Genomic DNA, 138,833 nt, shown 5'->3' with positions numbered 1-138,833 from the left:
ACTGCCACAGCTCACTGTGCACACACAGCTGAGCGGAGGGGAAGCGGAGGGGTCACGGATCCAAAGGAAAGTTGCTTTCCACAAAAAGGCAAAAGGGACAAGGCACTGAGTGTGGCCATTCCCGCTGGCTTGCACTGGGGACGGTGAAGCAGGATATTACAGATAGTGCCTTGGGCTGCTCCCTCTGCCTGGCACGGGGGGACAGGGGCCATGAGCTGACAAGGGACACCTCTGACAGCGGGACATGGCTGACAGGAGGACACCACTGACACAGGGCCACGCGTGACAGCGACCACCACTGGGGAGGGACACACTACTGACAGAGGGGACACACAGCCTAGGGTACATGGCTGCAGGGTGACTTGACTGACGGCGGTCATCACCGACACGGGGCACATCACTCACAGGGCGTCACCGCCGGCACGGGACAGCACTGAAACAAGGAGACGGCTGACAGAGGGACACCGTCGACAGAAAGGGCAAGGCAAACAAGAAGACAGCGGCGATACGTGAGGGTCACACCACGGACACCGGCGCACCAGGGGCACAGCGACAGCAGCACCACCCGGGGCGCTGGGCCGGGCCCGTACCCGCTCTGGAACATGGCCGCCGCCCCGCCCCGCCCCGCTCCGCCGTGAGGGCGGGCCGGGCCCGCCGTGCCCGCCCCCGGCTCGGCGCGGCGGCGGAGCGGGGCTGCACGGCCCCCGCCCGCGCACAGCCCCGGTGCCTCGCCATGGTGCTGCCGGGGGAGCAGGCCGGGCTCTACCGGCCGCGGCCGGAGCTGCTGCCCGCGGCTCACATCCCGTCGCTGCCCCACTACCAGCGCCTGTACCAGCGCTCCGTGGAGGAGCCGCACGGTGAGCGGGGCCGCGCGGGGCGGGCGCGGCGGGGCCGCGGCTCCCCGGGCCCTGCGGGGGCTGTGGGGAGCGCGGGGAGCCCTCCGCCACCCCCCGCGTGTGGGGTGTTCTGCGGGAGCCCCTCGTGTCCCCACCGATGTTACTTGCTTCGTCCCCGTTTCCCTCATCCCCTGTTTCCTGCTCGCGGGCTCCGGCGCCCGTTGCCTTTGCAGAATTCTGGGGGGACATCGCTAAAGAGTTCTACTGGAAGCGTCAGCACACGGGACCCTTCCTGAAGTACAACTTCGACGTGACCAAGGGGAAGATCTTCATCGAGTGGATGAAAGGAGCGACCACCAACATCTGCTACAACCTCTTAGACAGAAATGTCCACGAGAAGAAGCTTGGGGACAAAGTTGCTTTTTACTGGTAAGTTTCTGTTTTTTAGTGGCGGAGAGGATGTGTAGATAGCACCCTCAAGTATGCGTGCAGCGTCAGTTTCGAATGAGGTGAAGGAAAACCATAAAACCTGAGAGGAGCTAATCCTTAGATGGGTTCAGCACGTGTTTGTTTGCAGTGTCCTTGGGAAGAGCTTTGCCGGGAAGCTTCTCTGCCCTTCCTAGGATGCACTGAAGTGCCCGGCATAGCAGTGGGGAGCACCTGACTTCTGCTTCTGCAGTTGTACCTGAGCGGTCAGACGGGCGTGAGGCAGGTGCCACAACTCCCTGCTGGAGGAGGTAGATGTGGATAGAAGCACGGGATGGGGAGCAGCCAACTTCCGACAGCTAAAAGCTAATAAACCCTATTATCTGCCGTGTTTATGTTTTGTGGGTCTGGCAAGTTTCCACTCCTGTGGCAGAAAGGTTCTCCCAATACCTGAGTTTATATGTGGATTCCTTGCACTTGCACGTAAGACGCTTTCACAAAGACTGGCTTCTCTACCTTTGGGAAGAAAAGTGACTTCCAGCCCTATCTGAAGTATGTTTCTGGTTTTTTACCACAGTAGTTATTAGTGTTAAAATCTGTGTAAAACTTAATTTTCATATCCATGCAAAATAGGTTTCACTTGTGATGTCCAAGCTCCAGAAGTAATGTGCTCCTGCTGAAATAGCTCAGCTGGCAGCATAGCTGTGTCCTCAGAAAGAGCTGTGCCTGCCTCTCCTGTGCATTTTGCTGTTTCCCTTGAGCTTGTATTCATCCAACCTGGCTGTGAGTGTATGTGGCAGGGCAGAAGCACAATTAAATGTACCCTATGGTAGGCATGCAATAACTCATTGGGATATGGTGAGTCCCTTGAGCAGAGCAGAGGGAGAAATCTTACTGTCATTGCAATAAAAATATCAGATACTCTAAGTGATTTATTGTGAAGCTGAAGGTCCCCCTGAGTCACCTGGTGTAAAGTTGACTGGGGAGCCACCCTGCTGCTGAAAGGAACACGATTATACCAATGTGGCTCTGGCTGTGGCTGTAAATTTGGCTTCATAGAGTTTCTATCTATAGCCCTTCTGCTTCAGTGAAAGAATTTCACACACTGCCTAGTAGATAACCATATTGATAAAGCACAGGTGAAATGCTGCAAAGTGTTTACTTCTCTGCTAGTTAAATAGATTCTCTGTCTCACTCTGATGTAAAACGACTGCAGCTTCTGAATGAAAACTTCCTTGTAAACTCCTGCAGGTAAAGGTATGCGAGCAAACAAGGCCATTTGGCAGCCAGTGCTGGGTTTGTTGAGGGACTGGGTTCTTTGTGCACGTAAATCTTTGTGTGACATTGAGGCAGCCACCCACAGTTTCATTTGGGCTTGGTGAACATTTTTCTGGTTGGTTATTCTGGCAGCCTTTGTGGGGGTATTTGTGATGCTGAGAAAAGCTTGGGGTGGATATGAAAATGGTGGGTGGCTGTCAGTCGTGGTTTTCACAGTGATAAAAAATAAAGTCTCTCTTCCTCCTTAGCAGAGAGTTTCCCCTGACTGTTTTGGGACAAGCTCTCCTAGCGTGGCTCTGTCACAGGTGAGCAGGCACTGTAGTGTGGAGCTGTCAGCTAGGAGTACCAGTGGGAGCAGTGGAAGAAGCACACTGTGACAAACCTGTGACGCTGAGGAATTGGGAAAGAGGGTTGCAACTCATAAAGCTACTCCTTTCTGGGCATGTGGTTTCCTTCAAAACAAAGCAATAATTAATTGCTCTCATCTTGTCCTCTCACATTTTGTGTTGAACACTCTGGGATGAGTCTGGCTCCCTAAAACACTTGGGACTTGTCATACTGTATGAAGCGTTGAAAAAGAAATTAAAACCTCTGAAAGGTGAAGCGGTTTTGTTTACTTTTAAACACCTGAGCCACTGGTTTTTGCCTAACAAAGTCTGTAGTCTGCTAGATGGCAAAGGTGCTGAACTTATACCAAGGTTTGGTTGACTGCCCAGCTCTGGGAGCTCTGAAAAGATACAGTACCATGGTCTGTGCTTTCAGAGAGGAGGAAATAGCGAAAAATTGAATAATGTTTGGAGCCATTGCTGCGTGTCTCTGAGAAGTGATGTGTCCTGACAAAACTCAGAGCTGCTGGCTGTGGCTGTCTGCAGTCTTGCATAGATGGGAAGGAGCAATCAGCTCCTCTGGGTTTGTTAGGGCCAAGCTGCACTAAAGGGTCCTGTACTACCAGCAGTCCAGGACTGCCCAGATTAGCTCCACTCAGAGGGTCTAATCCCAAGCCACATGGAATTGCATTTTCAGCACAAAGGGCAGTACATGGGATTTCCTAATGCTGCAGAACTTGTACATAGGTGACGTTTGCTGTCATGGTGTTGTCCTCACAGTGCTGTTAGGACTGTGTAGTTCAAAATGGCCATCTAGAGTTGGATTTTTGGCCATCCTGATGGATTTTTCTCTGTTGCCTGCTTCACTAGGATATCTCAGACTGCTTGCGAACCTTACAAATATTTCTGATTTCACTGCTTCTGATTCCTCTTTCTCTGCTTGGTATTGCTGATGTGGACTAAAAAAAAAGGAACAGAAGCTCCAGGAAATGCTTCTGATAAAGTGCTGCTCTTGAAAGTCAAATCCCTTTCCTAATGGTGTGCCAAGGCTGAGGTCAATAACAGTGGTTGCTGTGCAGGTGTGTACCTGGGGTGACTCTTGTGGGCATGGCAGGGGAAATGGACTGGACCAGCTATTGGGACATTAAGGGGACTTGCAGCAGCGCTGAGGGCTTTGTGAGGGGTGGTTAATTAGGGCAGGAGAACAGTATTTCACCCTGCTGTAGACATGCCAAGTCATTTGGACAGCCCTTAGTTCTGTGCTGAAGTGTCTGTTAATGATGTCATATAAACTTTAGCCTGGGCAGCCTGTGGAGGTAAAAATATAACCATGTGGGAATTAAAAAAAACCCACCACCTATTGCAAAACTCTCTAATTAGACCCTGGGCTGTGAAAGTATTTGGATGAGGCCTGTTCTATGTGTAACCTGTGCCTCTGTTTCTCAAACCAGTTACCCCAGCTGCAGTGCTGGTAATGCCTGGTGGGACCAGGGGCAGGAGGTTTTTAGAGCTCCTCTGGCCAGGAAGATGAGGCTTAGCTGGTGCTTCTGGCTTCTGCCATCTCTGGGAGAGTGTACTCATCTTCTGCTTTTTTGTATTGGCATATAACATTGCACATCTAGGAAAGAGCAATAAAGATAGGAAAGGCTGCCAGAGCTTATTGGAACTTTGTTTAACAAAATAATAAGTGGCTATGGTTCCTCTTCTGGGCCTAGAACAAACAGGACATGCAAATATAAAATTAGGAGGTGTGGTTTGTTTGGTTTGGGTTTCTTTATATGATTTGACTTGAAAATGTAATCATGGATTTAGGGCTTTGTAGCCTTGAGGTTTCTTCCAATAAAACTTTCTATAAGAAAAAGCCAAACAACTATGAGGGCATGTTAAAAAAAAAAAAATAAAAGATACAAACCAGCCTCACACATCTGTCATGTGCACAGATCTGTGGCAGAGGATGCTGGCTGTTAACATCCAGCCTTTCCAAGTGCTTAGTTGGAGTCAGCTTCTGCATGATGCAGTTGGCTCTGCTGCTACCACTGGCTTCAGGATTTTGGAGCATCCTGTGTCAAACTGACCATGCAGTTCTTTGGTAACTTCCTGGATGACTTGTTATCCTTCCAATGATGCAGCCTCTTCTGGTGAGGAGAGCACATCTCGAAATCACAGTTTGTTTAAAGAACAAAATTCACCACTGGGGAGGTTGCTTTTACTGATCCATGTTTGCAAGTGTGTGCATGTTTGGTTCATGCCCACAGAACTATCCAGGCTCAGCACAGCTCCTTTCCTGATGGGGATTCTCCATGGGAAAAGGGGTGGCCCCCCTCAGCCCTTTCTGAGGTGCCTTCTCAACAATCTGTGTCATCTCCCTGTTGTGTGTGCAGAGGGATAGATTGCTGGTTTTGGCAGATATTAATTCTTTTGGAAGCACTGCTGAAACTGTACAATGCTCTGCTTCTGGAAATGAGGCACATTATGTGCCCCGAAAATAGGTAATAAATTCCATTGGATGTATTAGTATTTTATGAAGCTGTAAGTCTTGTACCTTCTTCAAGGGCAATGATAGCTGTAGATTCCATCACATAAAGCATAGCTCTTTTCTGGTGGGCTTTGTGAAATCTGCCAGTGTGGGAGAGGGTGACAAAACTGGGAGTTTCAGACAGCATTTTTCATCCCTCCAAAGGGGAATATCCCTGTGTCCTGGGGTTGCCTGAGCTGCATGGGTAGTGCAGGAGTGGGGGTGGGGGGAACATCAATAGAAACACGGTATTTAAACAGAGAGTGTGGGGAGTAGTGTAGTAGCTCAGGCATGCCTAAGTCATGTGCTTTCCTGGCTTCTTTGAAAATTTTCCTTTCCCAGTTCTGGGCAGTCACCAAGCAGTGTGGTTAGTGCTATGTGGTAGTGCAAGCCGTTGTATTTGGACACTCATCTGTTAGTACAGGCTGGGACACGAGGGACTCATAGCTTCTCCTTGGGTGTAGCTCCCTGATTTTTCTCCATAGGTGGATGGAGTCTCTATCTTTGGCTGTGGGCTGTTTTGGAGCAAGGTCATGATGGGTTTAAAATTAACTGATTTCATGTAACTGGTCTGAATTCCCTGCTGCAGGTTCCAGATAAGATACAAAGATGGCAGGGCAGCATGGTGATGCCTGCTTACGGATTTGATGTTGTCAGTTTGGCCTGAGGGGCTGGAAAACACGGGGGTCATGGTCTAAAACTTGTTACCAAGGGCTCCTATGTGTGTGTGCCGAGACTCATTTTTTCCTGTCGTATCTTGAGGTTCTTCTGTCCCAAGTGTTTCTGTTGTACTCATCTGCTGCATCCTCCATCCTGTTAATTACTAGTGAAATCTCCAAGGTAGTTCCTAGGTGACTGGTTGTGCCCAAGGGATGAAATAAATATCTTGAGAACAAGCTGCCTCCTTCAGGCTTGTGCGGGATGTGCTTTCCTGGATGCTGTGAGTCAGCAGATTGAGCACTGTGGTACTCAGGCACTTGGCATGCTCAGAGCCATTGGAAGTTGTTTTTCCATTCCAAGGACTGACTTGAAAGCAGAACTTGACTCATCCCTGTCAGATACACTTGCTGGTTTGCAGAGCGATGCTGGGAAGGGTGATCAGTTTGATGTTTTGGAGATCTCAAGCTCCATTCCTACTCTGCAGGCCCTCTTCCATCCCGGGATGCCAGGCAGGGAGCTGGCAAGTGCTCTCAGCTTTGTGCTATTCTGCTCTGCAGTGCAAGGAAGGAAAGGGACAGGTATTAAAGGTTGGTGACCACTTGATTACTTAGTGACTGTGGTCTCCTGTGGTTTTGTACATTCAGAAGCACCCCTGGACTTGTGCCTCCACGGGAGGGCATTCCACATTGTTGAAGATTTTCTCTGGAAGTATTTTTTACTGAGCTCAAATAACATGTAACTCTGCTATCCTGCTCCTGGAGACAGAGTGGAATTTTTCTTCTCTATTAGGTCATATCTGTTAAAAGAGAAGGCATTCAGGTAGCACCTGGGTGGTTGCTCTGTGGAAGAGCAGTGAGAACAGGGTTGTTCACCCTCTCCTGCCTGGGAGAGCAACTCAAGCTGCCTTGGATCAGGGGAGCAGCTTTCATATGAATTTTGTTGGATCTGTTTGTTTCCAGCCTTTTGCTCAGAAACCTTTGTTAGCTGCTACTGGCAGGGATACAACATCCATCCATATAAATACAAGGGAATATCCAGGAAGTATTGGACCAGATAAACAAGTGAGATGTCTGTAAATGCCCAGGATTAAATGGCATGTGCCCCAGATAGGAGCAGGAACTTGAATGTGGAATTGCAGAGCTGCTGGCCAGGGTACACTGGTGGCATTTCCAAAAGGCTGCAGTGCCAAGGGCTGGGAGGTTGCCAGTCCCCCTTTGCCCAGAGAAGGCAATGGAGAGGGTCCTGGGAACCAGTAAATGTGACTTGTATCCCTAGGGGTGCAGTGGAACAAGGTCACTGGGAGAGTTGTTGGAGCTGCTGGCAGAACTGCTGGAGCACAAGGCTGGTGGCACTGAGCACACAGGGATGGCTCTTTTCAGACCACTTTGGGAGGTTTCCCACTGAAAGTTGTTCAAGAAAGTAATTCAGGTGTGCCTGGAAGAACAGTGGTTTAGCCTTGCCCTTTGCTTCCTCACTTTCAGTGGGCACTGTTTAGGATCAGCAGCAGGACTGCCAAGGGCAGTGTTGAAACAGAATTGCTGATGGTGGCAGGCTCACATGCTCCAGAAACAGCATCTCCTACTGCTGTTGATCCTGGAGGCCAAACATCAGCCATGGTTCTGACCCAGCTTTGATTGGGTACTTTGGTTTCATCTAAGAGGCTTCTTGGCTGAGCTGCTGTGAACATAAGTGCAATCCTGCTGTGTAACTGACACCAGTGGCAGCTTTTATATTCTTGTTTAGTACTTTTTCCTCATCCTCCTTGTTGCTCTGACAGCTCTGTAGATTCAGCACAGGGATTTAATAACTTTTCATGAATTTCTGTTTATACCCCTACTGGAAAATGTTGGTTTATACCTGTGCAGTGCTGCCTTTCTGCATGGTTCTGGGGATGTGGTTGTTACATTAACTACATGGGGCCCTATGAGAGGTGGGTGTGCACAGACAATGGCACCTGGATTTTCTCATGTCTGTGAAACTTTTGTCTTGTTCTGCTGGCAGCTATTAGAGGCAACTGGATATGTTTTAAGAATACTTGGTTGCTTTAGGGAGGGGTACCATGGTTGTGCAGTGATGGCATACTGCAGATATTGGCTGGAGATTTGAAACTTGGCGATGGATAAACGGAGCTCATCGACAGAGAGGATGGTGAACTTCTGTATGGATTCAGGACACGGAAGATCAGAGCCTTCAGTTTGCTCATTGGACTAGAAAACCTGATTATTTGAGCCGTGTGAATGGCTTGTGTGTTCTCCCTTGGCACTCTGGTGTGAATGGAGCAACAGTGGACAAGGACTCCAGCTACACGTGGGTGAGACTTGCTCCAAGCAGGAGACGAAATGCTCGGGCTTTGCCAAAAGAGGTGTGAGTGGGTGCGTGTTCTAAGTGTGGCATTTTTCTGGTGGGTTGCTGCCCTTGCAGTACCTGGTGGACTCTCTGTGCCCAGAGCTCCTGGGCTGAAGTGTTGGTGACCAGTGGTTTCACAAGAGCTCTTCCCTCCCCCTTTTTGGAGCAGGGTTTCTGTTCTCTGTTTGCATTTCTGCGCATCACTTGGAAATGTTGAAATGAGGTGCGGTAAAAAATCTTGAGTGCTGGCAGTTTGCCATTAATTCATTTTCATAGATGCCACCTCCCTTCTTCGGGGGAATTCCTCAAGGAAGCTGAGGGCCTTCCTGTTTGCTTTGTCACACCTGGCTACCTGATAGTGCCCAGAGAAGCTGTGGCTGTCCCATCCCTGGGAACGGTCAAGGCCAGGTTGGACAGAACTTGTAGCAACCTGGTCTGTGCCCATGGAACCAGATTGTCTTTAAGGTCTCTTCCAACCCAGAACATTTGTTTTATGGATCATTCAGTGATGGCGAAGCATGTTTCCCGTTTCTTTTGCCACTGATCATCTTCTAAGAAATGTTCCCTAAATGACATTCCAGCAGGTGATACCTGGCCTTCACCTCTGGAAGTTTATGATGCACGAAATTGAAATGTCCACCAAAAAATCAGATTAAAAGCCTATTTTCCTACCATGCCCTTTATGGATATTGTTTGAGTCTCCATTGAAATTGCCTTGCCTGGCTTTATGTGTTTCTAGAAGCTCTTCAAAATTTGGCAAAATGTTCCCACCAGAGATGCAGCTATTTTCCAAAACAGGGCATTTCCCAGCTGCAGTTGGCTAGTTGATTATTTTACTTACAGAAGCTTCATCCAGGGTCTGTTCAACAGCCCAACTGTAAATTGTTTAAACAAGCAATCAGCTGTTTTGTACTGAATATAAGCCCTACTCCCACTGGACTGGTAAAAATAGTCAGTGCTCCTTTGAAAACATCACTGATGGTAAACATCTAAAATGTTTCCTCTCATGTCAAACCTCATGTTCTTCTGCAGCATTCAGTGGGTTTGGCTGTTTGAGATTACAAGTGCTGGCTGAGGGCAGCCAAACTCAGTGATGTGCTGGGCGGGTCTTGCACGTGACCTCTGTTGCAATGCTGTGTGGTTTTGTTTTAAAAAAGTAATTAAAATTTCCTTAAAAAAACCTCTCCCCTAAATAAAACATGCAAAAAACTGTTTATTTTCTCCCCTGGTTGTTCTCTTGTGTTTTAAAGTATGCTTCAGAAAGTAAGAGTTAATGTTTTTCCTCTTGACTTGATGGTTACTCAGCATCAAGCAAGTAGGAAAATCATGAAGCCACAGAGAGCAAATTCTCCTTGCTGGGCCCATCAGCACAGAGTGGCTTCTGACCCTGTCACCAAGGTATCTACATGTGGTTTGTATGACTCCTAAAATGACTTATCTTGTCAAATATGCCAGGGTGAGAGTACATTTCCTTGAAGAGGGATTTGCTGGCTGCTGTCGATCCTGTCTTCCCCGAAGCTGTTCCTCTGGAGTGTTCTGACTCTGAGGTGTGAGCACAGAGTGTACAAATCCCATGGTACAAATCCCGAGTTCACTTGCCCATGTTGGCTGATGAAGGCAGCAGTTGAAGGTGGGAGGTGTTAATTCCTTTAGAGATGTCTGAGCATCTCACTGCCTAAAGAAAGGGGCTTGAAGTAGATTTTAGGGCATAGCCTGGCGTGAGTGGGATAATGGGGGGAATTTGGCAGGTTGATAAATAGAGAGGTTTTGGAGCAGTATCCATCTCCAGCTGGGCTCTGTGGTGTAGATATGGCAGAGTATTCAGTAGTTGGGCTGCGCAAGATAAATATTATTTCTTTAGATGCCTCTGGTATTTGTTCAGCTTCTGAAAGGCTGCAGATACGAAGAGTAGCTGGGGATGTATATAATGAGAAAGAAAGACAGAAAGATGGATGTGGTTTTCCTATGGGACAGTAACAACTGTGCAGGGTGTTGTGTTTCTTTTGTTTTGTCCATATAGCTGTTTTTAAAGGGGAGTAGAGGATTGATTCCTTGATCAAAGAGCAAATTATGACCCAGTATCCCTGTAGAAATAAGCTCTATTTTGGCTGTTCTGTAAAATACATAGTTGACTGTGTTGGAGTCAGTTGGGCTGGAGGGGATGGGGCTGGGGCTGAACACAGAACATTGTGCCCTGCAGAGCACAGGGCTCCTGCTTTGGCACAGCTGGTTTGGGTTTCTTAACTGCAGTAAGAGTCCATCCATTCTAGATACATGGCTAAATAAGTTGGAGTGGTTTGGCTCAGAGATGGATTTGAGAGCAGAGCTCTGTTAGGCCCTATCTAAGTGTATGGGGGACACTGGAGGGGAAAATTCAGTTTTAAAACTCAATTTAAAAAAAATAATGCAGCAGTCAGTGTCAACTGTGTGGATTTAGGAAGTGATGGCATTAAACTGGTAAGATTCTCCTTTTCCCTGGGCTTTCTGTTCCCAGGTTTTTTCAGTGATTTTCTCTCAGTGCTGCCAAATATTTCTGAACACACTTGGAAAACATTTTCACCAGCCCCTCCCAAGCAGAGCTGTGTGATTACACAACTTCTTCTTTCTTGATCTGTGTTGTGATGCAAGGGGATTTAAGCTTGGTGATGGTGGGGTTGAGCTTTCTGGTAAACTTGCTGCTCAGGAAACCTCAGGCTTCCCAGAACTCCTTTGTGAATTTTACATTACTGTGGTGGGAGATGGTGACGTTAAGCATGGGCAGGGCTGGGCTGTCTGCCCTGTTATTATGAAATGTTCTCATGGAGGTTTTTTGCAGACCTGCTGCAGACCCATTTGCTTGTGCAAATAAGAGCATTTCCATATTGAACAATCCATGCAAATACCAGAATTTTTTTCTGATGAAAAGGTGTTTTTTCTGACTATCTTGCACAGCTGCTTTCCCCAAACTTCATGTTTCAGTGTAATCTATTTTCTCAAAAACAGATTTAAAAAGCTGTCTTCACTTGAATGCTGTTCCTCTCTCAGGTGGCGTAAGCAAGGCTGTGGCATAGGAAGAAATCCTGTTTGGTTTTTTTTTCCTGTTTTGGCTGCCATTGTTCCTGAGAAACCAAGGTATATCCAGGCAGACCCTTTTGAGGCAGCAGTTTTTGGGGCTGTCCTGAGAACAGGCGAGGCTAGGTGGTGGCAGGAGGTGAGTGAGCAGCTGTCACCACGGTGGCTGAGCACGCCCAGGGCCCTCGCTGCCCATGCGGCTCACACATGAGCACATTCCCCACATGGCAGGAGCCTGGCTGGCCCAGCTCTGCCTGGCATTTTGGCTGCTCTAATTCTGGATGTGGAATGGATCAGGGGGCCATGAGTCCTCCTGGCCACCCCTGGTGACCTTGCACATGAAGAGCTGTCACCACATCAGGAAAATTCCTTCCTTTACCTTTTCTTACCTCTGGGGACAGGCTGCTGGTGAAGCAGGAGCTGGAGATCTCTCATGCTGCATTTGGCTCCATGTTTAGGAGGGGTCTGGGGCTCTAGCTCATTTTAGGTTAAATGGCAGAGATGTTCTAGGGTGGACATTCCCACAGTTCTCTCTCTCCTCTACTGGGGTTACAGAATCACAGAATTAACTAGGTTAGGAAAGAGCTTTGAGATCATTGAGTCTCTCTGTGGTTCCCCACTGTGCAAGTTGTTCCTGTGACATGGCATCTTCTGATAAAGGCTTCTTTGCCTTTTATAGCACCTTTTCCAAACTGGGAATCCATGTTTTCTTAAGGGTGCTTTCCAGTAGGTAAAATGTGGAGCCTTTGTCCTGCATTAAGAAAAATTGCTCTGTGGGCTGCCATCACATCTCTGCCAGTCAGAAAATGAGACCTGGTAGCTTTGAGATGGTTTGCTCTGCTCTGAAAATTTACCTTTCAGGTGCCCTCTGCCTGTGCTTGGTAACTTTGGGTTGCTGCTTTTACTCAATTACAGAATGGTTTGGGGTTGGAAGGGACATTAAAGCTCATTTTATTCCACCTCTCTTCCATGGGCAGGGACACCTTCCACTGTCCCAGGCTGCTCCAAGCCCTGTCCAGCGTGGCCTTGGACACTTCCAGGGATCCAGCAACAGCCACAGCTTCTCAGCACAGAGAGCTGTGCCAGGGCCTCACAGGGAAGAATTTCTTCCTCATATCCAATCTAAACCTATTCTCTTTCAGTTTAAAGTCACTGTCGTTTACAAAAAGGTAGTGAGTGATGTGTTCACAGGCACTTAGAGGAGAAACTTAAATGATCTGCAGCCCCTTTGATCCTCAGTGGGAGCATTTCCAGAAATCAGAAAGGCTTTGGCTTTGTCCTTAGCTTGGTTTGGTCTGTGACTTTCTGTTTCTGACTGTGCAGATCTGCAGATGGTCTGGCAGATCTTGAAAACTTCTAGCACTTCACTTGCTTGGCTTCATTTCCTCCTTTTCTCCTGTACATCACCTTCTTAGTGGTGTCGTAGCCCTTGTAAACCACAATTATCATCCTTAATTCCTTTGAGAACTGTAATTGCCACTGATGCAACCGTGCTTCCTGCTGCTCTGTGCCAATGCTGGGGTGGCTTTGCTTAGGGAGTTGCAGTCATCTGTTACTCAAATAAGTGATGCAAATAATTTATTTAGAAATGTGGTGGAAGGGAAGCAAACAGTGTTGGTGATTTGCTTTCAGTTCAGCTTTGCTTGGTCTCTTTGGGTGCTCTGAGAAGTGTGTATCCTCATGGCCATTGAATTCCTGTCCCTCCCTGGTGTTTGTCACCCTACAGATGAGATGTCAGCTCTCAGCTCTCTTGGTTAGGTGGTGAGTGGGTGAAGCAGACCATGCTTTGGAACAGCCTGTAGTCATCCCCGGTGCTTGGCAGAGCACAGTAACTTTTTAACCTGCTGTGGTGCAAATACCCAGGAGAGCATCTGGGCACAGTGTCCCTCTCCCACACTGCTGCTCTGCATCCCTGACTGCTTCACAGGGTCAGTGCTTGAGCTAATGGGGCTCTGCAGAAATGCTTGCCTGCTCCTACAGACCACCCTCCCTACTACACTGTGTATGTACAGCAGTAAATTGTTCACCTGCATGGTGGCTCTAGGAGAGAGGCTTAACCTTGATTTACTACCTGGGCATCAGATGAAACAGCTCTGTGGCTCTGCACCACCAAGGTCAAGCTCCCAGCTGAGCAGGCAGTCTGTGAGACCCCTGTAAGTGTGGCAGTGTCACAGAGGTGACAAGTCTTCAGCTTTCCTACCTGGTGTTTTTTTTCTTCTCCTGCCCATGTGACTTCTCCGTGCAATTGTTCCTTGCTTGGATGCTGGCAGGGACTGTGCCATGGGGCTTTGCGAGTGTCACGGTGTGTGCTCTGAAGTGGGTAGCCCCTTATTTTAGCTGCTGACAGAAGGGAGTAGGAGGGTAAGAGCTCTTCAGAGCCTGGACTTCCTTTCATATGTTGACAGGAATCTGTTTTGAGCAGGGCTGGGCACTTCTGTCCTGCACACTGCAGTGGTGGTGGTCCCTGATGTCCTTGGGGTGTCTGGCCCTGGCAAGAATTGGCTGCAGGCAGATACAAAACTCTCCTCTTTGCAGGAAGCCTGACTTCTTCAAGAAATCACAGTTTCTAGAAGACTGGCCTCAGAGGGCCTCCAGTTGTGCATCTGTGTGTTTAGTTGAAGAACTTGAATTTACTGAGTCAATGGGTGGTTCAGTAGAGATCTTAGAAATAGAATGGGTTGGGTTGGAAGGGACCTTAGAGGTCACCTAGATCTACTCCCTGCCTGGGCAGGGACACCTTCCACTAGCCCAGGTTGCTCCTGGGCTCCTGCAGCCCTGTCCATCCTGGCTTTAGACACTTCCAGGGATCCAGGGGCAGCCACAGCTTCTCTGGGCACCCTGTGCCAGGGCCTGCCCACCCTCACAGGGAAGAATTTCTTCCGTATGCATTCCATATGGCCAAACTTGCCTTTCTCCAGCTGAGCATTCACACAACATGCAATATGTAAAACACAGGCTTCTCAAGTGCTAAAAATCTCCAGTGCATTCCTGCCATGAGCCAGATGATACTGTAAAATTTTGGATTACAGTTGTTAAATGTAGGACTTGGTTTGAAGGTGAAGAAACATCAGACGTGCTATATGTCACCATGTATTTCATCTAATGATGTATCTGGCATGTTTGGGGTGCTGAGAATTGGATTTTCCTTTCAGAAGAAGCCTTGCTGTTAAAGCACAGAGATTACACATGAGCAATCACAGCAGTGCTGCTGCCAACTATTTTCACCATTAGATCTTAAAATATGTGTACTTGGGCATTGTTGGATTTGGTGGGGTTAGAACTGCAGAGGTGAGTTTTGCAGTGCTGTTTTCAGAAGGGTGAGGCTTATTTTCACAGTTTTATTTCTTTTCAGTTGAACTTGGACAAGGGAACCCATGTGAGATGCTCAGGGCTGGCAGCTTTTGCTTATGTCAGATGGGCACCGTTGGGAAAATGCTGCTGGCAGAATTTAGATGCCACGAGTTTACAGGCTTGGTTTTGATGCAGAGAGTACTCAATAGCATGCAAGTGGGCATTTATTTAAATGCCCTGTCTAAAATCCATCATTCACTGGGCTTTTGTGCCAGAGCAGAGGCCCGAGCAGTCTGAATGCTGCTGTAGCATGCTGAGTACAGCTGTGGGCACTCTAGACTATTTTCAGAGGCAGGGAGACAAAGCAATTGCCTGCTCTTGGGAGACTGCTTGAGGCCTTGGCTGGGGATGCATTGAAAGGAGGTATCTTGTCCTGTAGAAACAAGGACATGATTTGTCTCCCATTGAACAAAAGGTCTTCTTAAAATCTGAAGCCTGAGGTTTGCCCTGCTGGTGATAGGGGAGCTGTTTTGCAGTCACGCAAATGTATGGAAAGGACTTCGAAAAATATCCTTGCCCAAATTTTAACTTCTTTTTGACTCTGTGCTTTTCCTGCAGTGCCTTACGTAAGAGGCCTTGGTTCTGGCCTTCAGGACAAGCCTGGGTACATTCCTTGGCCTGACTGTCCCTCTGAAATCCTGCCAAGGAGGAGGACCTGGTGTATTTGAGATGTGCCTCTCATGTGCAGGGAGAGCAGGAATGTCCAAGCTGTTCCTTGTGCCAGGTGGCTCAGGGCAGGTCTGTGTCCATCATGGGCTCCGTGTGCAGGGCTGTTCCCCTGAGAACCCACTGCTTGGATGACCTGGCTGCCTCTCCCCTTGGCTGCTTAGCCCCCAGATGGCACGCAGGACCCTGGGCTAATCTTTCCTCCTAATGTGTTCCTCTCTTAGTAAAGGCTGTAATTAGATCCTTTGCTGGGCCAGAGCACCGACAAAGAGACATCCTTCCTCCCTGCCCTGTTTTTTGACCTGGGGGCTGGCTTGGACAGGGCCTGCCTGTGGTGCCCAGCAGACCCCAATGACCTTCAGGTGAGGGTTTAGTGGGCTGGGATGCTCCAGCTTGCATTTAGAAGCATTATAATTGTCTTTTAAGAGCTATTCCATAGTAAAACTCATGGCCAAGGGGAGAGCTGCACACACAGTGATCCTGCTTGTCTGGGCACAAGCAGGTTTGCACAGCACCAGCCTTGATGTAGGTGCACAAAGGAAAACCTGGATGGTGAGGGAAGGCACTCAGTGTGCAGCCAGACACAGCAGAAGCAGATGCTGTTCCTGTGAGCCAGATCAGTTACAGCTGCTCAGCCCGGCACTGGAATCATCAGCTCTTGCATCTTTGACCTCAGGTAACAGAATGATAAAGGAAACTGATTTCCTGGTCTCCCTTTCCTAGCTGAGAGTCCTGCTGTAAGGTACCTTGACTAATGGTTTCACATGTCATTTAGCTCAAAGTGATGCTTCTGGCTGTGATAGGTAAAAGAGAGGAAAATGCTGAGATGTCAAGGCTGAACCTTTGGCACTGGTTCACGTTCCCATGCTTCACTTTAAGCTTTGTATTCTTGTGTCTCTCTCCTTTCCACTTAGAAGGGGCCAAACCAAATATCAAACAGGGAATCACCCTTCCAGCAGCCAGTGATGGGAAGATTCCCTGTCCTGTGTCAGTGCAGATATCCATGGTCCCAATTGCTGCAGAGCACTGTGGAAGCCAGGAGTGTAACTGAATATCAAGAGGGATAAGGCAAGTGTGTAAACAGCAGGTCCACAAATGATGATCTGGGTGTATCCACCAGTTTTGGAACCCCTGTTCTACATAGGGCAGGAGCAGAACTTCTCTCAGTGAGGCTCTCCTGTCTCTTGTGGTTTCTCCTCCAGGACTATCTGCCATTGGAGCATGTAGTCACTGTTGTGCTGGCACGGAATAGCATGATTTACGGAGTTACTTGGGAAATTAGGGTGTTGCTTTATGCATTTCTGCATCCCAGAAGCCTTCCTGCTAGTTGTGTTGCTGGGGGAAGTGGTTGGTTTTTGCTACAATTCTGTACTTAGGTTTGGAGTGCTGTGTTTGATGTGTTGAAGTGAAGTTTCTGTTTCAGAACTAGGCAGAGTCTGGCTGCAATCGTGAGGGAGCACATGGCATGGAGGTGCTTCCTGGCCTCTCCCCAGCACCAGTGGTGCTTTTCATTTGGCTGCATGCACTAAGGGGTCGCTTTTCCAGAAGCACTGGCAGCTGAGAGTGATGTGATACCCCTATTCATCATGGATCACTGGAGTTTCTGTGCTGGCTACCTTGGAGAGACCTGGAAAAGTGTCTCTGTCCTTCCAGAGTGTAGGAGACTGCTGCTTCTCCACTGTGAAGTCATGTCAGATTCTTTATGAATCTCCTGATATTTTGGGAGTGCTACCTCATTTGTATGGCTGAAGTGTTGAGTCACATTAAAATTAGCTGGTTTTTACTTCAGTAGGAAGCCATTTCCCTGGGGATGTGACATTCTTGTCCCTTGGCTCTCCTTCCCATCAGAGTCTGGGCTGCAGGAGACTGGAGTTTGTTCACAGAGGAGTACAGGGAGAATAAAGTAGACCAGGCATGACACTGAACAAACATACATGGGTGTATTTATATATGCCCTTGGAAAACAAGACAGGCCTTGGCATCCCATCACAGCCCATCAGATGTCAGGTATTTGGGGGCTGGGTGTTGGCCCGTGTTTAATGCAGAGATACCTGCAGGCGTGAGCACCCAGGAGTGAGGGAACCATACCATAAATCCCAGAGGGCTCCTGAGCCTGTGCACTCTTAGCTCTGGTTCTGTTGGACTCTTCTTGCCTCTCTGAAAGCACCAGTATTTCCATTTCACACATGCAATTGCTTTCAGTAGTGATCTACACAGGACTGGGCACTTTGGACTAAATTTTCCTACTATTGGAGAACCTCAGTCCAGATTTAGATTTCTGGAGTTTGGTTACTCTGTGCTCAGAAGGGCAGGTGAGGACATATTTGTTGGCCAGAGCAGTTTTCAGTGTCACTCTTGCCTTGTACTGCTGCAGAGTAACAAAGATTATCTTGCTTTTCCAGGGAAGGGAATGAACCTGGGGATTCCATGAAAATCACCTACCGTGAGCTGCTGCACAAAGTCTGCCAGTTTGCCAACATCCTCCGCAGCCAAGGTACACAGCTGGGGCAACAGGAGCACTGGATACTGGGAAGGCATTTGGCCACGGGTTTGGAGATTGGGGTCACTGTTTGTGTGGTTGCCAGTCTGTTGAGTAATTCTCATCAATTTGCTCTGCAACACACAGATTCGTCCCTGTTTCTGTTTGTGAAAACTGATCAGTGCTGCTCATGTCAGCTGTAGAAGGAAGAAATCAGTGCTCGAAACATCATGCTCTGGGGTTTTCCAACCAATGGTGGGCTCTGGTTAATTTACTGTTTCATTCAGGGAGGCAAATGAGAACATGGAGTTCATTGCCATCATGTCTCAAGAGCCATAGTGCTTGAAAGGCAAAACCCGGGCTGCTTCAGCTCCAACTCCAACTGAAGCTTTACTGTGTGCATATAAATGTGGAATTAAAATAATTGATTTATTTCTATATCCTGTTCTTTTTCCATGTAACATGTTCATTTTGACAGATGCCATGTTCACTTTCCCTCCCTCTGTAGGTGTGAAAAAAGGAGACCGGGTTTCCCTCTACCTGCCAATGATCCTGGAGCTGGTCATAGCCATGCTTGCCTGTGCCAGGATTGGAGCTCTGCACTCTGTTGTGGTAAGAACAAGCTCTTTGTGCTGCTCTTGGTGCTGAGCTCTGAGGGGAGCAGCTCTTGGTTTGGGAGAGGAGCTGGAAAGATAAGTGCTGACCACAAGACGGATGGAAGCTCAATTAAGAAGCTGCAGTTTCCCTACAATGACTGTGCAGTGAGCTCCTTTATCTCTCTCCATCAGTGCCTGCTGGTGAATCATTTGCCCTGGGTGAATGGCACACCAGCTGTGGGGGTGTGGGGCTGGGTTCCTGTGTGTCCTTGCTGACTCTGCTGTGTGTCCCTGGCAGTTTGCAGGTTTCTCTGCAGACTCCCTGTGTGAGCGGATCCTTGACTGTGGTTGCTCTCTCCTCATCACGGCAGGTAAAACACACACCTGAGCCACTCCCTTCCAGTTGCCTGGCTGAGAGGTCTTTATTTTAAAAGGCTGGAAGGAGCACAGGGAGGGACAGTGCCTCATCTGAGCCTCCCAAAGTGGGTACAGTACTGTAGCTGTGCCCAAATGTTCTTCCCACTCCAAACATGTGGTGAAACCTCCAAGCAGCCCCTCAGTTTGTCCTGTAAAGCTTGATGTCACCAGCTGCCAATAGCATGTTTCCAAACACTTCTCATCCATGTTTCTCCTGAAAATCAGCCAGATGTTTGCAAGATGTATCATGAGGCAGGCCTAATGTAAGAATTCCCACCCTTCCCAGTTTTAAGGACATTGCTGCTTCAGCTCCCAGCCTTGTAAAGCAAAGGATACGAGTGTGGCAGTAGTTGCATGTAAGCCCACTGTATTTCCCCAGCTATTTTTTCCAAAAGTGCAAGAAATTGTGTTTTTATTAATTCCCATGGAATGAAAAGGACCTACTAAGCTGCAGTCTGTGTTCTTGACACATTAGATTATTTCCCAGAGAATATTCCCAAGAGATTACTCAGGTCAAACTGGGACCTCTCCCAGAGAAGGAATTCCACTATGTCTTTTGGCATCTGTTTCTCTAGGCTAAAAGGGTGCATTAGGAAAGCTTTCCCATCAGCTGCTTGTCTGCTTCCCCTCACTCCAGTGCATGAGCTCTGCTCTGCCCTCCTGGAACTGTTTGTTGTTCCAGCTGTCCCAGGCTGCCTTGGCTGGGAAGCCCCTCTGATGTGTCCCTCACCGTTTTGCAGATGCCTTTTATCGAGGGGACAAACTGGTCAACTTGAAGCAGATTGCAGACGAAGCCATCCGGAAATGCACAGACAAGTAAGTTTGGATTCCCCCTGTGTAGAAAAGGGCATTGCTGCCAGAATCTTCTCCTGCACAAATGGGAGTTGTCACAGGTGGGCAGACGTTTCAGCAGGTCTGACACAAGCAGTCATCAGATGTTACAGAAAGGGAAATAATCCTGCTGAAATGACTTTGCCAAGCTTACAGACACAGCATCTGTGTAGCTTGTGTGAGACTGAGTGTGGGTTTGTGTGTTAGATCAAACATGGAAATTCAGGGCAGATAGTCTGCACAGTAGAAATTCAAACTCTTTAAGAAAATACAAGTCTTTATGCCTGTAAAAATAGGTACGTGGGAGGACAGAAGTGATCCTGAAGCTGGGAATTAACTGGTGGAGACTATGTTGATACCCTGAACAGGGCTGAAGGGAAACAAGATCATTCTGTCAGTGTTTTGTAGGCTGTCTTTGCCCTCATGAAGGGGCAAACACCTACACCTTTCTTGGATGTATAATCATGCTATGGAAACCTTTCCTTCCTCTGAGACAGTCAGTCATGCCTAGTGGCTGGAGCAGCCACTAGCATCTGGTCACAGGCAGGCAAATTTGGGATTTGTAAGGAATCTCCACAGCAGTCCTGGGAGAGGGACTTGTGGGACTCCCTCTTTCTCCCCTGTAATCACACCTGATAAATCCCCAGTAAGCTGTGCACAGAGTGTTCCTGCTCTCCAAGCTGTTCCATTGGCTAGTGTCCTTGGAAGTTCATGGTGTACCTGGAGTTTGCATGGCAGCAAATGCTCCAGCTCAACAGAAAGAGCTCCAGGCCCCTGCCCTGCCTCCAGTGCTGTCTGTGAATCCCAGGAAGGGCTGGCTCAGCTCCTGAGCAGCCCAGTGTGACTGCTCCTGCCTTTTACAGGGGATCCTCTTTGAAAAAGTGCATCGTGGTGAAGCACCTGGGCAGGGAAGAGATACCAGTGGATGGGACCTGCAGCAAGTCTCCTCCTCTGAAAAGGCTGTGCCAGGAAGTGCAGGTGTGTTCCTGGTGAGATGAGAGTGGGGTTTTATTACCATGGGCCTGAGACCAGCAAATTGTTCAGTGCAAAACCACTGCAGTGGTTCCCTGGATGCTCCTGTTCTGACTCCTGTTCCTGTTTTCATCTCTCCTTGCTGATGTTGCCATGTGAGTGGTCTGAAAAATGGTTCCTTTTCCTTACCAGGATCCTCTCTCTGCTGCTTCCTTTAACAGCCTCCCAAGCTCCCAGCCCACAGGACCCCTGGGTACATCACCCAGAGCCACTAAGAACAAGATGCCTGTTTTCCTCTGCCTAGTACAAGGCTTTTCCTTCCTAATCCTTTGTCTCTCTCCCTGTTTGTGCAAAGACCAACACAGTGCTGCACTGTGACAGTGGCAGCAGGAGAGGAAACCCAGGAGATTTGTGCTCATGGCTTGAGCTCCGTGCAACCCCCTGACTCAGGAATACTCTGCTGAGAGCAGTGCAGGGTCTGTGGACTCTCAGGTTGGGACTTTTCTTTGCAGCTGAAAGCAGATGAAAGGATGTGGGCATGGGATGAGATGGGGGTGGGAGGATGAGCTGTGGCTGCCTGCTGAGCTTCTGAGGCTGCTGAGCAGCCCTGCTGTGCCCAGCCCTTACCTGCTCCAAAGGCAGGTTACTTTCACCTGCCCCACAGCTCCAAATCTTGCCACGTTGTCTTCTGTCACTCTGTGTTGTGTGACTTGCACTGAGTTATCCCCAGGCTGCTGCTGGCTCAGAAATGGGTTGTGTTTGGGGAGTATTTGAGCTTCAGACTCTGCTTTCAGGAGGAGTGGTCTGTGCACATCCCTGGAACAAGAAGTCCAGCAGATTCTCTGCCTTTGAGTTCTCTTCCCACATTCAGCCATGTTAATTTTATTGGGGCATTGCTCTTTGTTTGACAGCCTGGTCATGTTCCTTGGCCTGCTCTGCCCCTTCTCTTGTCAAGGCAGGGTAGATGAAAAGGAATGGGAAAACTGGAGCAGACCAGCCTTCCTGTGTGAGGTTTCCCTGGCAGGGTGATTGCAGGGCAGGCTGTCCCTGTGCTGATTTCAGTAGATGTGAGGTGAGGTTTTTGTGCAGAATCTCCTGGGGGGAGGCTGGAGGATGTCTCTTAGCCTTTGACTCTCTTTACTCTACTTGTTCTTACACTTTCTTAAGGATTCTTTCCCCCATGGGTGTATTTTTACTGTCCTGTTGGTTTGTTAGATGTTCCGTGGGCATTGTGCTGGCTCTGTGCCTCTGTTCCCAGCCAGTTGTGTCCAGGGAGTGGCCTTGGGGACCTGCCTCGGGGGCAGCTGGTACCCAGGGAAGGTGATGGAAATGGGCAGACTTCTGCTAAGAGGGCATCTCCTGGCCTGGCCCTGGATCTGAGCATTTTCCAGCCTGCCAGGGTAGTTTCCCAGCATTTGTGCCTGTGGGCTTTCAGCTCCCTGCCTGCAAAGCCCAGTGTGGATCCTTGCTTCCCAGATTTCACACCCTCTTTGTGGATTTTTAACAGGAAAAAAAGACTGAAAGCTCACAGAGACTCCATCCCAAGGTATTTACACACAGCACTGCCTTCCTCTTTTTGGCACCTCCTCTCTGCTTCCCATGCAGCTCCCCACCTCCCTTAACTGCTCTGGCTGCCCATCCATACATGCCCTCCTAACCTTGGTGCCAGCAGCTGCATGTCAGTGGCAGCCCCCACCCAGCTTGGCAGAGCTGCCCATGGTGTGGGGGTGAATGCAGTGCCACCAGTGCTTCCAGAAACAGACCCACATCCGTGACCCCTGGGCACAGTGCTGCTGGGGAAGTGCAGAGCCACTGGGGTGCAGTGTCAGCATCCAGGTCAGGGTTTGGATCTCTGCCTTTCAAGAGCAGCTCTCACAAGGCACTTCCCTTTGTGGGGAGGCTGGCAAGGGGTTACCTGCAGTTCCCTGGCCACAGGCAGCAAACCTGGATCTCCAGATCCAGCATGTGGACTCTCCCTGCCTCATCCAAGGAGCTGTGGCCTCTGGACCCCCAGAGCAGGCAGGCAGAGACACACAGTGCCATGGGTCTGACCTCTTCCCTGGAGCACTGGAGGCTGGGTGCTAAATCAGATCCTTCAAGGAGGGATGCAAGAGGAAACTGCTGGATAGCCTTGGGCTTGTTTACCTGGTGCCTTGCTGGGAGCTTGCTGGTCGGACAGAATTGTGGAAACCCTTTTGCCAGGTAAAACCAGGAGCCCTGGGGGTCCATGAGAGCTTTCCAAGTGGGCTTAGTTGTGCCAAACTGTCGAGCAGCTTGGTGACCCCTGCACCCCGTGTGTGGGAGCTGTGTGCAGGGCTGTGGGGTCCCAGTGCCTCCAGATGTCTTACGAGCATCTGTAGGGCTGCAGAGAGTCACCACGTGGCTGCTCTCTGTGCATCCAAACTGTGAGGGAGCTGTGGCAAGTCTGACTTTGTGAGGAGGAAGTGTGCAGGGCTCTGGGTCAGGTGCCTGCCCTCACAGAGATGTGAGAAGTGGAGGTCTGATCTGAGGCTGGGGCATGTTCCCTGCCCAGCTTCCTCCAGGCTTCTCTGAGGAAAGGTGAGAAGGTCAGGGGAAGTTAAATCTTGCTCTGAGCTGTGTCACCACCCTGGAGAGGTGGGCGGCCAGAACAACCCTCAGGGTGACCTCTGCCCATCAGCCACAGGCTTGGTGGCTCTGTCACAGTTCTGGCATCTTCAGTCAGCCAGTGCTGGATGGCTCTGCATTGGTGCAGTCACTTCTTACCAGGGTAGTTATTTCCCAAAAACCCAGAGAACACATTTTTTTGGGGGCCTGCAGGGCCAAGCAGCGAACTTGTTTGTCTCGGGCCATGCTGCTGTCGGGTCCCCACAAGGTGTGTGGGACCAGGTGGCTGTGGGACATGTGGCTGTGCTTGCTGCTTGGCTGTGGGACTGCAGCTCAGGGCACCCCACAGGGCAGGAGGAGCCTGATTATGGGAACAGCCCAGAGCAGTTGCTGCCAGCCTCTCCTGGCTGCTGCTGCCACCCACAGGGATTCGTCACCCTTACCTGTGATCTGGACACTGCTTCAGGTCTTGCAGCCAGACCGTGTTTAATTGTTTTTCTTCTGGCTGTGGGCTGTGGAAAGGAGCTTTGGGAGTGGGAGCTGCAGCTCTGGTGCATGGTTTGCAGCAGGCTGTGCTGTGAACACTCTCTCGATGGCCTGTGAAGGGGAGAGGTTTGGGCTGTGCTCCTCATCCTCCCCTCTTGTTTTTGGACAAGCCTGTTTCCAATCTCGTGCTTTCCTCAGACCCCCTGGAACCCAGCCATGGACACGTGGTGGCACGAGCTGATGCGTGGTGCCAGCACAGAGTGTGAGCCCGAGTGGTGCGACGCCGAGGACGAGCTCTTCATCCTCTACACGAGCGGCTCCACTGGAAAACCCAAGGTGTGCTCCCAGCTCCCTGCATAGGACAGGCAGAGCCCCAAGAACCCCTCAGCTGGGGGAACTGGTGAGGGGGAAGAGCAGGAAGCTCTTCCCAGCAGGAAGAGGAGCCACAGAGGTCTTAGAAGGGGGCTGTATTGGTCAGTCCTGCTCAGCTGCTGTTGGAGCTCAGTGATGCTCAGCTGGTCCTGGCAGGGTGAGGGTGATGGTGGGAGCTCACCCTGACATTCCTGTGCCTTCTCCTCACAGGGTGTGCTGCACACCGTGGGTGGGTACATGATTTTTGCTGCCACCTCCTTTAAATACGTGTTTGATTACCAACCTGAGGATGTGTACTGGTGCACGGCTGACATCGGATGGATAACGGGCCATTCCTACCTCACCTACGGCCCCCTGGCAAACGGGGCCACCAGCGTGTTGGTGAGTGCTGTGTGCCAGTGGCTGCTTTCACTCCAGGAAAAGGGAGATGGTGGTGCTGAGCTGCATCCCTGCGTTGCTCCGTGATGGTGTGCAGGGCTCTGTGAGGAAGGGTGGTGCTCTCAAGGGAGGATGTGGTGACTGCTTGGGGGAGTAGTCTGTGTGTGACTTTTGGCTGGTTAATTTTTTCAAATGCTCCCCTGTTTCTTTCCCATAAAAGTACAAGCCTTGTGTACCAATGGAGCCAGGACTGCTCTGACTTAGTGGAAAAACTCAATCAGGGAGGGATGTTTTCCCTGCTGATGCTGATTTGACAACTTGTTGTTTAACTCCTGTGCCTGTATCTCTCTTGGCAATGTAACAGATCAGGGAGCCAGAGATGTGTGCTCAAGAGTCCCCAGGGAAATCCGAGCAGGAAGATCACTGTTTTGGGGGACGCCTTTAGGGAGTTCTTGGTACTTTGGGTTATAATCCTGTCACAGTGTTTGGACCTCTTGCCCTTTGCCACGTGCAGGGTCATTTGGGCTGGTGGGACTGTGTCACTGTGGGGGCCACCCAAGTGCCTGTGCTGCAAGGGGGTGTCAAGGGACATCTGCTAGGATGAGGGGGGATGACATCTGCCCAATGAAGGGGGGTCCTTGACCTGGGCTGGTTTCACTGTGTGGTACCCCTATAAGGACATGCTGGGATCCAGCTGCTCTTTGGTTCCTCCTGCTTGGGCAGGTGTTGCAGGTGGGGAGCAGGGAGGAACAGCTGTGTCACTGCTCTGTCTCCTGCTCAGTTTGAAGGTGTCCCCACCTACCCAGATGTTGGCAGAATGTGGAGTGTCATTGACAAGTACAAGGTGACCAAGTTCTACACAGCACCCACGGCCATCCGGCTGCTGATGAAGTACGGCGAGGAGCCTGTCAAAAAGTGAGTGCCAGTCCCAGTGGCATGAGGACAGTGGCTGTGCACAGCAGGGCTGAGTGGAAGATGCCAAAATGACCCAGGTCTCCTGTCTTCCCCTGTGGAAGAGTCCTGGGAAGGCTCTGACCTGTATCTGGAAAGTCCATTTTGGGGAGCCCAGGGGTTCCTGCAGACTCTGCTGTGCAGCAGGCTCACAGCTCCATAGCCTGCTGAGCCCCTGCCAGCCCTCTCCTCTCTGCAGGCACAGCAGGAAGTCCCTGAAGGTGCTTGGGACTGTAGGTGAGCCCATCAACCCTGAGGCCTGGCTGTGGTACTACCGTGTGGTGGGAGAGGAGAGGTGTCCCATTGTGGACACGTTCTGGCAGACAGAGACAGTGAGTCCTTGTTCTGTGTTCCTGGCACCTCTCTGTCCCTTGTGCTCCCTGCAGGGCCTCTTTGCAGGTTTCCCATAGTGGGGTTTGGGGTTTGTGGGGATTTGTTTGGTCTGCCCAGGAGACTGATGTGGCCCTTCTCTTCCTATCCTGGAACTCAAACAGGCTCCAAGGGGAAACCTTCTCCAACGAGTCTCTTCTAATCTCTGCTCTGGACACTGCTCTCCTGCCCCTCTTTCCCTCCCCCATCAGCTCCAAAGCTTGTGCCTGGATTCCCCATCCACTGCTGGATCCTTCCCAGGGCCTGTCTCTCACCTGCCCTGAGTAGCCCTGACTGGGATGTGCTGTTCCCAGAGCTGATGGCAGAGCTGTGGGATGGGCTGGCACACCCAAACTCACTGGTTTTTCCTCTCTTTGCAGGGAGGCCACATGCTGACACCCCTTCCTGCTGCCACTCCCATGAAGCCAGGCTCTGCTGTGAGTACTTGTGTTCTCCCCAGGAGCCTTAGCAGGGCCCTGTCTGTGCCATGGCTGGGTGGTTGCAGCCTGCCAGGGGGTGAGGGGACAGTGGTGCACGTGGGGAGGTGACCATCACCCAAAATCCCAGGCCCTATGCAGCCACACTAGTGGGCCCCGTGTTCCACAGCTCTCCAATGCTGCCCTTGCCCTGCCTCTCACTCCCTCTGCTTAGTGGGGGTCTAATGCAAGGATTCACCTCCATCTCTCTTTTATCCCTGGTCCTCATGGCAGACATTCCCCTTTTTTGGTGTGGTCCCTGCCATCCTGAGCGAGTCAGGGGAGGAGCTGGAAGGAGAAGCAGAAGGTTACCTGGTAAGGAAGGGCTGATCTTCCCCACCCTCCCTTTGTCCTTTCCCTGTGAGCTCTGGGACATTTGTGGTAGAATACCCACATCTTTTGGCTCTGGGAAGGAGTAGAGTTCAGCATCCCTGGAAGTGTTCAGAAAATGCATGGAGGTGGCACTTGAGGACATGGTTTAGTGGTGAATGTGGGTGGTGGTTGTACTTCGGGAATTTTTAAGGACACCCTTAAAAAATCTGTGATTCTACCTCCACTAACTGTGATGTAAACAAGGAACTCCTCCTTGGGCGGTGGCAACTTCCTCCCAGGCCATAACTTTGTGGGAGCTTTGACAGCTGATAACTAAATGCACATGTGGGCAAGACAGGAGGATGGGAACTACTGCTCAGCCAAACTCCTTCCCCCTCACCAAAGGTGCTGAGACTTTCCCAGTGGATCAGCGCTGGCAGCAAGTGTCTGAGTGCCACTCATGGCTGTCTCTGATACCTCTCTCACCATGGTGCAAACCTGAATTATTGGTTTGGCTGTCACTGCCTCAGCTCTGTTTCTCACCTCAAGGTGTTCAAGCAGCCCTGGCCAGGGATCATGCGCACGCTCTACGGCAAGCACCAGCAGTTTGAAACCATTTACTTCAAGAAGTTCCCTGGCTACTATGTGACAGGCGATGGTAAGGGGGTCCAGGTTGCTGTGGTCACAGGGGCCTGGGGACAGCAGTGGAAATCTTGCCCTGTCCTGCCCTCAGAACCCTTATCAGTTGCTCCGAGGGCTGGCACTGCTGCCTCACACTCATTTCTGGCTATTTTTAGGTTGCAGAAGAGATAAAGATGGTTATTACTGGATCACAGGGCGAATTGATGACATGTTGAATGTTTCTGGTAAGAAGGAGTTTTGTCTTCAGTGGGGACCAGTGTGCCTTCTGACAACTTGCTTTGTGACACTTCTGCATCCATTTCAAAAGCCTCCTGCTTTATGGGGATGGTTCTGCATCTGTGATTCTGCCCAGCAATCTGTCCTCCAAGTGGATCCAGTTGCTGGGTCAGGGTTATTTCAGGGACACACAAGCCTATGACTTGGTGACTTCTTGCACCATTTTCCCTAGAGACAAAGCCTTGGAGGGAAGGAACCTTCTCTAACCAGCCAAATCCTCTGCTGAAGGATTTAGGGCCACAGGGAATCACAGAGTTTGGGTAGGACCATGGGGTTGTTAATCCAACCTGCTGCTCCATGGAGGGCCCACCTCAAAGCTGGATCAGGCTGCTCAGAGCTCTGAAGATTCTCCCATCTCTCTCAACTGAGTCTTTGAGATTCTGCTGCTTCTCAGCCCATCATTTTCCATATACTCTATTTAATAGTTCCCTCCCTCCTTTCCTGGAGCTTGTGTTCTCCAGGTATGTCCTGCTGGCTCTGAGGTGCTGCTTTACTTATCCCTGGATCAAATCAAGTCCTTTCACCTGACCAGCAGAGCCTGGTTCTCCACCAACTGATCATCCTGGAGTTGGCCACCTTCTTGTAGCTTTCTGTGACAGCAGTGCTGGGGTGGAATGTCAGAGCACAGCTACAGGAGTAGAGGTGTGCAGGACTGAGCTGTGCCCCTGACCAAGACGTGGTGGTGTGTCATTGCCCCTCCCCACAGCATTGGGCTGGAGCCTGGACTCTGCAGATCCAACCTCTTCATCTGCACTTTCCAGCTGACCGTGTGGGCAGGTGTCCTCTTGCCAAATCCAGCTCCTCCTCAGCTTGTGCTTTGGAAGGGCATCACTGTGAACTGTTCACCACCTGTTCCAGAAAGAAGCCTGAAGATGGGAGGGGGAACAGCCAGGGGAGGTGGCTGACACCTGGCAGCTTCCAGAGCTCTGCGGAAAGGAGTTTCACTCTCCAACTTGTCCTTTCCCAAGCACATCAAACTGATGCTCTCAAATCTGTAGGTTAGGGCCTTTTACAACCTCAGGCCTCTTCCTGCAGGTCTGTAAAGCTCTGCCTCCCCCTTTTTCCCAGGCCACTTGCTGAGCACGGCAGAGGTGGAGTCAGCCCTGGTGGAGCACGCAGCGGTGGCTGAGGCCGCCGTGGTGAGCCACCCCCACTCCCTGAAGGGCGAGTGCCTCTACTGCTTTGTGACCCTGAGAGAGGGCCACGAGTTCACCAAGAACCTCACGGATGAGCTCAAAAAACAAGGTAGCTACAGCCAAATATTGGGGAGCAGGCATGAGGAAGGCAGGTGATGGAGGGGTTAAGGGCTTGGGTGCTTGCCTGTGGTCTGGAGAATGCAGTGTGGACAACTGCCACAAGGTGCCTCTTGATTACAGAGCACTGCTGACAAAGAGTAAAATTAGTTCTCCTGACCCTTGGCTGCTCATGTGATGCCATCTCTGCCTCGTGTGAGCTGGTGGCCCTGTGAGGGACTGGGGTGCTCAGCAGGCTTTTGTTTGCAGCAGGGCTCTCCCTGCCAGACTGGGACATCCTGGGAGAATCACAGGGTTTCTTTACGGGGGTGCTCTGCGTGTTTGTGCTATGCTCTCAAGGAGCTGTTTCACTGTAAACTGCAGCATTGAATACATGAAACAGACCCGTGGCAGCTTCTTCTCTGGAGGAAACCAGGAGTGAATCAATCCTTGTTCTGTCAAAATGGTGATGGTGTTGGTTATAACCACTAGGGAGGTCTCTGGAAGATGGAGGGAATGAAAAAATGAGTGCTCTCACTGTTGGGGAGGTGTGATTATGGCCCTGTTGGCATTGCAGGTCTTGCTGTCGCCTCCCACTGTGTGGAGGCTCAGGTGGATCAGCCCCAGGCATTGTCCTGCCAGGTGTCCCAGGAGCTGGGCTCTTTGTCTTAACCTTCTGTCCCGACTGAAAAGGATGTGTGGCTTCTTGAACCTACAATGAAAATCTTTTCTTTTGCAGTCAGAGAAAAAATTGGACCCATAGCAACACCTGATTACATCCAGTACGCCCCCAGCCTGCCCAAAACCCGCTCAGGTGAGTTCCAGGGATGGTGCTGGGGAGCACTGGACAGTTCCTGCCGGTGGAAGTTGATCAGCCCTACTCTGCTTGTCCAGGGCTGCTCAGATTAGGGGAGGTGCAAGCTCGGGATGAGCACGATGCACAGGTCTGGTACTTCCCACTTCTGGTAAGGATACTGAAGAGATGTCCTGATTTCTGGGGAGAGAGACTTTTTATATGGACAGATAATGAAGGACAAGGGATGATGGCTTTAAACTGGTGGAGGGCAGATGCAGATTAAAGAGACATAAGGAGAGAATTGTACCCTGTGAGGGTGCTGAGGCCCTGGCACAGGGTGCCCAGAGCAGCTGTGGCTGCCCCTGGATCCCTGGAAGTGTCCAAGGCCAGGTTGGACACTGGGGCTGGCAACAGCCTGGGACAGTGGGAGGTGTCCCTGCCCATGGTATGATGTTGGAAAGAGATGATCTTTAAGGTCCCTTCCAACCCAGACCATTCTGGAATTCTGACTCCTGCTTCCCTTTCTTGGCTGTCATTACAGGAAAGATCACCAGACGGATATTAAGGAAGATTGCCAAAAATGACCACGATCTGGGGGACATCTCCACCTTGGCAGACCCGGGCATCATCAAACAGCTTTTCAACAGCAGATGTGACACTAAGCAGTAGCAGCAGGACCTGTCCCTGCTGAGCAGAACAGTGGCAGTGGCACCTGATGAGCAGGTCCCTCCAACAGCCGCTGCCTGCCCAGGAAGGAAACCTTCACCTGTTGAATTGAATGTACCAATCGTAGGAACGAGGAGAGTCTGGCTCTGGAGAGGCCGTGTCCATGCCCTGGATGAGGTGTCTGTTATGTTCCAGAAGGATGTCACACATCTGAGGGTCAGCCTGCTACACAGAGGGACTCGTCTCCTCCCTTTTCAGCACCTCGTTCTTGATTTTAATTTAATTTGAGGGGGTTGTGGGAGAGGCTGTTAATTTACTTTATGTACTGGATGGGGCCCTGGCACCTTGTGCACAGTGGGAAGGAGCTTTGTGGGTTGGAGGGGAAGTGATGCTGGAGTTACTCAATGCAGGCAGGCCTGGGAGGTGCATCTGCCACTGCCCCACAGAGCAGCTCAGCTTCCTTTTGTCCTTGGAGTGCTGCAAGCTGCAGGGGCACTGCAGCAGCCACATCCTCGCTGCACAGCTGTGCTCATCCTGCCTCCACTGTCCTGCTGCTAGCAGCTTCCTGGAGCCTCCAGGGCAGGGGGGCAAGGCTCCAGGGAGCTCTGGGCTTTAAACAGGATTTTTTTGGGGGGCAGTGTGATACCAAGATCTGCTGCTTCCTCACTGTACTGTGCCAACTGGTGCATTGTCCCCAGTCCAGGAGTCCTTCACTGGCCACGCACACCCCAGGGAGCCAGGCAGGGAAAAGCCTTGGTGTGACATGTTCCACAGAGCCCCAGTTCCTCCAGCCCTGCTGCCACCAGCTCACAGCTGAACCAGAGCTGGAGCAGCTGGATGCTCCTTTTGTGTGCTGGAGGAGGATTGGGAGCTGGTCCACCAAAGGATGGAGGGGAAATGGAGCCAGGCAGAGGCAGCTTTCCCATGGCACCATGACCACTGCTGCAGCAGAGAAACCAAGGCAGGCAGGGCTGTGAGAGTCCTACAGGAGGAAAAAAATTGTGAGAGATGTTTAATGTCAGCGTTTGCTTAGATCTGACATGGCTTAAAGCTGATGAGAGCTAAAGGCCCCCAAACCTCTTTCCAAGAGCCTGACCACCACCACGGTCCTACCAAAGCCATCCTTCCTCCAGTGAAGGACATTTAACTCCAGCCAGGGCTGAGCTGGGGCTGATACCTCCTTTGCAATGTCTCCATGAAACCTGCATGTGAACTGTTTGATTTTGCACTTAAACCAAAGGAGAACTGGGTTTTAAAACTTGCTGCAACAGCTATTTTGGGGAGTGCCAGTGGATAGGGATTACCTGCAACCTGAGCTGACTTGGGGCTGGAAAGGAAGAGCAGCTGCCTCTGGGTCAGGGTGCTCAGGCCAGATGGTGGGGTGCTCTGCTGGGCTGTTGGCCAAGTCCCAACTCTCACTTGTTACCTGCTGCTCCCACTTGCACAGCACCTGTGTCACCTGTAACCTTGGTGCCTGCCTCTGTCCCATGTGCTTCCACACCTCTGTACCACTTAGATTGTGCCACCTTGGTGACAAGGATTCCTACATCATCATTCTCCTGTTACTCTTTGTCAGCTATACAATTTTGGCTGGAAAATAGCAAGAATTTAATGCAGAATGGAATAAAATTCAAGAAAACAACATGCAAACAGGCTTGGAGTATGTGTGGGTGAGAGGTGCTTGTGTGCTGCCGTGGCCAGCGTGCTCAGTGCAGGTGGAATGGCCATGCCAGAAACCAGGACTGGTGCTGGGGAAGGGCAGGTTCCTGCCAGCATGTTTTCCCATGGACTGAGATTTACCGTGGCTGGCTGTGCTGGCTCCAGGGCAGCAGCCTGTGCCTGTTTCTCCCTGGTCTCCAGCCAGTGCTGCTCCAGGGCTCATGGAAAGCACAAGACAGTGTGTGCCACCCACGTGTCACCACCCCCTGCATGCAGCACTGGTGCCAGGGAGCTTGGGTGAGGAGGCTCAGGACTGCCTCTCCACCCCAGGCCTGGTCCCCTTCCAGGCACAGCCATGGATCTCTGCAAACCTGGCCAGGGGTGCCCCTGGGCTCAGACAAACCTGGCACAAACAGCAGTCAGATTGCACATTCCTTTTAATCTCTGGCTTGGGGTAATCAATCCCCCAACAAAACACCCAGGAATCCCAGTTTCAGTCACACTTAGAGAATGGAGCAGTTTCCCAGGTGACTGATTGGTGATTGACGCCACAGCAGCAAAGAGCCAGCAGGGCTGTCACTCAGCACATCCATCCTGCAGGAATTCTGCTTTTGTGCTGGTTCTGCCACTCAGCACATCCATTCTTCAGGAATTCTGCCTCTGTGCAGAATTCTGTGTAACTGACAGGGCTGGGCTGAGAGTGCCTGGGCTCTTCCTGCCAGAAAGGTGCAGCTTTTAGGGCTGAGGAGGAAAAGGGGGTTGGAGGAAGAGGCAGAAGACCTTGAGGAGGAGAGCCCACACTCCTCCCCTGCTGTCCCCATTGATCCATAAACCCTGGAGGGAGCCGCATCTGCCCCTGCATGGGTGCTGGTCCCAGAGTAAGGTGCTTGGAGCTAGGGCTGTGCTACCCAGCCTCCCCAGCAATTCCTCACCACAGAGCTCCTAATCTCAGCAGGACCAGGGGCTCCCGGAGGGGAAGTCGCTCAGTGTTTGATTTGCAATGGGATGCACTGGCACAAACCCAGGGTGATTTGGAATTTATCAACACACACAAGCTGCCTTGGGAGCTGCCTCCAGCGTTGAAAGGTTCTTACACCAGCCTGTGGAGATCTGTTGGACAGGGCTGCAGGAGGCAGTGGGAACCTGCCCTGGACCCTGCACTGCTGCCTGCCCTGTGTGGGACAGAGGCACTGTTTGGGACGAGCACCCAGTCCAATAAAAAAGGAGTTGGGGAAAGCAAAAGCAAGCAAAAGGCCCTTGGGCAAAGTACCCAGGGCAGCTGTGCCTGGTGCAGGAACCCTGAGGATCCCCAAGCACAGGGGAAAACAGAAATCAGGACAGCAGCAGCACAGGAAGGAGGGCTAGAGGGGCTGAGTGGAGCTGGACTCTCCTCTTAAAGCCAGAGAGCACTGAGGCACGGGATGAAGATGAAGGCTGATACTTGCCCATCCACTTTTCTCCTCTCATTCCTTAGGCTGTGTATGTCTCCAGAAATCATGCAGCATCAAGGAGCTCAGAAGTGGGAGCAGCCCAAAGGCCTGTTGTGACACGTTGACCTTGGCTCTGTGGTCCCCCTGCCCCCAAGGGAACATCCAGAACCCTGCAGTCCCGGGAGTCACAGCTGGGCTGTGCCTAGGGCAGGGCCCCCTGAGGAGGCAGAGCAAGGGAATCCTTCTTCCTGGAGGAGGAATCACCAGAAGAAGCTGGGGCTGGCACCCAGGACCTTTGAGCAGCGGCATCACACAGTCCCTCCTCACAGCCTCCAGCATCTTGGACCTTGGCAAGCAGACTCTAGGGAGAAATCCCTGGGGCAGATCAGCTCTTCAGGCAGCAGAGAGGAGGGTGGGGCCATGGCTCCTCACACCAGGTACGGCGTGTCCAGCACGGCCACCCCGGCTGCCACGCCGCCGTCCGCGTGCTCGATGGCCTTGGTGCGCAGCAGGTGACCGGCGGCCTCGTTCAGCACCAGCTCCTGGCCCTGCCTGCAAAGGACAGGGGAACTGAGCTCCTGCAGAGCACAGAGCTCCTGCAGAGCACAGAGCTCCTGGCATTTCTCTGGGGCAGCAGGATGTGCCTTCCCTGTCAGCACACAAGGCAGGGCAGAGCCCCGGTGCTGACATGGGGGCCCTGCAGTGGTGCCTGCACTGGCCCTTCTGCAAATGGGCAGTGCCAGGGGCTGAATGCTGCCAAAACACCTTTGTTCCCAAAACTGTGTGAAAAGGACTTTCATTTATACCCTATGGAAACGTGGCTTATGAGGGTTTTAAACAAAAGCAGCTGCTATTGGGGTCGAACAGGCATTAGGCCTTCAGGTATTGCAGAGATCACCAGGGCTTCAGAAAAACCACACATCTATGTGGCTGCATCCAGAACCCAAGAAGTGCTCCCAGAAATCAGGGATGAGACATATTGATCCCAATATCCCATTACACCAGTAAATGCCAGCACGAGCCCTATGGTTTCCCAACAGCTCGTCTGGCAGCAGGTTCAGAGCAGCAGCTCAGCGTGTCCACATGTACCCAGTGCTCCTGCCAGGGGCACAAACTGAATGGTCACATCTGTCCCCTGCACCTACCTGTCCCCAGACATCTGTCCTGTGGCTGTGCTTGGGCAGCACAGAGAGCAAAATGCCCCTGCTCCACATCAGGAGCAGGGAACTGCCCTGGAACACAAGCATATTCCTCACCTGACATAGACACCAAAGATCCCGAGCTCAGAGATGCACTCGGAGACTTGGAGGGGACAGTGAGCCCTCAGCAAGTAATTCAGGGCTGGTTGGGGTCTGATCTTATCCATCAAGATGTAGGAGTTTCGCTCAGGGCTGTCTTTGATCCTCTCCAGAACCTCCCTGAGCTCTTCACCATAGAGGTTGTTCCCTGGCAAACAAAACCAGCACATCAAGCCCTTCCAGGGCAGCAGAAGCCCCTGGCCCCAGCTCTGTGGCCCTGACAGCTGAAATAACCCAGCCCTTGCCTCCCCAGGTGCTGCATGGGCTCTCCACACCCAGCACCAGAGCCTTAGTGGCAGGACTAGTCCCCACGGTTACAAGTAGCCACAAGCCACCCTTTATCCCTCAACACAATATCAGGAGCCAGCACAGAGCTACTGCCTGTCCCAAATACAGCACAAACCACAATGGGAACCCCCAGGGGCCCAGCCCAGCTCACACCTCCACAGCCCAGTCCATACCTCCACCTTCTCGCTGAGGCTTCAGCACGAAGCGGTCGGGGTCAGCGATGGCTGTGGCAGCTATTCTGTCACCCTCTTCACCCTGGCAGGAAAGAATAGAAACAGGTGGAATGATTTCTTCATGTACTGGGTGGTTTCACATTGGAACAAGCTGGATGGAGTCACCAGCCCTGCAGGTGTCAAGGAATGATGGGACATGGCACTCAGTGCCACCGTCTAGTTGATAGTGTGGTGTTTGGTCAAAGGCTGGACTCAATGCTTGGAGGACTTTTCCAAACTAAATGATTCTATCAACAGCAAGGCATCAGGTAGCAGCAGGGGCTCCTCAGCAGATTGTTCTGGCATCAACAAATTGCCCCAGGACCACAGCAAAGCCCTCTTCTTTTGAACCAAAGAGCACAGGTGTGCATGTCCATCCCTGCTTCCCCTCACCTCGTCCAGGGAGTAGAGTCCTGCAAAGGTGGCTCTTATCCGAGCGATGGCCTCGGGGTGGTGGGGCAGCAGCTTCTCCAGCATCCCCGGCTGGCTGAGCTCCTGCTGCACCTTCTTGGTGCCTGCCAGCTGTGTGGCAATGTCGGGGCACTTCACTGCCCGGGACCTCTCCAGCAGCAGCCGCGCCTCCCAATTCTGAGGCGGCAAAGGAGCAACCGCCCCGTGAGGAAAAAGAACACACAAAAGGTTTGCTCTGCTCTTTTCTGTGCATTTACCGACATATGGTTTGTCTCCTCCCTGCCTGCTGGCAGGGACAGGGGGTGGGAGTAGCACTCCAGAGAAAAGCAGACATGAATTTCCCACCACCTCGGGAGCAGCAGTCAAATTAATCCACCGTGTGCTCCTTCCCCAGCTTGTCCAGTGCTGCCACCTTGAGACACCAGCAAAATCTGCTCTGTGCTATGATTACCTGCAGCCTGATGGTGCTACTCTAGAGAGCACAGAGTGATCTGTAGACCAAGTCTGAAACCTTTAAGCAGGTGCTCATGCCTGTGCTAAGCCCTATCGTACAGAAGCAATTCAGTGCTGCACTAAGGGATCACCCCCTGGAGAAGAAAGCCACCCATTTTTCTTACTGCAGGATCACCCACCTGCTCTCTGGAGTCACAGCTCCCCAATGCTCTCAGCCACACTGGGCAGGACCAACCCCACCCCAGACAGAGTAGCCGCCCCTGGGATTATTTTGAGCTCCCTAGGCAGTGCCCAGATGGTGGTTTCTGGGGCAGGGAGGTGGGTACTGACCTGCTCGTCGTAGACCTGGGGCACGTAGCCCTCTCTGTAATACACCACTGCAACCTCCTGGCCATCCCTGGAATGGAAACCAGAAGCGCTCACAGAGCCAGGCCAGGCCCTGCTCCATCCCAGCACGAAGGGGGGATCACAGCCCCCTGGCCCTTTCTCCTTAGCCTCTAGCCTTCCTGCTCCTGCCTGCCTCTGCCAGAGCAAGCTGAACACTGCAAGCCCTGGCTCCTCTCCACGGAACCACAGCTTGGCCTGTCCCAAGACACAGGGAACTGACATCCGGCCTCTGCTCTAACCAAAGGCTCAATAATTGTGACACCCAGCTCAGGAGAGAGACAAGCACCTCATTTTTAACAGCATTTACCCCACGCTGGCCTGGGGGGCTCAGCCTGCAGGAAAGGAGGGTCAGGGGGGACCTTCTGGTTTTGCACAACTCCCTGACAGGAGGGGACAGCTGGGGGGTGGGGGGGCAGGTCAGGCTCTGCTCCCAGGGAACAGGGACAGGAGGAGAGGAAATGGCCTCACCACAGGAGGTTTAGACTGGAAATCAAGGAAAATCTCTTCACTGAAAGGGTGGTTAAGCACTAGGACAGGTGGCTCAGGGCAGTGGAGGGACCTGAAGATGTGATGCTGTGGCACTTGGGGACATGTTCAGTGGTGCTGGGTTACAGGCTGGACTCAATCTCAGAGGTCTTTTCCAACCTTAAAAGCTCTGTGATTCCTGAAGCTGGAGGGAACAAGGTTCTTCTCCTGTGGCAATTCAAGGTAGGACATCAACTCAACAACCTGAGAGGCATCAAACCACCCTGGGCTGGCAGCACAGCTGTAGCACCACACATGCAAGCTTTGGCCTCAAAACTGTGCACTTGTGGGAGCTGCTGGAAGGCAGACAGGAGGCACTCCACAGTGACAAGGGAGGATGCTCAGGAGGAAGCACAAGGGATACACTTTCCCCTCAACTATCCAGCCATGACAAATACATTCATTAATTAAACACAGCACAGACCTCAAAGGTCGAACCATGGAAAAAATCAGCATCACTACAGAAAAATCACTGTCATGAAACCACATCTTCCCTTGGGTTCACAGAGCTCCCAGCACATTACCTGGAAATAGGACAAACGTCACACTTGTGACCAACTGGGAGGCTGTGATCCTCCCGTCCTGGTCTCCACAGGGAGTGGGCAAGATGCTGAGCGAGTTCAAACCCAGGAGATCCCCAAAGGACATGGAATGCTTCCTCCTTCAGCACTAACAACCAGCCCAACTCCCACGGGCAGAGTAGCACGTGAACAGTAAACAGAAAATGGCTCTGTGGAAGCCTCTCAAATGGCCAGGGCTGATCAGAGCAGACTTCTGTGGGGGAGGTAAAGAGCCCACAGAGCAATGAAGGCTGAAGGCGGGAGATATGACTGCATCTGTAAGGGACTGATGTGTGTCTGTCAAATCTCACCAATGAGCACAAAACCATCTCAGTTCCAAGAGGAAGCAGCAGCCTGGAGCTGCTGAGCCTGTCTCACTCTTACTGCTTACACTCAGCTCTGGCTGCTGAGCCCCGTGTGCCCAAGAGCTGGCAGGAACATGCACCTTGGCTCATACTCACATGTACAGCCTCCTGCTGGCATCCAGAGAGCCCCGCTCAAACACATCCCGGAACCGCTTCCTCACCACACGGATATTCCTGCCACAGGAGTGCAAGAGTCACCAGGCTGGGCAGAGGTACTTGGCCTGCACATCATGGGTGGAGTTGGTGGCTGCAGCAAGGAGGATCTGTAGGTTGCTTTACAAATAGCCTCAGGCTTCGTGCTATGGAGCCAGAGAAATCCTACAGCCCAAAAAACTCCCTGTTTAGGAACCCATCCTATGCTTCCTAAGATCTGCCAGCACTTTGCTCAGCTTTCCATACCAGAAACTGAACCATCTCCTTTTCCCATCCCAGGAAAATTCAAACTTTACCTGTTCCAAAGCTCATTTTCTACACAACGCTGATCAAAAATATTCCTCTGGACTTCCTCCACCAGGAACATCACCACAGCCCTGGAAGAGATACCAAGGACATCATTACACCCATTAACACTCCACATGCTTCTAGCTGGATCACCAGCTTTCCATCTCTGTGATTCAGGCTCCCTGCACTGCTCCTGTTCATGTTCTCCTCCTCTGTCCTTACCTTTGGGACCCGTAGAGCTGCCAAGCTTTGGCAATTCCCAAGGCCAGCCCCTTTGCTGGGTTGTTGGGCAGCAGGTGTGATGCCTCCTCAGTCTTTCCCAGCACTTTCAACACCAACCTGTGGAACACAAATGCTGTAAATGCCATGTCCATGCCCAGCATGGTCCAGGAACAAGGGAGCAGCTTGGGCTGCACAGGGGCCATGCAGTGCAGCTGCTGCGGTGCCAGAGGTGCTCCTCACCTGTGGACATCAGTGGTGTGGGAGGTGAGCCCCCCGAAGCTGGCAGCAATGGTGTTTATTTCTATCTGCCTCAGAGCTGCTTTGCCATCCAGCCCACAGTCAAACATGTAATCCGAGCGGTTGATGCCCAAAAACACAGTCTGGAACACAGGGAGGGGAGCTGATGTCATCCTTTGATGACCTTGCTTCAAAATCCTCCTGGGGCAGAGCCAGTCAGAGAAACCCAGGATGGTTTGGGATGGAAGGGACTTTAAAGACCACCTCATCCCAGCCCCTGCAGTGGGCAGGGATACCATCCACTAGAGCAAGTTGCTCCAAGCCCTGTCCAACCTGCCCTTGAATATTTTCAGAGATGGGACAGCCACAGCTTCTCTGGGCAACTTATGCCAGCACCTCACTACCTGCCCAGTAAACTTCCCAATATCTCATCTAAACCTATTCAGTGTCAGTTTGAAGCCATTCCCTCTTGTCCTGTCACCCTCAGTTTGATAAAACCACACACCTGGGTGCTCTGCCCCCTGCCCAGGGCCCACAGCCCTCTCAGAGGGCTCCAGAGGAGTTCCCAACACTCCTGAGAGTAAAGGGGCTCCTGCAGGGATGGCCTGGCCAGCGCAGATCCCAACAGATCACAGGTCCCTGCACATTCTGAGGCTCCCAGAGGACAAACCATATGAAATCCTTCCTCTCCAGGCCAGGTTGTTTCCAGCAGCACCAACCAGAGAGCTCAGCTGTTCAACAGGGCAGGGTCCTGAGCCCACCGGCTGTGACAAGACATTGCAGCACAGGGAGCGACCAGCCTGGGACACCTTAGTCCACAGTGCCAAAGCTTGCAGAGCCCAGGTACCCCCACCACAGTGCCAAGGGGCACAGACCACTGAGATCCCCTGCCAAGGTACCTGAGCCAAACCTTCCTCCAAAACCTGCGTGTAGATTCTGAAGAGTCGAGCTGTGAAGTCATCTACCTTGATGGTGCTAGAGAGAAACACAGACCACGTCAGTCCCCTGTTGCTGTCACAGGAACAAGAAAAACAATTCTTCTGCAGAAAAAGCCCTTAGCAGGGGCATTCTCCAGCACAAAGAGCAGGGCTGGGGCTAAACCAAGTGCTGCAGCCCTGTGAAACACCTCCCCATGAATGTTCAGTGCAAAACCACAACACAAACCCAGTCTGCCAAGCACAGCCATGCCACAAAAGGCCCTCCTGTGGAGAGGTGACTCACTGGCAAGGCAGAGATGGGACAAGTAAAGGCAAAAAAAAGCAGCAGAATTCTGCAGGTTCAGGGAAGAAACCACAGGTCTCTCTTGTGCCTGCACACACAGTTCACAGAAGTTTCACAAGCTTCATCCAATCCCCCTGTCCTGCCAGGCTCCACATCCCATACACTGTGGCCCTGCTGGAATAGATCTGGCTTTTCCTCAGGGCCCCAAATCCCTGAGCAGCACCTCCAGGGAGCTGCCCTGGCACAAGGCAGGCACCTGAGCACACAGAAACCTCAGGTGCTGCATTCTTTAAACAAACATGTCCCCACAAGTTCTGGCTGCAGCCAGCTCTGGAACAGGCACAAGCACTGGAACAGCTCCAAGGGGTCAGGCTTTAACAAAACAAAAGGATGCTGGAAAACAGCCTCCTCTGCTCTGTCCCAGTGCCACAGGCAGCAACACGTGCACAGGCAGCACAGAAGGGGCAGTGGGAAGAGAAGAGAGATTTGTGGAGGCATCAGCTCCACAATTATGAGCGAAAAAGTCCGGTAGGGTCACTCCAGCCCAGGGCAGCAGCCACAGATAAACTCAGCAGAACCCAGCAGCCGGAGATGGACAGTCCTCCTCCACCCAGAGCTTGTGGCTGGGAACGAGGGGATGGGGGTGACTGATGAAGGGTGTGGAAACAGAACAGACACCTCCTTTCCATCACTGGTGCAGCAGAGCTGGTCGTTACTGGACAGACACAGGCAGATGCAGAATAAGACTAACAGAGACTCCTAAATCCAGGACTCAAAGACTCCAGTGATTTGCATTTAAGGCCCAGGTGCCAAGAAGCTCACAAGTATGAATTCACAAGCCTGAAAAAGTGGCAAAGCTGAAGATCATTGCAGGGAATCAGGTCTTGGCCAGGTGTCCCTTTTTCTGGGGCCCAAGAAGACCTCAGAAATGTAGGGATGCCAGAAGAGTGATAAAGGCTTTACATTTAAAACATTTCATTAAAACGCAACACACATAAACTTTACCTGGCCAGAGTTTGCTCCAGGAATTCTTTGTTTTGACTGATGGCATCCACGAGCAGGTTAAAATCCTGCTGGACAGCATAGGCTTGTTCAAACAAGGCCCGTGGCACTGCGGAGGGGAGCAGCGTGAAGGGAGCATAATTCACCACCTGCAAGCAGGGATGCAGCAGAGGTCTGGGTAGCTGAAGAGGAGCTAAGGAGGTGTTTCCTCTGCTTAGCTGAGGGCTGAAGCCACCCCCAGCCCTGCTGGCCCTCGACCCTGTTGATTCCTCACTTTTGAGGCTTCTGTTTTATGAACCACTGTTGCTCCAGTGCCTGGGCTGCGCTGGCTGACTCTCCCTGTCTCCCCCTGAACTGGACAGCACTGTCTCCAAAACTTCTCAGGGGCAGACAAAAGGTAAATTTGCCAGTCCTGGGTTCTGGCTGTCAGTTACTTCCTTTGATCCCTGCTCAGTGACTACACAGCCCTGGTTCATCCCACATCTCAGGCACAGGGTCACACTCAAAGTCCATATATTACACCACTGAAGTTTCCAATTCACCTGGGTTTTTACATGAAACAAGGGATATCAGCAGCATGTTTGGCCTCTCCTCCCAGGCTCCCTCTTCTTCTCACCCTTTGAGAACACTCAGAGCTCTAACCCGACATCAAGGACCAGTGCTGTGGTAAAGACCTCCCTCTTTGTACCCCTGCCAGCTGCCTGCTTGCCCCCAGGCTCCTCAGGGACCCTTCCCCAAAGGTGCCCCACCCCTCCTACACAGGGCTGTTTCTTCCTCTGAGACCCCTCATGGCATTCTGCTCCAATGGCTGAGCCTTCCCACCCCAGCCATCCTCCAGCGATTGCGCAGAGGCAAATCCCACACATCAGCCACCTCCACCCTGTCACCTCACCCCAAGTATGGGACAAAGGCTGACTGTAGCTGGGAACATGCCAAAAGCAGAGGCCCCTCCGTGGGACTCTCCTCTGGTTCAAAGGTTCATATGGATGGTGAGAGGCTGGAAAAGGGATTAACTCCCAGCACCACAACAGACAACTTCCTAAACCTTCCCCGATTTGTCCTCTCCTTCGAAAAGGGGATCCGTATGGCAGGGCTGTCCCTTGGGGAGCTGCTCTCACCATCGGGATGGGCTGCGAGCCGCAGCCCCAGCGAACGACAACGAAGGCTGTTCCCTGGGGAGCCGCTCCTTGCCAAGGGTTCAAGGACCCCCGGCGGGGCAGCGGCTCCTCCCCGCACCGCGCACTCACATCCGAAGCGTGGGGCTGCTCCCCGGTGCGCATCAGCACCCCCGCCAGCAGCGCCGCATCCACCGCCACCGCCGCCGCCTCCCGCACGGCCGCCGCGTCCCGCACCACGTCCTGCCAGCCCGCGGCCATGGCAGCGCTGCGGGCACAGCACAGCGCGGGGTCACCGCCCGTGCCACCCGGACCCTGCTGTCCCCCCCGGCCCCCGCGCCCTCGCCGACCCCCGGCCCCCAGACCATCAGTGCGCCCTGAACCCCGACCCTGATCCACGATCCCCCGCCCCTCCCTGGTTCCCGCTCCCTGACCCCCAGCCCTCGGCACATCGCTGTCCCCTGACCCCCAAGCCCTCTGTCCCTCTCCGGCCCCCAGGCCTTCACTGACCCACGACCCCCGGGCCTTCCCGGACCCTCGGTCCCCGACCCCTCGCCCTCTCCGACGCTGTCTGTCCCTCTGCGGTCACGAGACCGCCACCGACACCAGTCCCTCAGGCGCCCCCGCTCCTTCCCGGTCCCCAACCCCCCACCAACCCCCCACTAACCCCCGGTCCGTCCCGGTTCCGCCGCCGGTCCCGCTCCGTGCGGGTTCTCCGGGACCGCCCCGTGATTAGACGGGCCGCGCCCCTCGCCCCGCCCCCCGGGATGATTGGCAGCTCATAGAACCAATCGGCGTGCGGGAAGCGCCCCCGTGTACAGCGCCGCGCACCGGGGGTGGGAGGAGGAGGAGCCGCCTCCGGGGCGCGCAGTGCGCACGCGCCGGGCTGTGTCCCCGCCGTGTGACGTCATGTCGCGACATCCAGAGGGCGACGAGAGCGCTGGGGCTGCTGGCCCACGTTTGGGGCTACAGCTCGTGAGATCGACCGCTGCATGCAGGGGCTGCTCGGGGCCGGAGCTGCCGGGAGCCCAGAGCCATGGGAACGGCTGGCGTTCGCGCAGCCCTTTCCAACACCAGCGATCCTGTCATTCCCTGAAAACCCCTGCGGTTACCGGAGCCGCGTCACCTGCTGCCCTCGGGCACCTGAAATTCACCCTTGGCAGGCAGGGGAAGACTGAGGAAATGCAGACCTGCCTTAGGAAGCGAAAGGAATTTGAAATGTCTTTGTGTTTTTCGTCTGTTCCCTTGTTCCTCAGCCCCGTGCCTTTGCTGCGCTGCTGGCAGGGCCTGCGAAGGGCTGGCCGAGGGTGCGGCCCCATGGCTGATGTCCCTGCGGCTCCCAGGGAGTGCTCCCGGCTGTCCCCAGGGCTCGTCCCTGGCCATGTGCCGCGGCAGGGAGGTGCTCCCGGGTTCTCGGCAGTGCCCTGGGGCACAGGGCTAAGCGGAGGTTTTACTGGCCCTGTGGCTGTGGATTTGTGCTCCCTCTGCGGCGGTGCCTCAGGGGGCAGGCTTGCTCTGTGCCCCCGTGTCACACAGAGCCAAGGCTATGGCTCTTCTGGGCCTCCTCACCTGGGGGCACCTGGGAAAGAGCAGATCTCAGAACCCTTTCATGTATAGGACATTCATTTCCCAACGACAGGCCTTGAAATGAGAGTGTTGGAAATCAAGAGGGTTAATTTTCTATTAGGAGCAAGCAAAATTTAGATGTAAGTAGATCAAACCTAAGCAGGTCCTTTCTACTTTTTTGTTTCAATATGCAAAGGAACAGTCAGTCCTAACTTTGTCTGCCCTCTGAATAAGTGTAATGAAATGGAACAACCCTGTGTTGGTACCTCCAAAACAACAGTGTTAAAAGAAACAAGATTTGTCATCACAAGGCAAACATTTGTGTATCCACTGAAATAACAGAATGACTTGAGCATTTTCACAGCTCATTAAGGACAGAGCTGTGAGGCTCCAACAAAAGCATCAGGGCTGGAGTTTATCTGTGACCTGTGCCAGGAACGTTTAAGCCGTGGGTGGCTGGTGAGGAGATGGGGTATGATGCTCATGTGCAGCCAAGAAGGCAAGAGCTGGACAGCAGCCTCACATGTGCATCCCAACAGGAGCCGGCCCTGTGCCCTGGCAGCCCAGAACCCCCTGTGTGCCAGGCTGACCCCTCAGCGTGGGCAGCAGGGCAGCGAGGGGACCCTGCCTGTCTGCTCCCCTCTCAGCACACCCCACCTGTGGGGCTGCTGCAGCTCTGGGGGCCCCAAAGGAGAAGGACGTGGAACTGCTGGAGCTCCAGAGGAGCTGTGGATGTTCCTGAGGGTAACTTCCATATGGGGAAAAGCTGAGAAGGTTGGGGCTGTTGAGGCTGGAGAAGAGAAGGTTGTGTGGAGACCTCAGAGCATCTTCCCAGGGTGTGAAGGGACTACAGGGAAGCCAGAGAGTGACCCTTTGTCAGGAACTGTAGTGATAGGACAAGGGGAATTGGATCAAACTGAAAGACCATAGGTTTAAATTTGATGATGGGAGGAAATTGTTTACTGTGAGGGTGTTGGGGCCTGGCCCAGGCTGTGCAGGGAGGCTGTGGATGCCCTGTCCCTGGAAACATTCAAGGCCAGGTTAGATGAGGCCTGAGCAACCTGGTCTGGTGGAAGGTTGCTCAGTTTGGATGATCTGAGATGATCTTTAGGGTCCTTCCAAGTGAAATCATTCAATGATTTGATCATTCTACAATCCTTATCCACCACTGCAGAGTGGCCCAGGAATTCTGGTGATTCACAGCTCCCAGAGCATTCCAGATAACAGGAGCTGGAAACAAGCACAGCACACTGTTCATCTGCTGCCAGTGGTCACTTGTCACCTGCTCCCTGATATGCCCATCAGTTCTGAGCTGTTCCTGCTGTCTGGATTGAAGCACCAATCCCAGCAGGATGAGCACTCCTGTCCCAGTGAAGGTGCAGTGGCATTCCAGGGAGGAGGGCACCTCTGACTGCCCGGGCAGGCTGGAGCAAAGGGATGCTGGTGTGGGACAGAGACTCCCTCTGAGGCATCTCCCTGATATAGCCTGACAGAGACACTCAAGAGGACATGGAAGTCTTAGTTTTGTACATATATTTTATAGGTTGTTCTTTGATAATTTCCTGTAAATATGTTATGAATATAGTTATTTCATAGAGTCTTCTGTAAATATGTTTCAAAGGTAGTTATTTCATTGGGCCTTATGTAAATACATTTTGAAGATTGTTATTTCTTAGGCCCTTTTGTAAGTATGTTGTATAGATTGTTGCTGTTATAATGATTCTTATCATGCAAACAAGTTTGTTGTTTTTATTGCTCTTGTGTAAATAAATTGTCCTTGTTTGTCACACCTCAGCTCTCTTTGCATTTCCTTTGGGCAGCATTTGCACAGCTGTGGTTTCCACTTGCTCTGGGTTCCTGGGGCTGCAGGTCCCTGGAGGTGCTGGCACAGCCACCCCAGGGCTGGGGGTCCCTGTGCACAGGAGGTCCCACTCATGCCACTGCCAGCACTGGGCACTGCTCGTGTTCCTGGGCAGCTGCAGAGCGGTGTCCTCAAGAGCAAAGCTGTCACCAGCAGAGAGGGGGCTCTGACAGCAGCGGCCCCTGCAGCAACACCACCAAAGCAGGCAGGAAACCTTCTGCCACCCTTCCTGCTGAAGGCACAGGGACTCCTGGCCGAGAGCCAGCATCAGGCCAAAGGGATGCAAAATCCATGTTCGTGCTCTGAAGGCCACGACTGCCTTGGGAATTGCTGGAGCCAGGATCTGGGGAGCAGCTTTTTCACCTGCAGGGGCTGATGTTTAAGGCTTGGAACATTCAAAAACTCTGGCCTTTGCTTCCCCCACTGCTTTGCTTTGCTCTGTGCCTGGATTGTTCAAGTGACAAAAGCAGAGCGAGGGGATCCTCGCCCTGCCCGCGTTCCTGCCGCTGGCAGCGCCACTGTCCCCTGTGCCCCACTGGGTGACGCCTGGAGGGGGCAGCGCAGGCTGTGCTGGGCAAGGCCCGGGGGGCTTTGGGCCCCGTGGGTGCCGGTGCCTGCAGGTGGCTGCAGGATCGGAGTGGGGAGCACTGGGCGCTGGCAGAGAGTCCCGGGACAAGGGCTGCGGGATCCCGGCTGCGGGGCCCGGGGTTCCCACAGGAGCCGGGGCCACTCTGCAACCAGCCCATGGAGCCCGAACTCAGCCGCCCCTTCCCAGGCAATTTTCCCCAGAGCCCCGCGCTCCCCGAGCATCCCTAGGGCAAGCACGGAGCTCCCCGGCAGCCCCTGCCCGGAGCAGCCTGGGGGCAGCGGGAGCTCGGCTCGGCTCGGCTCGGCTCGGCCGGCGCTGGAGGCTCCGGGGGCTGCGACAGCGCCAGCCCTGCCCGCCCGCGGTGCTGCCCCGCTCCCCTCCCGATCAGCTCCGCACAGCATTCGCTCCTGGGCCGCCAGAGCCCAGGGATGCGCGCTCAGGGATGCGCGCTCAGGGATGAGCACCCAGGGATGCTCGCCCAGGGATGAGCACCCAGGGATGAGCGCTCAGGGATGAGCACCTAGGAATGCTCGCTCAGGGATGCGCGCTCAGGGATGAGCACCCAGGGATGCTCGCCCAGGGATGAGCACCCAGGGATGCTCGCCCAGGGATGAGCACCCAGGGATGAGCGCTCAGGGATGAGCACCTAGGAATGCTCGCTCAGGGATGCGCGCTCAGGGATGAGCACCCAGGGATGCTCGCCCAGGGATGAGCACCCAGGGATGAGCGCTCAGGGATGAGCACCTAGGAATGCTCACTCAGGGATGCTCGTCCAGGGATGCGTTCCCAGCGCCCTCCTGCTCTCTGCCTGCTCCGCTCCGCTGCCTCTGCCCCACCCCGGCCGCACCACGGCGCACCTGCGGATCCACAGCCGGGGACAGCGCTGCACCGCCGGCTGCTCCACTCCTACCCCGCCGTGGCACTCGGCCCACAGCTTCCACAGCAGGTTTGCAGTTTCGTTAATAAGATTTTACAAATAACCCTGTGCCCCACCGTGAGAGAGCATAAGCATTGATTCTGCCAATCATTGACTGTGCCCAGCCTGTGGCAGCCTTTGGAATCGTGTTACAAATGTTTGAAACCAAGGATGGCTGGTGAGGGGACGCGTGTGTGATGTTTGCTTGTAGCCAACAGAACAACAGCCAGACACCAGCCTGACACCTGCATCTTTGGACTTCAGTTTTTAGCAATGCAGCTTTGGGATGAGCAAATCCATGTGTGAGAAAAAATGCTCGCTTTTTAAAATTTCAAAGGTTTATTAAACCTTAACAAAATACAACAGGAGACTGAACAAGGAAAATTTACAGCGCTGAGAGCCTTTGAGACTTGGAACCACTTGCTCAACCACTAAATGGCTACTCCCCCTTTTGTACCCCTGGTGTTGTATCAGGTAACCCTAGCCCATCCCAAAGTCTGGCAGTCAACTCTTCTTTGCCATCCACCAGACTGTTTTCCTGCAGCTTCGTTGGAGGTGAGGTGTTGTCAAGCCATGCCTCCTTAGTAACAAGCCTGCTGTCCTCCCAGATGCCCCGACTACTAAAGCTGTCCAGTGGCAACAATATGAGAGGGGAGTGGAAATGGGGGAGAACAAATCACAATTACGTAACTCTACATCAATAGAACGTCTTTTAGCACCCACATAATATTAATACCTTAATTGTGACAGCCATCACATTACCCATCTATAACACATGCATGATGCTCAGATCCTGCAGTCACAAAACTGAGAAATTTTAGATTATTTGACTCTACTGTGCTGCCATTGGATGCTTATTTTTTTCTGTCTGCTCTGCCAGCAGGGATTAGCTCAGACATTTCTTGCTGTCAGGGAGGTGCCTGGTCTCCAACCCAACCTCCTGTTCCCAGGGGGGGAATCCCTAGAACAAGAACTGAGCAGCCATGGCTTTATTTAGCCACACCTTGAGAATCTCCCAGGATGGAGACCTCCCCATTCTCTAGGTCACCCTGTCCCAGAGATATAGGATATGTCACTTGCCTTCCTATGAGTCCTTTCCTCACCTGACCACTGACTTGCTGGTGACCTTGGGGCAGTGACTTTAACCTTTGCATCAGTGTCCCTGCTGTCCTAAGAGTTGCTGTTAGGCAGAAGCAAAAGCAGCATCAAGTCTGTCACTGCACCAATGCCAAGCCCCACAGCACCAGTGCTAAGCCCCACAGAAAACCCTTTGCCCCAAACCTGTCTGTACAGGAGGGTTCGTGTCCCACCTAAGCTGCAGAGAGGCTGTGGGTGGATTAAGGATAGCACCCTGGGGCAGCAAGGAGAAATCCCAGGAGGGCACCTTGGAATGGGATGCACTAAGAGGAGGATGACAAGGCAGCCCTGACTCTGGGATGTGCCTCCATCAAGTTACACAGTGCCCGTTGTTACATTTGCCTTTGGTCACCCTCCCTGGAGAGTTCTCCCCTGTTGGACAGGCTGGAACATGACTGGACCTTTGTCCTACTCCCTGTGCCAGGAGTTGTCCAGGTCATGTCGAGCTTTTAACTCTGTTCTTATGAAGAAATGAAGCTCTGTAGTTACAGCTCTCCTGGGAGGTTGGAGCAGAACCATGAAGATGCTCCAGAGGCTGGAGCCCCTCTGATGTGGAGCCCAGCTGGAAGAGCTGGGGATGTTCAGCCTGGAGAGGAGAAGGCTCCAGGGAGAGCTCACAGCCCCTGCCAGGGCCTAAAGGGGCTCCAAGAGGGCTGGAGAGGGACTGGGGACACGGGATGGAGAGCCAAAACCAGAGGAATGGGCTTCCCACTGCCAGAGGGCAGGGTTAGATGATATCCCATCTAATATTGGATATTGGGAAGAAATTCTATTCTGTGAGGGTGGTGATGTCCTGGCACAGGCTGCCCAGAGAAGCTGTGGCTGCCCCATCCCTGGGAGCAGTTCCACTGTTCCAGGCCATACTAGACAGGGCTTGGAGCAACTTGGGATAGTGGAAGGGACATGGACATGGCTATGGGTATGGACATGGCTATGGGTATGGACATAGCTATGGGTATGGACGTGACAGGGACATGGAATGCAATTGACTTTAAGGTCACTCCCAGTCCAAAAAATGTGATTCTATAAACACCCACCCTGTTTGTTTCCTGGACACAAGAATCTTGCTCTTTCTTTTTCCTCTCTGCTGCCCCATCCGCAGTAACTGTGATTCACACCTTAATTAATACAGAACCAGGCTGTGAATTTGGCAACTGGCAATCCAATTTTATCTCACTGGAAAATTGCCCTGGGCCAGAATCCAGCTCAGACCCCACCAGAAGTGAGGAACAAATTTTAATAAGGCTGTAGAAGGACAAAGTTTTCTTAAACAGAAGCATTTCCCTTCTCAATTCTCACTCCTGTTCAAGGTCCTGCATCTCCCCTACCTGATGCTTGCTCTGAGAAAGGGCATAAAGAGCTTCGGTCTCCAAGCAAAACATGGCAAAAATAGTCCAAGCTTATTGCAAAAAGCTGGGGAAAAGAGCTCAGCCCTTTCCTTGGCAGTTCCTGGAATTAATATCCCTGCTCAGAATAGAAGTATTTTATAGACACCTGTGACTTGCCTTTTCTGTCTGTTTTCCCAATTCAATCTGGAGAATGAGATTTTTTCAGAGTAATCCAGTAGCCCGGGGAGGATATATGCATGCAGATTGCTCATAATCTCTGCTACAGGGTCAGAGAGTTGCAATGCAGCTCAGAGGAGGTTGAATCATAAAAAAATATGGCAGACATGGTAAGTATTTGGCATGTTCCATACAACAAAAGATGAGCAACAGCAACTGGGCCATTATCTTTATTTGCTAAAAATAGAGTCCCGCAAAGTTTAAAGAAAAGCATTTTGTATTTGTAAACCTCTCCCGTCCCTGTTAAAGAGCCTTCAAAGATGGGCTTTGCGGCTTTGGGCTGTCGCATCCCCTTTCAAAGGCTGCCCTGCGCTCAGACAATTGAAACTCGAGAGAACATCAACCACAGCGGGGTGGGGGGAATGAATATCTGTGCCATGACCCTGCTGTCCTCCCTCAGCCGAGCCTGACACGACGGTGGGAGCTCTCTGCAGCGGGTCCATCCCTCGGGCAGGGATGCGCCCGGGATGCCCACGGCACATCCCAGGTGCCCCAGCCGTGCAGGGCACCGGGGGCACGGGCAGAGCCACCGAGGAGGCAGCGGCTCGCTTGCCCGCACCACCGCCGAGCTCCGCACGGGCACTCGGTACCTGCAGCTGCTGCTGGGGCAGAGCCGCCCGCTGGCTGCCCCTCCACGCCTCCGAGGAGCTGCTCATCGCTCGCGCACTCGCTTTCCTGGTACCCTATAATGAGAGAAAAAAAAATAAAAAAATAACCCGAAGCCCCTCTGGGTTCTCCTTTGCGTTTTCAGCTGCAGAGAAATCAATTTAGCCCAGTACGACGTTTTGGGAAGCTCTGTTTTACCTCGGGATATTTGGGCATCGGTGCAGAAACCAGTGAATTTGTGATAGAGCATCCCCAAAGCCACGGCGGGAGGAGATGATGTGATGCCCAGCACCAAACCCATAAAGACAGGTTTTTCAAGAAAAATTTCAATTTCAATTCAAATTCAAAAATTGCAAATCCATTCCATTCAAAAATTTCAATTAAATTACACATTCTGCTTTTGTTGCTAACATTGTTAAAGGAATAGAAGGGTCGGTTTTAAAAGATGCTAGTAATGATAACCTGTATTGCTATCTTACAGGTCTTTATGGAATTATACAACAGATAACTGACAAATATTTTGTTTCCCATATTTAGGGCGCACTCCTAGCTTCCAGGATTCTTAGTAGAAGGAAACGCAAGAGCAAATAAATTGACAATGACTGCTACAAGTACTTTGCCTAACAATAATAGGGCTATTTTCTCATTGGAATATAATAATAAAAATAAATAGGGCTATTTTAGTGGAAGAGAGTTCAGAGTTCTCCTCGGGTAGCCAAACCTCTTGCTGGCCCATCATCCACAAGAAAAAACAAGACAGCTCTGGAACCGTGGCTTCCCTGTGGTATAAGCACCAGCTTCAGCCAGGGCGTGAGAGAAATCTATTGACTCTAAGACTGTATTTCGATGCAAAATGCTCTGGTAAAGCCAGCAATCCTCCTCTCCCCCTTGTGCGGCTATTGTTTGAAGTGCAGAACAATTGAAGGGTGCTCTCATGGGCTAAAGATAGAACGGCAGCTGGTGCTGTCCTTTTCCCTGTAACTGAGAATAAAACAATGCCCGAGTATTGTCTGCATTGCTGGAACGGTGACATTGGACCCTCTGCCAAGGGAGCATCTAAAAGATCAATGAAATCCGGGTTTATTTATAAGCGGGTAGTGTCATTTCTTCCCCAAAGTAATTCCACTTCCTTGGCTTTTCCACCGGACCCTTCTGTGCCGTGAAGCGGCGGTGGAGCGAGCTATGAATAGCCCGAGCCCGGCTGCCAGAGGGGCAGCAGGACCGGGGGTGGCGAACGGAGCTGCCGTGCCAGGCTGCGCCTTTGCTTCCCGAGCTGTGCCCAAGCCTCTGCAGCACCAGGGTGGGGAGCAGCCTCGGATGTGGATCCCCTTCTGCAGCTCCCTGCGGGCACAGCTCCAGTGCTGAACGTGCTGCTCCTGGGACCAGATCCCCACCAACACCAGCACTTACTTCCTCAGGGAGCTTTTATAATATCCCGAGCTGGAAGGGACACACTGGGCTCATCAAAGCCCAGCTCCCGAACCTGCACAGACACCCCAAGAACCCCACCCTGAGCATCCCTGGCACTGCTGTCCAAACTCCTGGAGCTCTGGCAGCCTCGGGGCCGTGCCCGTTCCCTGGGGAGCCTGGGCAGTGCCCAGCACCCTCTGGCTGAGGGAAGAACCTTTCCCTCATCTCCAGCCTCACCCTCCCTGGCACAGCTCCAGCCGTTCCCTGGCTCCTGCCTCTATCACAGGGAGCAGAGAGCAGTGCCTGCCCCTCCACTGTCCCTCAGGAAGGACTTCCAGGCTTGTAGGGAGGGTTATTTCACTTACCAGCCACCAAGCAGGTGGGAGCACAGACCGTGTGTGTGTGTGTGTGTGTGTGTGTGTGTGTGTGTATGTACCCAACTCACCCGCTGTGCTGTGGTGCTCAGGTAAAACCCTGAGCCCAAAAGCCATGGGACAGAGCCTTGTTTAGGGTCAGGGGATGGTTTATAGGGGAAAGCTGCTGTCTGCAGGCCAGACTAGAGACTGGATACCTGGAGCCATTCACTGTGGTTGTGACACAGAAAAGCCCATCTTGGCTGATGTGCCATAGTGAGGTGAGAAGTTCTCCTGTCCTGATGTGAGGACATGCAGGAATATTCCTCCCTCCTGGGTCTTGAGAAAGCTCCAAGCTGAGCAGGTCCCATAAAGAGCTCCCATGCCTGTTGCCACTCCACTTTGAAGAATTGTCCATGAGATGGACTGAGCTCAATCTCATTGATGACCCAGAGCAGAGGGGAGGTTCCTTGTGGAGTGAGGGAGAAGGTGCAAGAGGGATGGAGATAGCAGGGAACTGGGATGGAGTCCTCCTGGGATCTGGTTGTGTGGGCTTGGTGTGTATGTGCAGGGCAACACCTCCAAAAATCTCCCAAATCTGCTCCCAGATGTCACAGCAGATGAAAACTGGAGCAAAATGAGAGCAGCTGGGGCACTGCAGGGACAGACCGTGCCCGCAGAGTGTCGGAACTGCAGCCCAGCTCTGGTTCTGATCAGCCTCTGCCCCTCCCTTGCAGCCTCCAAGGCAGCTGCTGGTAATGATGTTCCAGGGTCTGTCCTGGCAGGCCAGCTGCAATTAAGGTGCTGTTAAGTATTCAGATGAACAGAGCAAGAGTCTCTTTACTCTCATTGTTTTGAAGTGCGTTGCCAAAACCTCACCGAAGGCTCACACATTCCTGTAATTTTGCAGTGTTCAGTACAACCTTCATTCCTACACAGATGCTTTATCGTGGCAATCCCCAGAAGAAAACCCCCAGAAACTCAAAGCTGGAAAATTGAAGGCAAACAAACAAAACCTCTCCAATTTTCCCAGTCTCCAGTGACCTCACTCTCTCCATGCCTGCATGTGACCTTGCTTGCTAACTCTACATATTAATTTCTCATGCCATGTCTCTTCCTGGTACTTTCTCACTCTTGATATTCATTTTGGAGCCTCCCTATGTGGAGGGTCAGCCACCAACATGCCTGTGCTGCCCAGGGCTCATGCGTGGCGAGGTGAGAACCACTGCATGTAGGTGCTCATGGCAGCAACAACTTTGTGTGTGTGTGTGTGTGTGTGTGTGTGTGTGTGTGTGTGTGCATGAAGGGTTAGAGAGGCATCACTGCCAGCCAAAGGACAGCCAGCTCAGCATGGGTCCAGCACTGTCCCCAGGGTGGGACACCCAAGCAGTACCCATGTGGGAATTGCCCACGGAGCTGTGAGATGAGGGGATCCAGTGCTAACCCCATCCTAAACCCCACAGGAGCACCTTAACTTTGGGATGCCAGCAGCAGCATTGCTGCTGCCCCCATCTCCTGCTCACTTTGAGGGGGCTGTGCTGGGTTGGTGGCTGCTCTCTCTGTCACCCTGCTGGGACAGGGCTGGGGGGGCTTAGGGGTTTGCCTTGGAGGGGACCTTGCACAGCCAGGCTGAGCTGGAGTGAAGTGATGGGTCTGGCAGCACTGGCCTGTCACCTCCTGCCTTGCTGCAAGCAGACATTTCCACTCCATGGAAATATGCCTGAAATAGCCCCTCTGCAGATTGTCTTTATCTAATCAGTCGCCTTCACACCCCCCTCCAGTGCATTTCAGGGAGCTGATAGTGGGGATATGTTAAGTGTGGAAACCTCTAGCGACATGGAGAGTAATTCTCCTTCCTGCCACTTATCAGAGCCTGCTAATGGGAAACATTCCTCCTGGGGGTCAGGGAGCAGCCAGGGGATTTCTTTGGAGAGGGTGGCTGAGCCCCTGGCACTCTCCTGGCTCTCCAGGGCTGGGTAGGAGCTGGTCTAACCACAGAACGTTCACTGAAGGGGCAGCTCTGCTGTCTGGTGCTGGTGGTGTCCTGTCCCATGGGGAGAGGCTTGTCCAGCCCTCAGGGGCTTGGCTGAGGAGCCTCATCCTTTTCCATCATCATGGGACACCAACACCAAGCACAAAGATCAGGGGGAAGAACAGGGGTGCCTCAGTGGTCAGGGGAGATGATGTCCCTGCTGAGGGTGGGCATGCAGGGCTGGGGCATCATTTGGGCAGGCTGCTCACTCTGGGCAAGAACCACCTAAAGAAAACTCCCCTCCGCTCAGGCTGAAGCCAGGAGCTCCTCATTGTGCCCATGGGATTTTGTGGGGCGTCCATAGGATCCTACTGCCCTGTCCCACCTGCCCGAGCAGGACACAGCTCAGGCCTTGCCGGCCATACAAGGATGAGCTTCCCACCCTCCAGAAAAACCACATCACAAACACCAGCACCAAAAACACCCAAACCTGGCGGAAGAACCCTTCAGCAGCTGCTGGAGTGACCAATTCACATTTCCCCTTCTACAGATCTGGTTGGCCTTTGATGGACACTGCTGGAACCTCTTCAAAGAGGGAGAGAAATCAGGGTGAACAGAAGGAACTGCAGGAGGAATCTCCGAAAATAAAATCGCTTTAAAGATAAGGCAGGGGAGGGGGTGAGCAGAGTGTGGGGCGAGTACATGCCCTGAGAAGAATGTGTGAGGCTGGGCCAGCTGGTGGGTCTGGGCCAAGGGCTCATCCCACTGCCAGGGCGCTTGTGGCAAAGGTACTTGGCACAGGACCCACCAAAGCCTCAGGTCCCTCCAGGGAGTGGGTGGAAACCTGACTTTGAGCTCAGAACAAAGAGGCAGAAGACCACCAGGGTAACCTCAGAGGGACCTGTTGTCCCCCAGAGCCTGTGGCTCTTCAGGACATTGGAACTCTGCCATCTTGGCAAGACTGAGCATGCCATGGTCAAGAGGGACCTCAGGACTGGTGTCCCGGTGGTGTCCCCTGGGGGATTGCAGCAGATGCTTTGGTGGAGCAGCTCTGCACCAGCTGCTCACAAATCCACAGGACCTGCACTCCTGAGCACTAACCTGCTGAGGAGTGCCCACATGGGGCATGGGGATGGGGCCCTGCACCCCATTTTATCCCAATGAACCCAAAGTCCTTGTTCGTGCTACAGAATCCCCTCTATGGGAGCATTTCAGTTCTTGGGGGAGTCTGGCACCATGCAGAGCACTGACATTGCACTGCACTTCCAGCAAAGGCAACATCAACCCATCTCTGAGCCCAGGCATCCTCCCTGCTGGAGCTCAACTCACAGGGGATGGGTCTGGAGTCCTCCTCCACCCCATGAGTCTGCCAGACTTCTCTCCAAAGCAAGGTGGGAGGGCAGGGACCTTTCTGTTGGGGGGCACGGAGATGATGGCACCGGGAACCCTGACTGGGGGGGTATAGCAGCAAACCTCTGTGCTGGATGTGAGTGGCCGTGGTTGGGGCTTGGATTCAGGGCAGGTGCTGGGGTTGCAAAAATCTGTCTGCAGCCTCGGCTGTGTGCCCAGGCTGAAGCCACACGCCCAAAGCAGCCTCTGGTGCTGCTATTCTGGCTGTGACAGAGCCTGTGCCACAGCCAGCCTGGGCACAGCACTGCACAACTGATCCTTAACCACTCCCTGCCTCACTATCCCCCACTGTCAGGAGGGTGCAGCAGCCCCAAGTTACTCTGGGGTGTTAGAAGTGCTGAATGGGAAATATCAAACCCTGCAGCCACAGTCCCTGGTTGTCCAGGGTAGAAACCTCATTGCACTTTGGATGCCAGCAGCTAATTGCTTTTCCTTGAGCTGGCACGGCCCCAGGACGTCCTGTTCCCATCTTGGGCAGCCCATGGTGGTACTGCCAGGATGGAGGTGTGCTCCAGGCTGCACTCACTGTGTTGTACAGAGCACCTTTGGGCGCTGTCTGGGTAAAATGGTGTGCAGGAGACCCAGCAACCTCTCTGTTGAGTGATTATCAACTTGGCCTAGCCACAAAACAATGCTCCCATGCCAAGGTCAGGAGTTCAGGGAGCAGAACCTGGAGGATCAAGCCCTAAGGTCCTTCCCCTTACAGACAGTCTGTCTGGGAGAAGTTAAACCAGAGCTAAGTGAGAAGTTGGGATGCTCCAGCTGGAAAAGCCAGTGGCCACACACATCCCACCAGGGAGCAGCTCCCCTGGCATGGTACAAGGCAGGAGCAACAGGATCGAGTGCTCAGGTGCAGGAGGAACTGGCAGAGCTCTCATTCCTCAACTCCCCACTGGAGCAGGCAGAGAAGGCTGGGAGAGCTGTGCTGCCTTCCCAAGCTGCAGTCTCTCGCTCTGCCTTTGTACTCGCCTGACAATACAGGAATAAAAATAACCAGGCTGCATTTGCAGAGAGATAAAAGTGAAGTTTGCCTTTTGTGTCTGTCTGGGCAGTGGGACAGCAGCACCAATGGAGCTGTGTGGACATGACACATGGGAATTTCTGACATATCTTTTCCCACTCTGACCTTGACAGACACAATAAAAAGGGGCTTTGCAGCATGCACAGAGCCACTCAGTCCTAGCACCAAGGTCAGTAATACAGAGCATGTCTGTGTGCACGCGTGTCCCCTGTACTAACCCGCTTCACCCCGGCAGGGTGCCTGATCCCAGAGGACAGGGGCTGGCTCTGGTGGCACAGGGGAGGGTGGGACAAACCTGGATCATGAGCATTTTTGCTGAAGACTGTGAGTTTTGCCAAGTTGGGGCTCCATCCGTGATGGCTGCAGCGTTGCAGAGCTCTGCAGGGTGGCACTGCATTAGATGGATGTTAGGAAGCACGGTCATAAAAGTGCTTTTCCAAGCAGCTGCCACGCCAGCCTTCTAGAATGGTCTTCCCAGGCATGATTCTCCAGCCTTGCTTTTATCTTGCTGCAGTATTGCTCAGCAGAACAGCCCTGGGTCTTTGCAGAGGGTTGGTGCAGGGCTCCAGCAGGTCTCCAGAGCTGGGATAAGTTTTAGCTGAGCTTATCAAGGAAGGGATATTATTGACAATCTCACCTAAAGTGGGAACGTGGATTTTGATGCCAAAGCAATTTTGGCTCACCCAGCTGGGACTTCCAGTAGGGGGATGACAGCATCAGAAGGGAAAGTGTTCAGTAATTGTCTCGTTAATATAATTTTTATCAGCTAGCATTGTTGTTGCTGTCTTCTGTCACTCCCTAAAATTAAAAGTACGTTTGGTGTCCGTGTAGCTCTCAGTTCTCAACCCAGTGGCAGGCGCTGACCCCTTGTCCTTCCCTCCTTTCAGCGCTCAGGTGTCTTTCACTCTTTCTTTGCTGTTGCCAAGTCTTCCTCAGCTGGACAAGATGTCTCTGCTGGACATGAGCGAGTTTGGGGAAGCAGCTCCGTACCTCCGGAAAAGCTACACGGAGCAGCTGAAGCTGCAGACGATCCCGTTCGATGGTAAGAGCCGCAGGCTGCTCAGCACAGCCCCGTGGGTGCCCCAGGGCTGCCCCTCTGCCATGGCTCTCTCAGGATCCTCCCTGCCCCTTGCCCTATGCTGCTCCTCAAGGCACCACGGGCACTGCAGAATTCCCACAGAACCCTGGAGGGCAAGAAGATCTCACAAGTGAGAAAAGCAGGTTTTTGACTTTCCCCTGGTTTGCTGAGGTGTGGGTGGAGGTGATCCTTCATCTCCCCCGGCCCTGAGGGGCAGGAGGGCTGAGGGACCGGTGTCAAAATCTTCTGCAGCTGTTTCATTTTGGAGGTGTCCTCTCTGTCCCAGCCACCCTGCTCTTCCATGGCTTGCCATGCTCAGGATCCAGGGCCCCATTTGCACCTTGCAGTTTGGCAAAAGAGAAGAGATTTGCTTCCTCACACTGTCCTTTTCTTGTGACAGTCTGAGTGCAGGCATACATGAAACAGAAGATTTCTGTCAGGCTAGAAGCTGACCCCACCAGTTAAAAGATGCAAACATGAAGAAGGCAAAGAAATCCCAGCTCCTATGACCAAGAACAGAGGAAGGAACAATCACTGTCTTTCCATATTATCAAACTTCATTTGTGTGGCTTTCAGTTGACAATTTCACATAGTCTCCTACATTTCAACTTGTTTCCTTTCCTTTCCTTTCCTTTCCTTTCCTTTCCTTTCCTTTCCTTTCCTTTCCTTTCCTTTCCTTTCCTTTCCTTTCCTTTCCTTTCCTTTCCTTTCCTTTCCTTTCCTTTCCTTTCCTTTCCTTTCCTTTCCTTTCCTTTCCTTTCCTTTCCTTTCCTTTCCTTTCCTTTCCTTTCCTTTCCTTTCCTTTCCTTTCCTTTCCTTTCCTTTCCTTTCCTTTCCTTTCCTCTTATTCTTCCATTTCTCCTCCAGGAAAGAAGCGAGCTTGGATCCCGGATGAGAAAGAAGCTTACATCGAAGTGGAAATAAAAGAAAGCTCTAGTGGCAAAGTCACCGTGGAAACCAAAGATAAGGAAGTAAGCAAATACCTTTCCTTTTCCAAGGGAGAGCAAGTGTGTGTGGAGGGGGGATACGTGTGACAAGATCACGTCCGAAGCCATGAGCTCTTGCTGATAACCCTGTCCCTGCTGACCAGTCGTGCCCCGGGGGGACACACACGGCAGTGTCAGCACACGTAGGCCAGTTCCCTGCCAAGAGTGGCACCAGTTCAGCATCTCCCACCGAGGGGCTGCAGTCACAGCCAGGGTATCCTGTGGGACACACTGAGGGCATGGTGGGGCTGGCCCAGCACAGCTCCTGGATGGGGAAGCACCCCCAGCACAGCCCTTTGTGATGCTGAACCAGTGCCTGGCTCATCCTGGAGCCTGGAACTACAGGTAAGGGGCCAGTCGGGCAAATCCTGCTTCTTCTAGCCCAGATTTGCAATGGGGTGAGCTCTTGGGAAGACAGGCTATGTCTGGTGGTGAGGCTCCAGCTTTCCACGGCAAAGCAAGCAAGGATCAGCTGGTATTTGTCAAGACAATATCCAGTACAATTAGCTGCAAATCAGCTTAATTAATATTCCTTTCTTGGCTATGGGAGTCTCATGGCCCTGCAACTTCACTGCAGAGGGGAGACTCACACTGTTATGAAACTGGGTAAAAGAACAAGGACCTCACCAGGCAGTAGATGATAGACAGACTTTATTACTTCTATTTCATTTCTAGTTAGAGTAGCACAAAGAAGGGTTTGTGCCTGCTAAGTGTGAAAAACAAAAAAATGTAATTGTCTTTGAAAAGTGTCAAGGCTTTGAAAATATTTTTGTCTGAATTTTGGAAAGCCAGAAAAGAGATTTGCCCTCTCCAAAGCAAAATTTGTCATAGAGGAGTTACAAATTTTAAAAGCTTATTCTGATATTTAGAACACCTTCAGATTCTGAGAATAGAGAAGTTTCCAAACTCTCTTCTGCTGTTTCCTCTTGAAAGTGTCTTTTTAATGATTTGTCATGGATTTACAAAATCAGAAATGATATCAGCTTTCCCTGGATAAGCATTTCCAGCAGAAAGCTTCAGGAGACATAAAGTCCTCTCTTATCCTTCTGTGTACCCTCCTGCTTTTAACACCTGGTGTCTTTTAACACCACACAACTTATCTTCACCCATAAAAAAGATAAAGCTCTGAAAGATTTCATTTAATCTTTATTAACAAGACCATTTGCTAAATCTAGCTTCTCCCATCCAGGCCAGATACGTAACGTGATATTTGCCCCGTGCTTCGTCCCATGGGATTAAATAAATCCAGTTTTAAGTAATTGGGCTACAGGCTTCAGCTGTTTGCCCAAATAACCAGGGATCTCTTGGAGCAAAAGACACCGCCGGCATGAGCTTTTAGGCTGGGAAGGGGAATACAGGACGGGGGTGCCAAGCACATTGTGGGGGAGTAACTCGGACCCCTCTGTAGGGCTCAGCAAAAGCCCCTCTCCCTGAGAAGGGAACAGGGTTGCTAGGGCTGCCCTGGGCCTGCCACCCCAAAACCTTGGGCAGCCCTGCCAGGATTCCAGCAGGAACCTGGGCCAAGGCTGTCCCCAGCATGGGACTGTCCTTCCACCTGGCAGGTTTTGGGGCAGAGGCTGTTCTGTGAGCACTGGGGTTCCTCTGACTTGTCCCCCTCCTCTGACAGATGCGGGTGGTGAAGGAGGACGAGGTGCAGCCCATGAACCCCCCCAAGTTTGACATGATTGAGGACATGGCCATGCTGACACACCTCAACGAGGCCTCTGTGCTCTACAACCTGAAGCGTCGCTACTCCCACTGGATGATCTACGTAAGCCCAGTGGGGTGAGCAGGTGAGAGGGCACTGGGACACCCCCATCCCTCATCTACCCTTTTTTCCCCCTGCAGACCTACTCGGGGCTCTTCTGTGTCACCATCAACCCCTACAAGTGGCTGCCGGTGTACACGGCTCCCGTGGTGGCAGCCTACAAGGGCAAGCGGCGCTCGGAGGCACCCCCGCACATCTACTCCATCGCCGACAACGCCTACAACGACATGCTGCGCAGTAAGCCCAGCCCCGGGGACCCCATCCCGGGCTCCGGGGACAGGGGTGAGCCGGGCAGCCCAGCCCCGGGGACCCCATCCCGGGCTCCGGGGACAGGGGTGAGCCGGGCAGCCCAGCCCCGGGGACCCCATCCCGGGCTCCGGGGACAGGGGTGAGCCGGGCAGCCCAGCCCCGGGGACCCCATCCCGGGCTCCGGGGACAGGGGTGAGCCGGGCAGCCCAGCCCCGGGGACCCCATCCCGGGCTCCGGGGACAGGGGTGAGCCGGGCAGCTCTGCCCTAACGCCGTTCCTTCTTTTGCAGACCGTGAAAACCAGTCCATGCTCATCACGTAAGTGCCCCTCCATCCCCTCGCCCTGCCCAGCCCCGCTGTGAGCACAGACCCCCGCGCTGCGCACTCCGGACGGGCACGCTGTGCCCAGAGTGTCCCCCCCCGGCAGTGTCCCCTCCCCATCCCAGCTGTCACCCTTCCCGTGCCAGGTGACAAAGCTCGGCGCGGGCCGGGCTCCCCCGCACCCCGACAGCTGCGGGAGCTGCCGCGGGGCGCCCCGAGCACCGGCACCTCCCGGCAGCCAGGGGAAAGCAGAGATGGAGGCCAAGGCCGGAGGGAGATGCTGGCCGGAGGGGCGGCGGCGGGGGAGGAGGGTGACGTGGGAGGGTGGAGGCCAGGTTGATTTCAAGTGACATATAGATAAGGGCTATATAAAGGACTCTAAAGGACCCTTCGCCGCTGCCAGGAGCCACGGACATTTTTAGCCTCGGCCATGGCCTAATTAGGAAAGGCAGGGGCTGCGGAGAGATGCTTGGCGCGTGTCCGCTGCCCGCTCCCCCCGGCTCTTTGTGATCTGGGATTACAATGGGAGAGCAGCTCCTAACTATAGCCATGAGCTCACGGGGCCCGCAGCGGGCACCGTCCGGCCCGGCACGACGCCGCTGCCATCTCCGGGATGCCCCAGCAAAGCCGGGCGTGCTGAAACCTCCCCGGCGGAGCGGGCGAGGCCGGTCGGGCTGATCCCGGACAGCTGCAGCCCCGCGGCACCTCCGGGAGCCGGGCAGAGCCGGGGCCGGCAGCCGGGGGGACGCGGACAGCCTGGAGCTGGGTGTCGCTCCAAAGGCGAGCCCCGAGCACCGGGGATGGAGAGCTCCAGCTTGCCCGTCCCGCTGGGGCTTTGCTTTTCCAAAACCCCGTGTTCATCCCCGTGGGTGTCTGGGATGAGTTGTGCCTGCTCTTTGCCTCATGCCCTTGATCTGTGTATTTCTGTTACTCTAAGCGGAGAATCTGGTGCTGGTAAGACTGTAAACACCAAGCGGGTCATTCAGTACTTTGCCATTGTCGCAGCCTTGGGCGACACACCGGGCAAGAAATTAGTAAGACCTTCTTTTGAAACAAGTTATTGCCGTTTTCTTCCTTTCTTCCTTTCTTTTTTTTTTTCTTTTTTTATTTTTTTACATATTTTTTTTACCTCCTTCCCCTTTCTTCTTACTTTTTCTTCCCCGACATTTTGCGTTTGGAAACATGTTTTGGTCTGACCCACCCAGGGCTTGGCTTTTCCCTGACTTTTGAACAAGCAAGGCTTGAAATTATTCTGCTCAAGGGGAAATGGATTTTTTTTATTGTGGTTGCTCAATCTGTGCACCTTGGAAGAGGTGCTTTAGTTCTCTTTCTCTTCTCTTCCTCCTTCAACACCCCAGTGATCTTCTTAAGGAGCATTGAAGGGATGAAGTAAACCTTCCATTTCCCACCTTGCCTCTTTTAAGCCTTGCTTTTCAGCATTTTGTCCTTTTTCCCCCCTCCTTTTGTTAATTTTGACCCTTTTCTACCTTGTGCTTTTCTTGCTCTTGTTTTGAATCTTGCTTTTCTTTGGTGCTGGTTATTTTTGAGCTGCCCTTGCAATTGCTTATTTCTTCTGGATACTTTGAGGCTCCAGCCTGCTTTTCCCTCGTGGAAGCAAACTGGCTGCTTTAGGTATCAGACAAGCAATACTTCAGCATTATTTTCTTTCCTTTTCTTAGAGTTTGAATTTAACTGTTCTTGCTTTTTGATGCATTTCTTTGTTTTTTTTGAGCTAATCTGTTTAACAGCTTTTTGGTCTCTCCTATAAAGTTGGTCCTCAGGTTTTTTTTTTTTGTTGTTGTTTTTGTTGTTGTTGTTGTTTTTTCTTGGACTTTTTTTTTTTGGCACTAAATGGTCATGCCCTGCTTTTCTGACCATGCTTCTCGTGGTTCTTGCCTAGCTTTTCTGGATTTCTAAAGACAATTTTCTCTCCTTTCTCTAGGCAGCTCTTGCCACTAAAACTGGGGTAAGTGTTGTGGGCTCTTTAATGCTGAGGACAGAGTTCTGCTGCACCACGGATTTATGATGGGGTGACTTGTGGGGCCTCTACCTTAGCTCTGGGAACAGCACCTGGGCAGAGCTTAGTTCTCCACTTGGCTTTGTATCTCCCTCCTTCCCATAGCTGGAAGCTTTGCTGATTCATCTCTTGCTGTCTTTCTGCCTCCAACCACTCCTTCAAGGGTTAACCACTCTTCAAACATTCATTTCTATCCAGTGTTTGCCTGGGAGTGGTGTGGGCTCCTCCAAATGTGGGGTGATGCCTTCACACCCTGAAGATGTTCCTCAGCCTCAAAGTGCTGGTGCTGAGGGGCAGAAGACCCTCTGCCACAGGCAGCCCTGTGCTCTGGCTGCAGACCAGGGCCCTGCTGGTGCCCACTTGCCACCCTCTGGACTGGCACTGCCCACCCTGCAGGCAGCTGATGCCCTTGCCTGGGGGACATTTCTGAGGTGTTTGCTCCAAGGAAACCCAGCAAAGGTTCAGCCCCTGGGGGTCCCAACACCCCAAGGGCTCAGTCACACATCCCTGGCCCCTGATTTCTCTGAGCCTTTAGCTGGTGCACACCCTTGGCTGGGGGATGTTTATCATCACACAAGTGACCACTTGGACAAACAGAAGGAGACAGCCCAGGGGCTGAATCTGTGGGTCTTGGAGCTGCCCTCACTGAATCTCACAGACCAGGTAGTTTTAGGCCAGGCTGAATTTAGAGAGAAGGGATCAAGGGAAACTCAGGTTATAGTGTGTTGGTAACTGTGTGATTCACAGCTGCTCCCTGTCTCTTTTGCCCTTCACACGCCTGGAGCTGCAGAGTTGGGGACCAGTTGTGGTTCCAGCATTGGAAAGAGATGGTGGCTCTGTGTGGGCAGAGTCCAGAGCTGGTGTTCCCCACCTGAGGAAAGCCCTGCAGACTGTAATGTGTCAGACCATGGGCAAAGTTCTCATGAAAAATCCTGCAAGTGCCTGTGCCACCAAACTCTGTATCAGGTGTCAAACCACACCATCCTTCATGTGGTTTACTACCAGTCTCTTGCTCCTTTCCTCAAATCCTTGTCCTGCTTTACCTGCATTAGGAGGAGGCTGTCCCTTTATCTTTGAGCAGAGAAACACACGTGGGAAAACAAGGCTGGGAGAGGATTCATCTTAGGGCTTGCTCAGGAGAGCCCCAGTATTCCCATCAGATCGTGCCAGTGGTGTATTCCCACACTCTGGGACCCTGCAATGCATGTTGCTGGTCTAGCCACCTCTTGTTTGGTGTTGATGTGAGCTGTCCTAGACTTTGGTTTGGTGGAAGGGGAAATGCCTAACGTCAGAGAGCTGAAATAATTCAGAGAATTGTGGTGACAACACAAGCTTGCTCTTGGTTTGCACAGTGTAGCTCCTAAGGGGGTAAGGACTGCTGTGTGCAGAGGGGACAGCAGCCTGGGGTTCCAGTTTAGGTGAGGAGAAGCCCACAGAGGGCACTGCTGCTGATCCCTGAACTGAGCTGCATGACCTGGGCAGACAAGGAGATGCCTGGGGAGCAGCAGGTCCCACGGACAGCTAAGGAGTGCAGCAAGGAGCCCCTGGCACTGCTTTGTGTTCTTGGTGACAGATCCCCTCTGGCTGTGTGGGAGCTGACACATCCTTTGGTTTTGTTCTCCAGGGCACCCTCGAGGATCAAATCATTGAGGCCAACCCAGCCATGGAAGCTTTTGGCAATGCCAAAACCATAAGGAACGACAACTCCTCTCGTTTTGTGAGTGCCTTGGTGGGACAGGGAGCTGTGGCTGTTTGTGTGGGCTGGATGTACAGTGGGTGGCACTGTGGCTTTGTGCAGTGGGAGCCACAGGCACCTCGCAGGGAGCTGCATCTGCTTCCTAGTGACACTGCACTGCCAGAGCCAAGTTTTTCTGGTTACGGCAGTGCAGCAAATGTGGCCAGCACGAATGGCCCTGGTGTCACAGCCTGTGGCTGGAGAGACATCCCTGGCAGGACCAAAGCTGAGAGGGACAGTGAGCACAGCCTGGAGTGCTCTGGGACAGATAAGTGTGTCCTTTCCAGTTTTTGCTAAGCCCAGCCTGGCTCTGCTGTGCTGCAGAGCTCTTGTGCCTGGAGGAGAGGAGGACACTGCTGGGGGAGACCCTGAGCCCAACACAGAGCAGGGGCTGCAGGCAGGCTCAGTGTCACAAGGCCCTGCAGAAATGGTCAGTGGTAAGAATAGACCTGAGGACAGGGTTTTATCTGCTGTCTGTGAAATTTCTGCCTGCCTGGTATTTAAAGCCTTGGGCAATACTCTTTGAGATTCTTCACATGACAAGCCAGAGGACTTCACCCCTTTACAGAACCCAGTAAGTTGCCTGGCATCAGCAGAAGCTCAAGAAAGGGGACATTAATTCAGTTTCTAGGGGCTGTTCAGAACTGTATGTCTGTAACCCAGCACTTACCTCCTGTGTGTATTTTCAGGGCAAGTTCATCCGGATCCACTTTGGTCCCTCAGGGAAATTGGCCTCTGCAGACATTGACATCTGTGAGTAGCTGCACTGGGGAGGGAATTCATCCCACTATATATGCTCAGCTCTGGCAAGGAACAAACCCTGCTCTGACCCCTCTGCCCTATTCCATTCTAGATCTTCTGGAAAAATCCAGAGTGATTTTTCAGCAACCCAAAGAACGAAGCTACCACATCTTCTACCAGATCCTCTCTGGGAAGAAACCAGAGCTGCAAGGTAAGGCAGCCAAAGATGCAGCACAGCCCTTAGAGCAGGGTGGCCTGAAAACAGCCTCAGAGAGCTCTGTTGTCACTTTGGGGTCCACAGGAATGAGCAGACCCAGCTCACCATGCAGGTTCTGCCCTTGAATGTTTTGCTAGCTGTGCAGGATCATAGGGCTGGTGGATAATTCAGGGTGGAAGGGATTTCAGGAGGTCATCTAGCCCAGCCTTCATTATCCTCAGAGGCTGAGAAGCCAGGCTAGAGCCCTTTCTGCCACTGTGTAGGAGCAGAGGTCACCAGGGTCTGCCTGCAAGGTGGGAATGTGCTTTGCAAAGCTGCCTTGCCCAGAGTCCTTGTGGGGTGGTGGGTACACCACTGAACTCAGTGTGTGGAGGCTGGAGATTTACTCATTTTGGGATAGAGGGAGGTGTTTTGCAGCCTCCTCAACAAGTGAGATGAGCTGTTTCAGGTGAGCTTGGGAACAGCTGCACAGCTCTCTCTGGGCACTGGTGTAGATGTGATCCCCAGGACAGCCCTACCTGGTCTGAGTTTGTGCTGGGGCAGCTCTGTGCTCTGAGCAGCCTCTCGGTGCCACATCACACTCAGGAAACCTTTCCCCATGCAGAAGGATGTCTGGCACAGCCCCTTGGGGTGGTCAGCTCTTGGCTGAGGGCTCCTGAGCTTGGTGCTGAACAGCACCTTATTAGGCAGGTCTGGGAGAGCAGTAATCTTATCTGGAGTCACAAGGGCACGGTGGCCACTTCTAAATCAGTCTGCAGCCAGGCCATGTCCCAAGATAGCAAGCAGGAGGCAAGCACAGAAGAGCTGGACCCATGTGTGGACCTGCCTGTGCTGGAAGAAGCTGTTCCTCCCCCAGCTGGTGCCCTCTAGTTGAGGCTGGGGAAGCCTTCCTGCTCCAGCTGTGTGCAGGGCTGTCTCTCTGCCCAGGGATGTCCCTGCCAGGCTGGCCTCACCCTCTGCATGCCCTCCCCCTACAGATATGCTGCTGCTGTCCCTGAACCCCTACGACTACCACTTCTGCTCCCAGGGGGTGACAACGGTGGACAACCTGGATGATGGTGCAGAGCTCATGGCCACAGATGTATGTGCACAGCCCTGGGCCTGGGGAGGGCACAGTCTCCTCCTGGGCATGGGTCCTGGCTTTCTGTGTCTCCCTCTTTAAATTAGTTGGGAATTCCCTCTGGTTTATTGGCCTTGAGTTGTTGTGAGCCTAAAAGAAGGGGCAGAGTGACTCTGATCTCCACCAACAGCCTCATCCAAGCAGGGAAGGGAGAGTAATTCCCTGCTTCAGGAAAGGCCTGTGGCACATGAGCATTTCCCATAGTGCCCATGAGAAAGAAGATCACAGAATCATTAAATTTGGAAAAGACCCCCAGGATCATTGAGTCCAAGCTATGATTTATCCGCACCGTGTCTGTAGCCCAGAGCACTGAGTGCCACATCCAGCCCTTCCTTGGACACCTCCAGAGATGGGGACTCCAAACCTCCCCAGGCAACCCCTTCCAATGCCTGACAGCTCTTTCTGTGAAGAAATCCCTCCTGATGTTCAACCCGAACCTCCCCTGGTACAGCTTGAGGCCGTTCCCTCCCATCCTGTGCCTTATTCCCTGGGAGCAGAGCCCGATCCCACCTGGCTCCCCCTCCTGTCAGGGAACTATAGAGGTCAGTCAGGTCTCCTCCTGAGCCCTCAGCTTGGAAAATCTCCTCCTTGTGATGCTAGGCTAGTCCTTTTGCTTTCAAATAGGTCTTGTGGGAGCTGGAGCCACATTCAAAAACCCTGTGGACAGGATTCCTTGGTTTGGTACCCACCAGAGAGAGCACCCTGCCCAGCCCCAGGACAGGGAGTGTACTTCAGGAGACAGGAGAAGGAACCAACCCTCACCTCAGCATGGTGAATTTGATCTATCTCTACTGCTTTGTCTCCTCAGCATGCCATGGACATCCTGGGCTTCAGCAACGATGAGAAATACGGCTCCTATAAAATAGTGGGGGCCATCATGCACTTTGGGAACATGAAGTTCAAGCAAAAGCAGCGGGAAGAGCAGGCAGAGGCTGATGGCACTGAAAGTGAGTCAGGCTCTGTGCTCCAGACCTGCCCAGGCTGGGATAACTGTGGCCCTGATCCTAAACACCCACCCTGTCTTAGGCCCTGCTGGGGGTGCACCAGGGGCTTGTCCTTGAGCAGGAATATTTGGGACAGTCTCTCTGCAAGGTGGTCTCATCTCCATCAGACTTGTCTCAGCAGCATCACAGGGTGTCACACCCCAGCTGGGCTTCATCTTGTGCAGTCTCTTCCTGCTCTTCATCTCTTGCCCTTCACTGGACAGCATTCCAGGCAGGGCATCCACAGAATATGAGCCAGGGTGGGAGCAGGACCTGATCAGCTCTCAGCCTCCTGAAGAGCAGCTAGAGTAGGACACAATCACTGTCTAACACCTTTCCTGGTTTGTTGCTCAGCAAAATCCAATGCAGTTCACAGATCTAAGAACAGTCAGGCTGCAGAGCAAACCTGAAGGGGGAAGGGTGACTTTCCAGAATGTAGAAGGGTGAGAACGGGGAGCTCTAGCAAGTACTTGGAAGGTTTCAGCAGGGATCCAGCAGAAATGACAACCTGGATCAGTCTTGGTCATATTAACATTCATGAAGGAAAGGTTCTCTTTGCCTTAGGAGTAGCAAAACAGGCTTTAGCTGCTACCTGGTAGTTAATGAAGGTTTTAATATGGCAGTGATTTCCCTACAGAGGTGATTTTCTAGCTACAATCTGCTCTTAGGAGTTTATGAAAGACAATCACCTCTCTTCTAGTCAATTCAAATTCACTGTGTGGAAATTTAAACCTCCACTGGAAAATGCATAGAGAATCCCAGATCAAGAGGACTAAAACCTGATAAGCACTTGATAAGGTGCAGCAGGCCTCCAGACAGTAACTTCTCAGTCAGGAGGTTCAAACTTTAAAGCACGATAGACTATCCAAGATGGAAAATCACATTAGACACTGGGAGAGGTGGTCATTTTTATTTTGGGTCCTTTTCCCCTTCCCAGCCCCTCCTTGTGGGCTCCTCATGCCTTTGTGTTGCTTTCCAGGTGCTGACAAGGCTGCCTATCTCATGGGAATCAGCTCAGCTGACCTCATCAAAGGGCTGCTCCATCCTCGTGTGAAAGTGGGCAATGAGTACGTGACCAAAGGTCAGAACGTGGGGCAGGTAAGTGACAGGACAACAGGACACATGTCCCCTGCTCACACTGGGGTGCCACTGGTGCTTCAGTTCACTGTTTTGGGTATAGGAGGAGACCCCAGAGCAGCAGGAGAAGGTCTATCCACAGTTCTTGGCTTTTAGGAGCAGGGAAAATGGGTGGAAGAACTGGCTGACAGCTTTGCACGTTAACCAAGGCTGGAGATTCAATGCAGTTCTTTGAAATGTGGGTTGGATCCCAGCCAGAGGAGGTCCAGGTTCTATGGATCTGCTTCAGAGACAGTCACATTCCTGTGAAGAGTTCAGCCCTGAAAAGTAGAAAACTCTAGATATCTGAACACTCTTCTGAGTTGATCTTGTAGAAGACTCAAAAGCACCAAACATGTGTCTTGTCAGCATCCAGCCACGCCCCAGTTGGGAACCCAGACCTGGCCTGAGTAGTGCAAGCCAGTCCTTGAGCACAATTCAAGAGGACCTCAGGAGCTGGTGTCTCATCCAAAGTGGGCTGTAGGCTCCTGCCAGGCACAAGGCTTCTGAAAATGTCACTTTAAACTGAATTGATATCCTAGCACCTTGGAGGCAAGATAGGCCAGGTAGGCAGGAACACACTTGTGAGGGATGTAAAACTAATTTTGGAGCTTGTGCTGTAACCACAAACTCCTTGGATCTGTTTATTCATCCTTTGTGTGCCAGGAGGAGCTCTCTCTCAGCCTGTGGCTCCTTCAGGAGCAGGGAGAAGCTCACTGTGTGCTCTGGGGCTTGCCTTGGCAGGTGCTCTACGCTGTGGGAGCCCTGGCTAAAGCCACCTACGACCGCATGTTCAAGTGGCTGGTGACCCGGATCAACAGGACCCTGGACACCAAGCTGGCCAGGCAGTTCTTCATCGGGGTGCTGGACATTGCAGGCTTCGAGATCTTTGATGTGAGTTCTGCAGGCCCCTGCAGTGAGCTCAGGGGAGTGTGGTAGGAGCAGCTCAGTCGCCTGGTGTTTGAGAGCTCTATCTCCTCTAAGATGAGAGAGAGAGAGATGGCTTTGATGAGAGAAGGAGCTCTTGTCTGAATTGATGTATCTGGAGCCAACAAGCAGCTCTCAAGGAATGATTTAACATTGCTGAGCACACATCTCTGGTGATTGCTGCTCTAGTAGCAACACAGCTGAGCCTGGCAGGGATCACCCTTCACACCCAGGCAAAGCACAAGAGTGAATCCCTTCACTGCTGGAGCTCTGCCTTCTGACTTGGGTCTGTTTTGTTCTTGCAGTTCAACAGCTTCGAGCAGCTGTGCATCAACTTCACCAATGAGAAACTGCAACAGTTCTTCAACCACCACATGTTTGTCCTGGAGCAGGAGGAATACAAGAAGGAAGGCATTGAATGGGTCTTCATTGACTTTGGCCTGGACCTGCAGGCCTGCATAGACCTGATTGAGAAGGTAGAATGTGAGGCAGGACACAGAAATGGTACTGCTGGGAGAGGGCTTATTTGCAAAGGCTGCAACAGAGAGGTGCTCTGCTATCAAAATTTAATTATTTTTTTCCAGGTCAGTGGCTAGTGCCCAACTTTTTTTCCCTCATACTTACAGCTCAGAGTGTCCAACCCCTTGAGACCTTTTTGACACAAATTTTGACTTTGAGAAAACATGGGAATTCTGTTTCTACTCACTGGGGAGCCACAAAACCTGGTGCAGCCTTTTCCTCCAGAGAGCAATCATCGCTTCCCCTTTTTTCCTACCCACTTGCAGCCCATGAGTGCCTCTTACTTGAGCATTCAGTGATTCAGAGCAGCTTATATAAAATATTTTCACCATTGCATGAAGGAAACTGCTTCATTTTTTTTTTGGAAAGCAGCAGTTCTGGAGGGGATCCCTCCTTCTCAACAATCTGTTGGACCAGGGCAAACTTCCATGTCTTGCAGGCCTAGCCAGTCCCACATGGGGCTGGGAGGTCAGAGACAGCCTGGAATATGCTGGTGACAGCTTGGCTCTGTGTCCAATGTCTTGCACCTGGATGAGGATGGGATGTCCCAGGTCAAGCCCATGCTCAGTGGCACAGAGAATCCTCTGTTTTGGGATGGGACATGTGAACATTGAGCTCAGTCCTCTTTATCGCCCCTCTCCCTGCAGCCCATGGGAATCCTGTCCATCCTGGAAGAGGAGTGCATGTTCCCCAAAGCCTCTGACATGACCTTCAAATCCAAGCTCTACGACAACCACATCGGGAAGTCGCCCAACTTCCAGAAGCCGCGGCCGGACAAGAAGCGAAAATACGAGGCACACTTTGAGGTGGTGCACTACGCTGGTGTGGTACGTCCTGGCAGCTCTCCCCAGGCCCCACGCCTTCCCCTGGCAGGGACAGGGCTGTCCTGACTTTTTCCTCTCCGGGGACAGGTGCCCTACAACATCGTGGGGTGGCTGGACAAGAACAAAGACCCCCTGAACGAGACAGTGGTGTCCGTCTTCCAGAAATCCCAGAACAAGCTCCTGGCCTCCCTCTATGAGAACTACGTGGGTTCTGCTTCAGGTGAGGAACACCCTCACCCTGTTTTTTAGTTTGGTCTAAGTTTTTGGTCCAGCACCCCTGTCCCTGGCAGCCCAGGCAAAGGGAAAGCCTACACTGATCCCTAAAATCTTCCTGGCCTGAGCAGATGGATGCTAGTTTAAGGACTTGTGTGGGGCTATAGGGTTGTTGTGGTGTCCCTGTGACTTTGGGAGTGTGGAGGGGTGTCTTGCTACCAGGAGCTGAGGAACACCCAGAGCTGGGTACTGTGGGAGATGTTTTTGGTGGTCAGTGCCTTTGTTCTGCAGCAGGGCACAACCACCTCTGCTTTAGAGACAACAAGGGCTGTGGGAATTTTAGGGGTGTTTTGGGGTTCCCCTGAGTCCTTCAAGGCAAGCAGATGTTTTGCTGATGTAAATAATCAATATTTCAACCCAACAGAGGAACCTCACAAGCCAGGGGCCAAGGAGAAACGTAAAAAGGCAGCTTCTTTCCAAACAGTGTCACAGCTGCACAAGGTGAGAACCAGCCCCTCATCCAGGGCCGTGAGGGAACATGTTCTGAGGGTCCCACTGGCAGTCCCTTCCCTGTTAAGACTTTTGGTTTGTTGCACCTCCTGGGGCCTGAAGGGCAATGAGAGCTCCTGGGACCACCAGAGCTCCTGAGGGACCCCCACTAGGCCAAAGCCCCCAACTCCCTCTCATCCCTGGGCAAGGGGCCTGTGCCCAGCAGAGTCCCAGCCCTGTCCCCGTGCTCCTAGGGCAGGACACGAGGCTCCAGGCTGGGAGAGCTCCCTTGGAGCTGGGCTCGTGCTGTTCCTGCCCTCCTGATGCTCGTGGCAGCTCCTCCACCTTTGAGAGAGCGGCAGTTAAGACTTGTAGTGATGTTTAGATAATTAATTCCATGAACATCACTTTAAGTCTGTGCTACTTCTCTCCTCATTCCCATCAATGGGAAGGACAACCTTTGGGCAGAAGAAAATGGAGGAGGATCTTGCAGGTGTCTGAGCAGTCAGCTCCCTGTCCTGGGGAGTGACCAGACCCATTTTACAGCTCAGGATGTCACACAGCTTCATCCCATGCTCACCACAGGGGTTTACTTGTCCAACCCAGAGCTCAACCAGCTGGAAAGCAGCACAGAGGGGTGTCCTGCCATGACAGCCTTGTGGGGACAGGGCAAAGGTCACAGCCCTGAGGCTGCCAGAGCTCCAGGAGCGTTTGGACAATGCTCCCATGCGTAGGGTGGGATTGATGGATGATCCTTGTGGGTTCCTTCCAGCTCAGGATGTTCTGTGATTCTTTGCCAAGATGCTTGAAGAAGGCAGCTCTGTGACAGAGCCCCTGTTCAGGGCAAAGTGTGACTTTCTTCCTTCTGGACAAGTCACAGCCCTAGGGGAAAGGTGTCTGTGGTGAGGAGTTGCCCCATGGTGATGTGGAGCTGTGGGAAGGTGTTTTCTTCCCTGAGCTGGTCCTGGACAGGCTGAGCCTGTACAAGCAGGGGCAGGCAGCAGGAAAGATCAAGGGTAGAGATGCTTTGGAGAGAAAAGGAGATGCAATCTGCCTCAGCGGGGCCCTTTGTCACAGCTAAAGGGGGTGAAGCACTGTGGAGGTGCAGGGAAATCCTGCATATCCTAACATTCTCTCTCTGCAGCTAGTGTGGACACCAGCACTGGAATAGCAGGGTGCTGAGCACAGAGCTCTGTACCAGGAATACGCTCATTCTTGGATCCCCCCTGAAGCAAAACTTTACCTATAAATACTTGGGAAGCATCTGGCACAGCAAACTCCTGTAGCACAGCAAAACCTGCCAGTGTCACTTGACCTGTCTGCCAGCCCAGTCCCCTGTGCCATGGAGACAGTCTCCCACCCTGGCAGGAGGCACTGATCCTGCCCCATGTGGGGATTCCACTGCCAGGATAGCAGCAGGAAATTTCCCTTTTCATGCCATAAGGGTCTCAGGGTCTGATCCCCACCTGCCTGTGGGGGAAAGGGGCTGGAGAGAAGGAGAAGCATTGTAGGGAAGCAGAGCTGTCCCCTCAGTCCCTGTGTCTGCCCTGCAGGAGAATCTCAACAAGCTGATGACCAACCTGCGCTCCACCCAGCCCCACTTCGTCCGCTGCATCATCCCCAACGAGACAAAGACCCCAGGTATGGGACAGCTGAGGCAGCAGCCTGGCAGTGCCTCTGGGACAGCCACGTGTGGGAACCGTCAGGGATTCTTGCACCCACCCTCTCCCCAGCCCCTTTCATGCTGCCACTGAGCCCTGACCCCATCTCGGGGTTGAAACTCCTGTCACCCAGATCAGTCTTCTCTTCTGGGGAGAATGAGTTTTTCCGGGCTCCCATTTTGGCTGTGCAGCCTGGCACTTGTAAAACAGCACTCATGGATGAGTTTTCCAGGCTGAGTTCTGCCATCCAAGCCCAGGCTGCAGCACTGGTGCTCAGCACAGACCTACAGGACAGGCTAACATCCGTGGGTGTTCCCAGGGGTCAGACCCAGGCTGCAGCTCCATTTCCTCTGACTTCTTGGGCTGAACATCTGCTCCATGTGTGTCCTCCCCCACAGGAGCCATGGATTCCTTCCTGGTGCTGCACCAGCTGCGGTGTAATGGTGTCCTGGAAGGGATCCGCATCTGCCGCAAGGGATTCCCCAACAGGATCCTCTATGCAGATTTCAAGCAGCGGTAACCCCCTCTTCTTCCTCACCCAGCACGTGTTTCAAGGGCAGACAGGCTTGCCCTAGCCCTGACCTGCTCCCCAGCTTTGCAGGGCTGGTCTGAGCCCCCACATACCCCCAGTGCCTGTCCAGTTTGGGATAGTTCTGCTGGTGGCTCTGGGGTGCCAGACGTGGAGAGTTTGGGATGAGATCTGGATGTCTGAAGTGCTGAATGCAGGGCTGGTGCAGGGGGAGGATGACAATGCTGAGGGCCCTCTGATCCTGGCTCAGATTTCTCTCTGCCCTTGGGATGGATCATTAGGGTTCTCACCTTAGGGTCCCATCCATGCTGCTTAGCCCAGGCCTAGTGAGGCCAGTGGACTCCTTGCAGAGTCTGCCTGATTTTCAGGGACTAAAATCTGCCAGGGTTCCCTGGTGCCTGCAATCCTGTGCCCTGCAGCAACTGGTTCCCACACAGCTCCTGTGGGGCGGCCCCATGGCTGCAGTGGGAACTGGCATGCCTGGGGCTCTGGGATGATGGTGGTGCCGCAGTCCTTTGCATGGCCTCCCTCTGCTTTGCCCCGCAGCTACCGTATCCTCAATCCAGCAGCCATTCCAGAAGACAAGTTTGTGGACAGCAGGAAGGCCACAGAGAAGCTGCTGATCTCCCTGGAACTGGACCGTGCACAGTATAAGTTTGGTCACACCAAGGTGAGAGCAGGCAGCTGATCCTTAGGAGGGAGAAATTTCCCCTTCTGTTACTCCCCATGCCTGTTTCTGGCTGGCCACAGCCCTGCTGTAGCCCCTGCAGGGTCTCTGTGACCCTTGAAGGGACTCAGGAAAGCAGAGGAAGAGGGCTGGGAAGATAAATAACAGCTCTGAGCAGGTTGCTGCTGCCTGACCTCATCCCACCCCCACATCATCTTGTCCCTGCTGGGGAGCATGACGTGCTCATGGCAGATGTGGTTTCCTGTACCTGTGCCATATATGGGTGCTTCCCTGGCAGGCTGTGTAACCCCTGAGCCCTCTGTCCTTCTGCTGGTGATTCCACTCTCTTGCCCACAGGTGTTTTTCAAGGCTGGTTTGCTGGGCTTGCTGGAGGAGATGCGAGATGAGCGTCTGGCCAAGGTCCTGACAATGCTCCAGGCCAGGATCCGTGGGTACCTCATGCGAGTGGAGTATCAGAAGATCATCAGCAGGAGGTAGAGCTCTGGGGGCAAAAGGCAGGACTTGGTGTCTCCTTGTTTCTTGTGGGTGTGTCCGTGGGTTTGACCTGTGGGGTTTGCTTGTGTCTGGCAGTGATTGGTCCTGAGGGATGGAGGCAAACCTGAAAGAGATCTGGCATGGCCCTGGTAGAGAGGATCTAGGTGTGGGGAGCCTCTTGTTTCCACTGGAAGATTCAGAGGGAGACAGAGTGAGGAGAGCTGAAATCCAGGCCTCCCCACTCATCCCATCAGGGCCAGTACAGCGTGCAGACAATGTCCCATTCATTCACCATTCGGCCATTTGTCCAGCTGGTGGAGAATGGACCCATATCCAGGCCTGCAGAAGCCAGGATGGGACATGGGGAATGTCCACCCCTGATGATGCTGTGCTTGTATTCCCTCAGGGAAGCCCTCTATACCATCCAGTGGAACATCCGTGCCTTCAACGCTGTCAAGAACTGGTCCTGGATGAAGCTGTTCTTCAAGATCAAGCCTTTACTCAAGTCTGCTCAGACTGAGAAGGAAATGTCCAACCTGAAGGAGGAATTCCAGAAGCTGAAGGAGGCTTTGGAGAAGTCTGAGGCTAAGAGGAAGGAGCTGGAAGAGAAACAAGTCTCCATGATCCAGGAGAAGAACGACCTGGCTCTCCAGCTGCAGGCAGTGAGTGCCTCACCCTCTCTCTGGGGGTAAGACAGTGCAGGATCCATGGGTAGAAAAAGGAGCAGAATGTCCTAGAACCCTCCTTCAGCCTCTTCCAGTTCTGAAGCTCCCTTGTTGCCACAATCTGTCTGAAGCACAACCTAGGACTGCAGACCTGAAGTGCCATGACATCCTGGGACTGTCACAAGGATTTGTGATCCCCTGGTTCTGGGAAGGTCGTTCTCCTCAAAAAGGGGTGGGAGGGGATGGCAATGTTTGCTTGCCAAATTTTTTGCTGTTTTTTGTGCCAGCCTGTCTTTCCTCTGGAAACATTGGGTCACTTTTTGGCCCTGGTGAGTGTGAGTGGCTGTCCTGAGAACCCTGATGACAGGCAGTGACTGGAGCCATATTTTTTATACACCTGGGCACCTCAGGCTTGCTCTGCCCCTTCCACAAGGAGAAGGCCAGGACAGAAAGGCTGAGAGCAGAGTCCTGGGGCAGAGGGTGAGCGCTGGCTCTCCTGTGCCTCTCCCAGGAGCAAGACAACCTGGCAGATGCAGAGGAACGCTGCGACCTGCTTATCAAGTCCAAGATCCAGCTGGAGGCCAAGGTGAAGGAGCTGATGGAGCGTGTGGAGGATGAGGAGGAGATGAGCTCAGAGCTCACCGCCAAGAAACGCAAGCTGGAGGATGAGTGTGCAGAGCTGAAGAAGGACATCGATGACCTGGAGCTCACGCTGGCCAAGGTGGAGAAGGAGAAACATGCCACGGAGAACAAGGTAACTGGCCTTCCTGCAGGGTCCAGCCTGGCTGCCCTGGGGCCACAATGCTTGTGGGGACACCGGAGGAGCATCTGGGATAAGGCTGCTGGTGTGGGGGAACTGGGGCAGGGCAGAGGGATTAGGGGAGTGTGATAGGGAAAAACCCTCCATGTCCTGCCTCATTGCCCAGAGGGCTGTGGGCAAATGGCCCTGTGCTGTGGCAAGTGATCTGAGGCATGGAAAACCCAGCTGGTGGGAAAACCCAGCCTGGCTGCTGGTGGGAAAACCCAGCCTGGCTGCTGGTGGGGAGCCGAGCTGCTGCTGTCCATGGATGGGCTCCTGCCTTTCAAGGGGCAGGCTGCTGGAACAACTTTGCACCCCCTCCCTCTGACAAGTTGCTCTCTACCTTTGTCCTCACTGATCCAGGTTAAAAACCTGATTGAGGAGATGGCTGGTCTGGATGAGATCATTGCCAAGCTGACGAAGGAGAAGAAAGCCCTGCAAGAGGCCCATCAGCAGGCCCTGGATGACCTGCAGGCTGAGGAAGACAAGGTCAACACACTGACCAAAGTCAAAGTCAAACTGGAGCAGCAAGTGGATGATGTGAGTCATTGGCCAGCGAGAATAAAGCAACAGGGGTTTGAGTCACATGTCCAGAAGAGCCCAAAGGCTGCCCCTGAGCAGGATCTGGAGTATGGGATTGTTACCAGATCCCCCTTTAATATAGCCAGTTGATGAATAATCCCATTGACTAACTACCCCGGAAACAAGAGGTGGTGTAGAGCACCTCAAGGAGAGCAGCCTTGGGCTGAGGGAATGGGACTGGAGACCAGCTGGGAAACACCTCTGGCTCCCAGGGGATGAGTGAAGTTCCCACAGCAGTGGACATGGGCAAGGGTGGGGCTACAGAAGGTCCTTTCCCTCCCTACCCCACCTCCCTTCATTCTCCAGCTGGAAAGCTCTCTTGAACAAGAAAAGAAGGTCCGCATGGACCTGGAGAGAGCAAAGAGGAAGCTTGAAGGAGACCTGAAGTTGTCCCAAGAGTCCGTAATGGATCTGGAGAATGACAAACAGCAGCTGGATGAGAAGCTCAAGAAGTGAGTGTGTGACATATGCCTGGGCTCTGGGCTTGCTCTGCACATCTAAATCCAGCAAATGTGTGGTTTGTGCAGGGGCAGCTGGGCTGTGGCTCTGGGCACTGTTGTGTGACCAGTCCAGGCACAGTGAGGGCTTGGTTTTCCTGGGCACTTCGCAGAGAGGCTCAGGAACTTGTGACCAGTACATGATAGACCTTCCTTTGTACATGGGGCTGGAGAGGAGGGACCTGCCTGGCAGGATCCAACACACTGCTGGGCCTCAGCTGCAAGTACAGACTTCAGTCATGTCCCATGCTCATTGGGGAGCTGGAGAGAACCTTGGGACCTCAGAGGGAAACCCTCAGAGCCAGTTGTCTGACGATTTGGCTACTTCAGCCCTTTCTGTGAGCCTTCCATGAGCTGCTGATTATCCCTTTCCATTGTTGGTTTGTTCATCCTCTGGTCTGGGAATAAGAGTGCAGGAAAGTTTAGGAGCCAGAAGGACCTGTCAGGACAGTGTTTGTTTGACCAGAGGCTCTGTCTTCTCTCTGTACAGGAAAGACTTTGAGATGAGTCAACTGAACTCAAGGATTGAAGATGGGCAAGTGATGGAGGCCCAGCTGCAGAAAAAGATCAAGGAAGTCCAGGTATGGTGGGAAGAACTGTTCTTACATCCTGGGAGTCCAAAATTTCCATTAGATGGGATATGCTGGGGAATCTGCATGAGCCAATACCTCTCTGAGCACAGGGACATCTCCTTGGACAAAGCTGATATAGGTAGCAGGAGCCAAGCCCTCCGCCAAAACATGGTGGGTTGTAAATTAAACAATGAGCTATTGAGGTGAACATTACCACCAGCCTGGGGAACAGCTTCCAGGATATAGTTCTCTGTCCAAAATAAAACCTTTAATCCAGTAACCAAATTCTGAAAACCCAAATCTAGGACACTAGGGCTGCTTCCTATCAGAGACAGGTCCCCACAATCATGAAAGCTCACATGAAAAGAAGCCAATGCCAGCTGGATTCTGATGGCAGGGACAAGAGCTCCAAACGTGCTACCAAGGAGCACCTGCCTCCCAAAACAGCCCAAGACTTGTGGCTTTTTGCCTGCCATCATCATCAGATACTGCTCCACTGTGGCGAGCAGAGGTGCCGAAGCTTCACCCACAGCTTGGAGCATCTGCCCTTTTCTGTGTGTCCAGGCACGCATTGAGGAGCTGGAGGAGGAGCTGGAGGCCGAGCGAGCTGCCAGGGCCAAGGTGGAGAAGCAGCGGGCAGAGGTGTCCCGGGAGCTGGAGGAACTGAGCGAGAGGCTGGAGGAGGTGGGCGGCTCCACGGCCACACAGCTGGAGCTCAACAAGAAGAGGGAGGCGGAGTTCCTGAAGCTGAGGAGGGACCTGGAAGAGGCCACGCTGCAGCACGAGGCCACGGCGGCCACCCTGCGCAAGAAGCACGCGGACAGCGTGGCCGAACTGGGAGAGCAGATCGACAGCCTGCAGCGTGTCAAGCAGAAGCTGGAGAAGGAGAAGAGCGAGATGAAGATGGAGATTGATGACCTGACATCCAATGTCGAGTACATCACCAAGAACAAGGTGGGTCCTGGTTCTCCACAGGGCTGGTTGTCTCTCATGTGGACATCAGTGCAGCTGGGTGCAGCGTGACTGGCACAGCCACATCCGTGGGGTGGTGTCTCAAATAGCTCTTTGCCATGGCCAAGTCCCTGCTTGACCTGTAACTTGTCCCTATGTCACTGCAGGATGCTTTACTTGTCCTAGTCAAGTCTGGAGGCTCTGGGAGGACATTTCCTGGGAGATTTGACTGCAGAGAGCTACTGTTGACTTAGCAGCAAGCTCTGGCAGGCTCCTGCTCTCTGCCTTGTGTGCCCATAGGATTCACTGAGCAGGGCAGCATATCCCAGGGTGGGAGACCAGTGATCAGTGGCCAGAGCTGAGCTCAGCCAGTCTGTGCTTGGTGCCTGCAGGCCAATGCTGAGAAGCTGTGCCGCACCTACGAGGACCAGCTGAATGAGGCCAAGGCCAAAGTGGACGAGCTGCAGCGGCAGCTGATGGACGTGAACGCCCAGCGGGGCCGGCTGCAGACCGAGAACGGTGCGTGGGGAACAAGCCAGGGGCACCCAGCTGCCTCAGGACTGCTCTTGATCTGGGGTGTCTGGCTGGGGAGCTGGGGTTCAGCCTCCTCCCGCAGAGGGAAAAACTAGTTGTGCCTCAGGAGGGATTCCTCACTGGCATCCTTTGCCTTTAATTGGTTGCACCTCTGCCCATGGCCCAGCTTGCCCTGGTGGGATACAGCTGGGGCAGCTGGAGGCCACAGGCTCTGGGGGAGTGTGGGGCTAGTGCAGATTGCAGCCCTACAGCCCTGAAGTAGCTGTTTTTGGTTCTGTTTGAACCCAGGGGAGCTTACTCGGCTGCTGGAGGAGAAGGAGTCCTTTATCAACCAGCTGAGCCGTGGCAAGGTGTCGTTCACACAGAGCATTGAGGAACTCAAGAGGCAGCTGGAGGAAGAGACCAAGGTGAGGTTTCAGGGCATGGCTGGTCTCTGAGTGACACTGTGGCAGTGGCCCAGACCCTTGGGCTGGAGAGGTGGGACATACCCTGCACACAGGGCAGCTCTTCACCACGGAAGAACAGAAGTTCCCTGCTGCTGGTCCCAGTCCTGGTGCCACAGCCTGTGTTCTGGAGCCTGGAGTCAGCTGCTGCCCTCTTTCTCAGAGCAAGAATGCCCTGGCCCATGCCCTACAAGCCTCCCGGCACGACTGCGACCTTCTGCGGGAGCAGTACGAGGAGGAGGTGGAGGGCAGGAGCGAATTCCAGAGGAACTTGTCCAAAGCCAATGCCGAGGTGGCCCAGTGGAGAACCAAGTACGAGACTGATGCCATCCAGAGGACTGAGGAGCTGGAGGAAGCCAAGTAAGTCCCATGGCACAAGTCAGTTCCTTGTAGGTGGCAACTTTCTGTTAAATAATGGGGCTCTCCCAGACCTGGAGTCACCCATCACGCTCCTGCCTGGATTAGAGGCTGTGGGGCGGGATGGCCCTGGACAGGGAGTGCTCACCCCGGTGCCATTGGCAGGAAGAAGTTGGCCACTCGGCTGCAGGAGGCAGAGGAGGCCATGGGGGCTGCCCACGCCAAGTGCTCCTCGCTGGAGAAGACCAAGCACCGGCTGCAGACCGAGATCGAGGACCTCTCGGTGGACCTGGAACGCGCCAACTCGGCCTGCGCTGCCCTGGACAAGAAGCAGCGCAACTTTGACAGGATCCTGGCCGAGTGGAAGCAGAAGTACGAGGAGACCCAGGTGGAGCTGGAGGCGTCGCAGAAGGAGTCACGCAGCCTGAGCACGGAGCTCTTCAAGCTCAAGAACGCCTATGAGGAGTCCCTGGACAACCTGGAGACCCTCAAGAGGGAGAACAAGAACCTGCAGGGTAGGACTGGGCTCAAGCACTCCCCTGGGGCTCTACTCAAGCTCTTTCTCCTGCCCTGTCCTCAGACATGTGTGATTGGGTCCCTCGTTGGCCAGGAGAGGACCTTGCTGGTCAGCCCATCCGTTGGAGGGATGCAGCCCTGCTGGGATTCCTGTGTGTGTCCTATCACTCATGCTGGGGACACTCTGTGAGGACAGGCAGAGCCACTTGGTTGCTGTCCTCAGATGTCTCCTGTTCCCAAATGGGGCTGCCAAGTGCCATGGCTGTGGCATGACACTGCCTTGGGGGTGTTGCTGTTGGACAAACAGGTCTCCCCGGGTCCTTAATGCCTCTTCTATGCTCTCTCCCAGACTGCAGAAACGTCCCCAAGCACAGCCTTGGCTGCTCTCCAAGGAGTGGAGGGACATCAGCTGAGCCTGGGCAGGGGGATAGGGACTTCACCTGGGCAGGGGTAGCCCCACAAACCCTTTCCTGACCAAACTCCTTCTGTCCCTGGCAGAGGAAATTGCAGATTTGACTGACCAGATCAGTCTGGGTGGCAAAACCATCCATGAGCTGGAGAAGGTGAAGAAAGTTCTGGAGACGGAGAAGATTGATATCCAGGCAGCTCTGGAGGAGGCTGAGGTGAATCCTTGTTTCCCATATGTCCCTGCTGCCCTTGGGAGCCACTGGCCCACACTGCAGCTCTGGTTGGATGGGGGGTGACAGCCCTGAGCCAGGCTGTGACCCCTGGGAATCCCATTCATGGGGATCCCACATCCACCACAGGCATTGGGGTGGTTCCACCTGCTCTGCCCCCCATAGCAATGGGCTGGAGGACAAGGCCAGGGTGGGGTGCATGGCCAGGGAGAGCCCCCTCCCCAGGAATCACCTTCCCATGGCTGAGCTGTCTCTAGGGAGCCCTGGAGCATGAGGAGAGCAAGACCCTGCGCATCCAGCTGGAGCTGAACCAGATCAAGGCCGAGATGGACAGGAAGCTGGCGGAGAAGGACGAGGAGTTTGAGAACCTGAGGTGTGTGGGTGAGGGGACAGGCTGGGACATGGCTAGGGGGCAGAGCTGGCACCGTGGCCCTGGCAGGGTTGCCCAGGCTGGGTGTCCCCAGGGGCCGGGGCTGATGCTCGGCCTCTCCTGCAGGCGCAACCACCAGCGCGCCATGGACTCCATGCAGGCCTCGCTCAACGCAGAGGCCCGGGCCAAGAACGAGGCCGTGCGGCTGAGGAAGAAGATGGAGGGGGACCTGAACGAGATGGAGATCCAGCTGAACCACGCCAACCGCCAGGCTGCCGAGTTCCAGAAGCTGGGCCGCCAGCTCCAGGCCCAGATCAAGGTTGGGACAGACTCGGGGCTGTCCCTGCTGCCAGCCCAGCTCCGTGCTGTCCCCACTGAGCCCGTGCTGCCCCACAGGACCTGCAGATCGAGCTGGATGACACCCAGCACCACAACGACGACCTGAAGGAGCAGGTAGGTTCCCTGGAGCGCCGCAGCAACCTGCTGCTGGCAGAGGTGGGGGAGCTGCGGGCAGCCCTGGAGCAGGCGGAGAGGAGCAGGAAGCTGGCAGAGCAGGAGCTGCTGGAGAGCACCGAGAGGGTCACCCTGCTTCACTCCCAGGTGGGGCACTGCCACATCCTGTGTCTGCACTGGTGGAACAGCCAGGAGTCTGCCCAGCAGTGGTGAATGACCAGCCCTGGTCACACTAAACTTGCTCTGTGTGCAGAACATGGGTCTGGTCAACCAAAAGAAGAAGCTGGAGGCAGACATCTCCCAGCTGAGCAGTGAGGTGGAGGATGCGGTGCAGGAGTGTCGCAACACCGAGGAGAAGGCAAAGAAGGCCATCATGGATGTAAGAGGGTGGTGGGGATTGCTGCGTGGCTGGGGAGGGTCTCACAACATCTCCACTGAGCCCCTGGTCTGGCAGGGCTGCCTGGCCTTGAGGTGACATCCCCCTGCTCTTGGCCTTGCAGGCTGCCATGATGGCAGAGGAGCTGAAGAAGGAGCAGGACACGAGCACACACCTGGAGCGCATGAAGAAGAACATGGAGCAGACCATCAAGGACCTGCAGATGCGCCTGGACGAGGCAGAGCAGATTGCTCTCAAGGGGGGCAAGAAGCAGATCCAGAAGCTGGAGGCCAGGGTAAGAAAGTAGGGGCAGATCCCTGGCTGTGTTCTTCAGGAGCTGACTCCAGGGGCTGCCACAGTCCCTGTGACACAAGACTCTGCTCCTTCCCTCTGAGGACAGGTGGTGCCTCTGGGGGACCAGGGGACAGTCCCCAGGGCCTTGCCAGCCTGGGCCTAGCTCAGGGTGGTTTTAGCCTCTGCTGAGGCTTCTTTGAGCTAGGAAAGTGGCTTGGCTTTAGATGGGCTGACACTGGTCCTTGGGAGCCGAGTGCTGAGCCAGTGTGTGCCCCTGCAGGTGCGGGAGCTGGAGGGAGAGCTGGATGTGGAGCAGAAGAAGATGGCAGAAGCCCAGAAGGGGATTCGCAAGTATGAGCGCAGGGTCAAGGAGCTGAGCTACCAGGTACAGCAGCTCTGGACACAGGTCCAGCCCCACTCCAGCAGCACCTGGCACAGTTCTCTTTGCTTGGCCTCATGTTACCCAAGAACCCATCCACCAAGCCCAGCCTGGACTTCTGGGGTCTGTGTGGGGACTGACAATAACTGCACAAACTTCTCCCTGTCACAACATCCTGTTCCTGTTCTAGGTCCTTGTCCCCATTTCCCAACACCTGCTGAGATGGGTGATGGGACACAAGGGGGGAACCAAGGGACGGGTGCTGTGACACAGGGCTGGGTTGGTGGGGCAGGTCGGTCCTGTGTTTGTGACCTGGACTCTGATAAAGGTGGAGGTGAGGGGCGGCTGGGGTCTGGCTAAGGGACCTGGGGCACTTGCAGGCTGAGGAAGACCGGAAGAACCTGGCTCGGATGCAGGAACTGATTGAAAAGCTGCAGAGCAAGGTCAAGAGCTACAAGCGCCAGTTTGAGGAGGCAGTAAGTGCCCTTCACTACCCCTGCTCTGGGACAGGGGTAGAGCTGTGTCTCCTTGGGAAGGGCCATGAGAGCAATGTGGGGAAGCTCAGAGCCTGCTGTCCCTGTGCCCCATGCACCCACTCCCCCCGTGTCCTTACCCAGGAGCAGCAGGCCAACTCCAACCTGGTGAAGTACCGCAAGGTGCAGCACGAGCTGGACGACGCCGAGGAACGCGCCGACATCGCCGAGACTCAGGTCAACAAACTGCGTGCCCGCACCAGGGACGCCATCTCCAAGGTGGGCACTCCTGGATGGGGAGGTGGGCAGGGGCTCCTGCCAGTCCTGGAGCCAGGAGAGTGACCACACAGTCACCTCCTGCTGTGGCACTGCTGCCTCACCTCCCACTGATGCTGGAGCTCCCTGGGTCCCTGCTCTCACCAAAGCCCTTTGTGGATTTTTTCCAGCATTAAGAGCCCGGCTGCCCTGCCCTGTCCCAGCTGCTGCTGTAGGTTGGAGGCAAGTGGCTGCAACAGTCGCTGTCAGCTTTGCACTGCATGAATAAACATTGATCTGCCAGGACTGGCTCTGTTGTGTGTCACAGGGGAACCAGGGCCTTGGCCTCTGCCCCTGGGGAGCAATTTTCACAGGAGGCACAGGCAGGAGAGAAGCCCAGGCCCCCCCTCGCAGCTCTATGGCCCTGGCTTGGGATGGTTTTGGGAAAAGAGCCATTTCCTCATACCTCCCCACCAAAACACATCTCTGACTGCAGGGGACCAGAGCTGAGGCATGAGGCATAACAAACCTCAGCCACTACTCTTGAGAACATAAAGCCCTCTAAGACAGCCCTGGAGGGGGTTATGGCTTTGGGAAAGGCACTGGAAAGAAAGACATCTCCACTCATTTCTTTAAAATAGATTTCTTTAATAGTTTCCATTTAATATGTTTATTTGCAGTTAGCATATCAGCATTAATCAGGGCAGGACGAACCTCAGCAATCCACGGGGACAGTGCAGATTTTCAGAGGTATTTGTTAGTGCAGGGCAGGTCCCACCTCCCTCCCATCCCAGCCCAGAGCCTGCTGCCACATCCATGGGTCTGGTCCCTCTCAATCTCATCACCATGAGATTCTTCAGGCATCTGGAATGGGCAGACATACCAAAGGAATGTGGCCCCAGTTAGGAGTTGCCTGTGACCCTCTGTGCATTGGGGCAGAGCCTTCTCCCTGGAGCCCAGCACGCTCCACCCCTGGAGGAGCTGCCAGGGGTTTCTTCCCTGTGCCCTTCTCTGCTGAATCATCCCAAAAGCAACGCCCAGCCTGTGCTCCCAGGCCTGGGAGGACCCCCAGAGATGGTGTGGGCACAGCTCAGCTTCCCCCAGGCCCTCTGTCTTTAAAACAGAGAGGGGAGTGAGGCTGCAGAGTTACAGCAGCAATCAGTGGATTAACTACACTGTGGAAAAGGTATCCCTTAACTTAAAAGCCTTTTAATTTGAAGCATTTATTTTTAAAGTGTACATCTATTACAGTTAGAAGAAGCAAAGATACACCAAAAATACAAATACCCAAGAACAAAAAAAGTACAGATGAGAAAGAAATGAGCTGAGTGGAGAGAAGGGAAGGGTGGAAGTGACCTGGTGAGGAACAGACGTGAAGCTGCCATGGCAAGAAGCTCCCCAGGGTACCCTCACCAGAGCGGGATGCAGCTCCCATGGAGGGACACCAGGATCCCCAGGAGCTCCTGCAAGGCTCTAGCTTTATGCACAAGCTCAGCAGCTCTGACCACCCTGTGAGCCCACAGCAGGACAGAGGTGTGGGAGAAGAGAAAGGAGAAGGGAGATGTTCAGGGAAGTCCTACCCCTGGGGCTGGAACCTCCTTCACTCTTCCAGCTCCAGCACAGGGAGCCTCAGGGTGGGTTTCATGCTGCTGGCAATGAGACAAAAGGCTGCAGCTCTGGGACATCCTCAACCCTTTGGAGCCTGGACAGAGCTGAAGTAATCTCATCAAATAAACTAGAAAATGTTAAAAAAAAAAAAATCAGATGTGTGTTTCAAAATGGGCTTCTTTGAGCTGTAGCTGCAAGACATGTTTCTGACTTAAATATAGTGGCTTAAGTGCAGTGTATCTCATTCCTGGGTATCTGAATGCGTTGGAGCAATATGGTGTTGGTGAGCAGGCAGGGCATGTGCAGGTTTGGCAATAAGACTGCCAAAACCCCATTCCCCCTTTCCCAACATATCCTACAAAGTTATTTTCAACCAGGAGTGTTTATTCCCAGCATTTAACACATTCTGATTAAAACAGATCCAGGAAAAAAACGGACATCTCCAGTAAATATTGCACTTCCAAGATTAATGCGTGTGTTGATATTAAGGACTGAAAGCAGAAACTGACATAAGACTTCCAGGCATAGCAGGTTAACATCAAGAGCAATGGTCCTGAAAAGGATTTTAAAACCAGATTAGTTACCCAAGAAGGGACAAGCCGCAAGTTTAAAAAATTAGTACATTTTAATGCTAGTACTCCGTGAAAAAGCCAACCCCTGTTGCAATTCCACCACTGCTGAAATGTCTCTGTTCTCCAGCACTGCGAAAATACCTCCGGATGGGAAGGATCTGCAGTAAGGACAGCAGGAGCAGAAGTTCTCTCCTAATGCACGGACAGATTTAGTACCAAATGATCCAAAAGGTGATGGCAAAGAGGTGACTGGAGCTGGGGCTCTCAGGAATTAAAATCACACGCACGCACACACACTCATGCTCTAACCAACCCCAAAGCCCAGCAGAAGAGTTACACCTGCAGGGAGTCCTCGTGGCAGCTTTGCACGTGACTGGTGGTGGGGTCCCGCTCAGATGGGCTCCTTGGACCGACCCCACACTTGGAGGGCAATTGCTGTGCCTTTCACCTTGCTCGTGCTAGCAGCCCTGAGAGAGCCACACCTCAACCGGCACATCCAGAGAACCCTCATGTCAGCAAAACCCCTTCTGCCAGCCCCACCGGGCCGGGAGAGAGGAAAAAAATAATACAGGCTGGTTTGTGCAGGTGATTATTTTTATCCCAAAAAAACTGGAAGATACATCCCTGAATGTGTTGCCCAGAGAGCTGTCCGAGTCTCAGAGGTCAGGGCTGGGGGACGGCAGGGGTGGGACGCTCCGCAGCTCCAAGCTGCACACACACACTACACGGCGTATCCCTGAAAACGCCCGGGCTGCGAGGGACCCTCCGAGCTGTCCATCAGAAGCTGGAGGTGGGAATTACTCCTCAGAAAAGTCTCTGTCAATGTCCATGTACGCCTCGTCGATGTAGCTGACTATGGCACAGGGGGACGTCCGGTCCGGACTGAGCAGTATCGAAACAGTCTCTTTCCAGTAGGTAAAACTAATACAGGAGCTCTGTGGGCACAGACAACAGGGGGTGAGTGGAGGCCACGGCAGGAAACATCTCCCAAAGCTGAAAACCACGTCCTGTTCAGCCCCAGCTGCTCAGCCCCCCAGTGTGACCAACACTTTGGATTACCCGCTCTGCCTTCCCTCCCTGGGGACCAGCAGAAGGGCTGAGTGTTGAACAACTACACTCCCTACAACCAGCTGCCCACTCTCCAGATGCAGACAAGGACTCCCAGTGCCTCTGCCACCCATAATCCCAAACTTCTCCTTTACTCTCCAGTCCAAACACGAACTGGGACCCTGTGGTGCCACAGATACGCCGAGGCTGGAAGTAGCTCCCGCTCCTGAGATGACACAAAAACCAACACTCCCTGCTCACACCCCTCCTGCATTATTCCCTCAAAGCCAAAAGGCCACCCCAGCAGCCCAACACCAGACCATGTGTCACCCACATAACTAGGTAACTGGTTATTTCTACCCACCAGTCACCCAGGACAAACCAGCTCTGGCACAGAAATCTGCAGGCTGTTCCCTTGGCTTCCAGCAGCTACATCAGATATTTTTCCTACACTGTCTGCCACACCAGGAAGAGGGAACAGTGTGGCTAAGGTGCTAACTAGTCTGGGAACTGGATTCTGTCCTGCTTCCCCACCTCCCTGGCTATCCTGCCAGCTCTGCCTCTCCACCCCACTCGGCACTGGCAAGTCTCACTTCTGTGTGCCAGAGCCAAGACCCCAGGCTCTGTTCTGGAAGCCCAGAACCTGCCTTGTGGCAGCCTGACTATGAGGTAGGAAAAGCACCACAGGAGTTACAGGGGGTAGAACTTCCTCCCTTCTTTCCCTTCTCAACCTCCCATTTCTGCCAGGGGACTGGCAGACAGATGCTGCTGTGATTGACTCCTGCCATGCTAAGGGGATCACATACATTTTCTAAGCAGGTGCTGTCTTTATCCTTGTTGAGGTAATGCTGCTGCCAGAATCGCAGGAGACTGTGGAAGTTGTTCAGGATGAAGCCAGGGTATTTTTCTGTGTATTCCATCTGTTGCAAGGTGCGCAGATAAAAAGGGAGCTTTTCTTTCCTTCGGGCCAGCATTAGGATAACTAAACTTGTGTTCAAACAACTGACATTTTCCTGAAAGTAAAAATGACACAGCAAAAAAATCTAAATACCAAGACACCTGCTGTATACACATTCCTATAAAACAAGCCTGTGGAAAGCACACAGTGGAGGTGTTCCTGCACCTAGCAAGGAAAAAGGGACATGGGAGTCCTCCAGGGAAACCAGGCTCCTCCCTGCTCATCACTCCAGTCCCAGTAAGGAAACTGCAAGGTCCCTGCCAGCTCTTTACCTGTGTAAGTGTCTGCACGTGGATAATGTTGATGAGACGGAAGAGGAAGGACATTCTCATGGACATCTGGGACATGTAGGACAGCAGGCGGCACTCGGACAGGACTTCTGCAACTGCAGCAAGAGGAGAAACACAATCACCAGGTGCTGCAGGTTCAGACATGCTGATCCGAGCACTGGGGCAGTAAGAACTGGTGCTCAAACTGTCAGGGTGGCGTTTCCTTGTCTAACCCCCCAAGGTGTCAAAGCCCAGATTTAAATTGACCATTTTCACCACTGAACACCCCCCAGTCCCACCCCATTGCTTCCTGCTCACCTTTAGCATCAGACTGATTCTCAAAGCGGTCCAGGGACAGTGTGATGCAGCGAACGAGCATGTTTGAGTCCACCAGAGAGCTGTTGATCTGATTTAAAAATATCTGGAACTGAACAGAAACTTTTTAGTGTTGAATTTAAAAGTTTTAAATATATCATATTAAGGTTCATCACCTTTTTGTATCGTTAACAAGGTAAGAGGAGACATCACTCCCAGCCCTGACTCACCCAGCCTAAGCCAACGTTGGCACTGAGGGCTGAACAAAGGATCCCTTAAAAACACACTGGAAAGGAAAAATGCCATCCCAGCATCCCTAAAATCTCTTTTGAAGCTATGTCACTCCAATCAAAGTGAGATTTCATACACTATTTGTTTTGAAAGAGGGGGAATTCCTGCAGCTCCATGTTCTCCTACTGATTTTGTACAAACAGACAGCACTAGGGAGGAATACAGTGAGGGAGTCACACAGAATGAGAATTAAACCCAGTTAGAGATAAACAGGAAGCACATAGGAAATAAAAAACATTCTCTAGAATGTTTAGTTTACTAGACAAAGACCCCCAAAATAAATACAGATTTCTTCTAAATGCATTTAGACATCCCTTCTCCAAGGTCTCCCAGACCTAACAGCGATGAAAGAAAAATTACAGTAACAAAAGCAAGAGTATAAGGCCATTCAGAAACTACCTACCAGTTGATGCTGTATGTCCAAGGTGGACAAGAGCATGAAACCACTTTGCACAGAGCTGTCCATTGATCTGCAGCTCAATTTTATAATTAATTACATAAGCCATGGCTTCTTAAAACATCTCTAAATTCAAGTAACATCGAATATCTATGTCTGTTTGCAGTATTAAGTATTTTAAGCCTTATTCATGAGGGAATTCCCACTGCAAGCTTCAGTAAAAGATTTCTTGGAGCTGTCTCAATGTCCACAACTACCACTTAACTGGAAATTTGGCTGCTTCACAGGAAATGTTCTACTACCCTTGAGCCTGACCTTAGACCTGCCTGATCATGGAACAGGGTGATGTTTGCTGACCAACTCAGGACAGCTGGAGCACTGCTGAAAACACTGAGGGACTTTGGCAATTCATCCCTTCATGTTTATTGTGCCCCAAGCTCTAAAACCACATCAAACCCAAATGAATCTGAGGTTTAGTGCTATGTTTGGTTATAAAAGGGTGTAATTTGAGCCACAGGGGGCAGTTTTTACAAATATTTACCTTCTCATCTGTGTTGATGTACTTGTTGAACCTCTTGAATGCATCAATATTGAATTTCATCAGCTCTCCCAGAAGGTCAAAGTAACTCTGAAGCACATCCCGTGACTTGCACTCACTATCAACAATGCAGTAGAGGATATGCTGGCAGGGGAGGAAAACATGTTATTGCCACAGCCTAGTCCAAGCCAGCAGCACAACACAGACTCTGATTTAATCAGTATCTCAAGCATTTATCTGCAAGTTCTTGGATGTCTGACTGTCACACCACCAAACTAAAGACAAGAATTCAGATTGAGTCTCCTGTTAAAATAACTTCCCAGTGATGCAGGTTATACAAATCAGGTAATATATCTGGATGCCACAAGCAGAATTCACAGGTATTTTTTCTAAGTGTTCCCAGTATTTGTCATGGTTACACAAGAATAAGGGGTAGTTTTTTATTTATTATTATTATTATTGTTGTATCTATTGTGATTTCTCCAGTAAACTGGGATCCTGATTTATCTCCTTTAGTGTTTATTCCCCTACTACTGCAAGGGGGCAGGTCCAGTGGCCTTCATCTCCCCACTGAGTTTTAATCCCAGCATAATATTAAATACCAATTTTTTATCCACTTTTTGTTCACTGCAGAAAAATCCTTCTTGATTGCTATGGAGGATGCCTGACAAACTTATTTACCTCCAGGAGTCCTCTCTTGAGGAGGAACATCTGGTCTGCATAGGAGGTGGTGCCTCGCAGGAAACTTTCAACAGCCCTTGCTTGCCAAAACCTGAGAAAGAGAAGATAGGAGGTATTAGTTTTGGGACAAAGGAAGTATTTGATCACAAGTGTAATTTAAATTCAGTTTCCTGATCTGTTTCTTTCAACTCTGAAGCTGGAGTCAGACCTGTTGATCCTGCAGAAAACCACTGGCTGTGATTTCTTCACACCTGCACTGCCACCACAGCACAACAAAGCTTTTCCACAGCTTATTCTCCAACATTCTCAGCTGCTCTAAGCTGGATGAAACCAAAGCTACGTCACAGGGGTCTCAAACAGCTCACAGAGGCAAAGTGAACCCACCTGAAGGAGGATTCTGCGGGTTCCTTCTTCATGACCTGAAGCAGTCTGGTCAGCAAACCTCTCTTCCCATCACAGACAAGGCTCCTGCAGCAGGTGGAGAAATGACAGCTGAATAGAAAGGCTGGGCAAGCACTGAGCACTGAATCCAGTCACTGCTCCAGAGCTTTTGATGATTAAAATCTCAGTACTGAAGTACACAGTACAAATATTGTGCTAGTTCTACCAGTGGAAGAGTTCTCCTCCCTGCCCTCAGTAAATATCTGCCAATACCTGCAACATGACTTCCAAATAAGTCCTGTTATAGTTTGGGTTTGGCAATTTTAATATATCTACCTTTTATTGTGAAATAGAATTAGGAGTAAAAGTAAAGCAGGCTTAAAACTTAAAAGGGAATAAAGAAAAACTTTATTAACAAAACAAAGAAAAATAATAATAAATTTAGAACAGATTTTCAGACCACTCTCTTCTTTCTCTTTTCACATCTTAGCAACATACAGAGACACTTCAGTCAACTACTTACTTAAATAATCCTTTTCAGTTCACTTTAGGGAGAGGAGGTTTTTTTTTGTTTAGTTATAAGGATTTTTTTTAAGAGAGGAAATAACTAGTTCATTCCTGACTTCCCTTTTTTCAGGAATAACAGCCGCCCGGGACCTGCCATCATGAAACTCCTCCCACCTTCACAGCCTTCCCAGAGCTGTGCCTGTGGGCCATGTCAAAGTCATGGGGTATTACTTTTAAGGATGAGCTACTTAAAGGCAAAATGTTTTCTCAGCTCATTTTTCTTTGTTCACAGTTTATTTTTAGGAACAGAGATCTCCCTTTTTTCCCTCGGGGAAAAGGATTTTCCAACCACTTTACACCTTATCCCACCCCCCCATGTCTTTTTCCATGGTTTAAAGGAATTTTTTAGTGTTGTACAGTCCATTCCTATAACTTACAAAAAGATCCTTCAGCCCGTTTTTATGGTTCTTCCCTCAAGTACCTTCAAAATAAAACCAGTACAGTCCAAAAGAAAAACTTCCTCTCAGAATTTTAATGATTTCAGAAATACCAAATCACACCTAGTATGAATGAAAAAAATACTATATTTGATTGTAGGAATGAAAGAACTCCCTTTTCTTCCCTCAAAAAATGTAAAGGAAAGTCTAAATTCCATTTAGGAGGCAAAGCAGAGTATGGAAAGCTGGATGCTACATGAGGTTGTAGTAAAAGCACAGAGGCTGTACGACTGCCACACTGCTTGTATTAAACAGCACAGGTATCCACCTGCATTAAACTCATACAGAAATAATGCCCTGATCTCACATACTAAGAAAAGCAGCATGGAAATGAAAAGCTAAGACTGAAAAAAACCCCCAGGTTCTTCCCAATTAGACACAGTATTATGATAATAACTGTAATCCAGAAATCCTCTTAGAGATTCCCTTTTGGAGTGAGGTAAATCTGCTCTGTGCAGACCAAGTCCCTGCAGATACCCTGGGAGTATTCTGACAAACTAAATTCTGCAAACAACCTTCCATCTGCTGAGGTTTATACACCAGAATCGTGTATTAAAGAGATTATTAGATCAAAACAGTTCCTCTAACAGATATTCAAATGCAACTGAAGAGATTCTGTAAGTGGTTTAACATGTTAATCTAATTTAGCTTTTTCTGGTTATTAGCTGCTCTTAAAATACTCTGAGCAGACACTCTGATGTGCTCATGCAGCCAGGAAATGGATTGTGTGCACACTGATGTGTGCACACATTGCTCCTGAATGCCAGAACTAAGATTTATTAGCAGGAGCAATTAATGCTTTGAGGGATCCCAGGTCTGTCTGCAATGCCTGACCTGAGGAAGGTCAGACCCAGCACAGGCAGACTCAGCACATCACAGTGAAGTCTGAGCTATGAATTCAAACCCCTCTTTTTGGGGGTTTTAAAGTTGCTTTTTTTTTTTTAAACACCTTATTCTGAGCACAGGCACACCTGAGATCTGCCATCAACATCCCACAAACCTGGACACCTCCCACTGAAAGGAGTCACTGAAATGAAAGTGCAGCGGACAGAGGTCAAACAAAACTGATGTCAAACTTCCAGTCTAAGCATTTCCAAACCTCTTAAACTGCCAACCTACACCCTCAGTCCCCTCTCACCTGTCAGTGTTGACAACTGCATCCACTTCAGGGATGTTGGCTTTATGGGAGATTGCACTCAGCTCATTCAGTTCCTGGCTGTTCAAAAGGAGATACTTGTTCCTAAAGCAAGACAGTGGGGGAGGAGGGGAGAAAAGCAGGATGAATTCAAGAGGCAAAAATGCAATTCTGTGAAAAGCAGAGCCACGGGCTTACAAGAGCTTCAGGACAGGGCAAGTTGCTTTCTCCTGGCTGCTCTTCACAACATTCCCACTCTGCTCCCTCTACCAGGCAGCCAGCTGCAGCTTGGGAAAACCTCCTCCAAGAGTTACCAAATGCCACTTCCAGCACTGACTAGTTTTGAGATGATGGTTCTTTGCTGACTTGTTTGGGATCTTATGGTTTGTAAATTTTTTTTTTCTGGATAATGCTCATTTTTAAAAAAATCTCAGCAACATTTTGCTCAATTTCAGATGAAAATAAATATTAAATAGCAAATCTTTTCACAGGCTGAAGTTTTTTCTCCACCCTATAGTGATTACTCCTTTCAAGTAATAAATCTCTTTCTAAGTAGGAAAGCAGAAACTGCAAGAAAGGACTCAGTCATTCTGGCATTTGATCATCTGAACAAACTTTACCCTGGAAATATTTAAAAACATGATGAAATGTAAAGATTCAAATAAGAATGGATATAAACCCAGGAATGTACAAGAATTTTTTATCAAATAATGAATTTTTCATAATGAACTGAAATTATTTTGTCTGTCAAGTGAGCTAAATGCAGAATAAATCTGACAGAGTAGAAATGTAGTCCAGGGGCTCCCTGTGCTCAATGGCAGTGTGCTCCCTGAGAGTCTTTATGCTTCCAAGTGCTCAAAATCAGACAGCAAAGATTCCTTTTCAGGAAAACTCAGGGAGCAGAAGATGCAGTGATGATTGTGAGGCTCCCTTGTGCTTCCAACACTGTCATCACGTTAGTGCTCACAGAGGCTCTAGTGTAAAGATTGAACAGGTTTCTGCAATGAGAACAGAGCCCTTCTCTCCCTGCAATAAGCAGTTCTGCAAGTCTGGTTTGGACACAATTTCACTGAATTAATATCAGCATACAAGTACTTTGCTCTCATGTTGTCCTCAGTTAACACAGCTTATCTGTGATTTCATAGAAAGTTCATGTAGTTATTTAAACCCCCCAAACAGATTCCACACATTCCATTTGCCCAAATGTTACAGCTGGGAGCCGTTTTCTGTTCAAACAAGCCTGAGATCTGTTGTAGCAGCCACTTAAGTAGTAACATCACCTGCAGAGATTTTACTGGAAAACCTGGAGCGATTCCCAGGCAAACAATGTCCTGCATGAAGGATTTACAATAGGTCAGCATTCCCTCCCTGTCCAGCAGTTCCCCATTCTCAAAGCTAGTATTCTACAATCAAAAAGGCTGATACTTGACTAAAATCCTGCACAAAAATACCAACCTAACACAGGGCTTTGTCAGGAAGTGGACACCATCTCTCAGGAGTGAATGCGAGCAACTCACTGATGGAATGCAGGATGCAATTCCACAAGTCACAAACACCTCTGTACCAGCAGCACAGCATTAAAGAACCCCAAGCAAACTAAATCACCCCTCCAACTACTCCAGGAGATCCAAGCTTTCCTAAGGATGCCTTTTGAAGGCAGACAGAAGCTTTCTTCCTACTTTTCTGGCTCACTGTCAGCTCTCGAGGAGAAGGAAGGAAAAGAAACCTGCCTCATTATTCCTTCAGCCAGAAAGTGTTAACTCATTGTGTGTATGTTTTAGCTCATTTCAACACGAGACAAAATGGGCTGGATTTAACCACAGCAGACATATTCAGACATGCCCACCACAGCACAGATTCTTAGGCTGTTTCAGCAAGAGCTGAAAGGAATATGAAGTTTATGGACAGCAAAACACTCCCTTCATGTGGAGCCTGCCCCATGCCCAGAACACCTGGAACCACAACCAGGCAAAAAGCACCAAGCCACAACCCACCACAGCTTCTCATACTCACTCATGGTGGTCACTGAAGCTCTGAAGAAGCCTCAAGAATTGTATCTTCAAAGTAATATCCTAAAAGGAGACAAGAACAGTAAAAAAACCATTACTGCTTTAGTATTTTTGGCTATCATTAGCTGCCAAGCTAGCATGAAACAGCTGAATGGAAAACTTTTCTGAATCAAACCCCTTCACAGACCAGAGCAAGTGACTTGCATAAACAGAGAGGCTGCACTTCCCAAAATAGAAATGGAGATTGCCTCCAAGCCTATGCACATAACACGTAATAATTCCTTCTCTCTGCAAAGGCAAAAATACTTAGAATTTTCCTGATCAATTCAGAATGTCTAGGTTTGGAAAGAAAAAACATATGAAGAGTCCAACACAAAACACAACCCCCCTAAACCTGACTGTGGCACAAATTGTACTCTGTGCCTCTCCAAGGTACAATTTCTTTGAATTTTGATTGTCTTCTACCTCTGGCCTCCAGGGTCCAGAAATTTACTCCTTTCTCAGTTCCCAAAATGGACATGTTCCTTAAAATCAACAAACTAGGAGAGACGGGAGAGGCTAAACTGGCCCTACCAAATTGCTAGCATGAGCCAAGCATAGACTTCAGTGAAATCAATAATCTCCCAAAATCTGAATGCTACCACATCCCTAGTCACTGATTATACAAACATCCAGTTACTCAGCACTGCTCCTCAGAACTGTGTGCCAGGATGAAATTGAACTGTGAACAGAAGTGCAGAAGTTCCTCACCGGGCTGCAGTCGCAGTTCTGGTTGTGTCCATGCAGAACCAGGGCTGAGGCTGAGTGCTTCCTCCAGATGAGTTTGTCAAACAGGTTATTGAGGCCAGGAATGAGTCTGAACTCTGCTATCATTTTATGAACCTGGGGAAAAAAGAGAGGTACAAACACGTCTGTTCCAGCCTCAAGCACAGCTTTAATATAGTCTGGAAACAAATGGGGCACAATGATGTCATTCTCTGACGAAAGGATGTGAATTCTTGCATCAAACAGCAAGTGTTTGTGTTAATCACAGCAGTTTCCATTTGGTGGACATGGACAGAAAGCAGACGTTTTTGGATAAAGCTCCTCCCCAGTGCTTCAATTAACCACTGTGTCTCTGGAAGCAGCTTTGGGCACACCAGGACATCACTTCCAGCACACTGAGAATGCATCTACACCAAACAGCTGAGCTGGGGATATTCTGCAGCCACTCAATCCCCTACATGTCCTTTCCCTCTCCACACACACGGGTGCAGCTCACGCAGGGCCTCTGATGGCAACAAAACCCATCAGTATTGGTTTTGTTCATGTGACCTGAGCAGGAGTCCTGAGCAGAGTGCAGCAGCAACACAACCACACCACACTGCTCCTCCAGGTTAATGAGAAGCTGAACTTCAGAGAAAAAAAAAAAGTCAAATTGCTCAGGCAATTTATCAGTCTGCCTGGTACATCTTTTTATTCATATAAAAAGGCTAATATTTCTGGTGTGAACAGCTGTTTAATACCTTCAGTCCAAGCTGGGATACTTTTGATGTAAGGAATTTAGAAGATGAGGACTAAGGGAAACAGAAAGTAGATTCTTATCTAGGACAAGCATTATTCCTTGAGATGTGGTTACAAATGAAAACCACACGACTGGAATATCCAATATTCTACAAAAATTGAATGCCCAAGTAATGGACATGTTACTTAAAATCAACAAATAAAATCACTTAAAAATACCCCACGTTGTCCCAAAATCCACACCAGCAGCATTTCAAGCAGATCAATCTACTTTGCTCTATTTACTCAAATACCTGAATGAACCAAAATACCTGAAGCTGATGCTCTTTTACAGGTTTTAGTTCTAATTTGCAGCACACCAATGGTTTCATGCACTCCTCTTGGCTGTAGGCACCTGCTCCTCCCATCTTTATGGAAATCACATTCCTGTTGCTGAACACCTCAAATACACACCTGAGGAGCGTCCAGCTCCTTCCCACCCCACCCACACTTCCCTGACAGATTGCTGAGCTTGGAGTCCTCTGGTGCTCCATTGTTTTTAAACACTCTTGGACACTTTGGTTTAGCACAAAAGCAAGCTCTGAGGAACTCTCTGAACAAAGTGCTCCCTGTAGTGCCCCTGTCCCTCCGTGGACAGTCACACCAGGAGGAAGCCAAGCATAAGAGCTGCCTGCAAGAGCCTCAATCCTCACTAAAGGAAGAACTCTCTACGCTCAGCTTGAACTCCTGAATCTGCTCCTTTCCAAATGACTGATTCCACATCTGTGTGGTTTAGTTTGCTCAGCTCTGAATTCTCTCCTGACCGAGCTCCTCAGTCCCATCACTGCCTCTGCACCACTCTCTCTCCCAGAGCCCAAACTCATTACAATTACACTGCCTGAGGATGCCAAGACAATCCCTGCTCTATACTCAACCTTCAAGCTACTCTGGCTTTTTCCTGCTGCCATCCAGCTTCGCAGGAATTTCTCTGCTACTTTCTCAATATTAAAACTGTCTCTGCTAAGCTGAGTTTCTGTGTATGCAGTGTGGCTCCCTACAGCAAGGAGCAAGGAAATCAGCTGATGGCTCTTCACCACATCACAAACATGCAAGACACAACAGCCCACAAAAATACATAAGGAGAGTAATTTAGGGTGTGACCATAATGAGAAGGCAGCAAAGGCCCAGATCTGCACAGAAACATCACTTATTCCCAAGGGTGAGATCATCCCCAACATGGCAACAGGAAGAGCCAAGTCACTGCTACCAGTTATCAATTTATGCAAATCAGCCAGCAATCAAGTTTAAACCAAGGATTCAGAGATTCATTTGGGGACAGGTGGAATTTGGGAGGCTGCACCTTGCTTCAAGCAACTGCCAGACCATTATGTTGATTATTACAGCAGACTGAAGCAGGTTTGTGATGCCCTTAATAAAATTCTATGCAAAATGAATCCAGTCTAAAATCAGCAAGTCCTTTGGCTGCTCAGACTTATACCACAGATCCTGTGCTTTTATTCCTTCACAGAAAAGAAAGACCAAAAAGCAGCTGAAATGCTTGTGTGAGGGTGCTATTGCACACTGCTGTGCCTGCATTCCAGAGCTTCCCATGGAGAACAGCTCAGTTCCAGTCCTTCCTCTGCCAGGAAGGGCTCTCAGGAAGGGCAGGGGATTCATATCTGCCACACAAATCTTATGCAGACTGAGGAATGAAGGATGTAGCATGTGTTTAAGAGGCAGAGGATTTCACAAAAAAAAAAAAAAAAGACAAAAAAAAGCCTCCAAACCAACTCCCCCAAGGACAAACAAGCAAACAAACTAGCTCTGGACAAGAAGTGTTTGGGAATGCAATAACTCAAATCATTCAAGAATTCAACTCCAGTCCTGAATCAGTCCTGGGAAGAAGTGAACTGCAGGCCAGTTTATCCTTAGTTTCTCCATCTTCACAGGGGCAGAAATAGCAGATTAAGGGTAAGAGTTTTTTTCCCAGGAAATTAAAACACAAATTAATTTTCAAAGATAGCTTCAGCAGCAGATTTTTTTGCCTTGTCACATTTGATAGGAACACACCAGAAGTGACCTGGGGGGGAAGGAATCCAGCACCTCCAGCTCCCTCCAGCAGCAGCAGGATGAGTGTAAGCAGTTTATGCTGTATCTGTAAACCTGCATTCCTGTGAGGAACTCAGGCAGGGATGAATTATCTCCCTTGATACAACGGAAAAGAAAAAGTCCTCCTAACAGATCCATATTCTGGTAGTTTCAGTTATGTTTTGGGCTTTGTTTGCATTTTGTTTCATGCCTAACAGAACCAGCATTTCTAAAAGGAATGACAGCATAATTAGAACTTGGTTATGGTAGTGGCTATGGTTTCTGCAAGAATTACTGGTTCCTTCTGCTTCCTCTTATGCAGAATCTGCTTTTCTTAATGCCAAGTGTCTGCTTAGAATCACAGAATCTCAGGATGGTTTGGGATGGAAGGCTGTTAAAGCCCATCTCATTCCCCTGCCATGGACAGGGACACTTTGCACCAGACCAGGCTGCTCCAAGCCCCAGCCTCAAACTCTTCCAGGGATGGGAAGACCACAAGCTCTGCTGCAGGTTCAGAGTAACAGGTTAGTTATGTTTGGGACTGAGCTACAACGGTACCTGTATTCAGATTAAGAGTTCTAGGAGATTTTTTAGGCCCTGGGGAGTGTTTGTGACTGATACCCTGGGAGGGTAGTACCAGAGAACAAAATACTCCAGATGAATGTGCTCCAACCCCTGCCCACAACACAGCCTCTCCTGCCTAATACAACATCCTTTCAATAACTCACACCAATTTGGCTCTCCCAGTGTCCAGAACATCTGAATGCCCCTGCTATCCCAAGCTCTGCTGAGCTGAGCAGGCTACCAAAGCTGGAAACCTGTCAAAACTGCACCAAGGATTGCTTTGCTTTGCCCTTCACAACCTGCTTTTGACCCAATTAAATCAAACCACAGCTGAGCTGCAGTGACCAGCTTTTCATAAGCCTGTGTGAGGCATGGAACATTTTTTTTTTTTTTTTTTTTTACTTCAAAAGGAAGAAAGGCAAAGGAACATATGAGTGGGATTTCCAGGTAGTGACCAGTGCAGACAGCACTGAAGTGCATCTTCCCAGCTGGGAGTTTACCAGCACCCTCACACTTTACCAAGTCATGGCAAATATGCTGCAAAAACCATCCAGAGCATTCCCAAAAGTGAAAGCAGCCAAAGGAGGGTAAGGAATGAAGGGAACCCATCCAAACTGGTCACCAGGAGGGGGGAGAACACCTGACTGCAGCTCCTGCAGCATGCAGGTACCCACACACTTCCTCACACAGGAAGCATCCTCCTGCATGCCTCCTGCACCAGAGCAGAGGCTCTGCAGAGCAGTGTGTGACCAATCCTGCCCTAGCTGTTCCCAGTGAAACTCTGCCTGTTTTCTGGACAGGGCTGCCAGGATGGGACTGCCCAGCTTTCTACCTTGAGCTTTGCCCTGCTGTTTCTGTGTCCATGACCTCATTCATGAGCACTCAGGTTTAAAAAGGCACCAACTGTGAGAGGGAGCATCCACTGGGGCTCACCTGATTCCTCTGCCTGCCCATGAGCAGCACACAGAGAACATACAGCACCTCCAGCTTGTACATGATCTCGTGCATGATCTTCATGGACTGGGGCAGCTGTGTCCTTGTGGAGGTGTTGGCCAGTCCACTCTCATCTGAAGACTCTGAAAAAGATGGCAAAGATGTGAGACTGAGGCAGCTTCAACAGGGAAGGATTTGTTACAATTGTTACTTTTACACTGAACGCTGCAGATGCAGGAGCAGCACATCTGGAATTTTCTTCTTAAATCAAAATAGTGATGCATAGCAAAAAAACAATTTGAATTATATGGTAGAGAAAAAAATATAGCTGAAAATTTAGAGGAGATAAAATCAGATTTTTAAAATCCTTTTTCTGTAATGAACTAAATGGCAGCATGTCCCAAAAATAAGCAGGCTCGCCTAAATGAATTAATAGACTACTGCACCAGAGCATGGCAGAAAGGTCATAAAAGCAGATGGCAGATATTCACAAGCACTTACTATTAAATCTACTTTCATTTCATACTTCAGTACCACTACTCTCAGGCCAGTTAAATAAATTTCATAACCTTAGAGAGAATTACTCTGCTAAGAGCACAAACACAAGTATGAAGTAGTTTGAGTTCTAACAGACATACACTGCATTTTTGTCATACCAAAGGGTGAAGAAACAAATCACACGTGCTCCAAAGTGTTTTCCTAAGGTTGCATTAACATTTCCACTGGAACAATTATTTATTTAATGAACTTCTTTAATTTAGCTGGAACTACCTTTCCTATTTAAAGAAAGGGCCACTTGCTTGGTATAAAACATTTGAACCCAAAGTCATGAGCCAAAGTTTCAGAGTAAAATGCTGGTGAAGCCACTTAGGAGGGTTATTTAAAACTCTAGAGGTTAGGGCTGAGGATTCACAGCACTTCAGTGTTAGCTAGGCATGCAAAAGGCACATACTGCTGGAGGATCTCTCCTTTGGCTAATTTTGGCTAACTCAGTGAAAAAATCAGTGCTACATGCGAACAAAACGGGAGGCAGACCTCAATGTCAATATGTGAGTCCTCCATGCAAGAAAAGGAGAATCAGGACCAGATGAAAGAAAAAGCAACACGTGGCAAACCCTGAGAAAGGTTAAGACATGCATCAGCTGCTGGTGGGTGGAGGGATGCAAGCCAGCTACCTGTGCTACTCTGCTCTGCCTCTTCATTTGCCACTCTCATCAGCGCATCCAGCACGAGGGCATTGTCCAGCCAGGTGTACCACTCCTCCAGCTCCTGCAGGAAGCTGGAAGTCCCTGTTGTTTCAGACACCTTCCGTGTGGCCAGTTTGCACAACCGCTCAATGAAGCCTGGAATATTCAGAAGTGTAGCTGGAAAAAAAAAGGAGAAATAATTTTATTACAATTTGAGATCGCCACAAGGGTCCGACACATCTAGTTTAGGAATACAGAAGTGCATGCTTAAAAAGATCTGGTTAAAAAGACCTGAAGATGAAAGAATCCAGTGCACTCTCCTGTTAAGGACTGGAAGAGAGCATCCATATCCCAGGAATAATTCAGTGTTGTTCTCCAGTCTTATCAAGGAACAGATCTGGCTGAAAACTAACTGGCAGAAATAAAGCAGCAGCCTTTGGAAGGGGCAGCTCCACCTCCCCTTTCCTCCTTCAATTTCCCTCCTGTGTTGGTCTGTAGTGACTGAACTGGCTCCCTGCAGCAGTGGGGAGGAAAGCTGACAGCTTCTCAAGTACCAGGTTCCTGGATCAGCTCCTCATGGAGTAAAACAGGTGGAGAACACACCACAGCAGCCCCAGGTTTGAGGGTTTTGACTGTGGAAATGCACCCTTAGAAGGAGCAGCACAGGACAGAAGTCACTGCTCTGCAAAATGTTTGGGAAGGTGCATTTTGCCTACAAGAAGAAGTTAATTATAGGACCTGTTTATTAAAGACACATGGCTAAAGCTTCACTTCCCACTTATGGTGGCAAGGAGAAAAGGATAAAGAATTTGGCCATGAACATCATATGAGAGAGTTGCATCTCTCAAAGAATAGGCTCCCTGATGAAATTTTTAAAATAGAATACCCTGTACAGCCTTAGAATTAATCTCTGATTGTGCCCATAAAAATGATTAGCTAAACATTTGCTTGGCATGGGCCTATGCATGTATCTGCTTCAGAAGCCCAAAAGCTTCTCACACAGTAAGAAGTGAAAGCAGCAGATTCTACATCTGACAGTACTTTTAACTTTTTCAATCCCTCCTCGTCCTTCTAGGCAAGACTTCAGCACTGAGAAGTACTCAGCAAAATAAGGAAAGCTGCACTGTGCCCAAAGTTAAGGCTGAGATCAGCTCCACAGATTTCCAAGGCTGGTTTGGTAACATTGGGCAACATGATTAATAATAAATACACCTTCTGATAAAGAAAAGACATCCTGTTCAGGACAACATCAGATAAAATCAGAGAAGGAACTGCTCCAACAGCAACCACACTGCAGGCACCTTTAGTTCAGGAATTCACATTTTATGGAGAACACAAAATTATTGAGAGCTGCTAATGGGAAGTCCATGGATGTGGCTGAGACACAGAAAACAAATCCAAATATTTTAAGCCACTCAGAGAGTGCTGAAATGACAGGAATTAACCCACCTCATTAGCAACACCATCTGAAACCAAAATCTACAAAGTTTCACTAATATGAAACACTGTTTCCAACAAACAATCTGAGGGGAGTGAATCAAGAAAAATGCTTTGTAAGACACAACCCTTTCAGTATCTTTCAGAAACAACACTGTGTGACACTGAGAAGAGGAAAACTTTACACACTGCTGAGATAACTGTGATTTGTCCACAGTGCAACGATTACCTTGATTAATTTCAGCTCGGGAAGGGCCCAAGTTTTTTTTCTGCTGGGCATTTTTGGCCAGAAGCGTGTGCTTGTCATCACTGCCTGTGTCCAGCTCGGAGATGGTGACAGCCAGGATCCTGCAGAAGTTGGCCAGCTGCTGCTGGTCAAAGCTGGACACCAGGCTGGCCAGGTTGGGAATATCATCCAGCTGGATCATTTCCTGCAGGAGGCAACACCAGCTCGGTCACATGTGATGGTCAATAAGTGAACACAGGCAGATCCTCCCTGGGGAGCTCTCCGGGTTATTCCAGTGTTAGCTGGGATTTACAACTGCTGTCAGGCTTGGCAACTCCAGAAATACAGATATTCATATTTTAAACACTAGTTTTATATTTACAAAAAAACTGGGGGCCTTTTTAAACTAAAAAGCCCACAAAACCACAACCTAATTTAAAACATAAATTATGTTTAGGTATTAGAAGTTTTAATTTTGTTTTCCAAACCAGTCTTTTGTTTGAAACTCTCAGGTAAGAACTAAACTACTTCTGTCTTTTCATCAGAAGTTCTTTTTAATAAAAAGATGTTGAAACAGACAGAAAAAAACCCCACACATTTTTGTGCAAATAAACTAAGCTTATTTCCTATTTCAGGAAGTACATTAACCTCCATCATATTTTAAATAATAAAGTATCAAGTTACAGATTCCCAGCCTTCTCCACAAAATGTACACAGACACTTTCCAATCAAGGTTTTCCCAAGGTTACACCTCGAGTATTTCACTTGCATCACATCAGGGCACTGAGCTGCAATGATGCTGGTAAATAAGTTCAATAACCAGGTTTGTGCAGAAGATTTAAGAGCCCTGTGTCCCCAGCCTACAACTTCCCAGAGAGGTAACAAATGCCCAGGAATACAAGAAGCCTCCCAGATGTGAGGAAGACAAGCAAAGTACATGAAATACAACCAACAGGTAAGGATGAAAGCTGAGTTTATATGAGGTTCATCTTATTTATGTGTAATATTGGCTGTTCTTTAATGACAGAGAGGTACTCAGGTGATGGGGATGCAGTTCCCATCATCCTCTGAACTGGGTAAAAGCACTACAGGTATGACACCACAGGAAGAGTTTGGCTTCTTCTTGAGAAGTGACTGAAGTTAATTACCACTGTGAACAGGCAGGTTTCAAATAAGCTACAAGTGAGAATGGCAGCTTAGAGAACTACCCTCAGCAACTCTTCAAAGAAACAGCCCTCTATCCTCCAGTGGGCTGAAAAGCCATACAAATGATATTAAGAAAGCAGTACCTAACCTTTTTAACTCCCAGGATATCTTCGATGAGCGTTGCAGTTTGCAGGAATGTCTTTTTGTTAGTCATCAGTGTAAACAGGAACAGCACGAAGTCGTTTCTCTCTGCCAGCCGCCTCGTGACCCCTTCGGTCTGGAAAGGAGCACACGGAGCCAGTGAGAGCCACAGCGAGCAGCCACGTGGCACAGCACATGCAGGACAGCCCTACACATGTGTGGTGCTGAGCCAGCTGTTCCTGACACCAGGAAATGCTGTGTTTGTGGCAACCAAAACCATCTCCTGTCCTTGTTTGAGGTCAATGCGGCGCTGGCAGCACGGCCAGGACGAGAGGCTTCACCTCAAGGCAGCCTTGGCTGAATCTGAAGCCAACCCTGGGCACACACCACAGGGACCTGGCTCTGCTTTGCCAGAGAAACTGTGACCAGCTCCATGCCATGGTCTGCACAAACAGAAGCTCCTAAACCCTAAGTTCTGCTTTGCTGAGCAACCCAGATCAAGCACTGGCCTAAGTGAACGGGGTGATGAACCCTGAAGTCAGGCTGAGGCATGAAAACTCAGGTTTAAGGCTGCCTTTCATGCTCTGAGCTCTGATGAGAGCAGAGCCAGGCTTTCCTGGAACTCACAACTACATCCCCACTGCTTGCAAAACTGTGTCTTATCCATGGCTGACATATTCCCAGTGCCCACAGAACCAGACTAGCAAAGATAATTCCCCAATATTTACAGATAAGCATAAAACCAGCTAATATTGCCCACAGACCATTTCTGTGATCCTGGACACTTCTCATCCAATCCCAGCAGTAATACCAAAGTGAATTACAACAGAGCAGCTAGTCTAGAAATTGAAAACTTGTTTTTTAGCATATCATGCTATTCTCAGTTTGCAAAACTTACATTACCTGCAGTTAAATAAATCATCCAAGCCAAGGAAAAAAAAAAAGTGTTCCCTCTCTTCAACCTCCCATGTGTACACAGATCCTTATCAGTGAGACGTGATCTAGTAAGACTCAAACTCTGGAGATTAGACTGATGTTTTTGGAACAGCTTCAAGCCACTAACTGTCTCTTTTTAAAATTTTTGTTAAACAATGTTCCCTAGGTTATGGAATAATGAGGTGTGTGATGAAGTAAACAATCCTGAGGATGTTCCTTGCATGCATAATCTGAGGCCTTTGCTTTTAGCTTCAGGATTTTAATGACAAGGTATTTCCAGAGGCCTTTAACACAGCACCTTCCCTTGCACTGATCTGCCACAACTGAACTCAACTACAATCCAGCACATGGAGTTGCAGGATCAAATTTAAAACCTTTTGCCAGCCCCAATTCTGAGTAAGACCAGCTGTAGCTGGGCTTAACAGGCATCCATTCCCAGCTTCAGAGTTTAAGCTGGAACATAACAAAGGCTGGCACAGCTTTCCTATGGAAACACACAGACAAAGATTCAAACAAGGAAACTGAAGCTTGACAATGAGGCTCAGAAAACAAATTATTTGAGCAACACATCAAAACAGAGAGTGATCCTGTATTTAACTGAAGGGATATTAATTTAAAGCTTCAGAGTAAATTTAAATTACACTCAGAAGAGTCTGTTTGTTGTCTCATCAAGTGGCACGTGTAAAAAGTGACCAGAAGAGTTGTACTTACACATATACAGGTGTTGTACAGTATGCTTAAACAGTCCTTGATGAGGTCATCACTAACTGCAAAGGAGAGAGCAGACAGTCAGCAGCCATTCCCTGCCAAGGAACACCAGTGTCCCTGGGAGGGACACAGGGAGCTATGGGATGGGTGACAATTTCAGGCTGCCAGCTCAGACCATATATGCAAATGCCTTACGGGATAGAAACTAAAAGAAACACTCTACACCCGACCTGTTCACATGCTAAATTATTTTTGTATGGTGGAAAAAAATGCCAGTTCAGCCTCACAGAGAACCTCACACTTGTTTTCTCAGCACCTGGACTTCATAGAAAAACTTTCAATCTGCTTTACCACAGCATTTTAATATTTAGAACATGTTTTCAGTGCAGACCTTCAATTGCCTAAAGCTCCAGTTCAAATCACTTCACCTTTGAAGTTCCCTGGTTGGCAGGCACAGGGTGCTCCATGACATTCCTTTCCCCCAGCAGGGCTCAGGGAACCAGCAGAATCCCAGAGGAAATGAAAACACTGCAGCCAAGCTGCTCCAGCAGGAAAAGTTGAGCTGAAGCCACTGCACCCCCTCTCCTTACAGCAATGTGGAAACAAGCAGTCACATAACAGAAAGTGTGCTGTTTTCCTGAGCTACTCATCTCATGGTCTCTGTAACTCCCATTACATAAACAATGTTTTGTGGCTTATTATTAGTAATTCTTTACTGTAGCTGCAGCCACAGGAACAGTAAGAGCTTCCACTGATTGCAGATTTAGTGCTTTGAGTCAAGTGTGCTGTGCTGAGTGCGTGAACCTCCAGAACTGTGCCAGAAACAGGTGACTCCCAAATCCCAGCACGAATCAGTACCATGGAGAACAAAGAAACCAATGATTCACTCCTAAATGAATCAACAGAAAATTGCTGGGATGGAAAGAGAGTAACAGAAAAACAGACCAATTTCTGTCTGAAACAGAAATACCAGGTAAAATTGGGGAAAAGAAAAAGAGATAAACCATCTATTTACTTACTTTTCTGCTTCTTTTTCTGTGTAATAAGAGTTGGTCTCATAAGAATTTCTACTAAAAGCTGTAAAAATAAGACGAAGAATTAAGGGAATGATCACTGTGGAACAAATAACCAAATAATTTGTCAGTGACCCAATCTGTCTCTGCTAAAGTCACAGAGGTGAATAATAAAAGCTCTAGCATCAAACCCCCACTGGTGTCAAAATCACACTGACAAATAACAGCTGCATTTACCCTGAAGAAACAGTAAGAGACGTACAAAATAATCTCCCACTTGTCCCACTGGCAAGTTTTAAAGAATTTTAGCTTGCAAGGAATGTAATTTCACATGCCTCCAGATAACATCAAGGATGGTGATCACACATCTCTTAAAATACGGAATCTTTAGCAATAATCTGTGAAGAGATGCAAATTTTTCAAAGACTTTCCCTAAATCTTGCTGTGCTTCAAAAACATTTCAGGTCCAGACAGAATTTAGCTGCTCCAGATTTTATCTCAGCACCAAAAACCCACTGCTTCTGTACAGGACCCTGTATGTATACTTACAATTATATTTCTACTTAAGGAATGTAACAATCATCTTTTCAAGACCAAGACTGTGGTTCTGACTGATGCAGAACTGATCTTTAGTTGCTCTAGTCTGTACCACTGGTTTAGCTTAAAACATTTGAAAAAACAGCACTTGATTTAAAAGTTGGAAAACAGAAGGAACTGATGACTTCTGCAAGAACCACTGTGAGTGTCGCTGGTTTTAAAATTCAGTTTAAATTGTTGACAGCAATGCAAGCATCACCCAGTCAGTGCCAACTCACAAGATACTTCAGGGTTTACAACTTGGTCTATTAGTCCCATCTCAACATTAGCATTCTTTTAATGAACTACTGATCCAGACACAGAGGAAACCACCTGACATCACCGGAGGCTACATTAAATGCACTGACAAATAAATATATAAATAAATAGGCAATTTATAAGAGGAATATACATTTTTCTAGCATTATTTGCAGTAGTAGCTGTAGCATTAATAGGGTAGAGAAAAATGACTGCAGTCATACAGACCTCATATTAATGACTTGTGTTTTAGGAGGAGAATGCACACCTCAAAGTTTGGGGTTTATGCTTTAATTCTTGGGTTTTCTGCCTCTTACCAGAGGCAGGAGCAGAAAGGGAATTATGAGATCATGCTTCTTGGGATGGGGTTACATTCAGGTATAAAATCCACGAGGTTTGTGTGTTTGCACTCTCAGTTTTTATTTTACATGGATTCATATAAAGGGAGGAGCCACCGAGCTGGTTTTGTTCTTCCTTGATGTAAAGGCTGTCAGAATCCAAAAATACTTTAACTCTCACATATTGTAGCCTAGAGAGTACACTGCAAACTGAGTGTCCTTTAAAATTACCCATGTCAGCTCAGAATATTGCAACATAAAATCAGCACATGGCACACACAGCACCAGCAGATCAAATCCTAGAGCAGGATTTTTGAAAACACAGAGCACTGGCTTCCATCACTGTCTTTAATTACATTAAACCCACCTCTATCAGCCAAATTTCTGACCACAGCAAAAGGTAATTACAGTAGATCTGACATTCACCATCTCCAGCCCAAGGAGAAAAAAAACAACCAAGCCCCAACCAAATCAAACAAAAAACTTGTCCCCAACACACACAGATTCTGTGCACTTTGTTAAAATAATTTCTATAGAAGTACCACTATTTCTTTTTAAAAACAAGGGAAATTTAAAACATTTTTATAGTGTTCTTATTTGCTTGGGTAGATGAAGGCTTTTACCCTAGACTGACAGCAGCAATTAAAACAGTGCTCATTTCAAAACAACATAAACAGCAGCTTTAAGTAAAAGCAAGCTAAGCGTGACAAGGAATAAACAGCAGAATCTGTTTAGTCAAACTAAATAAAAAGAGTGTCAATTAGTTCACTGGAAAATACAAATCATGCATTTCTAATGAAAGCCAAGCCAGAGGCACACCATAAAACTGAGCAAGTGGGTATTTGTACAATGTAGAATTAAAGCAAACAAACAAAATGATAAATTGCCAGAATGTCCACAGAAACCTTCCAGTTCTGTTTAAAAAACTTTGCCACAGACGAAGCAATAATAACTGACAACCTAGCTAAGACAGAGCCCTGGAGTGCTTAAACTGCCACAGATCTCCCAGTGTTAAAAGGAATTCTCACTGCTCCAATACCAGTTATGTTATCTCACAACCAGGAATCATTTGATTCCTGCAGCCATTCAGAACTAAAGGTCTAATCTTTTTTAAGGTAAAACCAGACTGATTAAAGAAACAGCCAGGTATTCTATACCATATAAGAACAAAACACCTCACTTTGGAGGCAATACCTCAAAAAAAGACACCCTTCTCCTATTCTGATTAACAGAAAGTGGCACAATTCTAATGCTTAACATCAAATTGCTGAAGTAATTCTGTAGTTTGCATTTAGAAACTTCAAAGACCTCACTGAAGAGATTTTTCAGTGGGATGAGTATCATGCAGATCTTATGGGATTGACAAAACACACTTACATCGACTCCTCCAAACAAGTCAAAGGTGTATGTGTTTGGGAAACTGGACTCTTGAGCAGCTTTTCTGTCTTCTGTGACATAAACCATGGCTTCCATCGAAAGGAGTGGAGAAATTTCCTAAATGGAGGGAAAAAATAGAGATGGTTCAAAAGGAAAACTGTTCATCAGTATAAATACAATTATCTTCCATCATCTGTGAAATAATCACTACCTACACCCCCAGCTCTTACTTACCAGTCAATTTTGGACAGATAACATCATGCAGACATCTTAAAAAAGTAACAGAGTATGATCACAGTAGACTTTAAAGAAAGCCACAACAAAATTATCTCCAGCTCTAGGAAGAAGGGTGCAGCCAGTACCTTTAGGATGCTTTGGCACTGAGAGAAGTCGCTGTTTGGGTGGCTGTGCTCATACAGCTTCTGCAACAGCAAGGGGATCCCATTCCATTTTGCTTGTTTATCTCTTTCCTTCAACAAGGCCTCTGTGATCTGCAATGAAGCAAGAACGTGATTCCCATGTGTCCAATGCTTCCCAAGCAGAAAAAGAATCTTACCACCTTCCTGGAAAAAGAGCTTACAAAATCCAGTACCTCTTTCCATGCAATTTATCCAGGACAGGTAGCTGCAGAATTTTACAGATGCAAAGTATCTTAAGCAGCACTGGGCTTAAAGCAGATGTCATTTAGAGTACATAATCCCATTCTGTATTTTTATGTTGACTGTGTATTTAAAATGGGAACACATTAGTCTCTAAACAATTCCATTAGCAGAAGTCCAACTGACAGGTCAGTGAAGGAGGAAATGGGTGTCCTGCCACTGTCTCAAATTACACTGGTCTAAGGTGTAGAATGCTGAGGATGGAAGGGCTTCATTACTTGATGCATTCAGCTAGAAAGAAGCATTTCCTCAGCCAAATCCCTGGAGCTATTATTGGTCACAGCAATGACCCAAACCATGAAGATTGACAAGCAGAAATACATCAAAGATAGAGAGAAAATTCTCTTTGTAGTCTTGAGCTGGTTCTAAATTGAAACCACCAACTAAATCAGCACAACAACACTGGCATTATCCTGAGAAAAAAAGCTGCAACCACAAAAAAGAACATTTGGCATTTGCCACTATACACGTCCAAACTTTCTTCAATGTGCCTCCTTTTTCCCTAAAGTAAAAAAAAAAAAAAGAATTCTCAGTATTCATCACTGTGTTTAACACCTAAAAAAAGTAACAGCACAAGACTAAAATATTCTGCTCAAAATCCACAAAAGACGTTTTGAATCCTGAATACTTCCAGGTTAATGCCAGGAGAAGCTGTCAAGGAGAAGTTTAGGACCTTAAAATTCACCATCCAGTCAATGCTAACCCAACTTCAATTCCTTTCCTCTCTGATACTTCAGAGGTACCTACGCCAACCCCAACACAGACTTATCCTTGTACACAGGATAAGGTAAAAAGCAAACAATTCCAGCAGGATTTTAGGCTGGGTTTACAAATGTTTTATGTGCCCCTCAAACAAAAACAGCAAAATAAAGAAAACCCCAATTTTTTGGTCAGCACCTCAAAGCAAATCTTAGAAAACAGAATATCCCTGAGCTGGGAGGGCCCCACAGGATCATCCAGCCCAGCACAGACACCCCAAGAACCCCACCCTGAGCATCCCTGGCACTGCTGTCCAAACTCCTGGAGCTCTGGCAGCCTCGGGGCCGTGCCCGTTCCCTGGGGAGCCTGGGCAGTGCCCAGCACCCTCTGGCTGAGGGCAGAACCTTTCCCTCATCTCCAGCCTGACCCTCCCTGGTACATTTGTGGGTTTGCTCTTACTCTAGGCCTAAGCCCCTAAGCTGCTGTCATTCTGCACCTTCCTGTGGTTAAGTGACATTTCCCTCCCACCTGCTTAAATCTTGCTTCTTTTTCTTTCAGCCAAGACATAGTTCTCAGACACATCTCAGTGCACAATTCCAAAGGGCCATTCAATTCCTGATTAGACAATTATATGCAAATATACTCCAACTTCTGACTGAGAATTTAATCCTTTTCTCTGCTTATTATACAAAAGACCAGAAAACTGATTCAGAAAGCTGAGAACTCAGCCTGGCAATGTGGGTCCTCACCCTCTTTGTAAGATTGCCAAGCACTTAGGATTCTTTTCCTGATGAAATACCTCAATTTCGGAAGAACTTCAAGGGTCTTGAAGTACCAGGTTTTCTTGCCAGAAACAGTGATTGAAGCAGCATGAGCACACCTAGGACAGAAAATTCTCTCTGGTTTTTAACTTTTCCCTGCTTTCTGATTTCTGAATCAGAGGAATCAACCAGCACTTCTGGAGCATGACACATTTTCCTTCCAAGAAGGAGAAATAGCAGAGGACAAAACCAGAAAGCCAAAATGACTTATCATTTGGGCTCTGGGTCAGCTCCTTGGAAGCCACCGATTCCATTTCCCCTTGAGACACTGAGCACAGAGTGGGCCAAAAGAGCTCTAATACTGCCCCATCCCAGGTGTGGGAGGAGGACAAACCCACAAGTGGTGGGAGGAAAGGATTAATTGCTGGGCAAAGTGAAAAGAACACACAGCAAAATGCCAGGGAAAGAGTCCAACTCTCCAGCTCCAGCTGATGTGCAAGATACCACAGGCAGGGATGACGTGCATGGGCTGCAATCTCAGGTTCCAGTAGCACAGGGCAGAATTCAGCAGTTAAATGCTCTCAGGAAAGTCCAAGAGCCTTTAATTAACATTAAAATCTTGCACTGGGTTTAACACCACATGGTTAATCACATGTATGTTTCTTGGTTTGGGGCAGGATCCACCTGAGCCATCTCCACTCCCATTTCTGTACTAGCATGGCTTCCCCTCTCAGCCCCAGGCAACTTTCAGAACTGAAATTCTCAAAGAGTGAAGCAAATGTTTCCTTGGTCTCATCATCATTTAACTGCTTTCAAAAGGAAAAAAAATTATAAAAAGGTTTTCTTTCTCTTGATTTAACACATCTTTGGTTTCACTGCAAGCTCTGGCTTGTGGTCCCTGCTCTGCATTTGAGGTTACCCTGGCTCTGGATATTTCCATTGTGGCCGGGTGGTATTTGCCAATGCAAAGATTTTGGATTCTGGGAAGGGATTAAAATTCAATGAGACTTTGTGGAGCTGTCTTTCTTCACAGCCATCTTGGTTAAAAACGGCATCTCCTGTTTTCTGTAACAGCAGCAAGTCAATGCTTTTCATTTATAAGCAAAAATGGTTTTCTCTTTGGGGAAATTTTACTAAATAGTTATCAAAATTAGCACTGGGTCTTCTGGGGCTCCTTTCCACTGTGGCATTTCTTGGTCTCATTCAAGCACATAAAGTGCAATCCAACACTGATTTTTGTCATTCAGTGCTGGCAGCTGGGTTTGGAATTGTCACACCTTACTGGTGTTAGAACATAAGAGAATAAGGATCACTTCCTGGGAAAACAAGAGCAGCAGGGTATAAACCTCCATAAGAGCCAGGTACAGCAAACACCAAGACTCCACACAGTCACTTCCCAGATTGCTGCAACACATGCCAGCTCTGGCTCACACACAGAGAAACCCAAGGACAGCACACTGGGGCTCTCCAGAGCGGTTCTGTTCCAGGCAGATCCCTGAAAACACAGTGGCACGCACCAGCTCATCCAGAGCTCCCAGCTCTATGTCCCACCCCAAAGCTGTCTGTACAATCCTGGTTTCACACCCGTGGTTTCCTGAACGCTGTTCCCCAGCCAGGTGATCACCACCTCACCAGGACATCCATGTCCCCCTGCTCCAGCTGTGCCATGAAGCTGTGGCAGCACGGATTTGCTGGAAGGTCAATCAGAGACCTCTGAGAGTAATTTAAATTCAGAGATAAAAAATGTGTCACCAGCCCACCTATGACTGCAAGGGAAAACAGACTGAGTGGTTTTCTCTTTAAAGACTCCCAAGGATCTGGAGCTCAGGATTTCCCAGGAGATTACTCCAAAGACTGATAACTACCATAGGAACCCTTCCCAACTCCACAGTTTAAATAACTTTTGTGCATAATTTTCCTTGACGGTATAGAAAGGGCTGAAAAAAGATACTGCATATAACTCTAAGTATTTATTTTAAATTTCTTTCTAATCCTACTGTCTTTTAAATATTTTCAAAAATGATAGACTAAGAAGCACAGAATGTCCTGGACTTGGAAGAGACACACAAGGACTGTCAAGCCCAGCTCCTGGCCCTGCACAGACACCCCAAGAACCCCACCCTGAGCATCCCTGGCACTGCTGTCCAAACTCCTGGAGCTCTGGCAGCCTCGGGGCCGTGCCCGTTCCCTGGGGAGCCTGGGCAGTGCCCAGCACCCTCTGGCTGAGGGAAGAACCTTTCCCTCATCTCCAGCCTCACCCTCCCCTGACAGCATTGATTTGCATCATGGTCACTAAATAATTATGAATAATAACTACATCTTCACAAAGTTATGTTAGTATTTGCCTAAATCCATCCCTTGATCAATGTAGTCTCCCTTTCACTTGTCCCCCTCCACTTTACTCATCTTCCAGGCACAGCTGCTCCAACAGCCCAGGAGCAGCTCTGCCCCCCTGCTCAGTGCCCATTTCCTGGCAAGTGCTCAGCATTGTCCTACCAGCATTGCCAAAACATTTCTTACTGCCCTGACATCTCTTGGAGCTCAAGTTGTTCCCAAATCCCTTCCCTTTCCAGAGAGTGTTTTCCTTCCCACCTCTCTTCCTGCACTGTGACAATTTTCCTTGCCCTACAAAGCAAACCTCTGATTTTCCTAAGCTTGCCTCCACCCCTGTGTCAATGACACCTCTCTGTGCCTTCCCAAACTGCCCACTAACCAAAGGCCCAGCAGTGGTGACAGCAGCAGAAATACCAGGAGCTAATCTTCCCTTTGCTCTCCAGGGCAGGGCAAACAGTTTCCTATAGAACTGTGTCTCTATTTCACATTTTACCCTTCAAACGTTTCACTGTCTTGCTGACTTCTCACTACAGGAGGGTGTTTGCTGTCATCTTCCAGAAAGCAAAACCAGTGACTCAGGTGTCCAGGCATCCTTCACAGCACTGAAGGGTTCCTGCTGTGACAGACTTCACAGCTATGACACATCACTTAGAAGGTTTTTTAAATTCAATTTCTCATTGCAATCATACATTAAGACTGGAAGTGCTTTTAGAAAAACTAGAATTTTCATCCTTGGGATTTTCCATGAGCGCTTCTGAAGTATATATTCAAATGTTCTGAAAGTTTAAAAGGAAACAGGTACAAGATTATGGATCTCAACAACGAGATGCAAGCACATGGTCTCTATGTATTTTTAATAAAACCGAACATTTTCCATATCCTTCCCTTCAAGGCTTTTAAGGTGTACCTTTAAAAAATACCAAGGAAACTAATATTTGTGCAATTAAATGTTTAATTTTCCTCTGAACAGTAATAACTCAGGAAGTCATCTTTGACAGACTGCCAGGAGAAAAATTATTCAGGATTTTGGGGTGTGCCCCATCATCCCAGCTCTGTAAGCATTTTCCTTTCCAGTCACTAACAACCATCCATCAGCCTGGCTGAGCTGTCTCCTTCCTCACAGCTTTTCCCACAAAAGCCTGTAACCAAGGCAAATGACCCTGCAAGTTTTGGTCTTGACACAACAGCTTCTGCAGGAACACAGCTGCTGGCCAACGGAGTGATTCTGGAAAGCATTCCAAGGGAGAAGCTCCAGGGCAGAACACACTGTGGTCAGTCACCAGCTGAACTCTGATCAAAACCAGGACAGAGCCTCACAAATATTAATCCTAAAAGGAAACTCTGCTGGGAGAAGTCCATGTAAGAGCACTTATGTCCAGCCTCTTTCCAGCTCCTTGATTCTTCAAGTGCAGATCAAGATTCCCTTAGCTAGATCCTGTTTCTCCATCCTCCTGCATGGGGCCCCCATCCTTTCTCCCGCCAACCCAAAAGCCAGGCATGAACCCAGGGACACATTGTCCTAGGATAAAACATGCCACAGCTTCCAGCCAGGCCTAACCATTCCCACAACTCCCAGACTACAGCTCTGCTCACAGAACTGGAAGAAGAGCTGGCCTACCAAGACAAGGAACAGGTCTCCTGAATCTCCAATTCCCACAGTCAGACAATTCCTAGACAGACCTTTGATACCAGCAGCTCTCAAAACCCACTACAGGATCTACCAGATCACAACAGAGCTTCTTCAAACTAACATTTCCTTTGCTGACCTTCCTCTCAAAGAAATATAAATAAACTAGTATGTATAATTATATTAAAATTATATTAACTTCTCAGTTACTACGTTTTCTTGGAGCTTCCTAAACTGCTTCTTTAATTCATTGTGAAAGAAAACAAAATCCGTAAGGCTATCTAAGAAAAAGCAGAAGGATAAGGAGTATCACATCGGCCTTCTTCTTCTTACTCATCTTCAGCCACATAAAAAAACAGACACCAACACAGCTTAAGTCAAACACAGCCACTTTTTGAGCATTTCTAGTGCATGACAGAGCTCTGGTCCTGTTACATACCAGAAGCATGTCCAGGCTTTCCAACACTCCCTCACTGTCCTCCCCTGAAGAGGCCAAGCCTGCTACCACCCACGCAATTAGAGCTACTCAAGTGGATTATATTCACGTGAATGTTGTTTTGTTGGTGCTGTTGTAAGGAGGAAACAAAAAGCTGACTCAAAACCAAAATCTTTTCTCAGGGTTAGGAAGCCACTCTTGCTTACAACCTGCAATGGCAGGAGGTGGAAATCTGGATGTCTGAGGAAGAAAATGTTTTCCTTCCACAGAGCTTTTTTTTGAGTGGACAGAGGCTATAGTGCTAAGGGAAGCATCTGCTCCTAGGGATAGCAAAACATGAAATACAGCAGGAAAAATGGACTCCTTTTTTCCATTCTGATTGTTTCAGCTAAGCCTTGGCAATCCTATGAGGGTGAGAGCAGTGCTGACGCTCAGCTCTTGGGACTGCACCAGGAGCACGTTAGCCTGCCAACAAATCCCTGGTTAGTCCATTACTACACTGCTCTGTCTACAGGGATTCCCAGAGCTGCACCTAAATACCCTCTGGTTTCGTGCCATATCCATGTTCACAGCTGGCTTGCAGCAGATGAAGTGTGTACCTTCTTGCTAAGCGGATTTGAGCTTCATCAGCTGAGCCAGAGTGTTCTTGGCTTTCAAGGAACAGCAGCACAAAACCTGTCCCAGAGCCTGTGATGCATGGCACAACTGTGCCCCAAGAACAACAGTACATCAGGCCCCTCACACCCAATATTATTCTTTATTAGAAATGTGTCACTTCTGGAAAGCTGTTCTGCTGCTGGTTCACCAGCACCTACAAAGCCCCTTGCACTGGCTCTGTGCTCAGGGCAGGGCAAATCCTGATCCAAGGTTATGCAATCTGATACCAACACTGAGGCTTGTGTGCAGGGCAGCAGCTGATGCCAGCAATACAACAAAACAGATAGAGGAACAAATAATGGCACTATCTAGTGAAATCTGCTTTAGTTAATCAACTTCTTATCACAGAATCATTTAGATTGGAAAAGACCTCCATGACCACAGAGTCCAACCTGTGACTGATCCTCACTTTATCACCCAGCCCAGAGCACCAAGTGCCATGTCCTGTTGTTTCCTGGACATCTCCAGAGATGGGGACTCCAGCTGACAATGGCTGAACCATCCTTTCCAGAAAGAAATTCCTCCTGTTGTCCAGCCTGAACCTCCTCTGGCACAGCTTGGGGCCTTCCTCTTGTCCTGTCCTCTCTTCCCTGGGAGCAAAGCCTGAACTCCCCCCCGGCTGTCCCCTTCCGTCAGGGAGTTATGCAGAGCCACAAGTCCCCCTGAGACTCCTTTTCTCCAGGCTGAGCCCCTTTCCCAGCTCCTTCAACCACTCCTCATATGACTCACCCTCCAGCTCTGTTGCCCTTCTCTGAATAATTTATTAATAATAAAGCAAGACACCAACGGGCAAGGAAGCCAAGGGTTCTGGGTAGGTGAGCACAGCAGGAACACACAGGGATCCAGATTTCAGAGCCTCAGCTGACCTCAAAACTGCCAGATATTCACAGGGCTGTTATTGTCAAAAAAGCTTTTATGTCTCTGTAAGATCAGAGTGATGAACTCTAAGATGCAGGCCTGTCAACAGTGATCCTTCCCAGCTCACAGCTAAGCCCCTACTTTCCTCATACAAAAATGGATCTTAACACAGCTAGAAAGAGCTTCAAGGACACTCTCATTACTTGCTCTAGACCCCAAGACAGCAACCTGACCCGCTCTCAGGCTCTGCATTTCTCAAATCAGTTGAGAACTGTAAGCAAGGGCTCCCACACTGCCACTGAGGAGTCAACTTCACAAAACCAAGGAATGTTTTGATAAAAAATAGAACTAAAAAAAAAAAAAATAAATAAAAAATGAAAGCAGCCAACACTACCTTGCGCTTCTTTAAAAGTTACATCAAAGTGTTTTATATTTAGATCGTCTACAAACAAAAACCTGATTCAAGGTAAAAGCAAAGAGATACTGAATTCATTAAGTTCAAAATCATTCAGAGAGCTGTTATTCTCGCTGCCTTAGCTCAAGTGAATCACAGAATGGTTTGGAATGGGAGGAACCTTAAAGCTCCTTCAGTCCCACCCCCCTGCCATGGGCAGGGACACCTTCCATTAGCCCAGGTTGCTCCAAGCCCTGTCCAACCTGGCCTCGGATACTTCCAGGGGCAGCCAAAGCTTCTCTGGGCACTCTGTGCCAGGGCCTCATCACTCTCACAAGGAAGAATTTCTTCCCAATATTCCATCTATCCCTGCCCTCTGGCAAATGGGAAGCCATTCCCCCTTGTCCTATCCCTCCATGCTCTTTTACAAAGTGATTTAAAATATCCTCCTACAGCATTTATGAAGTGCTGGGAGCTCCATGTGACCAAGCTTTAACTCTCAGGGCAGCACAAGGATGCCAACATTTTTCAAGTAAAACAAACCAAAATCTCAGGAACAAACCCCCCCTCCCCCCTCATTCTTGGGCATTATAAGGAGCATGCAACTAGCAGAGGTTTCTCTGATTGCTATAAAAGCTTAAAAGCCTAGAATGGAAACAGTAGCACAGAATTTTTCAAGCAAACCAAAGCCCAGAGGTGGAAGCACCACCTTGCAGACAAGAGGTGCATAAGGTTGGTATGGTATACCTGACTGAAATTGCAGTGGCTGAGGAGGTGCATCAAAGAAATGGTGCAGAGGTGGACAGGTAAGGCAGTGAGACAAACTTTGTCCACATGCAGTTAAGAAATCCACTCCTAAAACAATCCCAAGGAGACTACTTCCTTCAAATGAGTCAATACAGGTTTGTATTCAAGCAAATTACTGGCTCTTCTTAAGGATTAACCAAACTAGCAGCTGAGGAAGCAGCAAAATAAGGACAAAAGAGTTGTAAAAAACACCTGCTCTTTTACCTCTCTGCTACAGAACGAGGCGTGGGCATTCATGATGAACATGATGCCTTAGGATTTTAGCTTTTCTATTTTCCATATATTTGTAATCCTGCAGTTCTTTAGTGTATAACCCTAAACTCCATACAGTGTTAGCTGTTGCTTTCCCATTTTGCTCAGACACAACAATTCCTCTCTAGGCTGGGAATCAAGGACACCTCACTGCCTCAGGCCCTGAGAAATGGAAATAAAAGTGAGTTGGGGGGAAGCAAACTTGGGGTAAATGACTTCATTACCTGAAGCTGTAATTGGAAGATTACCCCCAAATATGCAAACTGACCAAACTTACAAAAGTGTGAAAACCTGTGACCCATTGTCCATTTTTGGGTGCAGCCCCTGGAGGAGCCAAAGCCCCAGGAGGAGCTTAGTCTGCCCGAAATGTATCTGAAGGCCCTTCAATAAATATAATCACTTTTTATTCCCTTAACTTTGTCTGGCCTCTGGTTTTAGGTAGTCCTGAAAAGGTATCAAACAAATATTCTCTTAATAATTGCTCAAAATCCTTGTTTATCACGGAAAATGCTGTTTGCACTAGTAAATTAGGGAAATGCCATTTTTATTCCATCTGACCTATCTTAAGATACTTCAGCTCCATAAATCAGCACCCGAATGCAAGTTCTTTATCTCACATTTCATTTTCCAAGTCTTCGCACCATTTTGCATTTAATTTGTAAGAAAAATGCCAATTATTCTCCATAAAAAATAAATTAATAGTTCATTATGCCTGAGCAGCTTTTCCAAAAAAAGTAAGAACCAGCACACGAGAGGCATAGGCCCGGGGTAAGGAGCTGATTCCATCCCTTGGTATTTCCCAGCATCATCAGCTGGGAAAGATGACAAATACGAAACAGACCTAGAGCAGTTTCTCATAAAACCACCTGCGTTACAGAGCTAAAATGTCTCCTAAGCCCCAATACCACGAGGCTGCCTTTGTCCAGGAAATACGTTTAAATTTCGATGCTGCATTGTTACAGACCCAGGCAGAGCTTCCTTTCTTCGCAGAGAAGGCCGCACCGACCGAAGAGGCGGAGAACGGCTGGAAAAACGCCCGTGCTGCCCCTCGGTACTCCCAGAGCCCGGCCGTGGCCGGGGAGGCGGCACACGGAGCACCGGGACACCCGCGTGCCGCCCCTGCAGCACCGGGGTAAAGCCCGAGCACCTCCGGGGAGCATCCGGGCCGGGAGCGCCCGTTCTCCCCGAGCAGGCCCCGCTGGGCCAGCCGGGCTCTCCCCGGCCGCGCAGCTCCGCCAGAGGCCCGGGCAGGACGCGCCGCACCCCCGGCCCCAAACCGCACGGACCCCCCCCACCCCAAGGCCCCGCGGCCCTCCCCGCTTCACCCGGCCGGCGCCACGGGCGGCTCGCACTGCGTTACCTGCGCCCCGCGGGTCAGCCCGCGGCCGCTGAGCTGCCCGTGCCGCAGCTGGGCCAAGATGTTGGTGGTCGCGGCGCGGGCCCCGCCGGTGCCGGTGCCGGGCCCCGTGCCGCCCCCCGCCACGGCCGCCATGGCCTCCGCGCTGGGGACACAAACAGCGATCCCTCCCCTCGGCCCGCTCCGCCCTGCGCGCAGCCGCGGGCAGACAACATGGCGGCCGGAAGCGCTGCCCGCCGTGTGGGAGGGGAGCTGAGGGAGCCCGGGCTCATGGCGGGCCCTGCGCTGCTGCTGCTCCCCGCGATCTGCTCTCGCCGTCCCGCTTTCCACCCGCCGCCATGGCTTTATTTTCCTCAGCGAGGCCCGGCCACACCGTTTTCTTTTGTAAATAAAAGCTCACCGAGAATTCTGATCACCGTTCGTTTTTGTCTTTGTAAGGTGGATGAACACTGGAACAAGGAACAGTTGAGGCTGTTTGTGTTGTTCTGAGCCACCCCACGGTCCTAATCTGAGATGAAGCTCACTTGGTCATAATAGCAAAGTTTCATTTCGTGTCTGGGACATTGATCTGGAGTTGGACTCAATCATCTCTGCGGGTGCCTTCCAACTCGGACGAATCTGGGAATCTAATCAAGATTCATCTAATTACTCACAGTAGCCAGGGACAGATGTCTTCTCTCAGCTCCAACCATGCTGAGGAAGAATCTCATCTCCCAGTCGTACAGCCCCTTGGTTCTGCTGCTGGAAGGTCCTGGATGAGGTTACCAAAATGCCCCAGTCAGGAGGGATCTAATGAGTTGGAGATGTGCCCCCTGCCCCATTTTCCTCTGCCTCACAGCTGGGACACCGCGCTTTTTCAGGATCTGGCCCAGCACTGAGCAAAGCTCTTGGAGAAGGCCTTGGATTTCTTTTCTGCAGGTTAAACAAAGAAGAGTGCATGAGATGCAAACAGCTGGAAAATAAAAACATAACCTATGGTAAAAAGGAGGCCCTAACACAAGCGTCATCATTGTCCAACAATGCCTGGTTTTGGGTGCTCCTCTCTCAGAAGGGCTGGGTCAATGCAGAATTCCCATGCTGTCCCACCTGCCAAGGGAAAGAAGGACACTACTAGAAGCTCTGTATCTTAGCAGTCCTTTCAATATGCCTGTCCAACACTGCAAGCGTCTCTTACTGTAGCTCATTCACAACTGCAACAGGATTTCTACCCCGAAGGATAAAATGCAAATTTTATTTAACTTTACAGCACTAGTACAGGTCAAAACAACAAAAAAAAATTACTTTCTCAATGCAACCACACAGCAGCACAGAGTGGGCACTGGCCAGCTGTATTTAAGTATTTCCCTTCATAGGGAATTATTTCTCCTATACCTCTAGCCCACTCAAATAACTGTAGCTTGTGTGTAGCTTGGTCCAGACTCCTCACCTTCCAGCAGGCCTGAAGAAAGTCCATCACTTTTCCGCCCTCCTTTTTTTTTTTTCTTTAGAAAGAAAACATCTTGGTCACACTGATTCCTCCTTTTCTGGTCACTGCACATACCTGCTGCAAAGACACTAACAATGTATTTAAAGGTTTGGCTGTGCCAAGTCAGCTGAACACTGAGAGAGGTTCATGAACATCTGTTCAGCTGCCTGCTGCACCAAGGTACAGCTGCAATTTCAGCCTGGGCTGAGTCCTCTTCCACCCAAGGCTTTGTGCATGGCTCATGTTCAGCTCAGCTGGGGCACCCTGGGGGTGGCTGTGCTGACTGAGGTACACTGAAACACGTGGGGCCAAAGGGAAATTAGAAAAAGGAAGGAAATGGGGAAATAAAAGATAAGCATGTTAGATTCTTTAAAAAGAAAGCAAGCTACACTGTGGAATCAATCAAACATTTCCTAGACCACCCTCTAGCTCAGTTTTTTGTCCAGATGTTACCTGGACACTTACTAAAGTGGTTTTCAGGCAGGAGGTACTGACCTACACTGATCTGAAACAGGGGGACTGAGCACTTTCTCATGTTCCAAATGCTCCCCCCACGCCATCCTTCATGCCCAACAGAACTGCCAGAGCTACAAATCTGAGCCTTCAACTCAAAATAAATAGGTTTTCTCCACTGGGCAGCAATTTTCAATATGAACTGCATGTTTATAAAGTGACCAGAGATAAAAGATGGAGCACACACAGAGAGCTGTAGCAAAGCTGCAGTAATTCCTGCTTTTCCCCGTATGTTGAGAAACTCAGGCTCAGTTTTATAGAACAAAGTAAGCTGGGGTCTTTCTGTAAACCTGTAAAACTCACAAAATGCAATAAAAAAGGTACATTTAACATCTAACCCTTTCTTTTTCTGGACACCTGTTTGATACTCAGGCAACCTACTGCTTTGAGATCAGCACATCAATAGCATTAACAGCTGGTATCTGAGTCATGGCTTAGAAAGGAGCACTAGCACAATTTAATGGTAAGTTGTTTCACTTCATAATAGAATTCACATTGTGAAGTACCACACTTTCCATTATGAAACTATAAAAATATATTCCCAGAATCTGAAACGAGTTCAAAAATTTAAACTGATGATGCAACGAGGATCAGGTGTTATCTAGGAAGACCTGTCCCAGTACTGCAAGCTTGGAGTTAAAAGATTGACTGGGGCAGCTCAGGAGGGAGTGTGAGCTTTTCTTAGAGTTTCTCTTCTCTCCAGCTTTCTCTGAAGAGGCATCTTCGGGGTCATTTGCACTCTCCCCTTCACCATGGTTAGGAGCTTTTTTTAAAGTGAATTTCTTGGTTTTCTTCTGTGAGTAGAATTCCCTCATCAAGTCTTCCACCTCCCACTGCTCTTCTTTGCGCCTCCGGCAGCAGTGCAGGGCAGCAGGGTCAATGGGATGAGCCTCAGTGTTGAAGATGTACCCTCCAGCACTGAGAACACATTCCCCATATGGTGTGACCACCACATCAAAGTCTGAGCCGTCATTGTGGATGAAGTTGTCTGGGTCAAACAGCAGGTACAAGTATTTGATTGTTTCAGCCAAGAAGAAGGATTCCATGCGATTATCCAGCCTGTGGTCCCTCAAGTCTTTGATCTACAAGAGAACAGAGTGGGTTACAGTTACACTGAATTCAGTAAGTTATGAGTTTAGGGAGAAAAATAAAACCAACTTGGAATTATTTTCAGTTAAGCAGGACAGTATGACACCAACTCATCCTGTATCTTATCACAGCATGGTTTGGGTTGGAAGGGACCTTAAAGCCCATCCCATCCCACCCCCTGCCAAGGGCAGGGACACCTTCCACTATCCCAGGCTGCTCCAAGCCCTGTCCAACCTGGCTTTGAACACTCCCAGGAATCCAGGGGCAGCCACAGCTGCTCTGGGCACCCTGTGCCAGGGCCTCAGCAACCTCACAGGGGAGAATTTCTTCCTAACATCTAAACTCACCCTCAGTTCAGTCTGGGCAAGGAGAAGAGCCTCCCATCATTTTCCCACTAAAGAAAAACAAAATCAAAGGCTTTTACCTACTTACTCCCAGTATTTTCAGAGTTTTTTGCAAAATAGTTTGATAGTATGTTTGAAATCCTCTATTAAGTAACTTTATAGAAATCACTCACTGCACTTCTTGTGTGTTTGACCAGATTTTCAAGGCATAGTGGGAAAGCAGAATCACACACCTGGCAGGAGAAGCCTGCACAAGAGCTTTCCTGCCGATGGGCAAAACCTACTAGAAATGCAGGATAAGCTTCTGGTGCTTTCCCACGTTTTGGACTCTGAGGCAACAGCCCATGATAGAATTTGGCCCACTGTGAACCATGACCAGCAATTACCAAAGCAGCTTCACAGAAGAAATACGAGTGGCTTGTTGGAAAAAAAAGTCATGTTTTGCCCAAAACGATTGCTTGACTCAATGGCAAAACATCACTCATGAGAACACCTTCTGAAAGCTGATTTTCAGCAGCCCTTCAGCTGCCATGGCAGATGATTTAGCACTCACAGTTGCAAACCCACAGTCCACCTTGCTGATTTTCTCTATGGACTCCACAGCATCTCTGCCCAGCTCCAGGAGCGTGGGGTCTCTCGTGGCACGGTACAGATACATGGCGCTCTCAATCAGCTCTGCAAAACACCCAAACATTATCAAACCATACACACAGCAAAGATGAGCTACTCCTTGAACTAATTTAAAAATACTTCAGCATAGTCAGGTGAACAACCTGGCTTGCCTGGCTCCAAGCACAGATTTTGATTTTCCTAAGGATGTGCTACAAAGAAATTCCCTCTAACCAGCCTGCAGCAGCTCAGGTAAGAGTGACCAATGCTCCCTCCCACATTCAGTGAGTGGGAGAGAAGCACGAGACAAAAAGATTAATACTCAGCTGCCAAAGTTAAAAAAAAATGCTTCTGGAAAGGATTACAAACAAGAAATTCAATCCTCAAAATACAGTTTTTAAACAGTGGAAATACTCTATACAGTCAACTTAAGCACTGTGCTCTCTTTGCTTACGAAACAAAATGGGTTTAACACCTTTGATAGTTATGGCTGGTGAATATTTTTAGTAGATTTGTCCAGTGTGCATGTCACCTGAACACTCAGACCAAAAGGAAGTTAATTATTTTCATTTACATTTATGGACCCACTAATCAGGTTATTTTTTGGCTTTTTTTTTTTTTTTTGGTCAGAGTTGTAAAACATGAGGAAAAAAAGAAAGATGATTTCCTTACAGTACCACAGACAACACAGAATCCCTCCTAGATGCAGAACTGGAACAGTCTATTCACACTCACTTTCACTTCCTATATTTAAGGGACACAAGCAGTTCCTTTAACATTTCACATGACTGAAGCACTCCATCCCAGACAATCTTAACACTTAAACATGTCAAATCCCACACTGTGAACAAAATTCAAAACCAGGCCAACTTTCTTCAGTAACACTATAGTTTGCTTCCTGTTTCCTTCCTGTCTTTGTGAGTGGGGGAAAACAAACCGTGCAGCTTTAGCTCTGGAAATCCCTGCTCAAATCCATGCAGGAACTGAGTCAGAGCAAAACTGGGGAGGAAACTGTGGTGTTACTAACATCTGATTTCCCAACCTGCTAAAGCAGGAGTTCACGTCACTTTTAATTTCAGTTGTTTACCAGGCCTGAGTGGATATCCTTCCCTCTTGTCCACTGTGTATCCCTGGGGAATGTTGTAGAACTCAGGCAGGCCTCCAAACTGCTTCCAGACCGTGTAATAGTTGAGGAAGGTGCGCATGGCATTATCTACATCCCCAATGAGGCTCTGAGAGACAGGAAACAGCAAAGAAACATGGCAGTGAAGAAAAACCAGCACAGGAATTAATGCAATAACACTGCTACAGGCAAAGAAATACCCACTGACAGAAATGAGTATTTCAGCAGATCCGAGTGGTGCAATTGATACTGGGGCACGATGCCTTAAGAGCAGGTAAGATTGAAAATGCTGCTTTTCTGGTGGATCACACCCCCACACCTGAAGTAACATGAAGACTCTGATTTTTTTTTTTTTAAGGAAGGCTGTTTGTTTTCAGTCAAATATTTAGTCAATCACAGCATCCAATCTCTCAGTTAGGAAAACTGAGTCTCAGTCCAAATATGAAATGATGAGAAAGCAAAGCTCTTGATGGGAAAAAAATTCACACAAATACAATATTTGTGAGGTGATAGAAAAAGAGGTGTGTTTCTTTTTTCCTCGCATTCCCATTTGGATTATGGGACCACTTGCAGTGGAGTTCACAACAACAAAAATGCCCTCCCATCATGCTGAATGGGGGAGACTGTAGATAAAAACATTTTCTTCAACATCGTCTTCTATAGGCTCAGGTCACTGGAGATTTCACCAGAGATCAAACCAAACCTTAAAACCTGCACAGATCAGGGTTAGATTTGTAACTTTTTTCTTGAAGACCATCCCCTGACAGATGAAATCACCAGATGCTGCTGGTATGACAGCTCTTACCTGCAGGCCTGGCCAATAGGCCTCCAGGGACTGGAACACAGGCATGGACACTGTTCCTTTGTACATCTGAACCCACAGGTACCAGTCATCAAACTTGGTGTAATTTTTGATAGCTTTGTTATATTCTGTAAAGAAACAGATGGGTAACATCTGTAGCAAAAAAAAAAAAAAAACAAAAAAACAAAAAAAAAAATCCAGCAGCTTATTTTTAAGAATGAGAGAAGCCCCTTTTTCACTTGAGCCATGTTCAATGACTTCTCATGGTGCTCACTTTGGTAACTCTGTTATCACAGACTGTTCAAAAGCATTACAACAAAGCCTTCAGAAGAGTCTTGAATGTGCCCCATCAGATCCTTCATCTCTTCCTGCCACAGGTGCTGGGCCCCTTCCCACAGAAAACAAACACTCACCTAAAAACATGGACATCAGCTCCTTGTCCTGCAGGAGGATGGCTCCTTTAACCAGATACTCAAAGTAGGAGTCCACCCCTGCCCCAATCCCAGCATCCTGGGCCACCCACTTGGCAGTGATCACATCAATGTGGTTTCCCACCTGGAAGGGGTGAAGGACAAGGAGAGAGGCACTTAATGTGACACAAGAAATCCTGGTCCCTTTTTCAGACCATCAGTTTCACAGACATGCAATGGCCATTCCAACCAGCATTTTCTCCATTACAGGACACATTTATCAGCGTCAGAGAAATACAAACTGTAGAAAATACAGTTTTCACGCTGGTAATGTATTTTATATATATAATAGAAAATTTATGCTTCCAATATCAACACTTCACTGGCCAAAGCAGCATATTATAATGCTACTGTAAAAATGCACAGTTTCAACATGAAGTGTCTGGTCCTAATTCTGATCTTATACTACAAAAGAGCACAGAAGGATAGAGAGGTGCAGATGGAGACAGAGGCCAAGAATGTCAAAGGCATAAGAGCTGCCATGTTAATATATAAATAGATGCTGGCACTCTTCAGCCTGTGAAAAGCCCAGCTGATGGAGAATTAGATACACAATCATGTCTTTCTTAGCAAGCATGAAAAAAGTCAACTATGACTGTGGATTTGGGGTATAAATCAAAAACAAACAAATCCCAAAGCAAACAAAGGGAAACATTTCTTCATACAGCCTGTGAATAATCTGTTGCAATAAACACAGGGTATAAATAAATCTGTTTCACTTCACATATGCAACACCAAGAGTTCACAGAGGTTAAAAAAGCAGCAGTAGAAAAGAACAGGAGACAGTGAACATGGAGATAATACTGCCAGCTCTGGGTATTCCTGAACCCCAGAGCTGTACAGGCTGGTAGCATCTTAGTGCACTTGCCATGCTCTTGCTCTGTTCCCTAGGCCTTTGTCCCACCAGATATCAGACAGACTCCTCATTTAATCTGCTACAGCTGCTGTCACAAGAGCTGCAGCACCCAGCAGGAGGCATTTGTCTCCCAGCCACATCTGGTGTGGGCAAGAACAATGGGGTAATGTTGGGCTGCTGCAGTAAAGCAGGGATGTGGATGCTGCAGCTGCTCAGTGTCAAACACGAGCCTTCAGCCCAATTAGGAGCACTGTGGTTATTCATCCAACTCTAGCTCCTCTCTGCTGATGCTTTTTTATGCCTAGAATTGCATCCACAAAGCTACACAAAAAAGCAGCCCAGCACATTCCAAGTCCATTCCTCACTCACCAGCCCAATATCTGAGCGATTTTTCCACAGGGCCTTCAAAGCCTTCCTGGCAACGTCCTCGAACACTGGGTCACCAGTGAGGTGGCTTAAGGTGGCAAACTCCACTATAAACGTGCCAATTCCAGCAGTACAGGTGACTGGGGTCTCCCCGGGGTTTACCCCGTGCAGCAGGTTCACTGTGCCATAGGGCATCCCAGTGGGGGTCTGGAAAGCTGAAACAGAATTTTGGGGGTCACAGAAGTGCTCAGTGTTGTGTTCAACAGACTCTCAAGCCAACATGTGCCTCACATGCCACTGTACACAGGCAGGAAGGGGCTCTGGAGGAACTGCAGAGAACAAATTGAGAAGTGGAATGTGATCCTGGGAGGGTCAGAGAGGGTATCCCAACAAACACACAGAAGGTCCTGGATTCCTCCTCCACCTTGCCAGAACAGCAGACTGCATTCTCACATTTTTTACAGCACAAACAAGGTGGTCACTAAGCACACTGGCCAGCAAAGTGCCAACAGTGAGGCTGTGGTCACTCCAAGGGTGCACACAAGGGAACAGTGCCATGCCATGAAGGCACACAGCCCAGCTGCAGTCCCCAAAGAGCACGAGGCAGCATCTTCTTGTCTTTACAAGCTGCTGTCTCATAGCCTTTATTTATCATTGATATCAAATATATTTCCCCTCAACAAACAACAAGCACACCGATGTGTTAAGCACACAGAGAACTTGGCATGCACACATACAACCTCTTCCCTACACATTAAACCTGGAGCACTGAGCTTGGAGCTCAGGGACCACAGGACTGGTTTTTGAGCTGGCTCATCCAGCAGTGCATGTCCCACCCCAGGCAGCTGGCAGCTCATGATCCCCAGCACAGTGACACGCAGCAGACAGGGGCTCACCTGGCAGCAGCTTGCGAGCTGCTTCCTCAGCCATCCTCAGGAGAGGTCCTGAGCATGGCCAGCCTGCTTCCACTTCAACCCCAGCCTTCCTGGAGAGCAGGTGAGCAGAGAGGAGCCCTCCCACCACTGCAAGGACACAGTAGAACCATTACACCATGTGGGCAGGAATGAGTCTAATTCAAATGCTCTAAAGAAGAGTGACTTGTTTCTTGCTGCTTGTTTGCAGGGCAGCAGAAACATATGGAGTGACAGAATAAGGGGTGATGGCTTCAAACTGTCAGAGGGCAGAGTTAGATGGGATATTGGGAAGAAATTTTCCCCTGTGAGGGTGGGCAGGCCCTGGCACAGGGGGCCCAGAGAAGCTGTGGCTACCCCTGGATCCCTGGCAGTGTCCAAGGCCAGGCTGGACAGGGTTTGGGGCAACCTGGGACAGTGGAAGGTGTCCCTGCCCATAGCAGGGGGTGGAATGGATGATCCTTAATATCCCTTTCCCATTCAAACCACTCTCAGATTCTATGATGTATTTATTTTTTTCTAGGAAGAGTCAAGAATTTCCATGTGACAGCAGCTGTCAGTCATTAGTTATACTTGGCAATTAGCTATTATTTATATAGCTAATAAGCTATATTAGCTAATATCAGTTATTTCACAGGCTTGTCTGTGGTCACATAACAACCACAGAAAAATTACACTGCTACAAAAATTGGCACAGCAATATTTGGCTTGACAAACAACAAAAGCATAACTAGGTTTTGTGTCCTGACAGTGTCTTTTAGCTGGATGGCACTGAAAAAGTCAGGCATTCAAGGTGCAAGACTCCAAAGGCCTTTGTGATTTTGAAGAAAAGAAAATAATCCCAGGAATTTATAATCTCTACTCCAAAACATTATGCAAAAGATGATGGGATAAAATCTGTATGCTTTCAGTGAAAAATATATTTATTCCGAAGCTGAAAACCTTGCACCAGAATGCTGAAAGTGCCACATCTACTTCTGCTTGTGTCGAGACAGGAAGCAAGAAGGGATGTCCAAAGACTGAAAGGAAGTGACATTTTTTGAGGTTTTTCTCTCTGTTTCTCTCTGCATCCCAAAGTCCCTCTGAGCCCCTCCTCACCACCACCTCTGAGACTCATACAGGAAGGAAACCCAACACAAACCCCACAAAAAACCCCACCTCACCTCGAATGTTTGTTTCAAAGACAGATGCGTTGACATCGATATCGAAGTCCACCCCCTCCTGCAGCACGTTGACAACTCGCTGGAACTCAGAAACATTTCCCAAGATCTGCAGGGAAACAGAGAATCGGGCTTAAAGTTCACAGAAAAACAAAGGGCAGTTCAATATTTGGGGCTGATTTTAATGTGGCTTTACTATTTAGTGAAATCATTAACTATAGATATTACTAAAAAACTGGTAGCTTCACCTTGTGTCAAAACGCTTTTCCCCACACTTCAGGTCTTTACTGCAGAGGGTGTCAGGAAAGGGGTGTTCTGCCACCCCTCCCAGCAGTGATGCAAAGGGAAATGGGAAGTTCTCAGGTCAATGAATAACCGACTTTTGGCACCACCACATCAAATCCAGGCGTACAGGTGGCACACAGGGGCCTTGAGCAGGCCGTGGGCACTCACGGCTAGCTCCTACTCACCAGCAGGGTGTCCAGGGCGTCGATGAGGGTCAGGGAGAAGCTGCGGAGGAGAGAAGTCAGGTGAGACCCGGCGGAGGGGAGCGGCCCATCCCCATCCCCGCCCCGGGGCCAGCCCTTACCTGCCCCAGGTGTCCTGCCCGTCGCACGTCAGCGGCCTCAGCTCATCGTAAGGGAAGGCGCTCTCCAGATAGTGCTCGTAGGCGTGGTAGAACATGGCACGCACCCGCTCCCTACGGGACAAGCACGGCCAGTTCAGACCCGGCCCGGGCGGGCCCCGCACCGCCCGCTCCGTACTCACCGGTAGGAAGCCACGTCCAGCCCGCGGGCGGCCGCGCCGCTTCCCGCCGGGAGCCGCAGCGCCCAGAGGCACAGCAGTGGGCCGAGGAAGCGCTGCATGGCCGCGCCAGGGCCGCGCATGGCCGGGCCCCTCACCGGGACTCGCTGCCCGATCCCTCCCGCTACCCGGCCCCGAGCGCCCTCAGGGCCGCCTCAGCCCTGGCCCCGCCCCTAATCCACTGCCAGCCAATGGAAGCGGCAATCACCACATGTGGCCCCGCCCTTCCGTTTCCCAGCCAATGGAAAATGTTTCCGCTTCCTATGGCCCCGCCCCGCCGCCCCCACCAGCCAATGGGAGCGGCGAGCGCTGGGCGCAGGCGCTGGCGGAAGCGCTGCGTACGGCGCGGGGCGGTGCGGGGCGCTCGGAGGGTGCGGGGTGTTTTTGGGTGCTCCTGCGGGCGGGGCTGCGGGAATTATAGCGGACACTGCTCGCAGAGAAGCGGGAGGTCACTGCGGTGACTCTCCGGAGGCTTTAACTCGCCGTCCTGATGGCAAGGAAGAGCTGAGCAGGTAGGGCAGTGGCGGAGCGGGCAGCGCTTTAGGTGCTGCTCTCAAGCCCCAAAATAAAGATAACGAGTGCTGTGAGGCTCACATAGAAGTGAGGTGCTGGTCAAATATTCCCAGCACGGGAAGGTGCTGGTGCCGTGTAGGACAGGGCCGTGGTGCTTGGCATTTCTATGTGCTTCCTGACGGGAAATATTTGGAAATGGGCCGTAATATTTGTGAAGCAAGTGGGAGATTGCTGGCCTATAAGCATCTCTCCTGACAAACCTTCCTCATGCTGTTTCTCCCCCTAATTCAACCCCAGCTCTGGATGAGGTTTGTGTGATGCAGCAGGACCTGCTTTGGAAACCAGTGGCCGAATCCGTGCATGGAGTCCTGCAGTGGTGCCACCCTCCTGCACTGGAGCTGGGTTTCAGATGTGGTGTGTTCCCTGTCGCAGGGCAGAGGTGGGTCCATCACACCGGGGCTGAAAGCAGCCCACTTCTGGGAGGGCACTGAGTCCCCTGGGGCTATCCAGAACTGCCCAGAGAAGCTGTGGATATGGGATGCCCCATCCCTGGAAGTGTCCAAGGCCAGGTTGGACACTGAGGCTTGGAGCAACCTGGGTAGTGGAAGGTGTCCCTACCCATGGCAGGGCGTGGAATAAGAGGCGCTTTGAGGTCCCTCCAACCCAATCCCTTTCTGGGATTCTAAGGTGAGCTATGTCTCATGCCTGGAAAGGTTCCCCAGCCTGCACTCCCAGCATGGTCACGATGATTTTGGCCCCCTGCAGTTTAACCAGCACGGTGAATTTGAACATCAGAGGGATTGGCTGAACTCTCCCTACACCTGCATCTCTGGACTTGGATTGATCCACACCAAATCCCCGCTGTTCTTCCCACCTATGCCCATAAATGAGGAGGGGGTGACCCAGGCAGGGAGAACAGAAACAAGAGAAGTGATGAATGAACCCTTTAGCTGGCAGAGGTGCAACTGAACTAAAACATTTCCCTTGCAGGAGGGGAAGGGGCACAAATAAGCCAGCACCGTCATCTTGTGGCAGATACAGACTCACAGAATGATTTGTATTGGGGGAGACCCCAAAGATCACTCAGTTCCAGCCACCCCACCCTGGGCATGGAGGTTTAGCGTCAAGAGAGGCTGGCTGTTGATATTCTCTTAAGAAAATAACCCAGTTTACCCCTGTGCTCCCAACCTGGGGCCATCCCACTAGGTGTCAGTGCACACCCAGGTACCAGCACGATGGCCCAGACTAAAAGCCACCGAGTAATTTTCAACATACTGTTCATTTACTCCAGCTGTAATTTGAGTTTCTGGGGCCATTTATCATAGAAGTGTCAACTTGCTGATGCCATGGCTCAAGGCTGTGAAAGTGTGTCCCTGGGAGAATCAAATTGTTGGAGCTGATTTCACTAAAAGCTGTCACAATACATTACTGGAATGCTTTTTATTAAAATTAAATTTCTGGACTGATTTAACAGTGTTCTAGAGCACTGCTATTTGCTGTATACTGGAACAGTAATTTCCCTATCAAAGTTATTTAGTTCTCAAAGTTGACAGAAATCTTTTTGAAATAGATGTGAGAAAAGCAGGACTGGGCAGACAGAGCCATGCAGTGTCCCTCTCCTGGCACCAGAGGGAGGAGCAGTGTCCCCGTCCTGGTCCTGGCATGGGGGATAGCTGGGAAGGTGGGAATGCTCTGCCACTGAGGCCACAGAGTTGGTGGGCTCGGGCAGGCAACATCACATGTGCTAATTGCACTAATCAAAGACCAAAGGAAGGGATGAACAGAGGATGGTGTAAGTAGGACTGAATCCAGGGATTGATGGGCAAGAAACCAACTGCTGGGAGACCCAGCTGGACCAAACCTGGCAGGGAAAAGCTTAAAAAAACTGGGTTTGGTACAGTGTTCATCACCCTCCTTACCGTTTCTTTAGGCAGCCAAGCCCCCTGTGGGTGGATTTGGAGGGCAGATGGGGCTGTCCCCTCCCAAGAACCTCCTGAGAGCCACAGGTTGATTACAAATCCCACCTGAGCAAAGTCACTCTTGTGGCCACCACAAACCCCACCACAGACGGGCTGAGAAAAGTCTTTGGGAAGCCAGGTGGGCTGCAGGGACAACACAGTGCTCAGGGTGTCACACAGCCCAGGCTGCTGCTGCTGCTGCTGAACAGCCCCTGGGTGATGGAGACTCAGCAGCCTCCAGCTTGTAGCCTAGAAATCACTCATTAATAAACAGAGCTGATGGGCTGGAGATTATTTGGAGGAAGGGCTGGCTTTCACTGTGGCTGTGGCATATTCTGGGACATATTCATGTGGTTTGCACATAGAATCATACAAGTTACATAGGCTGGACTGCAATAAGTCAAAGAAGATGCAGGGAATGGTGCTTCCAAATGGGCAGGGCAGGTTGATAAAATATTTAGGCTGCATCAGTTAAGTGCTTCTTCTGGTGCCCCATTCCAGGCTTTCTGTCTTTATGGAAAGGCTACTGGCAAAATCATCTGAACTTTGGTTTGGATATGGGAGAGGCTGCAATTACAGGGGCACTTATGGTTTATGACCCCTTTAGGCTGAAAACATGTTTACTACTTGCTATTACCATAAGTGGTGCTGTTGCCCTGCTTGGAATTTTGATACCCATTAAGATGGAAACTGTATGTAAATCAGGTTCCCTCGTTAATATTTATAATTCATGGTGGGATATAGGAGTTTGTCTGCCGTAAGAAGAACTGTAAACAGGAGGTTTGTGAACACTGAAAACTGTTACTAAGGTGGTTCTCTTGAAATAATTTTCCTCTGCAGCCAAACATCAATTCTTAATTTTAGTCGCACACGTAGCAGGATGGAAATGATGATTGATTTTTCTCCAAGTGCTGTGGGCTGCTTAAGTTGAGATTTCACTATAAAAGACTAGACATTTCCAATTGCTTTTTATAAGTTCAGAATTGATTTTATTTGTTTAGCACCTGACTAACATAATAAAGGAGAAAAATACAGTCAGACAGAAAACACAGAAAACTGATGGGCTGCCTGGTTTCTGGCCTTCCAGAAGAAAGGTAATGTGATTTTAAGCCATGCTTCTGCTCCAGGTCTCTTCTAAACTGGGCCATACAGGAGTCTTTGCACTGTGTTCACAAAGAACTGTGGCTCTATGTAGACTTTGAATGTTTTGTGCAAGTCTTGCTTGCTTACTTACTGTTGGGACCTTGACAAGTGAGAAAGCAAAAATAAAACTGAGTTAGCATCAGTGTGTCTTGGTTTTTAGTATGGGGACTTGTGGCACCCACATTACCTGACATAGATAAAGTCCAAAACTGCCCAAGTTGCATGAATGAGGCTCATTTTCTTTATGCAAGATAGGATTTTCCCATGGAGAATGTGGCTTTGATACTTTTTACCTGGCAGATTTGGAGGTGTTCAGGTGAGTGGTGCCTGTAGGCAGAGAGGGGACAGGCAGAGTTTGTGACATAAATCCATCATGTCCCCACAGCCAAGGAGCAGATCCTCAGGGGAGAGGTGAGGGTCTCTCTGCTCACAGCCCCTTGCACCACAATGCTCAGGAGGGTCTGCACAGGCTCCTACTGCATAATTTGCTTTTGTTGTTGGGCTTGCAAAGTGAAAAAAAAATGGGTAAGAATGTTTATTTAGCTTTACACATAGTGGGAAAGGAGTGGGAAGTTGGGTTAGAGGCTCCAGCTCAGCCATAATTTGGACTTTAAAGTTAAAAATGGTCGTTGTGTCAGGGAGAATCCCTCACCTTTGACATGAGCACAGTGAGTGTGGTAAGAAGGGCTGAGTTTGGTTAGAAAGGCTGAGCTTGATAAGAAGGGCTGAATTTACATCTGGAGAAAAGCAATAAGAAAAAGTTCCCATGGCTCTCTGGAAACACAGGTGGCAGAGATATTTTATTCCCTGGTTTATGGTCATGTAAAAAAATTCACTGTAACTTGTCAGTGAGCAAGGATCTCCTGCTGCTAGGTAAAGGTCAGGGCAGGGGTGAGTTTGATTCTCTGCTGCAGACAAGAGCTGTGTGCAGGAGTGCCTGACTCCACACTGGGCTGCAGGTGGGTTGGAGCTGCTGGGAGATTTCCCTGTCACTTGGGAAGAGGGAGTTTTGTCCTGAGGTTTTGAGAAGGGACATGGAGGAAGAGGGACACCACCTGCAGCCACTCTGGGACAGTCTGGGCTTGGGCTGGGGTTTACACAGGAGCTTGAGTGGCAGACACTGACACTGTTCTGTGGTGTGGTGTGAACAGCACAGAGATGCACCAGAGCACATCTGGAGGAAGCACTTCAGCATTCACCTTGGATTTGCCTTTTAAAACAACCTAAAACCACTTGGAGCACTGGCACAGGCTGCACAGAGCAGCTGTGGCTGGCTGCCTCATCCCTGGAAGTGTCCAAGGCCAGGTTGGAGCAACTTCAAGGTCAATTCTAACCCAAACCATTCTAGGATTCCATGGTTACGGCTGCTGCACAGTGTATGTCACATATTAAGGCATTTAGGTGACAACCCTGATGGCTGCCTCTGTCCCCAGACTTATTTGGTGACAGAGATAAAGAGTAAGCTCCTCCCTGCTCGTGCTATTTCAACCTGCTTTGGATAAGAATGTGGAAAACCCTGAAATATATTGTTCTCTGTGAAAATTATTTTGATATTTGACCATTGCCAATTTTGTGATGTAGAGATTTCCGTGAAAACAGCACAAATGATCTCTGGAAATGGTCATTAATGGAAGTAACCACCCTCTGGGGCTTGGGAAGAGGGTGGTTTGTAGTGGGAAGGCAGAGCAGAGGAAAGCCCCAGCCAGCTGGTTTTGGTGACATCTCCCATGGGGACACCTGCTCAGCTGGGCTGGCTCACAGGAGCTCTGCACAGCCGCCAGAGCCACCTGAGGAGCCCCAGTGCCTGGTCCTGGCAGGATTTGGGTGGGATCCATGTGCTGGCCACACCCCACTCCTCCCTGCAAGAGATGTGATGATCTGGGCAATGAAATACAGCCCAAATGCAGCCTGGGGCCTGTGACATCTCTGTCCTTCATCAATTGGCTGTGAGAGAATTCCCAGCTGCATTTTCTGCAATAAATACCTGCTTTTCTTTGTCCATGCTGTTGGCACTCAGTACCTTCAAAACTTACATCACCTTTCTGCACTCACACACTGAATAACCTTCTCTTGGTGAGGTCCTGGCCTCCTTTCCTGGGGATCTTCATAATGGCATTTTCAGTGTCTCATCCATGTTTGATGAGAAGGATTCCAGCAGCAAACTGATTCCCTTAAAAGCTTCACTCTGCAGGTGGCTCCTGACCCTGTCTGTCCTGACACTCATTCCCACAGAGCTGTTCTTCCTCTCCTGCAGTGTGGAAGGAGATGGTGGAGACCTCTCCTCTCCTCTCCTCTCCTCTCCTCTCCTCTCCTCTCCTCTCCTCTCCTCTCCTCTCCTCTCCTCTCCTCTCCTCTCCTCTCCTCTCCTCTCCTCTCCTCTCCTCTCCTCTCCTCTCCTCTCCTCTCCTCTCCTCTCCTCTCCTCTCCTCTCCTCTCCTCTCCTCTCCTCTCCTCCCCTCTCCTCCCCTCTCCTCTCCTTCTAGGAATTGTGATATCCAGATGACTGAGTCTTGGAGTGAGGCTCCTACCTTGACTGCAGCTGAGGAATGCAGCAGGCTGGGCTGTCCCCTGGCTCCTCATGCCTGCAGCAGGGCTCTGTGGGAGCAGATCAGCTTCTTGCCAAACTTCAGTCTCCATCCTCAGCCCAGGGATTCACCCATCAAGCCATTCCACTGTCCCTGCCCAAGGAGAGGGACATGGACAGGGTGGGTGTCCTGAGTGCTGCTCACTCTGCATCTCTTGGTGTGTTTGTGCAAACCCAAAGGCTCAGGAACTGCAGTCTTTGTGAACAAGCTGAGATCCTTGGAAGCCCACAGACTCAGGGAATGGGTCTTACAGCAGCAAATAAGACCAGTGCCCAAAACTTGCTCAAAGGTGTCCAGTAAGGGAGGGCTGTGGCTGTCTGCTCTCCCAGCCTTGGTGTGTCACATCCCAGCACCCTGAGTACTGCTGCCACATCCGCAGGCTGTCCCCTGAAGGACTCCTCTAACTCCTCAGCTGTGCAGCTCCCAGCAGGACCACAGGGACATTTGGTGTCCACTTTTTCTTCCTGGTAAAAGCTGTGGACAAAGACAGGTTTTGATGGAGAGAACCAACCCCACACTGGCCACTTATGGGACAGCCTGGACAGATATTCCAACCAGAAAACTAGGTGCTGGCTAAGGTATTTTTGTTGAAACCTCTCTGGAAAATGTTTGGTGGTTTGTCAAGAACTGAAATAATGGCAACTTGGCTTTAAAAGCAAAACTTTCAGTTGTTAGTTGGGGATTATTGATAAAAATCAAGAATGTTTTCACTGGTAGTGGCTTTTCAGAGCAGGATTTGGCAGCTAACCACCTCATAGTGAACCCTCCATGGTCAACCAGAACTGTTTTGAAAGCAGCTTTACACCTCTGAAAGTGCCTGCTCTGTGTGCCCAGAGAGCTCCTGTCCCTCTGGACAGGGCTGTGAGACACAACCCCAGCACTGTGACTGCATCATGGATGTCCATCCGTGTCCAGCCCAGGAAAAGACATCTCTGCTGCTGCCTGTGTCCCTCTGGGGCCAGCACCCCCTGGCTATTCTGGGCCCTGGAGGGCCACTGCTTCTGCTGTGCCATTAAGGGCTGTGATCCTGCCCCTGTGCCCAGCCCTGCAGGCAGCTCTGGGGGGCTGTGTCCAGCCCTGGACCCTCAGCACAGCAGGGACAGGAGCTCCTGGAGCTGAGCAAGGGCCTGGAGCACCTCGGTGCCCAGGAAAGGCTGAGGGAGCTGGGGGGCTCAGCCTGGAGAGGAGCCCTGGCTGGGAGGGACCTCAGCCCTGGCTGTCCCTGGGTGTCTGTCTGTCCCTATCCCTGTCTGTCCCTGTGTGTCCCTGTGTGTCCCTGTCTGTCTGTCTGTCCCTGTGTGTCCCTATGTGTCCCTCTCTGTCCATGGGTGTCC

General features: G+C 50.3%; 5 protein-coding genes across 8 annotated transcripts; 2 read left to right on the top strand and 3 right to left on the bottom strand.

Moving 5' to 3' along the window:
- Window positions 1-733: 733 nt before the first annotated feature.
- ACSS2 (acyl-CoA synthetase short chain family member 2) lies at window positions 734-31,926 on the top strand. Of its 2 annotated transcripts, XM_062505035.1 has the most exons (19): window positions 734-857; window positions 1,070-1,265; window positions 17,858-17,949; window positions 18,443-18,546; window positions 18,829-18,901; window positions 19,688-19,763; window positions 20,642-20,756; window positions 22,258-22,296; window positions 24,021-24,158; window positions 24,405-24,575; window positions 25,354-25,487; window positions 25,723-25,855; window positions 26,273-26,329; window positions 26,603-26,683; window positions 27,230-27,338; window positions 27,478-27,546; window positions 28,667-28,843; window positions 29,570-29,644; window positions 30,168-31,926. In XM_062505035.1, the coding sequence occupies exons 1-19, from the start codon at window positions 734-736 to the stop codon at window positions 30,293-30,295; spliced, it is 2,091 nt and encodes a 696-aa protein (XP_062361019.1). In that variant the 3' UTR covers window positions 30,296-31,926. The 2 variants fall into 2 exon arrangements, with proteins under 2 accessions (XP_062361019.1, XP_062361020.1); XM_062505036.1 differs by lacking the exon at window positions 22,258-22,296 and having other exon boundaries at window positions 736-857.
- A 456-nt stretch (window positions 31,927-32,382) lies between these two features.
- GSS (glutathione synthetase) lies at window positions 32,383-42,379 on the bottom strand. The gene is made up of 12 exons (XM_062504787.1): window positions 42,251-42,379; window positions 41,007-41,152; window positions 39,680-39,755; window positions 38,784-38,923; window positions 38,544-38,660; window positions 38,330-38,410; window positions 37,977-38,054; window positions 36,374-36,440; window positions 35,573-35,767; window positions 35,141-35,222; window positions 34,638-34,827; window positions 32,383-33,933 (listed from the first exon to the last, which is right to left on the bottom strand). Exons 1-12 carry the CDS (start codon window positions 42,377-42,379, stop codon window positions 33,810-33,812), a joined length of 1,425 nt encoding a protein of 474 aa, XP_062360771.1. The 3' UTR covers window positions 32,383-33,809.
- A 15,090-nt stretch (window positions 42,380-57,469) lies between these two features.
- Window positions 57,470-84,536, top strand: MYH7B (myosin heavy chain 7B). The gene is made up of 42 exons (XM_062505027.1): window positions 57,470-57,566; window positions 58,470-58,573; window positions 60,216-60,359; window positions 60,437-60,593; window positions 60,895-60,922; window positions 61,863-61,959; window positions 62,868-62,891; window positions 64,567-64,659; window positions 65,367-65,430; window positions 65,531-65,629; window positions 66,613-66,716; window positions 67,564-67,702; window positions 68,718-68,836; window positions 69,599-69,748; window positions 70,087-70,257; window positions 70,948-71,127; window positions 71,212-71,344; window positions 71,762-71,838; window positions 73,380-73,467; window positions 73,886-74,003; window positions 74,563-74,686; window positions 75,041-75,177; window positions 75,585-75,840; window positions 76,355-76,597; window positions 77,006-77,182; window positions 77,531-77,676; window positions 78,212-78,302; window positions 78,858-79,247; window positions 79,637-79,763; window positions 80,067-80,185; window positions 80,385-80,581; window positions 80,744-81,093; window positions 81,593-81,717; window positions 81,990-82,105; window positions 82,229-82,421; window positions 82,499-82,702; window positions 82,809-82,934; window positions 83,056-83,226; window positions 83,506-83,610; window positions 83,985-84,080; window positions 84,222-84,356; window positions 84,524-84,536. The coding sequence occupies exons 1-42, from the start codon at window positions 57,470-57,472 to the stop codon at window positions 84,527-84,529; spliced, it is 5,820 nt and encodes a 1,939-aa protein (XP_062361011.1). The 3' UTR covers window positions 84,530-84,536.
- Window positions 84,537-85,133: 597 nt separating this feature from the next.
- Window positions 85,134-122,332, bottom strand: TRPC4AP (transient receptor potential cation channel subfamily C member 4 associated protein). Of its 3 annotated transcripts, XM_062505307.1 has the most exons (20): window positions 122,215-122,332; window positions 121,189-121,874; window positions 110,310-110,438; window positions 109,948-110,064; window positions 107,405-107,462; window positions 106,389-106,444; window positions 104,749-104,877; window positions 103,458-103,659; window positions 101,780-101,968; window positions 100,605-100,747; window positions 96,288-96,419; window positions 95,542-95,600; window positions 93,532-93,633; window positions 91,393-91,476; window positions 91,009-91,099; window positions 90,331-90,471; window positions 89,105-89,213; window positions 88,790-88,902; window positions 88,366-88,572; window positions 85,134-87,447 (listed from the first exon to the last, which is right to left on the bottom strand). In XM_062505307.1, exons 4-20 carry the CDS (start codon window positions 110,041-110,043, stop codon window positions 87,310-87,312), a joined length of 2,049 nt encoding a protein of 682 aa, XP_062361291.1. In that variant the 5' UTR covers window positions 110,044-110,064; window positions 110,310-110,438; window positions 121,189-121,874; window positions 122,215-122,332; the 3' UTR covers window positions 85,134-87,309. The 3 variants fall into 3 exon arrangements, with proteins under 3 accessions (XP_062361291.1, XP_062361290.1, XP_062361292.1); XM_062505306.1 differs by lacking the exon at window positions 122,215-122,332 and having other exon boundaries at window positions 121,442-121,494; XM_062505308.1 differs by lacking the exons at window positions 121,189-121,874; window positions 122,215-122,332 and adding an exon at window positions 112,105-112,180.
- Window positions 122,333-123,355: 1,023 nt separating this feature from the next.
- Window positions 123,356-131,412, bottom strand: EDEM2 (ER degradation enhancing alpha-mannosidase like protein 2). Its single transcript, XM_062505309.1, has 11 exons — window positions 131,265-131,412; window positions 131,086-131,196; window positions 130,967-131,006; window positions 130,500-130,605; window positions 129,322-129,447; window positions 128,429-128,640; window positions 127,147-127,288; window positions 126,737-126,861; window positions 125,896-126,040; window positions 124,753-124,874; window positions 123,356-123,848 (listed from the first exon to the last, which is right to left on the bottom strand). Exons 1-11 carry the CDS (start codon window positions 131,381-131,383, stop codon window positions 123,357-123,359), a joined length of 1,740 nt encoding a protein of 579 aa, XP_062361293.1. The 5' UTR covers window positions 131,384-131,412; the 3' UTR covers window position 123,356.
- Between the last annotated feature and the right edge of the window lie 7,421 nt (window positions 131,413-138,833).

This window comes from Cinclus cinclus, chromosome 18 (assembly GCF_963662255.1).
Source record: "Cinclus cinclus chromosome 18, bCinCin1.1, whole genome shotgun sequence".
In the NCBI taxonomy this organism is placed as follows: domain Eukaryota; kingdom Metazoa; phylum Chordata; class Aves; order Passeriformes; family Cinclidae; genus Cinclus; species Cinclus cinclus.
The sequence above is the reverse complement of the archived record's forward strand: the minus strand, read 5'-3'. Positions and strand labels throughout refer to the sequence as shown.

What these genes read in the sequence shown, in the direction of transcription:
- TRPC4AP (XM_062505306.1), bottom strand. Translation starts at nt 121,480, where the DNA reads ATGGTTGGAGCTGAGAGAAGACATCTGTCCCTGGCTACT. An exon ending in ACGTGCAGACACTTACACAG is followed by an intron (nt 88,573 to 88,789) that starts GTAAAGAGCTGG and finishes TTTTACTTTCAG; the next exon opens with GAAAATGTCAGTTGTTTGAA. An exon ending in ACAGCACCTGCTTAGAAAAT is followed by an intron (nt 87,448 to 88,365) that starts GTATGTGATCCC and finishes CTGTGCCCACAG; the next exon opens with AGCTCCTGTATTAGTTTTAC.
- GSS (XM_062504787.1), bottom strand. Translation starts at nt 42,379, where the DNA reads ATGGCCGCGGGCTGGCAGGACGTGGTGCGGGACGCGGCGGCCGTGCGG. An exon ending in AGCAGCCCCACGCTTCGGAT is followed by an intron (nt 41,153 to 42,250) that starts GTGAGTGCGCGG and finishes CCCTGCTTGCAG; the next exon opens with GTGGTGAATTATGCTCCCTT. An exon ending in TGGAGGAAGGTTTGGCTCAG is followed by an intron (nt 38,924 to 39,679) that starts GTACCTTGGCAG and finishes CCTGTGTTCCAG; the next exon opens with ACTGTGTTTTTGGGCATCAA.
- MYH7B (XM_062505027.1), top strand. Translation starts at nt 57,470, where the DNA reads ATGTCTCTGCTGGACATGAGCGAGTTTGGGGAAGCAGCTCCGTACCTC. An exon ending in ACACACCGGGCAAGAAATTA is followed by an intron (nt 61,960 to 62,867) that starts GTAAGACCTTCT and finishes TCCTTTCTCTAG; the next exon opens with GCAGCTCTTGCCACTAAAAC. An exon ending in CAGAAGATCATCAGCAGGAG is followed by an intron (nt 75,178 to 75,584) that starts GTAGAGCTCTGG and finishes GTATTCCCTCAG; the next exon opens with GGAAGCCCTCTATACCATCC.
- EDEM2 (XM_062505309.1), bottom strand. Translation starts at nt 131,383, where the DNA reads ATGCGCGGCCCTGGCGCGGCCATGCAGCGCTTCCTCGGCCCACTGCTG. An exon ending in AGCTCGCAAGCTGCTGCCAG is followed by an intron (nt 128,641 to 129,321) that starts GTGAGCCCCTGT and finishes ATTCTGTTTCAG; the next exon opens with CTTTCCAGACCCCCACTGGG. An exon ending in GCTGATGTCCATGTTTTTAG is followed by an intron (nt 126,862 to 127,146) that starts GTGAGTGTTTGT and finishes GTTTCTTTACAG; the next exon opens with AATATAACAAAGCTATCAAA.
- ACSS2 (XM_062505035.1), top strand. Translation starts at nt 734, where the DNA reads ATGGTGCTGCCGGGGGAGCAGGCCGGGCTCTACCGGCCGCGGCCGGAG. An exon ending in ATCCGGAAATGCACAGACAA is followed by an intron (nt 19,764 to 20,641) that starts GTAAGTTTGGAT and finishes TGCCTTTTACAG; the next exon opens with GGGATCCTCTTTGAAAAAGT. An exon ending in GCTCCACTGGAAAACCCAAG is followed by an intron (nt 24,159 to 24,404) that starts GTGTGCTCCCAG and finishes TTCTCCTCACAG; the next exon opens with GGTGTGCTGCACACCGTGGG.